This window comes from Sceloporus occidentalis, unplaced genomic scaffold (genome assembly GCF_023333645.1).
Source record: "Sceloporus occidentalis isolate IW3139 unplaced genomic scaffold, rSceOcc1.0.p SCAF_1, whole genome shotgun sequence".
In the NCBI taxonomy this organism is placed as follows: Eukaryota; Metazoa; Chordata; class Lepidosauria; order Squamata; family Phrynosomatidae; genus Sceloporus; species Sceloporus occidentalis.
This window is the reverse complement of record NW_028316981.1, coordinates 114764801-114908979: the sequence shown is the minus strand read 5'-3', so window position 1 is coordinate 114908979 and position 144179 is coordinate 114764801. Positions and strand designations below refer to the sequence as shown.

The window sequence follows — 144179 nt, the reverse complement described above, 5'->3', positions numbered from 1 at the left end:
TCAACATTAGGAGGAACTTCCTGACAGTAAGGGCTATTCGACAGTGGAACACACTTCCTCTGAGTGTAGTGGAGTCTCCCTCCTTGGAGGTCTTCAAACGGAGGCTGGATGGCCATCTGTCAGGGATGCTTTGATCTGGATTTCCTGGATGGCAGGGGGTTGGACTGGATGGCCCTTGCAGTCTCTTCCAGCTCTATGATTCTATGATTCTATGATTGGAGTTCTGTAAGCAAAGAACTATGAGTGCCCCATAAAACGTCAGATCCTCAAATTCAATAGGAAGGAGCAACAGTGATATCAATCTGCATTCTAAGTGTTGGGGGTATTAGACTAAAGGGAAAACCTGCCAAAAAAGGCCTAAGATCTTCTTAAGAGATGGGAGAACAGTAAAGTAAACCTGTGGTAAAGTGATTGGCAGTTTGGCAGCATTCAGCAGAAAAGAAAGCTTCCAGCAATTGGTGGGTTTGATTACCGTTTCAGTTCATTAATCATTGGTTTTAAATGCAAGTAAGTGTTCCTTTGTATTTTTAAAATTAGGACTTCTCTTTGTGAGTGGATTTTGGTGCAATGCTAGCAAGGAGGAAGATGAAGGGCTTAGACAAAGCAATAACCAAAGAACCTTCTTTACCAATTTGTGTGGGATTTTTGTTTTTGTTGTTAATGAAGGAACAAGCATCTCAAGTTTGTCAGATTCAAACTGTGTTATGGGAGTTGGACCAATAGGTAATAAAAAATTTGACATTATCAAACAAATGCAGAAACAGTCAGTGCCTGTACGTTTTCCCCCAAACATCTCTTCTTTCTTGTCATTAAAAAAATGGAATGAAATTAGACTCTCTCTCTCTCTCTCTCTCTCTCTCTCTCTCTCTCTCTCAATAGATTCAATAGCAACATTATTCTCCTTAACGTTGGGTCATTTTAGGATACTTAAAATTCAGTTAGGCCCTCAACAGACTGGCATAAAGATCTGGCCTCGGACTGGAGTGGGGGCATGGCATCTGCACGCGAGCCACCCGGACGCCACCCCAACGCCGCCCCCACACCTGCTGCCTGACCAGACAGCTGGTGGCATCATGCTGCGTCTTCGGCTCAGCCCTTACATGTGCTGTGTTGAAGAAGCATCAAAAAGCTGCTGCTGCTGCTAGGGCACCCTTTCCATGGTGCAAAAAGGAGCTGCTTTTTGCAGCTCCTTTTTGCACTGTGGAGATGCCACATCAGGGCCGCAGCATGTAGTTGCCATGGCCCTGATCCAGCAATGAAAGTGTACTTTATCATTGTCTGGTGCCTCACAAAACTATAAATCTCAAGATTCTGTAGGAAGGAGTCATGGTAGTTAAAGTAGTATCAGCTGCATTATTTCTATAACGTAGATGTCCTCTGTGACTGTTTCACACTTGTGCTGCATTTTGCCATTCTGTTCTGTTCTCATATAAATCAGTGCAAATCAGCCCGAGCCCAATTGTTACTCGAGAATTGGCTAAATCAATTGCTCAGCCCTATGTAGCATAATTCCTCTGACTACCTTGCATATCTCACACAATGTGATATTATTTTGAGATTTATTTAATGCAGAGGTGGGAATTGTGTAGTGTAGCCTTCCATATGTAAAGGAACTGCAGGTCCCAACATCTCTTACCATTGGCTATGTTGTCTAGGGCTACTAGGAGCTGCAGTCCAATGACATGGGTCAGAATGCCTGATCTCCACTCCTGATTTAAGCAGATTATATTGCTCAGTCCTTTCACAGACTATGAAAGGGTGAGTTCTCATGTTCTGTTTTTAGAATAATAAGTTGTCAATTAATTACGTGATCCTAAACCTATTATGGATCAGGGTTCATAGATCATTCCCTGTTATTACATTAGCCAGATGTCTAACAGGCAGGCAAGCCGTGTATGTTTTTCATCCCTTTAAACTGATTGGAAGAATCAATTTAAGAGATTAAAAAACTGATGATGACTTTTGGTAGTATCTGTTTGGCCTAAAGTGGGACAAATATGAATGAAAGGCCTCACATTTAGGCCACTTGAAATAATTCCTCATGGCAGCTGCCACAACCACACAAATCAAATGAGGATTTTAAAAATTTATTTCTGCATCACAGCAAGTCTTTCCCTCTAAACTAGCACCTGGTGATGTCTAAACTGCTCACATTTTCATGAGCAGTTACTGGATGACTTGTCATGTGGTTACAGTCATCAGGAGCAACAGCTTCAGGTAAACTTTCAGGTAGGGCAGCCCTAAGATTGCACACCCCCCCCCCCATTTTTGCAGTCTTTGACTCCTCCATGTTCCCTGGGCTGCCCTTTTCAGGCCAAACAAAAGGTGGGCTTGCCTCTTCTGAAGGTCTCCAGGAATTGCAATTCACCCTTAGATAGATGGATAAACAGATACAGAGAGAGAGAGAGAGAGAGAGATTTAAATATATAATTCTTCTGTTGGGCAAGTAGAGGTGTAGGAGAATGCCTTCCCAGCTGTGATACCCTGACAGTGAAATGCCCCCCCCCCCCTTTTAAAATGCCAGATCTTTTAATAGGCAGATAGTCTGTCCTCACCCCACAGGCCTGTGTGGAAGGAAAGTACTTGGAGTTTTACTGGGAGGTGGGGTAAATGCATGTGAACAACCACAGTGCATTGATTTAACTGCTGCATATTAGCTTTTGCATATTAGCCCAAAATAACCCACAAAAAACTAGAGAATATATTCATAATTATTCATTCACAGGTTAAACAAAAAAATTCCCAGCAGTTGCGAAAGTGTGTTAGGAAGAATTCTGACCAGCAAGAATTTTCCATGATTTTGCTCTGGTATTCTGGTGTTGCAGAATTTTTCTTTTCTTTTCTTGTCCTTTTGGCACAGTAATTCTTTCATGCACAATACATGGGTTTCCTGTACACAAATAGTTTTCCTGTGCAGGAAACCTGTTGTCTGCAGGGGGGGGGGCACTTTAAAAACATACTTTTCTCCAGAGAATAAGTCCTCCACAACAGTTTGGGAAGTTCAAATACATAGAAAATACTCAGGTGGAAGAGTCATTTTCTCCCACAGTGAAAACTACCATAATGAATTGACCTTGAACATGAGGATGACGTATCTTATATTCTCATATATAAGTTGACCTCATGTATAAGTTGAGGGAAGATTTGGCGGCCAAAATTATAGATTTTGATATGACCCATTGATAAGTAAAGGAACAAGTATTAGGTTTCTATCACGTTGTTGTTCATGCTAGCAAATTCAGCCAAGCTCACTCACTCAAGCTGCTACCATTTTCTTGCCCAGGCATTCAAACAGGCCAAATGTGGTGTTTCAGGTTAGTCAACTTGGATGATTTAACTGGCATGAACAAGAAAAAGTCTCGGGGAAAGGGCAGGGGAATGAAGGGTCTGTTTCCTTGCACTGCCTGTTTGGTTTTGTTTGTTTTTTCAGAGAAAAGAATTAACTTGCCACATTTACCACACTACCCTCTTATAGTGCTGCTATTCCACTTTTACTGCTCTGGCTGCCTCCTGTTGCATTCTGAGTCTTGTTGTTCAGTGAAGCCTAAGAGCTCCCTGGCTGAGAATTCTAAATGCCCCTTTCTCAACTGCAAATCCCGGAATGCAACAGGAGGCAGCCAGAGCAGTAAAGGTGGAATAGCAGTGCTATAAGAGTGTAGTGTGGTAATTTAGTTGGTGAAAAGCTATCATTCAAGCAGGAGGGCCCAAACTGAAAGCAAAGGGGAAGGGGGAAAAAGCAGGGGAACGGGGCTCCACACTATAGCTGGTGATTTGACATGCTCCTGCCAAAAACAAGCTATTAAAGAAACTGGACCCTGGGCAGTCTTCACTCGCAGAGGTTGTCCCATGTGCAGAGGGGACTGATCAACAAAGCAGCAGAGTAAAATGGTAAAATCCCAGGATTCCAAAGGATGTTGACAGTTCTTTGATGTTTGTCCTCAAAAGAACATCAAGGTGTGAGGGAGCAACATGGATGTGGTGTAGGTGTTGGCTGCATTTGTACCTGGGTGCTCAGCTGGTTGAGCTGCTGCATATCAGCAGAGAGTGTCTGGTACTGGCTCTCACCTGAATTTAGCAGCCCCAAGGCTCCCTGACCTGGCCCAATCCATCCCTCAACTCTGCATCACCTTCTCACTCCACCTTGACTACACAAGGCCAGCCAGGAGAGTTGTGACAGCACTCTCAAGCCCTCACTAGATCCAAAGGAAGCTTGCTCTTGGCTTTGCTTTCCCTCTACCTTATTGGGAGGGGCAGCATACAATGTTTATTTATATTTATTTATTTAGGTATTTTTATCCCGCCCTTCAGCCCTAATGGCTCTCAGGGCGGCTTACAATATTATTTTAAATCAGACAGTTCCCTGCCCTCAGGCTTACAATCTAAAAGACACGAAACAAAAGGAGAAGGGAGTGATGGAGGGAAAGGGGATGAGGTCCAGTGGTTCTTCTCTCCCTCTGAGGCCTGGACCAAGGCAGATGGATTGGAGGGAGGGCTCTTCCTTCTTCCAGGCTAGCCCTGATGGAACTGGACTTGCCTGGCGAACTCCCTCTCAGGCCGGCAGATGGCAGTTGTGGAGGGCAGAGTCTCCTTCCTTCAGACTTAGTCCTGATGGAACTGGACTTGCCTGGCGAACTCCCTCTCGGGCCGGCAGATGGCAGTTGTGGAGGGCGGAGTCTCCTTCCTTCAGACTTAGTCCTGATGGAACTGGACTTGCCTGGCCAACTCCCTCTCAGGCCAGCAGATGGCAGTTGTGGAGGGCGGAGTCTCCATCCTTCAAACTTAGTCCTGATGGAACTGGACTTGCCTGGCAAACTCCCTCTCGGGCCGGCAGATGGCAGTTGTGGAGGGCGGAGTCTCCTTCCTTCAGGCTTAGTCCTGATGGAACTGGACTTGCCTGGCGAACTCCCTCTCAGGCCGGCAGATGGCAGTTGTGGAGGGCGGAGTCTCCTTCCTTCAGACTTAGTCCTGATGGAACTGGACTTGCCTGGCGAACTCCCTCTCAGGCCGGCAGATGGCAGTTGTGGAGGGCGGAGTCTCCTTCCTTCAGACTTAGTCCTGATGGAACTGGACTTGCCTGGCGATGTTGCCCCAATCTGGCACTCAGGCTTCCTTGTGAAGAAGCCCCTCTAATGCCCTGAGTGATGGCAGCACACCTGTGTCAGGGGGCATCCGAAAAGCAGTTCCTCTTCTCCTCTTCCTCTCACCTTTATATTGACTCATGGATAGACTGACCCAGTTTTTTGGGGTTTAGCTTTTGGCTAAAATTTCTCAAATTATACATAAGTATATACAGTAATGAAGGATTTACTGCTGGGGTTCGGGGAGGACACTCACAAATTAATATGTCTTAGGGGAATTTAATCTTAGCTCAAATGAGAGCTAAAGTATGGCCAGGGTAACAGCGGCCCAAGATAGCAACTCAAATGTGTACCAGGTCCAAACCACACAGAACTCCAGAGGCAAATCGAAATAGGTTTTTGTATTTTTATTGGAGAAAATAACCAATGCACACAAACACACATACACTCATGCACTCACACAATAGCTAGAGAAGCAAAGGTGGGAGAAGTGGAATAGTTTTAAGGCCTTGCTAATGGAGATATGTTTCCAACATGGATCTTGACTCCAGTCGATTGGAGTCTGGAATAGAGAAGACTCAATAGACGCTATGGTAAAACCGAGAGAGTGCCTGTTTGCATGCAAACTACACCAAACAATGGCTATTTTACTAGCTGTATATGTAACCAAAATTGTGTCTTAGGGGCAGAAACCAAGGCCGGTTACAGACCGGCACTTGGGACGTCCGCAGGACGTCCCATTTTAAAAAAGGGGCGTCTCTTCTAGACGCCCCTGTTTCTAATACGGACTCTGTCCGTACAATATGGTGCCGGCCGTTCCACACGGCCGGCGCCATCTTTACATATCGGACGCTGTGCGTCCGAATGTGTCACGGCGCCTGTGAAGTCGCGAGTGCGCCAGCGGCGCCTCACGACGTCATTAGAGCGCCGTAGAAAGAAGCTCCATTTTGGAGCTTCTTTTTTGCTCCGCAAGGGAGCCGCGCGGTGTGGCTGCGACGGCTCCCTTACGGAGCAAACGGAGGCGGCGGCAGTCCACCTCAAAGCGGTGGTCTATAACCCGCCCAAGACTTGAAAGGATTAGAAGCTCTGCTAAATGGGTTCTCAGGGGGAAAAGAATAGTTCAGACTAGAAGCAGATAACCAAGTGATTATTGTAACACGCTAGACAAAGGGATTTGCCAGTGGTTTTAAACAATCACCACTTTTGGCCATGATCCTCTCACTGCCCTCTGTAGTCAAAAGGTATTCTGCTGGGGCCTTAGGGAATCTCATCATGGTGGGTGCCTTCTAGATCCTGGCTAGCCCTAACTAGTTTTTCCATGTGTGAGAAGGTCAGGCTTTTACAGCGGGGTCATACCTAGGTCACACACAACCCAGTTTCCCTTTTAATATTAATTTGATATGAAATATGAAGGGCAATCGGAGGCCTAGTTCCGGGATAACATTACTTTCCCACTGCTTATGCTTAGAGGCATATGACACATTTTTGACAAAGAATACCCCACCTTTGATTTATCATCTGATCTTTGTTAACTATCCACTTATTGCTACAGTCATAGTGAATCAGTGTCCTCTGAATGAAATATATCACCCCTTACATGTTACATGTACATGTACATGTTATTCAGTGTGGAGATGAGAGACACAAATCAGTGACAATAAGGTGTCTTTCCCCAGTTACGAGATGTATTGAATTTCCACCAGCCCCACTCCAAAGATGACCAACAAAACCAAAGAAGGACAAAATAAACAAAGGAACAACAATAAAAAAACAACAAACCAGGCTGAACAAAGGCAACTTTAAAAGACTCCCACTTCAAGAAAAAATATTTGAAGGGGACAATAACAAAATACATCCCAGTGATGTAACAATCTCAATGCCATTCTTCATAAATCCCATAGTACAAGCTCAAAATAATGTTTTAAAAGGAAGCTAATGATAACACAACCAAACAATTTCAGTTATTGGTACTGATGGCAATGAATTAATTTACCAATTTTTAACATTTAACATTAACATTATCAAATTAATTTTCAAACTTGATATCCCAAACTCTAAAATAACTATCTGACATTTGGCGACACAATAACTTGATCACACAGTTCGGAGAGAGAGAAGAAGGTGGATTGGAAATTCACAATAATTCTCCCCTTCCCAGTTGACTCATCAAGCCTGAATAGCTTACAGATTTCACTTCAGTAACTTGAATAACAATTGCTGTCTCCTCTCACCTTTCTGAGATTGGATTTTTTTTTTAAAAAAGTACTTTCCAACATTTTTTTCTGACATGCTGTAGCATCAGTAGGAGATTTAGAATAACATGTGTGCTCTTCCTTTATGTGCATAAGGTTTGAAATAGAAGACTGTGGGAGGAAATGCCTGCCACAGATCATAGTGGCATTATTTACAGATAATGAGGCATATTCCCAACTTAATTTCAGTTTGACAATGCCAGCAATACTAAAATTAGGATATATTTGGAGCAGTAACACCAACAAAATTCTCCAAGCACCTGAAGCTTTTTTTTTAAAGTGCAGCAGGCCTTTGACAACTTGCTAGAGTATTAGAATATTGTCTGAAAATAGAAACAGAGTAGTTGATAAAAGCCTGTTTGGAGAAAGTTAACAGAGGTATTGAACCACAAGTTCTCTTTGTCCAACAGAATGCAGTTTTTCATAATGAGCTAGTAAGGGCCAGGTATTTTGCCTGTGAAAGCCAGAAAATGATTAAGGAAAGCCTGATTCTATGTCCATTTTTTTTAGCTTTCCTTCAGATGTAAAGAATTATGATGATGTCATAGCAATTTGATATTACTTTCATTGCTGTAGCTCAGTTGTATAGAATCCTGGGAATTTAGTTTGAAGGTACTTAGAATTCTGCTACAGAGCTCAAGCTCACTCCCTTGGTTTAAAGTGCTAAAGCTTTCTATCAAAGAATTGCAAAGTGCCTCAGCAAACTACAGATCTCAACTAAAATTCTGAAATAATAATAATAATAATAATAATTTATTTGTGTTTCCCTGCCTTTCCCGATGGATCAAAGCAGGGTTACAGGCTACTAAAATCATAATACATACAACAATCTTATAAAATACGAAGAATAAATATAACATCAATAGCTTATCAAATCATCAGACATCCAGGGGCAAGGGCAGAATATTGTTGTCAGATAGGCAGATTGGTTATCACTCCGCGAGGGGGGGGGGGGGAAGCTTGGTGAAAGAGCACGGTTTTAAGTCTCTTTCTTAAAAGAGACTTAAAAGATGGCACCATAACAATTAAAGTGGTATCAGATCGTAATATAGGTGAACTCTCTGGAACAAAAATATAACAGAATGTGGTTTGTTGAGCATTTTTTGAACTTGCACCAGTAGACAAAATAATGCTTGGGCCATTGTTGCAATTGGTGTCTTTACTCTTGTTGTTACTGTTAGTTTTGTTGGCTGACATGCTTTGGTAATCCAGACAAGGGTGACACTTGGCACCTCCTTCCTCTGAGTATCATATATGAGCTCATTATGAGGCATAAATAGTAAAGTTGAGAGAGGTCACATGTAATTATACATACTTTTTCTGCAATTACTGCATTCAACACGGAGTCATAACAGACATAGATAAAAATATGACAATATAACACTTTATATCCATTCTATCTATATATTTATCTATCTCGATATATATATATATATATATATATATATATATATGTAGAGAGATAGCATGAAATAGTGGTTTGAGCATTGGAGTACAACTCTGGAGACCAGGATTCAGTTGTCTACTTGGCCATGGAAACCCACTGGGTAACCTAAGACAAGTCATACTCTCTCAGCCCAGAAAGTCCCATAATAGGTTTGCCTTAGGGTTGCGATAATATGGAAATGACTTGAAGGCACACAACAACAACATATAGACATACATTAAAGAATGATCAGCAATAACCACAGCAAATGCTCTTAAAATAAACTGAGTTTCAACTGGAAGCTTCAGTGTCCATGGGGTAATGTTTTAGTGAAAATGATTAAGGAGTTATCAAAGTGCAGAGTCTATTCTCCAACTATTTCCAGCACCTTGGATAGCTCCTTTAAAGTTCAAAATCAAAATCCTGAAGGGATTCACTGTCCTGTTGATGTGGGAGCCACCAGTTAACAGTGAATATACTACTGGGGGGAGGGGGGATAATAAATGTCTTTGGCTCTTGTGCTCTCACCTAGAAAAATAAAAAAATGGTATCTCTGATCCCCAAACATTTTTTTTGAAAACAACTTTTTTGGTTATGATTTGATTATGAAACTGCTCTCCAGTTCTCGTCACAGCTTGGGGAAATTATTGTTTGGACACTTTTTGGAGCTATAGTCGAAAATAGCAAGAGTTCTAAGCTTTGTCTCTAGCACAATATGTTTTACATTCTGTCAGTGTCTAAGTGATGAGTTGTTATGTCATTCTCCTTAGGTACAGCTAATTGAACAAGATGGATGGTCAGGAGAGGGTCTTATTATTAAATTCTGGGATTTCCAAAAACTGAACTCCTACAATAATAGCTATGTTCTGAACAAAATCTGAAACACAAACAACTTTATTATCTCTATACATAAATTATCTATAGCCAAACTATTGATTTTTAATTGTCTTATATAGTCGGCAGACTGCTTCAATACTTACTGATTTGTTCCTTAGAATGTATTAACTATATTATTGTGTGTTTTGAAAGATCCAGTGAGCCCATTATTCTTTTTCTAACTGGGCTTCTAACTGTGGGGTGTAAGCTAGGAAATACTGGCAATGTTATTTTTGGTTTTCAGCTTCTGAACATGCAGTCATCTTTTGACCTTAGAAGAGTTACTGGATAAACTTCCCATTCAATGTATCCATTGCTGGTTTTCCTAATAATTTTGCCACCTCTACTCCCAGGCTGACCTACACAACAGCATTCTGCCTCCATTTTTGGTGAACTTCCAGACAAGTACATTGGTTAAAATAGTTCCATTTTACCTGGATTAATGTTTGCAGAGTTAGAAAGCTAGGACACTTTAAAGTTCCTATTAAAATATTCTACTGAAAAGAACAATGCTCTCCAACATATATGCCCTGGGATGGATATCCATTCCATGAATTTTAACAGGATGAAATGTGAAGTACTATACTTAAGGTGGGGGACTTTTGATTGTATAACAGTCCAGTTATATGAAGAGAGATTTTTAGCCAACTCTAGAAATGTTTGCTGTGGAAAGAATAGCCCCTGAAGAAGGACATTTAGTATCATAAAAGCCAAAATGCATGGGGTTCATTACGGAACAACATCACCATAAAGCCATTTTTAAAGAATAAAATACAACTGTCAATAAGCACACGAAGACTTGTTTCTTCTTTTGCTTGTGGACCTAAAGAAGCATCAGAGGAACTTAGGCTCATTCATCACCAGTCCTACATCTTTCAATGTGTCCATTCCCACAGGCTTTGCTCAGGCTACTTTACTTCCTTTGACCACACAGTAAAGCTGTTATCCTGTAGGACAGCACCCTTATGGCCAAGTGTAACATTCATTCAACCTTTCAGCTATTGCCAGTCTACCCATATGACTTTTGTCTTTTAGACTTTACATTGAATAGACCCTGGTCTGTGGATAAAGACATGACCACAAAGTGATGTGTAGCACAAGTGAATTCTACAGCTGTCACTCTGTGAGAGCACTTCATCAGGTAGAGTGTTTTTTTGTTCTCTCTGCTACACCTGCACATTTCCACTAGATCCACAACAGTTAGTCCATGGAGAGAATGGGCATCAGGAAGAAGATTTTGGCTTCCTTCACCTGCTTCACCAAGAGCACTAGCTAATATTTAGGGTAAAGTGAAACACTACTAATGTATTTTCTTGAAATTTTTCTCTTTATATGCAGTGACCAATTTCTTTTAAACAAGCAAGCCCCATCAGCAGAAAAAGCAATTGATTCCATCCATTATCTCTATATATTTTGCTGCTTTTAATTGCTGGATTGGCAGTAATCAGGAAGTTTCCAGTTTCCAGAGTTTTATTCTTCTTTCTTTTTCCTTTATCATTAATACTAATATTTCCAAGTCACATATTTTTCCACATGAGTGAAAAACACTCATGCTTAGTGGAAAAACAACAGAAAGGTGATTTTTTAAAAAAAATAATGGAGCAAGAATATTTTAAATTGTTCAGATAAAGATTTGATCATAAGATTTACTTTTTTAGTTTTCATTAAATAAATATAGATGCAATTAGCTCTTTTTCTGTGTTAATCTTTTGTATTAATTTTAATAAAACAACAACAAATCATATTTCATAAAGCAGTACACAGGTAGAATAATCTACATATTTTGTACTATAGCATTGCTATGGCACTGTAATGTATAGCAATTTTGTATTTTTCTAAGATACGAAGTCTAGAACTTGATGTAAGGAGGTTTGTAAAAGACTGTCTCTATATTACATTCTTGGTTTTCTGTAAAATAATATCATGCAGAGGCACTATATTCTACTTTGTTCAGACTTCATCTGGAATACTGTGTTCAGTTCTGGTTGCCACAGTTCAAAAAGGATGTTGATATGCTGGAAAATGGTCAAAGATTTGGAAACCATGCATTATGAGGAGAGACTTAAAGAGATGGGTATTTAGCCAGGAGAAGTGAAAGTTAAGAGGTGATATGATAGCCCTATTTAAGTATTTGAAGGGTTGTCATATTGAGGATGCTACTCTTGAGACTAGGACATGGAGCAATAGATTCAAGCAACAGTAAAAGAGATCTCACGTACACATTAGGAAGAACTTTCTGATGATAAGAGCTATTTGACAGTAGAATACACTGCCTCAGAGTGTGGTGGAATCTCCTATTTTTGGTGGTTTTTAAACAGAGTCTGGACAGCCATCTGTTGAGAGTGCTTTGATTGTGTATTCCTGCATGGCAGGAGGTATGACTGGATGGCCCCTTTGGTCTCTTTCAACTGTATGATTTTTGATTCAGTGTGTACAGTGTATACTGTTGCAATCCACACTGACAGAGTCAACTCTAGTGCTAACCAAAATATGTCAACAGATATGGAAAACAAAACAATGGCCAACAGATTGGAAGTGATCAATATACATTCCCATTCACAAAAAGGGGGAGACAAGAGACTGCAGCAACTATAGGACCATAACACTGATCTCCCATGTGAGCAAAATCATGCTCAAATTTTTGCAACATAGACTCCAACCAGACATAGAGAGAGAAATCTCAGAGGTTCAAGTGGGATACAGGAACAGAAGAGGCACTAGGGACCACACTGCAAACATAAGATGGCTAATGGAGCACACTAGGGAATTCCAAAAGAAAATCAGCATGTGCTTTATAGACTATAGCAAAGTCTTTGATTGCATAGATCATGAAAGGCTATGGAATGCCCTTAAAAACATCGGAGTGCTGACACATCTAATAGTCCTAATGAGGAATCTGTACTCAGGACAAGAGGCTACTGTCAGAACAGAACATGAAGAAATAGAATGGTTCCCAATTGGCAAAGGGGTTGGACAAGGCTGTATCCTTTCACCCTATCTGTTCAACCTATATGCAGAACTTATTATAAGAAAAGCAGGCTTGGACACAAAAGAAGGAGGAGTGAAAATAGGAGGAAGGAATATAACAATCTAAGATATGCAGATGACACCATAGTATAAGCAGAAAACCTCACAGACATGGAACACCTACTAAGGAAGATCAAAGAAGAAAATGCAAAGGCAGGCTTAATACTGAACATATAGGAAACAAAGATAATGACCATGGAGAATTTACACAAATTCAACCTAGACATTGAGGAAATAGAAATAGTAAAAGAGTTCTCATACCTAGGATCAAACATTGATCAGAGTGGGGGCTGCAGTCAAGAAATCAGAAGACTAAGAATGGGGAGGGCAGCTATAAAAGAACTAGAAAAGATAAAAAAATGCAAAGATATACAACTGAGCATGAAAGTTAGAATTGTACAAGCCATTGCATTCCCTATTACCATGTATGGATGCAACAGCTGGACAGGTCAAGAAAGCAGATAGGAAGAAAATCCATTCATTTGAGATGTGGTGCTGGAGCGCTGAGGATTCCATGGACAGCCAGAAGGACAAACCAATGGGTCCTACAGCAGATCAAGCCAGAAACCTCCCTGGCATTCAAGGTGACCAAACTGAGACTGTCATACTTCGGACACATCATGAGAAGGAAGGACTCACTGGAGAAGACAATAATGCTGGAAAAGATGAAGGGAAGTAGGAAGAGTGGAAGGCCACATGCTAGATGGATGGATTCTATTAAGGCGATCACAAGTTTGGGGTTACAGGAATTAAGCAGAGCAGTGGAGGTCAGAGGATCTTGGAGATGTCTCATCCATAGGGTCACCATGAGTCAAGATCGACTTGAGGACAGTTAACAAAATACATATAAGTATATGACTAAATGCAATCACCTGAATTTATTACAGATTAGTAGATTAGAGCAGATTACCTCTTTTCATTAAAGTCTGAAAGTATGACATGAAGCTTTTTAATAATTTGTGAAAGTGCCAGGCAGTGGAACCATTCAACTAGTCACCCTAGGATCAGCTGGACTCCACATCTCATGGAGAGGCATTGGGGCCTTATGAGGCAATATTTCAACACATTTTGGTAGGCAAAGCCTTTTTCTTCCCAGAACTTGGAAAAACACCTAAAAGGTTATGACAATACTTGTAACCCACCATTTTTGGAAGCAATAAGAGAATAATGATTTTATCAAAAATATCTAAAACTATCATTTTTATGTAAAGTTTTTTGTGTGAAATGAGATCATTGTTGGCAATGTCTCTGTTTCTAGTGTTATGAATAACATTATGGTTTGGGAATTCTGGGCCATTTTTGATGGGTAAGATGTTTGAAAAACAAAAATTAAGTGAAAAGTAATATATGTCACTCTTAAAGACATGTGTAGAAGCTAATATGCTGCTTTAAAAAAGAGTACCACCAACAATAATGTCTTAGCTCTTAAAAATATTTTCCATGATCTTTGTTTCTATATGAAAGGAAGCCAATGGTGAAACTCTCTTTTGAACTGAAAAGAGAGAGTCCAGAATTGCCATTTGAATATATGAATACGAGTCAGGAGAGTCAGGAGACAACATTACTCAAATGTGGCACTTTACATTCATTCTTTCTTTTCTTTTTTCCCTGAAACCTCAGCTACCTGACTGGTGACTGGAAGTTTCTGTGGTAGCAGAGACATTATCCTAGAATGTTTTGTGTATGACATAGATGCATTCTAAGATTTGCTTTCTGATGCATTCAGTTTTTTCCTTCAGGTTTTTATTCCTACTGAGCTTAATGAAGCAAATTTTGAAAAGTGCTTACTTAAAAACAAAACAAAAAAACAACTAACTTAAAAATGTTCTCATCTACCTGCATGACTAAATTCAATCAGTACACCTATTCCACACATAGAGAGGACTACATTGTTCTGGGCTGTTAAGAAGCCACTAAAGATAAGGTTCCTGTGAAAAAGAAGAGGTGGCAACTCAAATTCAGCACAAGGCATATAGCTGAAAACTCAGAAGGCCTTATAACATGAGGCCCCTTTACTGTTTTTACATTGCCTGTAAAAATGAGCAGTGAGAAAGGTTTGTACAGCTGTATGTGAGGGGAGGGCAAAATGGTAGAAATACCTTCGTATCACCCTCTTTGTTCTGGTGCTGCTGGAGAAAAGAGATGAAGGAGATGTGTGTGTGTGGGTGAGAGAGAGAGACAGAGACAGAGAGATAGTACCATTGCAGCAACAGACACTCTTGCAAGGGGCTGGATATCCCACAATCACTATAATTTCTTAACCCAAACCATGCCCACTGACCTCCCAAAATTACCAGAAAAGAGCTATTGCTCTGAAAATCATACATGATAGAAACTGTTAAAGAGGTCATTAATGCTGTTTTCTGTAAGTAAAAGAGAGTTGCTTTTAATATAGTCTCTCATGTAACAACAACAGAAGAGTAACAAAATCATGTGGAATAATAATAATAATAATAATAATAATAATAATAATTGGCTGCCCAATCACAAGGAATCCAGGCAGGTTACAGCAATAAAAATACAGAGAATACAATAAAATAAAATACAATATAATAAGATAAAAAAGAGTGGCGTAAGTTACAGAATTCACAGCTAGACCTGATGGAACTGGGCCTGTCTTTTTCACTTCCTCCCATGACTGATGATGACAGTAGGTATGGAGGGAGGGTTCTTCTCCTTGAGGCAAGAATTTTATTTTAATTAATTTTAATTTAACTCTTCTCATTAAATTTAAGAGAAGAATTGGTGGACAGAGTGACGTAAGTCACAATAAATGGGAAGAGGTACTAGGTAGGGAAGGCCTGCTGGAAGAGATCTGTCTCAAGAGCCCTCTTAAAGGCTGTAAGAGTAGAAATGTGGTGGATCTCCTTCAGCAGGTGATTCCATAGCTTCGGAGCAGCAGTGAAGAAGGCCCTTGTACCTTACCCGGAAACTAAATGGCAGCCAGTAAAAGGATTTCAAAACCGTTGTTATGTGATCATTATGAGAAGTACCTATAATTAACCTGGCTGCCATATTTTGTACAAGTTGAAGTTTCCGAACTTGGCACGAGGGTAGCCCCATGTAGAGTGCATTACAGAAGTCCAATTGAGAGGTGACCAGTGCATGAACTACTGTTTCAAGGTCTCCAGGTTCCAGGAAGGGGCGTAGCTGGTATATCAATTGAAGCTAATAACAAGTGCTCCTCACTTTCACATCCACCTGAGCTGTCAGGTGAAGAGATGAATCGAGGAGAACCCCCAAGCTGTGGAAAGAGTCTTTCAGGAGAAGTGTGACCCCATCCAGAACTGGCTGACATAACTCCATACCCGGGCTCGGATTTCCTATAATGAGTACCTCCATCTTACCTGAATTAAGCTTGAGTCAGTTTTCCCTCATCCAGTCCATTACCGCCCCAAGACCAGCATTCAGAGGGGAGATGCGATACTTAGTCACTGCATCAGTCCAAGACATAGAGAAATATATTTGGGTGTCATCAGCGTACTGATAACACCCTTCCCCATGTCTCTGGATGATTTTGCCCAGCGGCTTCATGTAAATGTTAAACAGCATGGGAGACAGGATGGCGCCCTGGGGGACACCAAATTTTAGCTCTCTTTTAGAAGAGCAACTGTCTCCCAGTGCCACCATCTGGAATCTGTTTGAGAGGTAGGACCGGAACCACTGTAGAACAGTGCCTCTGATACTCAACTCTCTCAGGCATTCCAGAAGTATGTCATTGTCTATGGTATCGAAGGCCACTGAGAGGTCCAAGAGCACCAACAGGGTCACATTTCCTCTATCAATGCCCAGACGGAGATCATCAACTAAGGCAATCATGGCTGTCTCAACTCTGTATCCTGCCCTGAAGCTGGTTTGAAATGGGATACAACCAAAGGCACTACCATCCTGGCACTTTACTGACCCCATGTGACAGGCTCCAGAGATTCCCACTCTTGCTGGAATCTTTTAACTGATAAATTGATTTCTATTTCTTTTTATGGTTATTCTAGAAGGAATATCCAGAACCTCCTCTGTGTAATTACCTTTGGGAGGTCTATGAGGATGATATTTCCTGTGTATGTCCTGCTGTAGAAACATAGCCAGATGCTGGCTTGCTACTGTCTCCGTTTGTTGTCCACTAAAAGGCCATAGCAGCAGTTGTAGTAGGAAGATACAATACATGGTTCATAAATAAATCTCCTTTATCATGTGATTTTGTGATAACGTCTGTTACAGTAATGGTCATGTGAACTGACTTTCATAATGGGCTAAAAGGTCATTAGGAGCAGTTAGTTCTAGATTCAAAGACTCTTAAAACAGAAAATCACAGGAAGCCATGTGTTGTGAAGTGTCAAAACTGAGAGGCTAGATGTCTAGAAGTAATATGAGAGTCTGATAGCTCCTCCAGATGGGCCAACCATTCCAGTAAATGTCAGGCTATGTTGCTTCTGTATTTGACACCTTGTAATGCTTGTTCCTTCTCCTGCATCCAGTCCTGCCTGGCTTCTGGTTACACATTTTATTGCTTGAGCTGTGATGCAGGTATGTTTTCCCTCCTTATCCCTTCTATCCCCACCATGAACTCATCATCTCCCCCTATGCTTTCCCCCTAGTAGCCATATTCCCTCTCTTGCACTTTTTTTCAAAGAAAATGTTATAATAGTACTGAACCGTTATAGCACTATAACTCTAAAAGAAAGGGGTGAAACAGTCCACCGCTTTGTACCAGCTTGGGTGTGATGTCAGATTGCAGTGTTTAGATGCCGTGCACTCTGATGCCACCCCCAAGCTGGCATCATGTTGCCTGCCTGACCACATGGTGGGAAGCTTTGTGGCGCTCTGGTGCCATGGTGTTTATATGCAGGAGTGCCACAAAGCCATAGCAGCAGCAAAAAAGCCGGCTTTCTGTGCCAGCAAAAAGCAGGGTTGGGAGCAGGGTGTGCAGTTTCCACTGCCCCAACCCAGCATTCAAAGGGGCAGCATAAAGTTACTCTGTCAAAGTCATTTGTTTCTGCCCAAAGTGAGGAAAAAGAAAATTCAGTCTGATAACTGGAAATATAATGGGGATAAGAAGGCTGGAGGAAAAGATCCAATGCAAAGTTCATAACCCCATTCAACATCTTATCAGTGGCACCACCCAGAAGTACATGAGTTGAGACAATGGATACAGGCATGGGAATATACTGCTACCCATTAAAAAATCTCCTGGAACAGGAAAGTATAAGCCTTGCCCTGCATTTAAAAAGTCACAAGTATTCCCAGCAATTCACAAGAAATAGAATGGGACGAGAGGTACCTCATATGGCTATTTTAAAAATTCCAAGTGCAGGTACAACTACAGCCAAATTCTGAGAATTTCAGGCAGTCTGGGGGATATAAGCCAGTGGAGAAAGAAAGTGTAATTGTTGTTCTGTGCCTTCAAGTCGTTTCTGACTTATAGCAATACTAAGAGGATCTATATGGGGTTTTCTGTGTCTGAGAGTGTGACTCACATAAGGTCACCCAATGGGTTCCGACGGCTGAACAAGGAACTGAACCCTGATATCCAGACTTATAATCCAGCTCTCAAACCAATACAACACACTGGCTCTCAGAAGGACAACAAAAAGCCATAAAGACACATCCAGAAACTACAAGCAGCCTTTAAGTAGACATGAGTGTGAGTAGCAAAAATAAAAGAAGGAAACTCCATAGTCAGTAGTATTGGCCATCAATGTCTACAGATAACAATTATGACTAGTCTTTACCTAGTAAAAGTAGTGGTTCATTGTTTCTGCCAAAGCTTGACTTTTTCATAGGTATTTCCAAATATGCAAACAAACAAACAAACAAACAAAAACAAAACCCCCCAAAAGAAATCAAAACAAAAAATACCCCTCAATAATACTCAGGATAAAAATGTTAAATACTATGGAAGTACTGAGGTGGCAATAGTGTTAATGCAAACTTGGTATTTACATTTAAAACTCAAACATAATCACATCATTTGTTTTTGTTTTTGCATTACAGAATGTCACTCAGGTCTTCTGGAATGAAATGTGTAGCCATAGGAAGAAATTACAGCTTTCCATCCTGAAGAGGAATTAATCCACCACATGACATCATCACGGCTGGGGGACCAGATGTTGTAGTGCTGACAGATACAGCATAATCCAGGAACTGTTCTGAAAAGGTCAGATAGAGAATCATGCCCTACAAAAGATAGGAAGAAGAATCTCTTGGTTATAGCTATCAGCTGAGCATTCTATATCTGTTTTTATTCTTTTTCAGTTTTTAAATGTAGAGGCTCAGATGGTGTGAAAGTTTGTGATTTTAATTCTGTAGGTTTTTCTTTAAATATATTGAATTACTTGTCAAGTTGTGCTAAATTCAAAGTTAAAGGATTTAAAGGATTCCCCTCACAAAGTGTGTGTGTGGGGAGTTCTTCCAAATAGTACATATATATTATTATTGTACATATATATTATTATATTATTGTATATTATTACTTCTTATCCACCTCTCCCCATGGATTGAGGCAGGGAACAACAATAATTAACAGACAAGCAACATCAATTAAAAAAAATCAGTTTTTTTTAAAGCTGACACCACAAACAACAATGAGACCATTTGCAGGGATATTGTTATTGCTTTCAAAAAATATCCTGAATTTACAAAGTTTGGAGAGGGGAAGGATGACTGAATGTATTCAGTGGTCAAAAGGACTGGGCAATATTCATTATCTGCATGGGATGAATAGGACTGACACTAGTATTAACTAAATCCTTTCTGAACAAATCTTGCCAAGAAGATTTAACCATGACAAGTTAGGGTTGTCATAAGTCAGAAATGACTTGAAGGCACACACACACACACAATATGAACTGGGCCACCAGAAAATCATGGAGCATGCAATTTTCCATTTTAAGCATATTCTGATCCTTGCCCAAACCATCACTGAAGTCTGAAAATAGCCATTGAGTCCCTTCTGTGTGTATGTGTGGTGTTTTTAAATGAGCAAGTGCAGCCCATAGCATTCTGGGGGACCTGGAAACTGAGTGAGTATGGCCCTTGGACCTTTAACTTTTCTCCCTCCCCAGTTTTACATAGCTAATAATGACTGCCGCTCTCCTGGGATTTTTAAAATTATTATTATTAATACTACTGTAAGTGTTTTGTCTGTTACAATGATGATTCAGAAACACAATATAACACAACACATAAAAGAGATGGCATTGCAACAGTTGTTGCAAGTACTCATACTACTGGAATGTGTATTTCACTGTGAAGATGTTGCTGTTGTTGCTGTTGTTGATGATGATGTTATTATCATTATTATATTTATTTATATCCCACTCTTATCCTAGAACTGGGATGCAGAGTGGTTCACAACACTGAAAGAACAATGCAGTTAAAAACATAGAAACATGATACGTTAAAAGAGAATTAAATTGTTACAATATTAAAAGAGTTTGCTTATTAAAAGAATAAAAATGCAACCAAAAAGTTAAAACTGTTTTTTAAAAAGCAGTCCTTTAAAACCATTCTGTTTTAAAAGGTTGCCTGCACATGAAGGTTTTAACCTGCCAGCAGGACAAGGAAGGGGCCATTCTGATCTCCCTACGAAGCGAGTTCCACAGTACAGGTCAACCACAGAAAAGGCCCTCTCGTGCTCCACCAACCATACTTGAGATAGAAGTGGGACTGAGAGAAGAGCCTCTTCACATGATCTCGGTGCCCGGATCGGCTCATAGAGGGAGATGCTCTGCAAGATAGTCTGGATCTGAGCCATATAGGGCTTTATAGGTCATAACCAGCATTTTGCATTGTTCCCACAAACAAACTGGCAGCCAGTAGAACTGTTTTAACAGGGACATTGTGTGGTCTCAGTAACCTGCCTCAGTAACCTCCCTCTTTGGACCTGTTGAGGTTTCCAGACAGTCTTCAAATGCACCTCCAAGTAGAGCGCATTACAGTAGTTCAAATGGGATGTAACCAAAGCATGTACCACCGTGGCCAAATCCAGCATTTCAGGGAATGGGCACAGTTGGCACGCAAGTTTTAAATGTGCAAAAGCACTCCTGGTCACTGCATAGGCCTGGGCTTCAGGTTCACAACTGAGTCCAGGAGTACTCCCAAACTGAGATCCTGTGTCTTCAGAGGGAGTGTAACACAGGCTGGATCCTTTACCCTGATATGCCTTCTGACTGACCAGGACCACCTCTGTCTTGTCTAGATTAAATTTCAACTTGTTTGCCCTCATTCAGTCCATTATTGATGTCAGACACTGGTTTAGGACCAGGACAACCTCCTTGGATTGAGGTGGAAATGAATAGTAGAGTTGAGGGCCATCTGCATATTGATGGCATCTGACCCCAAACTCCAGATGACCACTCCCAACAGTTTCATGTATATGTTAAATAGCACAGGGGACAACACAGAGCCCTGAGTGGCCCCACAGGCCAATGGCCAAGGAGTTGAGCAGGAGTCCCCTAGCACCACCTTCTGGGTTTGCCCCTCCAGAAAGAAATGGAGCCATTGTAAAACAGTACCTCCAAGTCTCATCCCAGAGAGGTGGCCCACTAGCATTTACCATGGGGTAAGCACTGGTAAAATGCCAGAAAAACATCAGGGAAGCACATGTGTGTGAAATCCTGATGCGCTTCCTAAACATCAGGAAATCGTCCCCTCACCTCCAGCATCCCTGAATTGTTCAGGGAGCAGCCATTTCCCATTAACGCAAAGTGCTTTCCTGACATTTTTCTTCCATTTTACCAGCACTTACCCCACGGTAAGCGCTGACATGGAAATCTTCTCTGTTCCATAGCCAGGCCTGAAACCAGACTGAAATGGATCTAGATACTGAGGTTGTAAAGCCTAGTGTAGACTGTATTTCAATTTGGGCACCATCTTTCCAGGACTTTACTCTTTAAGTCTTGGTGCCACCTAGTGCAGGTCCCAGGAAGGGCATTGGCAGCAGCCTTTCCTACCCCCCCCTCCACCAACTGCCCTTAGAGACTGGCCATGAGCCAGCCAAGGCACTGAGGAAAATGGAGGAGGGGGGAGCAGCCATGTGCAGGGCAACAGAGAAGGAGCAGGTGCTGGCAGAAGCACTGCATTCCCCCACAGCTGGAGGAGGACCAAAGTTGGTATCACTCCTCCTCTGCAATCTGCATCACATGTACTTAGTGATGCCATGCCACTATATTTAAGCTTGATTCTGAGTCACATGCTTTCTAGGTGAATGTGTTACTCCCAAATCATCTTTTATTATAGAAGAGAAACCTACTTTAAACCATATAAGCTCAATGAAATCCCCCCCCCCCACTTTCTTCTTCTGTTTAGGGAGTTCTGGTTGTCTCTTTGTCTTCAGTGTTGTTGTTGTGGAGAGTAAGATAAGATGATGAAGATGTAGGTGCTGAATGCCAAAAGGCCCATGTTCCCCCCAACCTGGCATCATCCTGTACTGGATAATCCTGCACATCCTGCATTGGATGATGCAGTCCAATAGCCCTAGGCCAGGCTCAGCCACTCCAGATGTTGATCTGGTGCTTCCAGGCCAACCCTGGCCTTAATGCAGCCAAAAAGACTAGCTGTGTGCTACACAGTTTTCTGAAAATGCCATAGCTACACCTGGTAGACTACATGGGCCCACATGTCCCTTACCGTGGGGTAAGCACTGGTAAAATGCCAGAAAAACATCAGGGAAGCACATGTGTGTGAAATCCTGATGCGCTTCCTAAACATCAGGAAATCGTCCCCTCACCTCCAGCATCCCTGAATTGTTCAGGGAGCAGCCATTTCCCATTAACGCCACTGTCGCATCCATTGTGAAAACCTTTGATGTTGGAAGGAGTGCCTGGCCACATGGGTGTAGCAAGGAGTCTCATTTCTGACTTTGTGTTCCATGGTGGGAGCATTCAGAGAGGATGCGACAGTGGCAACAGATAAGAGGTGCATGGTGGCATCAACTCCAGGGCCCAGTGGCAGCCATATGAACACTTATCTATTAATTGAATGTATTTGTATCTTTATTTTTTATTGTATTATTGTATTGTATTGTTTATTATGTTGTACACCGCCCTGATTTTTAGAAGGGTGGTATATAAATAAAGCTTTTATTATTATTATTATTATTGCTGCACTAACCTGGAGATGGAACTGGGTTTGGAACTGCTGGCAATTGCAGCAGGGGTGGCATCCTGCCTGTCAATATAGGCCCTAAAGCTACTTGCAAAGAACTGAATTTGAAACCCATAACAATTTGGCACAAGTAAGTGAGATATTCATAGATAATGGAAGGGTGTGTATGATTTAATTTTGTTTGGACACATTCTGTTAAGAGTTTTTCTGTTTGTTTTAGGGTTTTTATTCCTTTTATATCCTACATATTTTTTGCTGTATGTATGCATGCGTGTATGTGTGTGTGTTATTGCACTGAGAAATGGAAGATAATTGTGTTTCTAGTGCTTCACCTTGGCATACATGTACTAGAGGTGCAAATAGTCACTTATTTCATTCTCACACTTAACGATTAAGAATTTCAAAAGATTTTTGCACACATTTTGTGAATTTGTCTATGATTTTCTATTATTCTATGATTGTTTCCTACCTTTTGGGAAGTTCTTTTTTGAAGAAAAAAAACATTACTGAAATGTACACACCTGCAAGCAAAATAAAAAATAAAAGTAATCTTGCAGCAGCTCACCATATTTTGTGTGTGTGTGTGTGTTCAGATTCATTTTTTTCTCATTTAGGATGAGAACATTCTCAAGTATTCTTTAAATCCTTAACAGAGACCGGGGTGGGTTATAGACCGCCCATTTGGGGCGGTCTGGACCCACCCCTTTCCCCGGAGTATTGGGGCTTCAGTGACTACACCGGCAGCCGCTGAGGCCCCGATCCGCCGCTTTTCGGGCTGCGGGGAAGCAGCAAAACACCGCTTCCCCGCAGCCAGAAAAGGGGTGTCCTTGGGGCTTCAAGCCCCAAGGACACCCCGCGGCGGCGGGGAGGGGGAGAAAGGGGCCGCTTGGCCCCTTTCTCCCTTGCTTCGCTGGGCGCAGACATCTGAAGGCTGCGCTCAGCGAAGCAAAGCGGCGCCGCAGACCAGGAAGGAGCTCCGAAACGGAGCTCCTTCCTGGTCCGCGGAAAGGGCACCCTAGGCGCCCTGCCGCGGATTGAGGACGTCACGTCCATGCCGCCCCGTCTAGAGGTGGCGCGGCCATGACGTCCTCACAGCGGCGGCCATATGGAAGGGCCGCCGCCGTTTAGTGTGTGACGGGCACGCACTAGGGTTAGGGCGGTGCAGAAGCACCGCCCTTTTGTGAACCTAGTGCGTGCTCGTCATGCACCAAAGTGCCGGTGTGTAAACGGTGTCTCTAAAGCAGGGGTAGGCAACCTGCGGCCCGTGGGCCGGATGCGGCCCGGCAAGGCCTTGGGACCAGCCCCAGCCCGGTCCTGCCGCTGATTGCCGCCGGGGCCTTTGGGGGGCAATTGTCTATAGAAGCCTCAGAAACATGCATTTATATTAACATTTTTTAAAAAATCAGCAAATTTTTTCACGTGTCCTCCATTTTTTTTTAAAAAAGTGTCTTCCATTTGAAAATTTTGTCCTACATTTGTCCTGGTTTATTTATATATTTAGTTTTTTTAAAAAAATTATTTAATTATTTATTTTTTGGCTTCGGCCCCCCAGTTGTCTGAGGGACAGCAACCCGGCCCCCGGCTCAAAAAGATTGCCTACCCCTGCTCTAAAGTGACATCAAGAAATATATCTTTAAAGGAAGGAGATAAGCTGCAGCCTCCAGTTGTTGTTGACTTGCCAATGCTCTCACCTGTCATCATTTTCTGTGCTGTCTGATGGGTGTTGTAGTCCAATAGTTTGAGAGATGCAAGCTACTTGTTGTTGTTGTTGTTGTTGTGTGCCTTCATGTCATTTCTGGTTTAAGGCAATCTTAAGGGGTTTTCTTGGTACATTTCTTCAGAGGGGGTTTGCTATTGCCATTTTCTCAGGCTGAGAGAGTATGATTTGCCCAAAGCCACCAAGTGGGTTTCCATGACTGAGCCAGGATTCAAACCCTCATCTCCATAATCATAGTCCAACACCCAAACCACTCACCTCTGTCTTAAAGGAAGATTGATTGTCTATTGGGACTTCAGAATTTTTAAAGTAATATAATAATGTGCTAATTTGTTTATTTTTGTCATGTTATTCTCATTGTGTATCTCACCAAAAATCATCAAAAAGTGCTACATTATATAAATGTACTTCTTTTTTTATTGTACCATTGCAGAAAAGAGTTGCCCAATCCATCTCATATTGGACAACACTGTAGGCCACATTTACAAAAACTATCCTGTGTGTTTTGAAGTTCTGTGCTTCTTTGAGATACTGTACATGCCAGGAACATCCATTCATTTCTGCCTTCTCATTTTATACTCCCTTTTCTAGCTTTCAGCTTCCATCAGCTTCCTCATATCCAGACCTTTGCCTCAGCCAAGTATTATATAACTGGCATGTTTATTTGGGATGCTACTGTTCCTGTAGCAGTCCTATAATTGAGCCAATTAATGGCATAATGACCTGTGTGAATATCTAGGCAATTAGGAATTTAGCATTCAATTGAATCCAGATAATAGGAAATTGGCCTGAGTAGCTATTAAAAAGAAGAAGAAGAAATGTACAGTAATTATAGGCATCGCTGTGAATTAGATTATAACTTAAATAAATGTTAGATATGGAAGCAGTTTCATTTAGCCATGTAACAGATATGGTATTTTAGCTGTAAAAAATATTTGTGACTTATTAACAGCTCTTTTTTGTTACTTATTATTTATATTAAACAGCAGGACATGAGTAGCAAAGATAAAAAAGAAGAAGACTACAGCTTCCAGTATTCTTTTTTTCATTTTACCATGATCACCCCTAAAATAATGGCTTTTTTAGAAGTGAAGTTTGTCTTTACTTTTTTCATTTTGGATTAATATGTGCGCAGTTACTCAGTTGGTGCCGATTAGAATCATAGAATTATAATGGATGACAGTCCCCATCAAATGCAACCCTCTACCATGCAAGAATCCACAACTAAAGCACTCCTACAGATTGGCATCCAACCTCTTTTTAAAACTCTCCAAAGTAGTCTATATACCATAGTTGCACAACTCTTTATGTGAGGAACTTTTACCTAAAGTTTATTTTTTAAAAATATATATTTTTTATTTTACTCATCATCATACAATAAAAGCAAAATATCATTTATTTTCTTCCTCCATTAATATCTTCCTTCATTCATTGTTACTATAGGCCCGTTCTGCATGGGCCTTTGCAGCGCCCTCATCACGTGCTAGGGGTTGGCCGAGGACCTAGCGTCCACACCGGCCTCAACCCTAGCATGTGATGGGGGCGTAAAAATGGCGCGGCCATTTTTATGTGCCGGACGCTTAGCGTCCTCATGTAGCATCGCGAAAATGACGCATCGAGTGCGCCATTGGCACCTCATTGTGTCATTTCCACGACGCAAGAAGCAGCCCCATTTTGGCGCTTCTTTTTAGCTGCACCGGGAAGTCTCGTGGTTTGGCCACTGGGGCTTCTCGGTGCAGCTAATGACGGCGCAGGCAGAGTGCCGCTTTTCGGCACTTTGTAAAGCACCATAGAATTCTTTTTCCCTTTCCTTCATTATCTTTTTCTTATTTCACAATTCCTCTATATCTTGTAATCATATTTTGTTCTTCCCAACTCTCCAAAGTAGTCTATATACCATAGTTGCACAACTCTTTATGGCTCTTAATGTTTAGTTAGACTCTGTTTTCTTATAATTTGAGTTTATTGATTCATGTCTTAGTCTCTGGACCAGTGAAATATGAATGTTTGGTTCATCTTCAATATGACATTATTTTAGATTAAGATGGCCATTTTATCATCTCTCACTCATAGACTGTACATGCATTGCAGAATTAATGCAGTTTGACACCAGTTTAACTGTCATAGCTCAATGCTGTGGGATCCTGGGATTTGTAGTTTGTTGTGGCACCAAAACTGACAGAAAAGGCAAAATATCTCAAAAAAACTACAAATACCAGAAATCCATAAAATTGAGCCATAGCAGGTAAAGTGGTGTCAAACTGCATTATTTGTGAAGCATAGATAAGCCCTTAGTACATCCATATTTTCAGATACATTCTCTATATCTTTCTTTCTCCCAGTATGAAATTGCATGAAAATGCTTTCAGGTCTATTCTAAACCCCTTGGTATCTTAATTGCTTTTCCATAGTTCAAAGATAAACTCTAACAAGTGGGAGAACAGTACACACTTCAATACTGAGTGTGCTTTCACATGTATACACAGATGAGAAGAACTGGGAGCATATATCATGTATTCATTTTTAAATATGAAAAATAAGAAAAAAATTGCCTGGTTAATTTCAACCCCAGCTCTGTCACTCCTTCACAGTTGCATTAATCAAAAGAGCAGAAAAAAGCCATTTTTCAAGAAGTATCATCTCTTCCTGTTAAATTATCTCTCCTTTTGCATACCATTTTCAAATTAACACTTGACTAAAAACACCTTCTCATGAGAGAGAGATTGAGAAGTGATTTAATTGCAACCATTTCACCTTTGTTTACAGATCACACGGTTCCTCTTTTAGAACAAAGTTCACATCTTCTTGGTCTTCCATTCTAGAGTTTTGCATGCCTGTGTGCTTACATGGATATACTTCTGTGTTTCCTGAATTCTGAGAGAAAGGAAAATGCAAAGTAAGTGCACTAGAGGAAAGATATTTGCTTAGCAAAAGGAAAAAAATGTTCTTTGAGGTTTTTTTTTTTTAACTGGAAGTATATGTGTCAGGGAGAACTAGTCTGGTTCTCTGGCACCTTGTGTATAATGTTAGCACATCCTTCATACCCCACACTGTATGACGTTTCCATATTTCATATCTCATGTCTGGAGACAGCACGTTTTTGAGAAACTGAAGACCTTTCAGGAACACTGAGAGGTTCTGGTCAGGTTCCCAGAAGAAAAGGAGCATGTCCTGAGGCAAGTGTACATCCCAGTAATAGACAATCATGCCTGAATTGGTGCACTAACTGCTCCTTCCTTTACCCAAGTCAACTGCATTTCCCCTTGCAACCTGAGACAAAGGATCTCCTTGTACCTAAAGCAGTAAGCCAACCACTCTGCCTACCCTCTGTTGTGTTCTCAACCAAGCTTCCAGACCCATCCATCCTGGGGATATCCTGACCAAACACTGTTTTTGTCACACTAAAGTTGAATCCATCAACCAGTCTGGAATTCAATTGCTGGGAAAGGCCATCCTACCTTTGTTACCTGAAAAGATAGCCCACAGTTTGGGGCTAGATTTCACATACAAATATAGGTCTCAGAAACGGAGTCTCTTCATGCTTGCAGTATACATACAGTTGTCGCAAGGCGACCTCTATGTATTGCCTTTAAACCTCCCAGTCTGAGCCATTCCAGTTTTCAGTGGTCTAACCATCGGACAAGTAATTATCACACACACACACTGGCAGCAAACCCCTTAAATTCTGCTATCCGATTTCCATATTTCCATTTTGGTTAGCTCTGAATGTTGTGTATGTTTGAATTGCTAAAGTATGTGTGATTGCACTCAGCATTTTTTCTAAATAGCTCTCTCTTAATTCACCCCAAACCTGGAGTTTTCTTCAGTTAGTAGTGGTATAAACAGGTGCAAATGGTCCCGAAGGTTACCCAGCCTCTTCCAAAGCTAATTTCCCCAACATTTAAATTAACATTGATAGTTAATGAGGACCATCCAGTACTTCTTCACCTTTTGGGGGTGGGGTGGGGTGGGGGTAACAGTAACCAGAGTAAGGTATCTTTCCATTTAGAGCTATGCATTTCTGAGAGCATCATGAAGAAAGAAAGGATGCAGGGGGAGAGGGAGACAAGAGAGAAAGAAACTAGGATGTGGGCTTCTTCGTGATGTTCTAAATTGTTTGGATTTGTTAACTACTAATAAACATGTACTTTGGGCCAAATTGCAAAACCATCTGAATGTTTGCATATGTCCTTTTTTTTTTTTACTAAAAGAGTAAACTTGAATTTTATCTCCATCATGTGCTTTCTTTATTCCAGAAGACTGAGGTGATTGTGGAGGGGTATTGTCAGTGTAACCCACAGCATTCAGAGCATTCTAGAACCTACTTGTACATTGTAGAAATTACAGGCTCTCCTTCCTCACTGTAGTTTTATTTTGAATCAAAATTATTTTTTCTATCAGTCTGCAGCAGTGGGAGTGACAGGATGCAAGACCCACCCATTAGGAGGCCAGATCCTTCTCTCTCTCTCTCTCTCTCTCTCTCTCTGTGTGTGTGTGTGTGTGTGTTCTTAACTATTTTCTACCACCAGAAACCATTCAGTTGATCAGTCTCCTCAGTATTACTTTCTTGCACATGCACATGTTGCCATTTTTGGAAAATTCTGAATAAAATGAAATGCTCACACATTCCAAGTAATCTGTCTGTCCTGCTTTCTTCACACTTTTTCTGAAGTCTGGTAAAATCTGTTGTTGTTTTTTTTTTAAATTATAAGAAATCACCCATTCTAGTATCAAGATACAGCAGGAGGAGGGATTAGAAACAGGATCATTGTAGCAGTGCTGCTAAAAACCCTCCTTTGCAGTTCCTTTCTACAAACTGATTTCATTCACATTTGTCATGACTAAGATTTTTCAGGTTTAAGAAATGGTGGCTGAGTTTGCTCCCTCCTACCTTTTTTCTATTTCTGTTGCATCTTTTGCATTGTAAGCCTGGGTATAGCGAATGCCTTGTCACTGATATAGTATTTCATAACTTTTGGGAACCTTTTTGGTTGAAGAGTTAGGATAAAATGCCTGAAATTAATAATTAAGTAGCAAGGTTTGTCCAAATGTCAATTTGTAGATGATTTTCCTTTGTATCATGTCAACAAAAAAGAAGTCACAAAGACCCACACTTCTTCTCCACAAGGAGCTGACAAGCAAGAGCTCGCAGTAAGACGGAGGATCATTTATCTGGTCAGAGATTTCTTAAATGATGGGAAGACAATTGAGGGAAGGGAATTGCCTTCTCTCCTCCATCCTGAGGCCAGACATATTTCAGGGTTCCTGCATGATTCATCTCATGGATGTAGGGAATCATTTGCAGAGAAAGACATTCTGCCCAAAGCGAAGCTGCATCTTCCTTACTAGCTTTTTCCTGCTTGGTAGACTGATGAGACAAAGAGTGCTGCCACTTTAACCCCCTTTTCCCCAAATACCTATCACTTTTAACGAAATGACCACCATATCATTGCAGAATGATTTCATTTAATTGTTTTCTTCATTTTTAAAAAAGACTAACTTTGGTGTGTGTATGTGTGTCATTATAAAACAAAATGAGGGGAAAGCCTGTCTTTTACAAACAGGTGCAGTACTGCTCTTTTTTTTTAAGGGGAAGTACAGTTGTCCCTCCCCATTCAGGGATTTGGAGTCCGTGCTCTCGCTCCTTTGTGGACAGCAAGCATGGAGGGACAAAATGGCACATGCATGGGAGCATGCCACTACTGTAACCAATGGGGAATCAAATATTTGCATTTTTCCAGATTTGCAGCAGTGGATCTGGAATGGATCCCCCATGAACTGGGAGGGATGACTGCAATCTTTCACACTGAAAACTTGCCATTGTGGCCTAAATACCATAAAGGCACCATATCCTATCTGATATTGGAAACTAAGCAGTATCAGCCCTACTTAGTATTTGTATGGGAAACCACATAGAAAAACAGGTGCTGTAGGCTATATTTCAGAGAAAGAAGTTGACAGGTGAGTTGAAGGCACATACACACATATTTCCCCCCTAAGCAAAAGAAGTTTAATCCCATAATTCTCCCCTTGTTTAGATAGCTTTTGCTTTCCAAGATGACAGTGGTGGTATTTCATTGCTTGTTTTTTTCTCCATTATTTCATCCTACATTTCATCCCACACGCACCCTTTCAAGTATAGTGAAATATTGTAGCTGAGCATTCTTCTCCCAGCTGCTCTGACCAGGACAGCAAAACTGGCTAAACTTGCAGACAGGAAGCTTTAATTTGGCAATCAAAGGAATCTTCACTGAACACAACATGGAAGACTCTTGGCCATAAGTAAAGGGCATTACTATAAGTGCTCTGTTTTAACTCTAGCTACTGATCATTCAAGAAAAGTAGCACCAAAAGAAAAAACTCTGATACATATCCTACAGATCTTAACTCTCTTCCACTCTCAAGTCAACTTGATGGGACAACAGAATTCCTCACCTGTTACTTCTTGACAGTAAGCAATGCTAATATTTGGGATTCACAGAGCCTGGGCCTACCCATGAAACTACTTTGGAAACTAGACTGACCACTAAAGGGATGAGGCTGTTTCTAACATAAGACAGGATGTAGTGGTTGCTTCAGGCAGATGATTTGGGGTAGCACGAAAGAGCGGCAAATGGTTGTTGTGTCCCTTGAGCTGGAAATTCTCAGAGACATTTCACACTACAGAATTATAGCACTGGGATTCCACTTTCACTATCATGGCTGCATCTTATGAAATCCTGGGATTTGTATTCTGGTGAGACACTAGAACTTTCTGGCTAGTTGTAAGTTCCCTTCCCTAAACTGCATATCCTAGGATACCATGGGATGCTGCCATGTTAGCTAAAGTGGAATCATAGGACTATAATTATACTGAGTCCCTATATTAGGAAAAAAGTGTGATATAAGATAATGATGATGATGATGATGATGTGGTGTGAAAAGATGCTCTGCCTCATACACTAAAGGATCTTTTTAGAGGGTGGTGGTATTGGCGTGCTGCCACTTGGCATAGTCCCCCAGGCAACAAAATATTTTGGACTATTCAGATCTGTAACACGTTTTATTCTTCTTGAGTCAAAGTTGCATGTGAACTCAGTCCCAGGAAGGCACGTTCTAGATTTTCCCTGGATGCTAAACTGAAAGATGCCTCTCATAAAGTGAAAACACACCCCTATAAGACCACAACATAGATTTTTGTTTATTCTCAGGGAAGGAGGTAATCAGGTTTGTTTCCCAATGTGGCTGGACCAGACCTTAGAAAAGTTTCTCCCCTCTCTCTTTTGCAATATAATCCCTGGTGCCCATGCTGGGAATTGGAATCCAGAAAGCAATGTTTCCAAGCTCTGGGCTGAAGTCAGTGCACAAATAGTTTTTTGTGGGGTTTGGGGGCTATGAGGCCATGTTCTAGAAGAGTTTATTCCTAACGTTTCACCAACAGCTATGGCTGGAATCTTTAGAGAATGCTGTCATGGAGGAGAGTAGGGTATATATCCTGTTGGTTAAGAGAAAGTGATTTGCATGTTAATCTGTGTATTGTTCTGTTGTTGAATGGCAAGGTCTCTGGGTGTCTATTTAGTTAATGATCCATTGTCTGTTTGAAATCCCCCTCACCATGGGTGGTTTTCATTTGCAATTGCTGGGTCTTGATTTTGGTGTGTTTCAGGACTGGTAGCCAAACTTTGTTTACTTTCAGGGTTTCAGTGACTTCTTATATGGCTTCTCCACCTCATTTTTTTGATCCTGGACTATGATCCTGTCCTGAGTTATGTAGAAGCAAATACATTGAAATTGCATGTCTCACCTTTGGTGATATAGAATCATAGAATCACAGAGTTGGAAGAGACCACAAGGGCCATCCAGTCCAACCCCCTGCCATGCAGGAACTCACAATCAAAGCATCCCCAACAGATGGCCATCCAGCCTCTGTTTAATGATCTCCAAGGAAGGAGACGCCACTACATTCTGAGTGTGTTCCACTGTAGAACAGCCCTTAGGAAATTCCTCCTAATGTTGAGGTGGAATCTCTTTTCCTGGAGCTTGCATCCATTGTTCTGGGTCCTATTCTCTGGAGCAGCAGAAAAGAAGCTTGCTCCCTCCTCAATATGACATCCCTTCAAATATTTGAACAGGGCTATCATATCACCTCTTAACCTTCTCTTCTCCAGGCTAAACATCCCCAGCTTCTTGAGTCTTTCCTCATAGAACATGGTTTCCAGACCCTTCACCATTTTAATCGCCCTCCTTTGGACGTGCTTCAGTTTCTCAACATCCTTTTTAAATTGTGGTGCCCAGAACTGGACACAATATTCCAGGTGGAGCCTGACCAAAGCAGAATAGAGTGGCACTATTACTTCCCTTGATCTAGACACTATACTTCTATCGAGGCAGCCTAAAATTGCATTGGCCTTTTTAGTTGCTGAATTGCACTGTTGACTCATGTTCAACTTGTGGTCTACTTGGATTCCTAGATCCCTTTCACATGTTGTCTCTTTAAGCCAGGTGTTCCCCATCCTATATCTATGCATTTCATTTTTCTGTATTGAATATGTAAAGGAGGCAATTTTACCTTTGTGCCCTACAGAACAGTTAGCAAGTTTTCAGTTACATAATCAGGGTGGCAGTGTTTTACCTACAGTGCATATGTAACTCTGGAAAATCCCTCCTTGCTGCTTACAGGTTAATTTGCAGCTTTCTAGATTTGACTGCAATAGTTGGAGATACATCCACTAAAGTTCCAAGTTCTCTTGAGTGTTCCTCCTGTTTGCTCAGAAGCTGCTGGGCAGAAATGGTAATGGCTGTGTAACTGAAAAAGTGGTCAGCTCAGAATCAGTACACTGATATGATTCTATGATTCTATGACTGAGGGTTGAGACTCACTGATATATAGGATTGTTGTATTCCCTATTACCATGTATGGATGTAACAATGAGACAGTTAAGAAAGAGGGTAGGAAGAAAATAATTTCCTTCAAAATGTAGGGCTGGAGAAGGAGTGTTGAGGATACCATAGACAGCAAAGAAGTCAAACAAATGGGTCTAAGAATAAATCAAATCAGAAATCTCTTTGGAAGCCAAAATGACAAAACTGAGGCTGTCATACTTTGGCCACATCATAAGAAGGCATGACTCATTGGAGAAACCAATAGAAGTTGGAAACAATTGGAAGTAGTAAAAGAAACTTTATTATAACAGCAAGAGAAATATATATGTAAACAAAGTGGATATGTATTTTACTGTAATAATGGTATTTAAAAATAAATATTTAAAAAGTCAAAAGCAAAACAAAAGCACTTTACATTTTTATACTGCTTCATAGTGAATAAAGCACTTTCTAAGAGGTTTACAATGTGTTAGCCAATTGCCCCCAACCAGCTGGGTAGTCATTTTACTGACCTATGGAAGGGTGGAAGGCTGAATCAATCTGGAGCCCTGAAGGATTGAACTCACAACATTGTGGCTGCAGTACCAACATTTAACCATTCTGTCATAATGCTAGGAAAGATAAAGGGATGCAGAAAGAAAGGCTATGTGCTAGAAGAACAGACTCTATAAAAGAGGTAACAGGTATGATTTTGAAGGAACTGAGCAGAACAGTGGAGGACAGGGAGTCTTGGAGATGTCTCATCTACAGGGTTGCCATGGGTTGAGATCAACTCGAGGTTAGATAACAACAACAAAGATCTCATCTGATCTTGGGAGCTAAGCAGGATCAGCTTAGTACTTGGTTGGGAGGCCCCCAAGGAAAACAGGTATTATAGGCTATATTTCAGAGGAAGGAACTGGCAATACCACCTCTGAGTATTCCTTGCCTAACAAAACCCCATGAAATTTATGGTTCACCATAAGTCAACTGGTGACTTGAAGGCACACACCTACACAAAGAAAACTTCCCAGAATTTGACTGTTTCCAAAAAGTTTAACAGTCATTGATATAGGAGGTAGTTGGTATCCAGTAGTTATGCCAGTGGGGTGATGAATCAGTTTTAATCTGAGGTTTAAAGGAGCTCATCCAAAGTGCTCAACCTATAGGACTGCATGTGTAAGATTCAGCACCCTGGACAACTCCTTTTACTTTCAAACTCCCAGAGCACATCCACCACTACACTGACCCCATTTGCTTCCACTGACTGGAACAACGTTAGCAGACCTCTTTGATATCCTCTCTGATATAATGCCTCAAGACAGAGCCAGTGTGGCCTAGTGGTTTGAGTGTTGGACTATGACTCTGGAGACCAGGGTTCCAAATTCCAGGCTTGGCCATGGAAACCCACTCTCTCAGTCTCAGAGGTTGGCAATCCCCTCTGAATAAACTTGCCTAGAAAAAGCCATGAGCAGATTGCCTTAGGGTTGGTATAAATTGGGAATGACTTGAGAGCATGCAACAAAATGATACCTCCTTTATATACCCTGCCATGTTGGGGCCTAGGGCGGCTCACTCTGATTAGTCTCCCTGCTCCTTGGGGCCTCTGTTGGAGAACACTCCCTTGCTCCTCTCCATCCCCTGGGCAAGAGGGAACACAAAAAGGACCTGAGGGTGGGTTACTTCCCCAATCCTCTCTTTCTCTTTCTCTTGTGCCCCCTCAAGACCTCCCCCAAAAACTTCTCATAGCCTCCTCATCCTGTCATCTCGGCCTCAGAGGGAGCCATCAGGCAGACCCAGCAACATCAGGGACTGCCTGAAGGAAGAGGCCCCTCCCTCCTCAACTGTCATCTCGGCCTCAGAGGGAGCCATCAGGCAGACCCAGCAACATCAGGGACTGCCTGAAGGACGAGACTTCTCCCTCCTTTAACTGTATTTTGTATTGTACTGTATTACGATTTTACTGTACACCGCTATGATCATCGCGGAATAGCGGTCTATAAATAAAACATATTATTATTATTATTATTATTATTATTACACACAGCCAAAGCTGGTTCCACATTACTTGAGTTGCATAGCAACTGACACCATTCCTGATGTTGAGGCTGATGCTTCTCTCCTCTCCAAGGAATGCAATGGAAGGAAGGTGGGAAGGAAGGAAAAAGGAAAGAAAGAAGGAAGAAGGGGGGAAGGAAGGAGAGAGGGAAGGAAGGGGGGCTTGGCCAAGGAAGGAGGGCCTTCCCTGCCATGTCCTCTGCTTCTCCATTTGTGTCCAAGGGAGGTGGGTGGAGGAGTCAAACCCAGCGTCCTCCTTTTCCCGGACCTGTCCTCCGTTCCAACCTTCTCTCCAGGAGGAACTCCCCAAGATCCGCCCCTCGAAGCACGACGGACTGATCCTTAGAAGAGTGGGTTTAGGTTTTTCCTTAGCCGGGTCCCCCCTTGGTCTCGAGGATCCTCCCCAGTGGCGCCATAACACCCTCCCCTTCCACCAGGGGGCCCTCGCCTTGACCCGGGGCAGGGGAAGCGGGGCCGGACGCCTGCGCGGATCCAGACCCATTCTCTCTCTCTCTCTCTCTCTCTCTCTGGCCCCGATCCCTCCCATTCTTGCCCTCTGGACCTTGCCGCCGCTTCACCTGGAGAGCCAAGCCTTTCATTGGCATCTTTCTTAAAAAGGAGCTTCACTAATTATTATTATTATTATTGTTATTATTATTATTATTTTCCTTGATTTTTTTTCCCCCTCTGGGAAGAATGGAGACCAGAACCCTGCCTCCCCGCCCCCCAAGCAGCAGCAGGACCTGGTAAAGGAGGGAGGGAGGGAGGGAGGGGGCCAAGCATCTTCCGCACCCGTACTACAAATCCCTCTCCGTCAAGAAGGGGAGGTCTCCGTTGGCACCGGAAAAAGAGAGGGAGGGGGGCAAGTGCGTGCGAGGATGCGAAGGAAAGGGAGTCCTCCTCCAGAGCCCGCCAGCCTCTCTCTGCTGGGTGCCTCCTCGCCTCCTCCTTCTTGCAAAATGATGGTGCGGACGCTGCTCCTCTTCTCCCTCATCCACGGGTAAGGAAGGAAGGAAGGAGGGGGTCATAGGGAAGGGTGGGGGGAGGGAAGGGACCGATTTCCAATATTTGGGGTGGAGGGGGTTCTTGGAGAAGGAGGATGCTTCCCTTGGAGCTTCCTTTCCGATGCATCTCTCTCTCTATTTGGGGGGGGTCTATTCTGCCCTATTTATCCCAAGGAAAGGGATAAAGAAGGGGGGATCTTTTTGGGGGGAGAGGGGATGCCGTTCCATAAAGGATCCCCCTCCCCGTTCGCAAGGCATCTTCCTCAGGCAGCCTTGGGAAGCCAGCGTGGGGCGCCTGCAGGCAGCCATGGCTGTCTCTCTTCTGTTTGCAGAGAGAGACAGAGAGAGATGCCTCGAAATCTCCCTGCATCGCCTGGCTCCTCCTGGGCCCAGGGCCCCCAAAAGAACCAGGCATCCTTTGCCAAGAGAGGCCCAAGAGAGGGGGGGGTTGCATCGCCATCCCCCCCTTTGGCAGTGATGGCATGCAGTGCCAGCCTGGGAGGCAGATGCACGAGTGCAGCTGGGGCTCTCCATCAGGGAGCAAATGTCGACCCTCCTTCAGCCCTGTGCTGTGTGTGTGTATACCTCTGTAATAATGGCATGCCAGGGCCGAATGAGGGAACGATGCACGGAAAGGACGCCCTGGGGGGAAGGAACGGGAAGCAGTGATTTCCGCAGTAAGGCTACTGGACTCCGCATTTTCGCCCCAATCGCCCTGGAGCGTGCCTTCAGGAGGCTGGCAAAGGAAGCTAGGGAAGCCGTGGCCCAATGCTCCGTTGGCCTCCCGAGATCCTCCTCCAGCTGGGTGCCACCAGCTCGCTCTCCCTGTCTCCCTTTCGGTGGCTCCACGAGGCCAGGAGCAGCCTCCTCCCTTTCTCTGGGAAGACTGGGCAGCCATCAAACCAGTGCTTCCTCTGCCCGCTTCCCTTTGCCCTTGCTCTGTGGACCAAGAGCCAAGAGGATGGTTTTGGGGGAAAGGGAAGACCACATGTTAGGTTTGGATTGGTTTGGTTTCCAGGGCAGGGAGGGAAGAGACAAAAGAGTGGTATTTATCCTCCTTCTAATAGTCTCATCATTGGCTGCATCCGCACTCCACAACTAACCCGGTTTGGCATTCCTTTAACTATCATGGGTCTATGCTGTGGAATTCTTGGAATTGTAGTTTGTTGAGGCACCAGAGCTTCGAACACTGGTCCAAAGCACACCACAGAAATAATCCACTTTGAGACCGCTTTAACTGCCTAGGGCTAGGGAATCCTGGGAATTGTAGTTCACTGTGGCACCAGAGCTCTCTGCCAGAGAAGGCTAAATGTCTCACAGAACTACAGTTCCCAGAATTCTCTAGCATTGAGCCAGGGCAAGTAAAGTAGTCTCAACCTAGATTATTTCGGCAGTGTGTTTTGGACCAGTGTTTCCTGACAAATTTCCGGCAGAATATTCAAGGCAGGAAGGCCTTAACTATCTAGTGTATCTTTTGAATTGTCTGGCTCTGTTTGGATTTATTGTGAAGTTGCCACTATTATAACATCTCTTTTTCCTTGCTTTTCATGATTGGAGATGTTCACATGTAAGAATTTCAGTCTGGAAAGAAAAAAAATGTTTGTATTAAAACAGTTGCTTCTGTAGCCATTTCAAAACTATTCCATGAGAATGACAATAAATCCTCTGAAAACAGTTGTCTCCTGTAGGCCTTAAGCAACAACTGCTTTCAGCTCAGCATGGATGAAAACTTGTTGAAGCCATTCATTTTTCAAAGACTTCAGCCACACCTTCCCAACTGAATTTCAACATTATCCACAAATACAATTTCAAACCAATGAAACATACTATACTTTGTGAACTTACTTGAAGAGTACTCTCTCCAATTTTGTCCCCTTACTGACCTCATCTATTGAGAAATGAGGAGGTGCTATACAGTGAGTCATCCTGACATTTTACAGCATTTCAACAAAATCAGTGTGTTAAAATATCAAAATATATCACTATTGAAAATAACCACTGCAAAAGGAACTATCAGAAGAGTTTAATATTAACAAATGTGCTTTTTGTTGTTAACATTCTCAGTTATGTTAATACGGGCACTGGTTTGGCCTCCCTGAGGCAAGTGTGCCATATATGAGGTGCCACTACTGAGAAGACCCTCTCTTCAGTCCCTACTTGTCTTGCCTCACATTACACAGTTATAGCATTATTAATTATATTCAACTGTCATGGTTCCATTCTATGGAATGCTGGGATTTGTTATCTTTAGAATAAATTATTATTATTATTATTATTATTATTATTATTATTATCCTTTATTTATAAAGCGCTGTAAATGTACACAGCGTTGTACATAAATCTTTTTAATTAGACGGTTCCCTGTCCTCAGGCTTACAATCTAAAGAGACATGACATAAAAGGGGAAGGGAAAGGTGGTCCACCAAACTACAACCTCCAGGATTTCATAAGCTATTGCTGAAGTGGAGCAGCCATAGTGCTATAACTCTGTAGTGTAAGAGGGCCCTGGGAAAGGGGCTTCTGAAGCTGATTTCAGTGGGTTGCAGAGACTGTGAATTGAGAAAAGACACATTATTTTAAGTACCCAGATTTCAAGTTGTGTAGGTTGTTCACATTAAGCACCACTATTTTCAGTCAAGCCTCAGACAGAAAGCTGAACATGGTCTATGGGAGTCACTAAAATGAAGATTCTACAATAGAGGATGAAATATCAACAGGACCATGTACAAATATACTGTATTTTAATAGTCTAACATGAAAGTTACCAGAGGATGGATTGCCATGGACAGCTTGCCTCTATCCCTGTGGGACTGTGACAGCTGGAAATAAACTGCTTTGTAACACTGATGTTCATCTGGGCCTCCCTGTAGAAGATAGATCTGTGAGTTTGCTCTTGACTTCAAACATGGTGTTTAGGGAGAGTTCAATACACATTTTCATCAGAGCAATGGACTACCTCTCACTGTTTTGTAGAATACTGGAATGAAATATTTTACCTAGCTTTTTTTTTTAGTTTGTGATGCAGGTGAGGCAAATTCACCTCTTTCTTCCATAGATAGAATAATTAGGACAGGTGTTTTTCTAGGATTGACGTACTGAAAATTGAAGAGGGCTCCTGTACTTTTAGTGGTTGAGTAGAAAAGGGTGTTGCTTGCCAAATAACCAGGTAGCAAACAATACCTGTTGCAATCCCCTCTTCTGTGCAACCATTAAAGGTACAGGAGATGTTTCCAGTTTTCATCTGGCAGCCCTAGTCTTTTCCCTTAAGCATGCTTATGGGAATGATGCTATATGTCAATTATTCCTGGGGGCATCTGGTTTCCAACACTATTGTTGGCAGCTAAGCTGTTGATTGAACTGGGATTTGCAAATTGCATTTTTTAAATATGTATGTGTGTGTATATATATTACATTTATTTTATGTTATCTCACCTTTCTGACAAAAAATGGCTAAAAAAACCAAGGTGGCTAATACAAGGAACATTCAGATAAAAACAGGTGAAGTTTGCATAGATAAATTAAAACACGATTCAACACAAGTCAATAAAAAGAAGCAAAAGCCCAGTTCCATTAGAACCCAGACAGCTCTCCAAGGCTGGCAGAAGGACAGAGGTGTGGTGTCCAGGCTACTCTCCTTTTGGAGGAAGTGTCACATTCTGGAGTGGCCCATTGAGAAAGCCTTCTCTTGCATCCACAAGAAACAAGTTTCTGAAGAGGATAGGACTGAGAGAAGGCCTTCTCAAAGGCCATAAAACTTGGGTAAACTTTTAAAGGGACAATTGTTGTTGTGTGCCTTAAAGTAATTTCTGACTTAAGGCACCCCTAAGGCAAATCTATTGTGGGTTTTCCTGAGGCTGAGAGTGTGTGAGTTGCTCAAGGTCACCCAGTAGGTTTCCATGGCCAAGTAGGGAATCAAATTCTGGCCTCCAGAGTCATGGTCCAATGCTCAAACCACTAAACCACACTGGCTTGTAAAGGGAAAATGCAGTTTTTCAAATGGCCTGATCCCATTGCATATAAGGTCTTTAAGAATATAACCTGAAGTGGCAGTGAAGCTAACAAGAGAAGCACATGCTAGTCAATAGCCTGACCATCATGTTCTGGACCATGTGACATTCCCAAATATTTTTCAAAAGCAGTCCTGTGCATTGCAGGAAGGTAGAAAGAAAAGTAAACACATACACACCAGCTTTTTAAAAAGGTGTTTATGTATTTAAGGTATTTAAGGGAAGGCAACAACTGCAAAGACATCTTAGAATTTCACCTGTGTTCTAAAATCCCTAAGTGCATCCCCTTCTCTTTCACAGGGAATAAATGAATGGTCCCATGTAAATGGAGGAGTAGAAATATTTGGTAAAAATACAGTTTTGCATTGACTATGCTGTGATTGGCTCCAGGGTTATTCAGGATCGTTTGCTGATGGATCCTATGCTGTTTTACACAGTGTGGGAAACCTGTTTTGGGGATAGGATTCGTCCCCTTTGATAGCTCTCTTAGAGTCTGGATCAAAACCTAGAATGGTAATAGTTTACTTCTGTGAAAAAGTGATTTTGCCCAGCTGGTTTAGGACATACATTGTAACAGTGAATGGGTTGTGTTTACCTGTCGACTTATGATGACCACATGAATTTTATAGGCAAAGTATATTCAGACAGTTTGGCCACTGCCTTCCTCTGAAATACAGCATCTGGTATACATTGGTGGTATCCCATCCAAGTACTATTCAGAGTTGAACCTGCTTAACTTACAAGATCAGATGAGATTTGGTGTCTTTAGACTGTGTTTACCAACTGGCAAGCGCTTGTAACATTTGTAATCATGAATGACTGGGATTTCTTCCTTCATGCTAGTTCTATTTGTTGTTATTGTTATTCACCCTTGAGTCAATCTGAACCCATGGCGATTCTGTAGATGATACATCTTCAAGAATCTCTGTCCGCCACTGCTCTGCTCAGTTCCTGCAAATTCATACCCATGACCTCTTTTACAGAGTCCATCCATCTAGCATACAGCCTTCCTCTTTTTCTGCTTCCCTCCAGCTTTTCTAGCATTATTGTTTTATCCGGTGAGTTGTGCCTTCCCATGATGTGGCCAAAGTACAACAGCCTTAGTCTAATCACTTTGGCTTCAAGAGAGAATTATGGTTTGATATGTTCTAGCACCCATTTGTTTGACTTCTTGGCTGTCCATGGTATCCTCAGCGCTCTTTTTCAGCACCGCATTTCCAATTAATTGATTTTCTTCCTATCCATTTTCTTAACCTGTCCAGCTGTCGCATCTATACATGGTAATAGGGAATACAATGGCTTGTACGATTCTAACTTTTGTGCTCAGGTGTATATCTTTGCATTTTCAGATCTTTTCTAGTTATTTTATAGCTGCCCTCTCCATTCTTAGTCTTCTTCTGATTTCTTGACTGCAGTCCCCACTCTGATCAATGTTTGATCCTAGGTATGAGAACTCTTTTACTAATTCTATTTCTTCATTGTCTAGGTTGAATTTGTGTAAATTCTCTGTGGCCATTATCTTTGTGTTTTTTTTTATGTTCAGCATTAAGCCTGCCTTTGCACTTTCTTCTTTGATCTTCCTTAATAGGTGTTCCAAGTTTGTTATATTTTCTGCTAGTAGTATTTTGTTGTCTGCATACCTTAGATTGTTGATATTTCTTCCATTTTCACTCCTTCTTCGGTGTTCAGGCCTGCTTTTCATATGATATGTTCTGCATACAAGTTGAACAGATAGGATACAGCCTTGGCTGACCCATTTGCCAATTGGGAACTATTTTATTTCTCTATGTTCTGTTCTGGCAGTAGTTTCTTGTCCTGAATACAGAATTCTCATCAGAACTATCAGATGCATTGACATGCCCATGTCTTTAAGGACATTCCATTGCCTTTCATGATCTATGCAGTCAAAGGCTTTGCCATAGGTACTGTATATATACTGTGTAAAGAGTCCAGTACTGTGCTGGGCACCTTTTACATATTTCATTTTCTAATGACTTTTCAAGGAGCCTAAATATACAAGAAGAAACTGGCAAAACCACCTGTGAGTATTCCTTCCCTAAGAAAACACTATGAAATTCAGAGTCACTGTTAAGTCAATAGGCAACTTGAAGGTGCGCATGCACCCGCACACACACAAAATGACTTTTCAAAAGATCATGTGCTATACCTCTCAAGTGAAGGAGCACTCCTCTAGCTTTGTAAGCAATCTAAAAGATACAAATTTATTATCCTAAAATGATAACCTTTCAATCCCTTAACTCTGTTAGGAATCAACATTCATTCCTTCCCTTGGCGATAAGGGAAGGGGCATATTCTGTATCACATCTTACAGTGGATATTTTGTAGATCAGATTTTAGGAAGTTGTAGTCCTCTATATGTTGTTGAAACACAGTTCCTGTTAGTCCCAACCAACAAAGCCAGTTTTCAGAGTCTGTGAGGATTATAGACCCAAAACATATGGAGGGCCACAGGTTCCCTAGCCCTGTTCTAGTCACTTTGAATCTGAATGTTTATTTGTCTGCTTGTAAATGTCTCTAAAGCATGGCAAAAGTAGCAAGACTGAGCCTTCTCTTCCCAAAAGCTCTCCACATGTTCCAGAGAACCTGAGAAATCTGTGGCTCCCATCACTGCCATGTCTTAATCCTCTGATATGGGAAGAGAACCCAAGGAAGAATTGTTCTTTGCAAACAGGAAATGTAGTTGTCAACTCTCTGTCTGTCAACTTTATTTGTAATCCATGATTTGAGAGGGCAAGTGCATCTCATAAGACCCACAAGACATGTGACAATGGCATAGGAAGTAAACAGATTATATGTTTGCTTTGGTGCCAGTTTTACCAGCTTCTTGGGGTCATTTGTCTACTCATTTCTCCATCCCATAGACTTCTTGTATATAAACAGTATGATGTGATATACAAGCTAAACCCTTTGATGTGCTTGCTTGTCACAGTGGGAGACGTATGTGGGCTGTATGTAAGGCCTAGTCTAAAGATCTTTTTCACACTGGGCAGATTTCTGTGGTGCTTATGTAAGTAGAAATAGGATAACATAAGAGAATATTCTTCAAGGTCAGTATATGAAGGTTTGCAAAAAGAGTTTGGCTGTGACAGTAGACAGCCAATGTTATAAATCAATTCACTTATATGTGACTGAGGCTTTAAATAGTATTCTGAAAGTTAAAAATGACTCAATTACTAAGAATTACTAGTAACTTTCCCCTTAAAAGGTGTCCAATAGCTTGTTTTAATGCATTTCACATGGCCTTACATAAAGAAGTTAGTTTTTTGATGCCAGCTAGTGCTGTAGTTATTGCATAGCTATTATGCCAAGAGGGTTTTTTTTATCAGCAATAAATCACAACAATGAAAGGTAAGGCTACTGAAATTATTTCATAGTAAGTCTAAAGCAGAGGTGAGGAAGCTGTGGTCAATAACTGCCATCAGCACCAACTGCATGGCTAATGGTAAGGGATTGTGATGGCTGTCATCCAAAACATTGGCAGGACCAAAGTTTTCCCACCACTAGTCTGAGGCTTAGGTCACTTGGGGCCTCAGAATACTTGTTATCTAAATGGTTTATATACATTGTCTGTATGAGCTGAGACCAATGTGCTTATGTGAGTATACTCCTTTATGTGATCTGATTTCGTGAGAAACGTTCTTCCTGTGATGTATGTGGACCATCTCTTATGTTAGAACTGGCAAAGGCCAGGCTGTGGGCCACAGTCTGGTGTGAGCCCAGAGACAGAGATCAAATCAGTAGTTATGACTGATGAGGAAGTCAGAACTATGAAATGAAACAGAAACTAGGACAGGCCACAAGTGAGAACTGATGGACAAGGAAAGGAATACCATAGACCCCAGGAAGCTCTTGTTGCTTGAACAAAGCTTAAGTTGGGCACAAAGTCCTTCCTGTCCAAGAATATTAATCTGATTATGCAATGTGAAATTTATGAGCACCAGACACTTAGGCTCCTGGCTGAAGCCCAGTGGTTATTGATAGTACCTGACCATTCAAACAAATATGTGACCATGAGTTCATTCTTTTCTTCTTCTTCTTTTTTTGTCTGAAATTTAGCAACTGCTCACAAAAACTCAAACTGATATACAGTGCTACCTCGGGTTACGAAATTAATTCGTTCCGCGGCGCCGTTCGTAACCCGATACATTTCGCAATCCGAAAAGGCGCTGGAAAGCCGCTAGCCACGCTTCCGATTTGAATTTCGCGCCGAAATTAATTTCGTAACCCGAAAAATCTTTCGTAACCCAGAACAGTTTTTTTAAATCTAACTTTTTCGTAACCCGGAAATTTCATAACGCGGTCAATTCGTATCCCGGGGTACCACTGTATAATATTTGCAAAGACACATATAAGATTCGAGACTGTTATTTTGATGTGTATTTTCTGTAAATCATGCAAGTGATAGCTCACTTGAAAGATTTTTGTTTGGGTATCCAATCTATCTAAGGTGATAAATTAAACTGTCAATTTATGTAAGGCAATAAATTAAACTAGCTTCTTTGATGCACTTTTTTTACTTTATACCCAAGCAGTACTTTGAGCTCTTCTTAGGTAGGGTTGCCATAAGTCAGGACCTCCAAACCGGGACAAATGTAGGACAACATTTTCAAATGTAGGACACTTTTATAAAAATGGAGGACATAGGGGAAATGCTGGTTTTTTAAAAAATATATAGGGTTAGATAGAAGGGGGGTTAAATAAGGGGGTTTGAGAAAGGGGGACTATAGGAGGAGGGCTAGATGGGGTACCTAGAGGGGATTAGGATTAGATAAAGAGGAGTAAGATAGAGAGGGGTTAGAGGGGGGCTTAGAAGAGACTTAATTAAGGGAGTTAGATAGAGGGGGGTTAGATGGGCTTCAATTCTAAAGCACCAGAGTTGTTCTCTCTGCAGGGCTCTCAGACTACATACACACTGCAGAAATTGGGCAGTATATAAATAAATCCTATTATTATTATTATTATTATTATTATTAAATAAGGGGGTTAGAGCAGTGGTTCCCAAACTGTGTCCTTTAAGAGATTTTGGACTTCAACTCCCAGAAGCCTCAGACATGTTACTCAATAGTCTGAGATTCTGGGAGCTGAAGTCCAAAATTACTTCAAGAGCACAGTTTGGAGATCACTGGGTTAGAGAGAGGGGAGTTTAGATAGAAGGGGGTTAGAGAGGGCTCTGTTAAAGTGGGGTAACCGGGGGAGAGGGAGTCAGAGAGAGGGTTAGAGAGGAGTGGGGTATGTGTTTGGGGGACCTTAGGGAGGGGGCTTCCAATGTCCGAGGGAGGTGATCCTGGGGGGAGCCTGGGGCCCAGGAGGGGCCTGGAAGGTGCCCTCTTGCCTCTCCTGGGTGCCAGCCCCTTGCTCCTCTTCTGAGCCTTGCCGAGGCTCTTCCTCCTCTTCCTCTCCGACGGCTGGGTCCCTGAGGCGCCCCTCCCCTTTAGTGAGGCAGCTCTCCTGGCGCTTCAGAGCCCCTTCCTTGCAAGAGCAGGAGGAGGAGAAAGGCTGGGTGGCAGGGGTTCCAGAAAAGGGCCCTTTCCTCCCCTCTCCCAGTGGCCTGCCTGGATGGGCAGGGTCCACTGCTGCTGCCTGCCTGGCCCTGCTCCTCCTCGCGCCTTGTTGTCCTGCCTGACTAAGCCTGCTCCTTGGGAGGGCTGGCCAATAGGGGCAAGGCAGAGCAGCAGAGCCCTCCCCTGCCAGCTCCAGCCCTGGCTGTTGCGCTCATCACAATATGGGGATGCAGCAAGGCCAGGAGCCGGGCAGAATTGAAGAGGGAGTGATGGGACCGGGAACGCCCCCTAGAAAGCGGGGGAGTCACGCCTCCCACCGGGTTATGGCAAGCCTATTCTTAGGGGATTATCACACAGAGCCTTCCCTTCCCTGAAATGTCGCTAAATCATCAGTAAAGTGTGTGGGTGGTATAGCCAATCACACTTGCCTCCCTTGATTTAATTGTCATTGCGGCATCCTGCTCCTCTCCCCATATTCAAATATACATACAGATGTATGTCCAGGCTCCTTGTTTGAAATCCTGAGGTCCATTGCCTTGATGAGGAATAACTGACCCAGGGGCTAAGGATGTAGAGACATATTCTTTCACTTCTAAAACTCAACTCATGATAATTCAAGCCCCTTCCCCCCACATCAGCAACAACATAAACAAAAACGAGGAGTCAAAAAGTGTTGGAGAAAGTCACCCCAACCCCTGTTCAGTTCTCTTCTAATTCAACCTGGCTTCCCTTAGCCATGATTTTCACTAAGTAGCCTTGGATAAGTTACTGTATCTGCCTCTCAGACTTGTTTGGATAAAGTGAGATTTAAATTCCTTGGAGAGAGGATGAAGTACAAAAGTAGATAAAAATATTGTAGGCCTGCTCATGCCTTTGGATGAATGTATGTGGGTGTGAAGGAAAGACGGGGTACACATGTCCATTCTTTATATCCTTGCACAGTCCAGTTCTATTTCTATTTTTACGTACTTAGCATGGAACTCTGAAAAAGATTCTCAGTGCCATTGTTAGCGGAACATGATCTGAAGCAAGTCTGCGGTCAGGTACTCTGCATTATAAGGGTTCTAATCATAGTGAAGGTTATAAATATACTTAGCAGAGCATGCTTAAATCCCCATCCATGCTGCATGGGTGAAACTTAGAAGCGGAGTGAGGGATGTTTAGACTTGAGGAGACTTTCTGGCCAGGTACCATGCAAAATTTGACCCCTCCTCTTCTAACCCCTTTCCACCTTGCCTGAGAGGGTAGGGTTCTGAGTACAGTGGACCCTTGTTATACGCTGGGGTTTGGTTCCAAGATCCCCCGTGTATAACAAAATCTGTGTATGCTCAAGTCCCATTACATATAATGCCATAGCAAAATGGTGTCCCTTATAAAAAATGGAAAATCAAGGTAAATTTATACTTTTTTTGAACATTTTCAAACCGTGTATGCTTGAATCCGTGTATAAAAAATCCGTGTATAAGAAGGGCCAACTGTAACTTTAACTGTGAAGGCTATCCTACTTCTACTGTAAGTGCTAAGGGGTCATCAAAGTGGGATCTTGCTTAGGATTTACATCTCTTGGTCAGCAGTTAGCTTTGGATCAGATACATATTCTTGTTGCTGCTTGGATTTTTAATTTTCCCCCTTAGGTCTCAGTGTGAAATTGGATTGTTTAATCTTCATATATATTTATCAGTTTGAGATGCTTTGACTAGCATATTTGCATGATTATTTAAGTGTTATGACTTTTAATTGTGCATGAGTCATCTGGAAATGTTATTGTATTTTATTACGTATTTTTTAAATGTTGCAAGCTGATTTGAGCATAGTTTTAACAAGGAAAATGGAAATACAAATAAACCAATAGTAATGGTGATGATGATGTGTCCTTGGAGTGCATTGGGTGGCACAACAAAAATGAGGGAATATCCCCTTCCCACAAAAGAAGAAAGGACAAGACAATTGATTTATGTCTAGCTACAAATGACAACTGTGGTTTAAATAGAAATTAATAATAATAATAAAATATTTATTTATATCCCGCCTCTTCCGATTGAGGTTCGAGGCGGGTAACAACAAGGAAAATACAATATACAACAATAAAAACAACAAGTCCCACAAAACCCTGACCCAACTCTCCCTCTCAACTATAAAATTAAACAGTTAAAAAAAATGTTTAAAAATACATAACAATACATCAAAGTTAAATACTCACTGAACACTATGGGTATATGTTGTAGAAATAATGCAGTTAGACACCACTTCAACTGCCAGGACTCCATTGTATAGAATCCTGGGATTTATATTTTTGTGAGGAACCAGGACTGTTTCCAAGTGAAAGCTAAAGGCCTTGTAAAACTACAAGTCCCAGGATTCAATAGGACGGAGCCACAACACTGAAACTGCATAATTTCTACAGTGTAGATCATCGTATGACTAAGTGACCTGTGTGTCTTTCTGTTCAGGTGATAACTAGCAGTTTCAGACTCTGTGCTCTGTTTACTCCATTTAAAAAAAAAAATTAAATAGGATTTGGGCTGAACTTAAATAGGACTTGAAACAAATAGAGGACTCTCCTCTGTAAAACGGGACACATGGGCATCATGACGCTGCAGCCTCCTCCTGTATGAATGTGTGTGTGTGTGTTCTTGTCTCTGTCTTTTCCTATTTTCCAGACAATTCAGATAACACAGGAATGAGAGAAAGTAGAATGTGACCCAAAGGATGCTAATTTTCAGGGGAAATTTTAAGAGGCGACCAGATGATGAAACTTTGCTTCTGTACACACACACACATATGCACACTATAATTTCACAATATAAATAGTATATTCTGGTCATATGAGGCTTTTGCTAAGCTGCATCAGGATATCTTCAGATATAAGTAAAAGTCTGTACTCTCCAGCAGATTGGGGATTAGCAACTAAATTGCATTTGCAGTTGCCCACTCTTTTAGCATAATGTGAATTTGTCATGTCTTGCTAAATATAAATGTGGCAGGTAGGTGAATTAATGAGAGTGATATATCTATTCTTACTTATTCAGAATGACCTTTTTTGACTATGTGGAATCAAAATGGAGGTATACTCATGAAACAACACATGTCTGTATATCTGTTCCATTCATCCCTTCTCATTTTTGATGTACCAGAATAGCTGCAATAACTGTACATTGATTATACATTATGGCTCACATTCATAACCTAGAGCTATGGATCCATAACTTCTCCATATTCATACCATTTTACTGCAAGACTGCATGAATGCTCCCAGCACACCTCAATAGGCAGCAGTTACATTGGGTGGCCTGTTCAGATGCCAATTTGGATGTGAAGGGGGTGATGTTTTCAGCCCACCCCCACCAGAAAATGAGGCTGCAGCAATCAGGAGGAGGACTCTTGTCACAATTCCTTGTGGCCTCATCACTCACTAGTGAGAGGGGGCTCGAAACATCCTCCTCCTTGTGCCCCAATGCAGCTCCTGGCTGTTAAGGTGGGCTTGGGGAGTCAGGCCAGGAGACATTATTTAGATAATAATAATAATAATAATAATAATAATAATTTTATACCCCGCCTCTCTATCAAAGATAATCGAGATGGCTTACATATCGAGGCAGCTTAGAAAACTAATTCATACATAACTAAGTAGCTGATGTAGAATATATTGATTGTTGTTACAATTTGTATATTGTATACAACCATGTTACCCGCTTTGATCTACCCAGGAAAAGCGGGCTACAAATAAATGATTTATTTATTATTATTATTATTATATGCTTACATCTCTAAATCAGGTTAGGTTACCTTATAACCTGCAAATGGTTCAGACTATAGATCAGCAATGCCCAAACTCTGGTCCTCCAGGTGTTTTGGATTTCAGCTCCCAGAAGCTTCAGCCACCTTGGCCAATGGTCTGGGATGCTGGGAGCTGAAGTCCAAAACACCTGGAAGGCGAGGGTTTCGACATCAATGCTATAGATGTTTTGGTATTTTTAAAATTATTATTACTATTAGTATTACTATAGCTTTTATACATCCCTGCCACAATGAGCAGTGGCAGTGGTGTCGTGGGGTGGGGGTGGGGGTACAGCGTGGTTGTGGACTGTACTGGGTGACACCCCAGCCTCTCGCCCCCACAGGTGCTCCTTGGCCCTTCATGGGTGAAGAAGTCCCATTTCCTGCACTGGGTGTCACTCCGTGCAGGATCCCCACTGGCCAGTGGTATAGAATTAGGGGAGCTGAGTTTTATAATATCTGCAGGCCAGCAGTAATATACTTCTGTTATAAAGTATCTATACTGTAGTTATTTCCATTCAATCATATTGGAAAGCTGGGGTGAGGGTAATATCCACACTTTAAATACATAATGTCCCCAGTTCAATCCCTGGCATTTCCAGGTCAAATTAGCAAAAACAAACAAACAAAAACAACAACTCTGAAACTTTGGAAAATTACACATCTAGTTATTGAATTAGCTGCCCCCCCGCCCCCAGGCAACTTCACTCATTTCTTGCACTATCTCCATGTGCACCTGACATCAGATATCTAGTGTCCATTCCCTTTGTGACATCTAAATCTATCTAACCGAGGTCTTACCTGGAGATACCATAATTCTGAAAAGGGGCCATAGCTCACTGATGGAGTGGAACATCTGCTTTACATGGAGACACTCCCAAGTTCTATTCTTGTCATCTCAACAGGTTGGAAAAAGTCTGCTTGATTTGGAGAAGAATTCTGAATAGGTGTCAGCAATATTCGTCTAGATAGACCAATAGTCACAATTAACATAAGGAAGCATCCAGTGTTCTCAAAAGTGATAGAAGATATAGGTCAAAATATTATGAGTAATATAGTTGTGTACCTCTGGAAGTATCAGCAACAGTCATAATCACTTGTACTTGTTTGAAAAATCCCTTTCACAGGCATTGCCAGTTCTGGAAAAAAAGATGAAAGCCAAGACCCTTAATATCTAGAATTATCATTAAGCTGAATTACTGATTAATGAACATCTGGTGCTGTTTTCTGTGGCTCTTAAAATGTCATGAAGACATGTAGAAGTCTGTTATAATAAATGTCACATACTTTGTGAATGCTGTTATATAGTGTAAGTCTTACTCTGTTAAAGGCCAGTATTGTTAGAACATGTTGATATTTGCCATTACATCTCAAGAAGATTAAACATTTTTACACCTTCATTTCCATCCTATATATCCACAACAAGCATTGTGACACAATAATATATTACATTTTATACTTACACCTGAAGAACAAGTAGCTGTCTCAAGCTAACTGTCAAATTTCAAGCTCATTCTCAATATTTATTAAAAAATATCAATGTCTGTACATTTCCTTTGCACTGTTAGAGCAGGACCCTTTTACTGGGCAGCAGAAAGTTTTACATAGTTCATTTTTCTTTTTGTGCATAAGTGTAGCAATTTGAGTACACGAATTTGCATTATTTTCTTTAGAACAGGGTTGTAAAGAGGGGCAGATGAATAGGAGAGTACAGTCAGCCAATCTAGACCTTTGGAATACTGTTTGGATGGGTCTGAAGGAAAAAAGAATATAAAAAGAAGAAGGTTGGCTGCTTTACTGTCATAGAGGGTCAGTTAAGATAGAGGAAGGGTGTAGAAAGAGAATAGGATGAAATAGGTAGAAGACAGGTTGGAGACAGGGTCAAGATAAGGATAAGTGTAAAACAGAGAGGGCAGGTGACAGAGTCTGGTTAGTTGGAAAATGTATGTGTTTTTGGTATGGAAGAGCAGGTGGTAATGAAGTTCAGAGTGAAGAATTCAGGGCAAGTTGCTAAACTGATGTTAAAGAGGTTGTGGCACTGAAGTAAGTATCAAATCAGTCATATAGCCAATATTTTCAAAAATTAAACTGATGAATTCCCAGCAGTGAAGGTTGGAACATCCTTTAGAATGGGATGCTCCTCTCATTTGGTGTAGGGGCTGTAGGGGCAAGCTGAGTAGCAGAAGTTTCAGGTTTGGTGTCGGTATGAGCAAGCTGGAGAGGTATTTTGTCACAAGGATATATTCACAATTTTGCTAATACAAAAGTTTTTTTTTTTAAAAAAAAATAGTTTTAAATGTATAAAAATGAAAAATGCAATGTTATATACCAATAAAATTGTGAATGAAGCATCTTATATTTTCAAAGCAGTAAAATAATTTTGATAATTATTGAATATATTTCAATTTGTCCTGTCAGTTCTGTTCCCTCATGGCTTCAATATTTCTAGAAATTCTACATTTCTAGGTTCCAGATTATGCTTGCTGTAAACTGAAAAAAGAAAAAAGAAAAGAAAAGAAAAGAAAAGAAAAAGAATTTCCGCATTTCAAAATGGACAAACAGTGAGCTAGGAGGGGATACTGAAAATACTTTAGCAAATTTTCAAAGAGGAACTAAATTATACCAATAGAAATACACAGTTTTACAACTCTGTAAAACCTACCAGTGTACTTTGCTGCTCCAAACCCATTGTTCCTTTTGCAATGAAGCAAAAGTAGAAGTGGAATTAAAACACTGCAGAGAGCAGGTACTATAGCACTATTTTCAGAATGCTTAATTCCCACTGTACATGTATTAAAAAGAGATCTCCTTGTGTGCATATGTGGCATATTATCCTGTCTGCTAAACTGAAGAACATTTGGCAGCATTAGCAGGAGAACCACTATTCACAAAATTAGACATGAGTCATGCTTATCAACACAGCTGTACTGCATGAGGATTCCAAATAGATCCAGTACTCTTGAAGGGCTATTATAGTATCATCATGAATATTTTGGACAAGATTCCAAATTAAACAACCATGGATAGACTAATTCTATGAATTCCTTGTGCAGCAGTACAGTGTGATATCATATTAATCACAGAAGCCACAGATCATGAAAAGTTGCTTGAATTTCTTAAGCAGACTGAAGGAGGCAAGATTCCAATTAAAGGAAAGAAAGCGAACTTTTTTGAGAGAAGAAGGCAGAGAGACCAGAAGCAATTTATGAAGAATATAATGTAAATGTCTGTGGTCTACATGCTGTATTGCAGAAAATACAGTCCACTTGAGAACCCAGTACTGCCTTTCGTGAGCTTACTAAATTATCATAAAAACCCAAGTGTTGTTGTTTTAAAGATTAAGGCTGCATCTGCACTGCAGAAAAAATCCAGTCTGGCAGCACTTTAATTGCAATGGCTCAGTGCTGTGGAATTCTGGGAGTTGTAGTTTGGTGGGCCCCCAGAGCTCTCCATCAGAGAAAGCTAAATGTCTCACAATACTACAATTCACAGAATTCCAACGCATTGAGCCATGGTGGTTAAAGTGATGTCAAACTGGATTATTTCTGCATTGAAGATGCAGGTACATAGATTTTGGCATAAACTTTTATCTCATAAAAAGGGATGGAGTCTACAAAAGCTTGAGCCAAATAAAACATTTTAATCTTTAAATGGCATCAGTATTTCTTTTTTTGTTGTAGCAGGCTAACATGGCTACCACCATCCTTGCTGTAAATTACTATATAGTATAGTATATAGCAGGGGCCGGCAACCCCCAGCCCGCGGGCCGCCTCCTGGGCCTCTGCGGGCTCCTCCCAGGGCATGCGTGGCCCAGGCCTCCTTCTGAGGCCCCCTCAGAGGCTGGGAAGGAGCTGCCCGCGCGGGTGTCCCCCTCCTCCTTCCCGGCCTCTGAGGGCCTCGAGGCCCCTCAGAAGCTGGGAAGGAGCCGGCGAGGACGCTCGCGCGGGTGTCCCTCTCCTCCTTCCTGGCCTCTGTAGGAGGAGGAGGAGGGGGGAGAGGAGGAGGAGGAGGAGGAAGGAGCCGGAGGAAAAGTGCCTGAAAGCCAGGGCAGAATTGGACCGGAGGAGGAGGAGGAGGAAAGCTGAGTCAGTGGCCATTAGGTCTGCCTTGGTATTTTGGGGTTTTTAAATTATATTTAAAAATATAAAATACTTATTTTATTTAATTTTTTAAATTTTTATTATTGCTTTTTATTTTTTATTTTATTAATTTTTATTATTGCTTGTTTTTATTTTATATCATTAATTTTATTATTGCTTGTTTTTATTTTATTTTATTAATTTTTATTATTGCTTGTTTTTATTTTATTTTATTAATTTTTATTATTGCTTGTTTTTGTTTTATTTTAGTAATTTTTATTATTGCTTGTTTTTATTTTATTTCATTAATTTTATTATTGCTTGTTTTTGTTTTATTTTATTAATTTTTATTATTGCTTGTTTTTGTTTTATTTTATTAATTTTTATTATTGCTTGTTTTTATTTTATTTTATTAATTTTTATTATTGTTTGTTTTTATTTTATTTCATTAATTTTATTATTGCTTGTTTTTATTTTATTTCATTAATTTTATTATTGCTTGTTTTTGTTTTATTTTAGTAATTTTTATTATTGCTTGTTTTTGTTTTATTTTAGTAATTTTTATTATTGCTTGTTTTTATTTTATTTGTTTTATTATTGCTTGTTTTTGTTTTATTTTATTAATTTTTATTATTGCTTGTTTTTATTTTATTTCATTAATTTTATTATTGCTTGTTTTTATTTTATTTTATTAATTTTTATTATTGCTTGTTTTTATTTTATTTTATTAATTTTTATTATTGCTTGTTTTTGTTTTATTTTAGTAATTTTTATTATTGCTTGTTTTTATTTTATTTTATTAATTTTTATTATTGCTTGTTTTTGTTTTATTTTAGTAATTTTTATTATTGCTTGTTTTTATTTTATTTCATTAATTTTATTATTGCTTGTTTTTGTTTTATTTTAGTAATTTTTATTATTGCTTGTTTTTGTTTTATTTTAGTAATTTTTATTATTACTTGTTTTTATTTTATTTTATTAATTTTTATTATTGTTTGTTTTTATTTTATATCATTAATGTTATTATTGCTTGTTTTTGTTTTATTTTATTAATTTTATTATTGCTTGTTTTTGTTTTATTTTATTAATTTTTATTATTGCTTGTTTTTTATTTTATTACATTAATTTTTATTATCAAATATATACACCCCTGCCTTGTTTTTTATTTATTTTTTCATTATTTTTTATTATTAAATATATGCAAGTGCATTTTTTGTGTATTTATGGTGCTTTGAATGCTAACAAGTCTGCCTTTCTTGGCCAATTATAGTGGTGATGATGATGATGATGATGATGATGATGATGATGATGATGATGATGATATTGATATCAACAAGCCTCTGAAGCACGGCCAATGTAACTTGCTGTGATTTTTACAAACTCATGCGCAGTGAAGAAAAACCACAGTCCCTTGATCAAGTACACACTTCTGAGAAGTAAAGTTGAACCCGAGGGCAAGTACATTTCTGCCATCTGTCTAGGAATAATGCCAAAATGTCCTCCATTTTGATCATGCCTAAAAAACATGCATTTATATTAACATTTTTTTAAAAAAACTCAATTTTTTGTGCATCCTCCATTTTTATAAAAATGTATCCTACATTTGAAAAGGTTGCCCTACATTTGTCCTACATTTGTCCTACATTTGTCCCGGTTTGGAGGTCCTCACTTATGGCAACCCTACCCCAATTTCTACAATCTATATGGGATCATGGTCAACTTTTACAGCCTTGTGCTCATGTGTGTTTGTGGGAGAGGAAAGACCAGAGAAAAGTAATCTGCGTAATCTGAGGACAAGGGAATATTGAATTTCTCAGGCTAGGAGCAGTTGGGAAGACGTATAATGTGTGATACCCTGACTGGGAGAGGGATTGATATAGATTTGAATTCTCTTCATGGAAATAACCTGAGATCTAGACACAGAGACATAATACTAACCAAAGAAACATTTTATATGTTTTACTGGTGTCCATTATATTTTATCCCACTGAATTCAGTGCATTTCAACATAACCAAATGAATACAAATTAACACCTCAGGCAAAGTGATGTTATAATTCACTGAGATTTTTCTCCCAAAAAAGAATTGTGAATTTTGTATTTTGAAACTTCAGTGTTCTGTTCTGAGATATGAGATATGAGACAGCTTGACATTCTGATAAAATATATAGCCTATCCATTTTAATCCTGACAGCTGGGTTTTGCTAGATTTGTTTCATAACTTGAAGGGGAAAAATAACATTATTAAGACAGAGCAGCCTGTTACTAATAGTATTGGTTCAGAGAGTCTTAAGGATGTGAGTGGGCTGTAGTCACATTACTCTTATGAGCACAAATGCCACTTTCACATAGATAATGACCAGTACTTGCAGGATGGAAATACAATGCAGTCTCAAAACAACAGGACTGTTGTTCATCTTATATATCCACCCATCCGTTTCTAAGATGTAATGGCTGACAATGGGGTGTTCAGCATTTTGAACACACAAGTAATTCTATCTGTGATTTATCATCATGGCTGTTAAGGTAAACATCATTTAATATACTCCCCCCTTCCTCTCACAATACTAGCTTTGATTGCCCAGAATACCATAAATTATATCCAAATAGCCTGCTTTGGGTACCAAGTAAGTCACTGTGCCATCTTATATGTGCTGTATAAGGGTTGCCACAGAGCTTCAAAAATTACTTTTTTGAACCACAGCTGCCAGAATCTTCTAGCCAACTTCATATGTGTGTCTCTGTGCCTTAAAGTCACCTGTTGCCTTATTTTGTAGCTGAGTGCCTTCAAGTTGTTTCTGACTAATGGTGACCCTAAGGCAAACCTATAATAGGGTTTTCGTGGCAAGATTTGTTCAGAGGATTTTCCATCGCATCCCCCCTGAGGCTGACAGCTTGTGAGTTGCCCAAAGTCAGCCAGTGAATTTCATGATCAAGCTGGGAATCAAATTCTGGTCTCCAGAGTCATATTCAACACTCAGACCACTAAACCAGGTTGTGGACTTAAGCAACCAAGAATTTCTCAGGGTTTTATTAGGCAATGAATACTCAGAGGTAGTTTGCCGGTTCCTTCCTCTGAAATATAGACTACAGCACCTGGTATTCCTTGGTAGTCTCTCATTCAAGTACTAAACAGATCTAATCCTCCTTAGCTTCCAAGATCAGATGGAATCTAGTGCCTTTAGGGCATTTGGTCTGCTTAGCTACCATCGTATACTCCAACATTCACAGATGAAAGCTGAGACACAAATAGCTGAGCAACATCAGAGAATGTTAAAGATGACAAAAGTTATTAATGAAGAAGAAAATGAAAGCTAGGAGGGAGTACAGCTATTTGTTTTTGCCTGAGTCTACAGGGAAGAGCAACACTCCACCCCTTCCTCTCCTCATCCTCCACTGTGATGAGTGCAAACAACATCTGCAAACTGAATTCAGTTTGTAGTGACTGAAGCAATCTGCGGGGGGGGGGGGGGGGAGAGGAACTGGGACAGTTTTAAAAGCAGTTGAACAGCGCATTAATGAGGAGTGTACCTACCAAATCGGGACAATTTGTTTGTTTGTTTACAGTATTTATACCTCACTCTTCAGCCCTAATGGCTCTCAGAGCAACTTACAGATAATTATTCAGACAATTGGAGAGTGTACAATATATCTATTAGTCATGCTGCCTAGCAAAATCTGGGCATTGTAGTCTAAAAAGTAACATTTCTATGCTCTATCTTGTCATATTTTATGGGTTGTGATGACAGGTTACACAGAGAGCTCAGTTAGTAATTGTTCATACAGGCTAGGGAGACAGTGGGCATATGCAAATGTATAGTGGTCCCTTCATATTTGCTAAGGTTAGGTGAATGTGGAAAAACTGCAAAAAAAAACCCAACCACCCTAATCTTTTTACCTGAGAGAACACCTCTCTAGGAATCTCCAGGCGTTCCAGTGCAACACTGATCATAGAATCATGCTGGCGCACCTACAAATGCCTAAAGAAGTGTTTTCTCTAGGAACTTCTAGGTAACCTCGAGCACATTTCTATGGTCAACTTACAGCAGAACTGTGCTGGAGGACCTAAGAGAATCCTAAAGAGAACATATCAATCTAAACCGCAAATAATCAAATCCACAAAAGTCCACAAATGTGGAGGGCCAGCTGTAAAAATAAGCCAGGATTCTCTGCTTACCAAAACAAACAGTATGCCGGTGCATCTAGTCTGTTTACTTGTAGTTTTTTGTGGGTTTTTCGGGCTATGTGGCCATGTTCTAGAAGAGTTTCTTCCTGACGTTTCGCCAGCATCTGTTCACTTGTACTTTGCTCCTGCCATGTGAACAAGTAAACTCAGAAGAGATACCCTATCCTGATGCCTGAACAGGGTTTTCGCTTCTACATGACTTAGAAGAAATGAAATTTTGTTGTTGGTTTATTGAATTCAGATTTGTTTCATATCACACAATTATGGAACTTTGATAACACTTTGCCATGGCTACAATCTAAGGAATCTTGGGATTTGTAATTTGAGGAAAGCACTAGAGCTCACTGGCAAAGAAGTCTAAATAACTCAGAAAACTACAAATCCCAAAATCCCATAGGAGGCAGCCCTGACAAGGAAAGCGGTACGAAAGTGGTATTATTCTTGGGAATATATTAAATTGGCAATAAAATGCCTTTGCATCTTCTCCAAGGGAACTGGCTTGAGTGATTTATAGGCTGAAAAACTATACTTGAGTATCTTGCTTGAAATGGATGAATTTGCCACTTGGGCTTTTTTAGTGATGCAATACTGAATGGTCACACTTTGGTTTGTGTGATATCAAATCTGTTTGCCTCTAGACTTCTGAGATTAAAGCAATATCGACACTATAATGCTGTTTCACACTTTTCTCTTAAGTGTTTTGTTTTGCAATTTGATTTCTTATATCTTGCTTGCTTCAGGTTTCTACTTCTCTACCATTTGTCTCTCTCAATTAATAGCAGAGTCAGGTTTCCCCTCTTCTGTTTCACTGACATCACTTTCAACAAGGGTAGAGAAAACTCTGTTGAATTATAGGCAGAACAAATGACAACCAAGATTCATCAAAGGGTGCAAAAGTATTGCAGTGCAATCCTATGCATATTTACCATTTACCCAGAGTGACAGAGAGACCCTTGGTGTACACAGAATCCATAGACAAACTGTGAACAACTGTGAGCACAAACTATGTGTAAGGAAGCTATGTCTGGGACTGATATTAATGTATGATTTCATAGCACTGAGGGGTACTTGCTGTTATCCAGCAGCATAATAAAGAGTTGATGGTTTTCCCCTGGAATTAACAAAAAGACTCTGGAATAGCAGATGGCTTTAACTCCAGAGTGACAAGAATTATCCCTAGTGTGGTCTGAGCAAGAAGATTGGGTAACCTAATATTCTTGGCCCTCCATTTGATTGTGGCAGTGGTTCCCAACCTTCCTAATGCCGCATCCCTTTAATATAGTTTCTCATGTTGTGGTGACCCCCAACCATAAAATTATTTTCATTGCTACATGCAAATATGTGTTTTACAATGGTCTTAAATGACCCCTGTGAAGTCCTGACCCACAGCTTGGGAACCACTGGATTGTGGGATCATGAAAGTCAAGCCAGTCTACTCCCAAAATTAATGGGTAATTAATGGGAGGTGTGTGTCAGCATAAATGGTAGTTCTTCTACCCCCATCAGGACTGCCCTGATCTGGGTTTTGACTGGGGATCCCCCCCCCCCCCCCATTGCTATGCTGTCCAAGGTAATATGAGACTCTAGTTCCAGGGCTTCCTTCCAACTCCCAGCCCTGTAGTCACAGCAGGCTTCCTTATACACCAGGTACAACATCAGTTTAGAAGTGCAGTTCTGTCCATGCTCTTTGGGTTCCTCATCTTAACATAGATTATAAAAAGTGCACTCCTCCAGTTACCATAGAGCAGCCACTTCAGTGTTCCTTATCCAGTCTTTTGCTTCACTTTAAGACAGGCTTTCAAAGTTTCTCAACACTTCTTTGTACCTGCAGAAGGCAGTAGACTTGTCCTGTTTGGTGCTCATCTGTATCTCTCCTGAGGCAACTCCCAAGGCTCAGTCTGTCAGCAGGGACGTGGCCAAGATTTTGGGAAGGGGGGGATCCAGACTAAGTGCCACCATTTTGAGAGGCTAAGAGGTCCTCCCCCAGACACAGAAAGAGGGTCGAGTGTTTACCTCAGGAAGGGGAAAGAGATGAGGAAGGAGGGGAGGGGGCTGCTCCACTTCAGCGTCATGCCAAGGGCTCCTCATGTTCATTCAGGGGAAAGGAGAGGCAGGAGAGTCATCTTTTGTGGGAAAGGAAAAATAAAGCAAGCCGGGTCAGGGACGTTTTTGAGTTGGCAGAGAAGTTTGCCCTTGGAGTGAAGGGAAGGGGAGAAAAAAGAGAAAAGAGGTCTTGCTCCCTGGCTTCCTCCTTTCAGGGGCTCCCACTGCCCTTGCACCTTCACCAAGCCTCATGCAGGGAGCTCTGGCTGAGTGTTGCCAACAAAATATTCATAACCTTGGTGAGTGGTTAATAAATAGCCTACAATTTTGGAAGAATAAAGCCATTATGACAATGTGGTAAAATAAAACCAATCAAATACTATAACAAATTTCTTTATTAAGAAGAATTAAAATATACTAACATGACATACAAGCACTTTATTAGTATTATAAGGTTAAAACTTGTTCAGTAGTAACAGTATATTGTTTTATAAGTTAAATTAGGCCTAAAACATGGCAAGATAATAACAATATAAAGGCACATAACATGATAAATTGAAAGCAATGTGAAAATTATTTAGATATCGGTCCTATTTACAAGAAAGAGACCTAAAGACAGGGTATCTTTGCAAACTTGTCTCAGTGCCTCAATGGTTTGTTGTGGTTTATATTGATTTGAGGTGTATACGTCTAAACACACACAGCAAGGTCAAAAAAGTCTTAGGGCTTACAAAACAACAGCAAGTCATATGCTCTCAACCTCTGAGGATGGCAATGGCAAACTCCCATTTGTTTTACAAAAACAAACCTGTCATTACATGGCAGGTTCGGACTGGATTAGATGACCTTTGAGGATCCCTTCCAGCTCTAAGGTTCCATGAATGGAGGCAAATTAGATTTAACCTCCTCTGCAGCCATGGAATCCCTTGGACAAGTCATACTCTCTTAGCCTCAGGGGAAGGAAATGGCAACCTCCTCTGAAGAAATCTTGCCAAGAAAACCCCATGATACACAACACACACACACACATGCACAGAGAGAGAGAGAGAGAGAGCAGCAGCAGCAGCAATAATAATAACCACAAAGTTAACGTGACTGCTAATATCAAGAGCCATAATAATAATAATAATAATAATAATAATAATGCCCTTCAGAGACTTTAAAGGCCAACAGTCCCACCTTGCACTCCTCTCAGCCCTTCCCTTCCTGGCCCCCATGCGCCCGCTTGCCTCCCCCTGTCCCCTTTATAGATGTTTCAATATGGTTACCTTTTATTTCTCTTTTTAAAGTGATGTGTGTTGGAACTGAAGTGTTCTAACTGATGTTCTTGATCATTGTTGTTGTCCCTTGCCTTGATCATTGGTGACAGGTGGCTAAGAAATAATAATAATAATAATAATAATAATAATGATAATAATAAAATAACCCAAAGCTGCTTTGGGTCCCAATTTGAGGAGAAAAGTGGGATACAAAAATCACCACCACCACCACTTATTATTATTATTATTATTATTATTATTATTAAATAACCCAAATCTGTTTTGGCTCCCAATTTGAGGAGAAAAGTGGGATACAAAAATCACCACCACCAGTTATTATTGTTGTTGTTGTATTACTCTTACTAGGAAAACTTGCCCCTTTCCAGCCTTTAAGTGACCCTCTTTCCCCCAGTCCTGACTTGCAAAAGAAGTGTGTGTACTCTTTTCCCACACACCCCAAAGAAACCTGCAAAATGTTTGCAATCTGTTTGGTCTCTTCTCTGGGCATTTGCCCTGCAGCCATCATTCCCCCATCCCTGGCTTTGGAGGCACCAGAAGCCCACCCAGTGAGGAACGAGAAAGGGAGAGGGAACAACGTTACCTGCCCTCCCTCCTGACCATCCTTCCCTCAAAAAAAGATGCCAGTTCTGGGGAGGGAGGGCCCCCTTTATCTCCCCCAGAGGGAGGGAAAATATGGACATAATTTATGCATGCAGGCTGGTCATGAAAGTCATTCTGAATTGGGGACCCTCATCATAAAGATGGACTATCTAATTGGATGCCTCCCCTTCCAGATGAGTAATGATGAATCTTGTCTTGTACTGCTGACTGGAGAAAGTTACTGCCCACTTGCTCATGAACTCAGCCACCTAGGTGAAGAAGAAGGGCAGCTTTTCAGTATTCCTACCATCTAATGTCACCCTGAAGTGACAGATACCCTGCCACTGTAACCCCATCAGTTTCAGAGGGGGCATCCCAGGTGGGGGTGCCACCCAAGGGGGGTTGGAGCTCCACAGTGAGGAGGGTGACTTTTGTTCAGCCAGCAGTGAGAGCTGTCCGAGTGGCTGTGTGGCCTGTGTGGGTTGTTGATTCAGAGGAATCAATTGTTCTGCCACCACTTTCCCTGTTTGTGGTCCCTGTCCCTGATAGCTGTTGTTCCATTTCAGCAGCAGCAGCTGGACAACACCACACATGTTGTTCAGTTCCTTCTCCAACCGTAGAATTCGGGATTCTTTTTTCTCATCCTCCAAACCACAGGTGGCAAATGTACTACCAACCTAGGCATCCCGTTGTGAAACTATCCCTGACTTGTGACAGTCTCTTCTTGGTGTCAGACTTCACTAAGGTATCACTCCTGATTCCTGGACTCCCACCTTGCTGACTGCAGCTGCCCATAGGTCACTCTTTGGAATTTCTTCCTTCTGTAATTCTTTGAATTGATAAGGACTCTGATAGAAGTTTCTGACTGTCAGAAACTGCTACTTCTCACAGTTCAGTAAACAAGTCTGTAATCAAATAGTAATTTTTTTTATTTCAGAAGCTGGAGAAGTTCACAGTTAGGCATATGCAGACAGAACTAGCATCATCCACAATCACAGGCATAAAATTAACAATGCTCCACCCTATATTTTTGTGGGATTTACCTTAATTCGTCTATCAATTAAAACTTAATTGCCCCCATCCTTATTTGTTTCATTTGTCCAACCCTTCTCTTACACTTTAGTTTCTGTTTCTCTGCTTCTTTTCTCAGGAGATATCCCTGAGAAATCCCTTCCATGGACATCTGTGCATTCTTGAGCCAGGCAATTATCTCTCCTTTGAACTGCCAGTAGTTCATCATGAGAACACTATGCCTCCCATCATTCACCTCTATACATATTATATAACTCTTAAACTATACATCTCTACAACATCCATGCAGCTATAACATTTCAACAATCAATTCAATATCATGACAAAATCAACCTTATGGCAGACTCTTCTAGATTCTGACACTTGTGGGGACCTTTTCACCCATGTAAAACAGTACTAATTATAGAGTGAGTGCTCCAGTTTTAATAAAATAAACATATTTTATTCAGATATGTTCAAAATGCACATAAAGATCCAAAAACTGAAAAAAAAACCCTTTAAGAATCATACAAGGCTACCAGAAATAAAGGTTTTAATGGTTGGATAGAGGGAAGTTAGCGGTCAAAAGAGGTGATGTTAACAGTCCTGAAGAGATGTCCATGCTAAACACAGTGCTGCATCCAGCATGGTTTAGAGTGCTCAGACTATGGTATGAGGGTTGCAGAGAGGGATCCTGATCTGTGAATTGAGCCTTGGTCTCTGGACAATGTAGCTAGGACTGGGGGGAATATTTGCACCCCATTTCATGCCCTCAAGGGATATTTTGCATGATCAAAAGCTTTGATGGCTGTTCCAATGAACTGCCAACAGGGTCTGGAATGGTTTAACACTGGAGTGGCCATGCATTGATTAGATTTGACTTGATGACTGGGCAGGAACAGGGATGTAGGAACATCAGAAGGTGAGGTACAGGGTATAGTGACTGTTTTTAATAATTGCCTCTTTTGCCTCCATTGCAAGAGGAAATATAAAGATCATGGAGTGTGTAAAGGAGGTGCTCAGGAAATCACATGTCCTTATCTTAGTGTTATCTAAGACTCAGACATGCCCTCCAGTCAGCATGACTCCTACACATTTTTAGTTTCTCCAGGTCATTGTGAACTCAAAACATGCCCAACTTTAGATATTAGTTATGAAACCACTACCCAGTGGGAGGGGTGTATCATATTGTTATGCTAACAACTGATAGCATAACCATTCATGATATTGTCACCCAAAGGACTGTAAATAATGCTTGTAAACAGATTTATGTCATTTGCAATTTAAAACAACAAGAATAATAATAACAACAAATCAATTAAATAGCACTTGGGCAAAAGGAAAACTCCCCCAAAATATGCTTTTTGTGACTAAGGTACATTTTTGTCTCAGCCAATGTCATATGTTGGGACAATGTGTGTGTGTGTGTGTGTGTGTGTGTGTGTGTGTATTGTTCTTCAGAAGAATTCAAGAGGTCCTTGTGGATGATGTCAGGTGGGAAGTAAGATTTGCACAAAATAAACAAAAATTGCATTGGGTGAACTTTATCTTATATTCTGATCTTGGTGAGAATTCCACTGTATTAAAGTTACAGTCATTGTTAAAATATGTTTACTTGTATCTCCTGACCCAAATGATAGTTTTAATCTGGCCAACCTACTGACAATCAGAGTAAATCATTTCTGCCTCACTGTATGAGAATTTGTCAAAAAATATGAAGAAAAAGATATAGAATCTATCTGTCTATCTTGTGCCTGGTTTCCCCCTTTCCTTTTCATACCCAACACAGGAATAGGCTAGCTTGGGTCCCCTTACCCCCCTTGCAAGTATTTTGAATGAGCCCCTGGGGAAAGGTGAATGTCATCACTTTTATACTAGTGTGCCTATTCAACACATGTGCCTGGGTGGAAGATGCTAGTACCACCTATCTAGCTGGGGTTGCAGATGATGTCATGGTTAATGTGGTGTCAGACAGCGGTTATGGCTGAATTACTACATCTTAATCTATAGGATGTGAACACCTGGAAATAGGCACTGGGTGTTATGGAGGTGCTCAGTCACCATACCAGTGAATTGAACCCTGGATATCTGGACTAGATTATTATCACCCAGATAGAGGAGGAGGAGGTAAGACAGGGTTTTCATTACAGCCAACTTCATGAGTGAGGGAAACAGAGCTTCCCATTGCATTCCTCTTTGGCCCAACAATGCTGGCCAGATGGACCATCCCAAGATCACAGCCTCTTTCTGATGATATCACATGCTGCTCCATGCAGAAGACTACGCTACAGACCACTATCTAGACTGTAATGGAAGGACCTGCTCAAGAAACAGAAAGAGTTAAGAAGGGAAGGAGGAGGTCTTCTCTGGAAATGTGCAGCCAGCTGCTGGCCAGCCTGAATCCTCACCTGAAAGTGTGTCCTAACTTGCAAATACTAGCGCTAGGCAATCCAGGCTGGAGCTTCAGAGACAGTAAGATTTGTCTATTAGAAATGCAATTAGTCTGTTGGAATTGCAGACAGCTTCATAAACCTGCTTACCTCACCAGTTTAATTATTAGTACTCCTGTTTGCTTGTACCTAGAAGCATGCAATGTAGCCCGTAGCTAATTAACAATCCTCATTTTTGATAGTCAGTAAAACAAGGAAAGCTCATTATGAGCTGTGTGGTAGCTGCAAATGGCCTGAGCAATGACAGTTTGGTAAACATGATAGCTAAATGACAAAGGGGCAGCCAAGGGATATTTTACAGAGACGACTCAGGAAAAGTCTGTTGCTAAGCAATATTTAAAGATACAGAGGTCTTAAATCTCTATGGTAGATTCTCAGGGCTTTCTATAATATGACAAACAGGTGGTGACCAGAACATAGCATTGTATTATAATGTATTAATTAGCACTGTATTCCAGCTCCTATAATCCTCTTTGAGACTTGATAGTGGGGCGATTCTGAAAGCTGTAGCTTTCAAAGTGTTTGCTGAGCTCTGGTGATGATATTTATACGTAAATATGTGAAATTTCATGCATGGACTATCTTTTCTTAGGCTTAAATTACATCCACATGAACTTCTAGGAAACTTTCTGTCATGTTTTCTGCTTGTATGTGTGTTTTTCATAAGCAGTCTGGGTCAGGTTGTGTCTGAATGGAAAGGCTGCTTAACTGTCTTTCTCCTCATTGCCATTTTCTGTTCATATTCGTGCTTCCTACTAGACATGACTGGAATGGTATATGCTCCAGTGGGAGGGAAGCAGCATTGATAATGTTCAGTTATTGTATAATTTATTTATTTACGTTATTTATACCCCGCCCTTCAGCCCTAATGGCTCTTAGAGCGGCTTACAATTATTATTTTTAATAAGACGGTTCCCTGCCCTCAGGCTTACAATCTAAAAGACACGACACAAAAGGAGAAGGGAATGGTGGAGGGAAAGGGGCTGGGGTCCAGTGGTTATTCTCTCCCTCTGATGCCTGGACCAAGGCAGATGGACTAGAGGGAGGGCACTTCTTCTTCAGGCTAGCCCTGATGGAGTTGGGTCAGCCTATTATTATTATAATTGGGCCCTAGGTCAAATTACATCTTAAATTGAATGTGTAGGTACAAAATGAGCCATCCCCACTACTTTTAATTGCAGGTGCACATCAGTTGAAGAAATTCTATAGTACATGAGGACAGGAATTATAGTCCTTTTCTCCCCACCATATGTCAGTCCCCCAAGACTGTCTTGGGGGGGATGATGTCCATGTGAGATATTTCTTAATCATATTCCCTATTACCATGTATGGATGTGAGAACTGGGCAGTTAAGAAAGAGCATAGGAAGAAAATCCATTCATTTGAGATGTGGTGCTGGAGAAGAGTGTTGAGGATCCCATGGACAGCCAAAAGGACAAACAAATGGGGCCAAAGCAGATCAAGCCAGAATTCTCCTTGGAATTCAATATGACCAAATTGAGGGTGTTGTACTTCTGACACATCATGAGAAGGGATGATTCAGTGAAAAAGGCAATAATACTGGGAAAGATGGAGGGAAGTAGGAAGAGAGGAAGGCCACATGACAGATGGACGGGCTCTGTCAAGGAAGTCATGGACAAGAGTTTGCAAGAATTAAGCAGAACAGTGGAAAAGAGAGGGTCTTGGAGATGTCTCATCCATACGGTTGCCATGGGTTGAGATTGACTCAAGGGCAGTTAACAACCACAAAATCATCATCATCATCATCATCATCATCATCATCATCATCATCATCCAGGAGCTATAATCAAAATGGTAAATATTATACAGTCCTCATTCTGTTCTCATGGTTTTAAAACTCACATTCTTTGCTTATGCACTAGGGATGAACGGGGGGGGGGGGGGGGGAATGGACAAGGCACAGACCCACTCACTCCTGCAGCTGCACACCTATATTCAAGCCAATGGGGCTTGAATATAAATGAAACTCCATTTTTGTGAGAGGGTCTGAAGTGGATCCCCCATGAAAAAGGAGGGGTGATTGTACTATGAAAACATTTGTATCCTCATAGAATCATAGAGCTGGAAGAGACCGCAAGGGCCATCCAGTCCAACCCCCTACCATGCAGGAAATCTAAATCAAAGCTTCCCCGACAGATGGCCATCCAGCCTCTGTTTAAAAACCTCTAAGGAAGGAGACTCCATTACACTCTGAGGGAGTGTGTTCCACTGCCGAACAGCCCTTACTGTCAGGAAGTTCCTCCTAATGTTGAGGTGGAATCTCTTTTCCTGTAGCTTGCATCCATTGCTCCAGGCCCTAGTCTCTGAAGCAGCAGAAAACAAGCTAGCTCCCTTCTCATGTCCATCCTGTCATTTTTATGCCTGCTGAATCCTTGTCCTGGAAGCAATAGCTGTGTTTACTTGGTGGTCATCTACATTGAGCCTGAGACCATAGAAATACACTGGCAAATAATTGACACATTTCACTTTGGAAAAGCCTGGATTAATTTAGATTGACCTAGGGAATGGAAATAATAAGCCTTTGGCAATGTCAAGAACACTAAGGAAATACTTCAGGATGAGAAAAACAGTCTATGAAGTTCCAAAATAAAATCAATTTGTACAGGAACAAAACCTGTAGCTTTCAGAGACTTTTGTCTTTTCTGCAGGCAGTCAAAATCTATGTTTTATTCTGGAACTAGCCAGGGAAATAAAGAATATTGGAACAGTTGGCAGAATGAGTGTAAGGATGGAATGATGAGGTAAACTAAAAAAAAAAAAAGAGAGAGAGAGAAGACAAGATCTTACAGACATTAGAGGAAAGGGTAAAACTAAGGTGAACAGAGCCAGATTGAGGAGATATGTAAGGGACAACCAATTAAACACACACAGAGAGACAGACAGAGGGAGAGAGAGAGAGAATCAGGCCTGATCATTTGATAACAGATCTATATACAACATAGTTATTAAAAGTTAGGGCAATAGACCATAACAGAAATCTCCTATTGGAGCAGAACATGGGGAGAATATGAAAATGAATGGTAAAATCAGAGTGAAGATGTTCCTCCTCTCACCCTATAGGTTTTTCTGAATTAATTAAAAGATCAGTATGTCCTTTTTTGCTACATATACACTTTTTGAGCTGGTGATATTCTGTTCTGAAACATTTAATCTGAACAAGCAAAATAAATTGGTATATTCAAATAAAACTTTGCATGGCAGGTAAGAAAAGATGCATCTGTTCTGGACCCTTGGAGGCTCACTGCAGTGGAGTGGTAAACATCAGTCAGCAAATGATATTCCATCTATGGTTTCTTACTGTAAAGCTATTGTACTTTTTGTATAGGGTTGTCATTATTGAAAAAGCAGTTATCTGGTCATGATGGTTTCTAATGGAGTTGTCTGTGAATATAATTGCCATGTTTGCTTGCTGTATTATTCCAGTGCTCTCTTCTTTTCTTTTTAAAAACAGTTCTAGCCAAAAAAGTGACGATGACTATGAAGATTATACAACTAACAAAACCTGGGTTTTGACCCCCAAAGTCCATGAGAGTGATGTTACCCTTATTTTGAATGGACTACTGGAGGGATATGACAACAAGCTAAGGCCAGATATAGGAGGTGAGGATACTGTTTTGTTTTTTTCAACAAGACTGAAATAGAAAGGAAAGGAAGATATGATAATGTTTCATTTAGTAATGAAATAAATGGTGAAAATGTACTATATCTCTATAAAGATATAAAGCACATAAAAATAAACTATTAGCAATGAGAATTTCTTTTAAAGGCTATATAACCCAGACGTTCTGAAACAAATGGCTAAAATGTACACTTCTGGTTAGCATGATTTATCTGTGCCTTTTAAAAATGTTACAGTTCAGTGTGATTAAAAAGTAATAATAGCTACTGAGGGGCTGTGCAGACCAGTCATTAAGGCTGGTCTGGGGGTGATGTTGGAGCATGGCATCCATACAACACATGCCCCAACTCCGTCACCATAGTGGCATGATGCCACGTGCCACTCCACACAATGTGTGGCATCGAGGTGCTCCTCTGGTGCTGCATTTACATGATGCAGCACCAAAGGAATGCCTTAAAGCTGTGGTGCCACAGCTATTGTACCCTTTCCAGGGTGCAAAAAGGAGCTGCTTTATGCGGCTCATTTTTGCGCTCTGGAAAGGCCAGATCGGGGTCACATCGGGGTTGCCAGGGCCCTGATCTAGGGAAGCTGGAGGCAGCTGTGGGCCACCCCTTATAAAGATAGTTATAAACAGATTGCTGTTCTAATTGTTTGGCTCAGTATCTGGAAATTTATGGGAAAAGTAAGAACTGACATCAAGGGCAAAATAACTGTTTCTGAACTTTATTGTGTCACTCTGATTCAACATTCAGCTACACTGCACAACTTCAATTAAAGTTGATTTAAGTGTCTTGGGCCCTAGAGCTCAGTCATAACCAGATTGGGGGGTCAGACTTTCTTTGTGAGGGATGACTTGCACCAGTAAATGCTTCCCAAAATTTAACAGCCTGATTTCAGAACTGTTAAAATATAAATGTATATAATGGCAAGAGTAGGAGAGAATACAAAATCCAAATGAAAGGAAAATTCTTGTTGAACTTTAACCAGTGTGCACAAATAAAGTCAAGTGCATTATATCAGAAAAGCTTTCAAGCGTTATCAGGAAAACAGTACAATAATACCAGATGTGAGTCTTTACATCCTTTTCATGCATATGCTGGAGAGACATTGTGGTCACAACAGGTCAGGTTATTTCAGAGAAACATCCAGTAGAGATATCTTCAAGAGAAATGGGGAGAAACTTTGGTGAGGCTGGTAAGATGATAATAATAATAATAATAATAATAATAATAATAATAATAATATATTTATTTATATCCCGCCTCTTCTGATTGAGGATCGAGGTGGGTAACAACAAAGAAAATACAATATAGAACAATAAAAACAACAAACCCCACAAAACCCTGACCCAACCCTCCCTCCCAACTATAAAATTAAACAGTAAAAAAAATGTTTAAAAAGTACATAACAATACATCAAAGTTAAAAACAAATCACAAATAATAAAAATAATAAAAGGGGGATTCAATTGGTTCTGGACATTATCAATCGGGGAAGGCCTGCCAGAAGAGAAAGGTTTTTGTCGCCTTTTTAAAAGCCTCGAGTGAGGGTAACTGGCGAATCTCTTCCGGCAGGTCATTCCAGGTTTTTGGAGCGGTGACAGAGAAGGACCTCTGGGAGGTCACCGCCAGTCTAGTCTTTCTAGATTTTGAAAGGTTTTTCCCAGAGGATTGGAGTGTATGAGAAGGATTGTATGGGGGGAGGCATTCCTTGGACTGGACCCAGGCCATGTAGGGCTTTATAGCTGATAACCAACACCTTGTACTGTGCCCGGAAGCTAATAGGCAGCCAATGTAGTGATTTTCAAATAGGTGTAATATGGTTGAATTTGGATTTTCCGGCAACCAGTCTGGCTGCCATGTTTTGTATCAATTGGAGCTTCTGGACGTGGCACAAAGGTTGCCCCATGTAGAGCGCATTGCAGTAATCTAGGGCCCGCTGCTCCAGGTAGGAGCATGACTGGAGTATCAGCCGAAGCTGATAACAGGCACTTCTGGCTGTCACATCAATCTGAGAAGACAGCTGAAGTGACAAATCCAGGAGCACCCCCAAGCTGTGGATGCAGTCTTTCAGGGGAAGTGTAACCCCGTCTAGAACCCCAGCATTTGCCCTGGTTGTACCCAGCTGAAAAGGAGGAAAATGCTGACAAACAAAACCAGAAGTGGCCAGATGTCAAGTTCTGATTTTGATGTGTTGGTTTTATAGGGATTTCTCTGGCTTTCACCTCTCTCCTGACCAGTGTAGTCTCAGAATCATTATTCCAGAAGTCTTTGAGAGTGGAAATAACAAATTTTGGCTGTTTATTTATTTATTTATTTTTATGAACATGGAGGTGCCTCAGCTTGAGAAAAAGGTCTGGAGACTACACAACCCTGAGACTTAATTTTTCTGCCCTCTAATATAATTCAGTGTTAAACAGGAACTGCTGTGTTAGTCCAGTCTAGTCTGATAATGGAAGAAACCCAGTAGTGGTAATTAAGCAGCCTGTGATATTAGGCAGTAGTCAGTCTAATAATATTGGCAGGGAATTCAGGAACTGGACCAGAGTTAGGCAGGAGCAGGTCAAGTGTTGACAAGCAAGCAGAGAGGCTCTGAAGAGACAATTTGATTTTGTCTGATGAGTGCATCTACAGTGGTGCTGGACTGGAGCATGGCTTTGGCACGGCTTCTGGCCTCTTAGGACACAAGCATCATTTAAACAGCATACTTCCAAACTGACCCGAAGCAGCTTTATTTTGGCCTGTCTGCATGGGCCCTATAGAATTCTTCTCCAGCACCACATTTGAAAAATGTTGATTTTCTTCCTGTCAGCTTTATTCCCTTTCCAGCTTTAACAACCGTATATAGAAATCATAAAATCTGTGGTCTGGATGATTCAACAATATATTAAGGGATATGTCTTTTTATGTGGATCTATTATCTAATTTCTTAGAAATTAGGTTAGGTATCATTAATATTTGCAACATTATAGTTAAAAATGAGTAAATTAACAATAATTTGAATTAATACATTGTAATGCCAATGAGAATATTGAAGAGAATAAGAACAGTAGTAGTACCAGTAATAATAGGGTTTTTTTTATTCCAAACAAAGGATCGTATGTCTTTTTGCCATTCTTTCAGTGCTTTGTCATTCTTTAAGATGGGTATAGTTGGAAATAATAAAATTTTTTTTAGGTAATATCATTTTAATTGCTTCTATTCTTCCAAAGAGAGATAAATTTATTTTTAACCAAATTGTATTATCTTTTTTAATTTCAGTCCATTTCGTCTTGTAATTGTTATCAAAAAGGTGTATATTTTTGTTTGTTATCCAAATTCCTAAACATTTTAATTTCTTTTATTTTGGTATTTTGTGATATTTTCAAGTTCCAAGTCCTCCTTTTTCATTAAATTTTTAGTTAATATAATTCTTTTTTTCTATTTATTTTATGACCAGATACCTTACCAAATTCTTCTATGATATCAAACAGATGTCTAGCTTGTTTTACAGGGTCTTCCAGCACCATCACTAGGTCACCTGCATAAGCTTTCATCTTATTTTCATAGTTTTTAACTTTAATGCCTTTTATCTCAGAATCTCTTCTGATATTATTAGTCAGTACTTCTAGAGTCATTATAAAGAGTAAGGGGGATAAAGTAATACTGTAATAGTTTTTAGATGGAACTTTCCCTACATCTCCAGTACCTCTTGCAGTCCCTGCCAGACACTCTACATAAATGGAAGGTGTTAAATGTATTCTAAAACATTTTAGAAACATGACACAGTGTTGTTTACTCTCTCACACAAGCTAACACAAGCACAAACTCATCGAGATTTATTTCCAAAATCAAACTATAATTACCTTGATTATAGCATCATTGATAATGTAATAGCATAAGGTGGTCTCAAAACCCATCACTTTTATTTAAAAAAATTACTCCACATCATAATGTAGGTTTACTCACACTATATTGACAGAACTACATAAATTTCACATGGTAATGTATTTTCTCTCTCTTTCTATTGAAAGAATACTATTTTTTTTAAAAAAAAAATCAGTTTTATACCCTTTTATATATTGTATATACTTGACTAGAAGTTGACCTCGTGTATAAGTCGAGGGCAGGTTTTGGGGCAAAAATTATGAATTTTGATATGACCCATGTATAAGTTGAGGGAAAATCTTAGGGGCATGCAACAAAGGATGTAAAGAATGAAGAAAAGGAAAATGATGCCAAAGAATGCTGCTATTTTCCTGTCCAAGCATTCAAAAAGGCCAGAAGTGGCACCACAATGGAGAGAATAGACGGAGTTGGTGCTTTTTGAGGTTCTCCTGTGACAGACTAAGCTCTTCCTTTTTGCCTCTCTACTCATAGTGGGAGATGGTTCCTATTTTGAGTTAAGGTACAGCACTTGCACTGATTTTTTGGGTCAAATTTTTTACTTAAATTTCTAGACTTATATATGAGTATATACTGTAAGCCTGTATATAGATTAGATATAAATATAGAGTAGCTCATCTGGAGGGTATCAAGGTGAAGAGAAGACAGTTGCTTTAAATGTATATTTTGATATATGTGAGTGTGATCCATGCTCTGGATGTTTTATTTTTAGTGGAGTTAACATCTGTTTTTGTTTTTGTTATAGTGCAACCAACAGTTATACATACCGATATGTATGTCAACAGCATTGGTCCAGTGAATGCTATTAATATGGTATGTAAGAATTGTTCATAAATTTATTCATATTTGTACTGTACATTATATTGATAGCCAATAGATACTTATATGTAAAGTATAACATTGAGATTGAATCCAGAGAAACAAGAGAAATGGGGAAATTTGGCTTCCTCTTCCATCTACCTCCTCTGACACCTTGATATGGGGACAGGGAGGGTTGATGAGAAGTGATGACCACCATAAACTGGAACAAGGAAATTTCCATGAATAGAAGCGATCTGTTGTCTTTTAATTTCATCCTGTACCAGAGGGTGCATCTATACTGTAGTAATAATTTAGTTTGACATCACTTTAAGTTCTGTAGCTTTATCCTATGGAATTCTGAGATTTGTAGTTTTACAAGGTCTTTAGCCTGCTCTGTCAAAGAGTGTTGGTCTCCCTATCCACCATCTTGAGGGAGAAGAAGGCAAGCCAGCTCCAACAGGCCTTGCCTGAAAAAAGAAAAGCCCTCCCTCTATCCACCATCTTGAGGAAGAGGAAGGCAAGCCAGCTCCAACAGGCCTCCAAGGGAGAGAAGATCTGCTGGACTTTCCCCCTTCCCTATGGTCATTCCCTTCTCCTTTTGTGTCTTGTCTTTTTTAGATTGTAAGGCTGAGAGCAGGAAAATGTCTAATTAACAAACTGTAAGCCGCTCTGATAGCCTTGGCTGAAGAGAAGGGTATAAATAAATAGTAGTAGTAGTATTAACAAAATTACAAATCCCAGGATTCTGTAGGATAGAGCCATGGCAGTTAAAGTGATATCAAATTGCATTATTTCTACAGTGTAGATGCACCTTAAGACAATTTAGTATTCACATGGTTTCATTTCCATAGCTAACATGAAGGTTGTCTGGTTGTGTCAGAGTTCCTAATACTGATCTTTTAGTTAACTACTGAAACATTTCAATCATGAATATTGCTTTCTATTTTATATTTTAACTGGTACTTCTCTATTGAATTACAAACAGCATGCTAGTTTAAGAATCCCAGATAAAAGTGATGGAAATTCCATACAGGCAGCTTGATTCACAACTTTGCCAAATACATTTTTAACTGAGATTCTGTTTTGCTGTACCACATCTCAGGGGCTTAGGGAAAATAGCTTAATCAACAGTGTGATTAAACATTGTATTATACAGGGGTAGGCAACCTTTTTGACCCGGGGGCCGGGTTGCTGTCCCCCAGTCAACTTGGGGGGCTGAAGCAAAAAATAATAATTAAACAATTTTTTTTAAAAATTAAATAAATAAATAAACCGGTACCAATGTAGGACAAAAATTTAAAATGGAGGACACTTTTTTATTTAAAAAATGGAGGACACGCAAAAAAATCTGCTGATTTTTTTAAAAATGTTAATATAAATGCATGTTTATGAGGCTTCTATAGACAATTGCCCCCCTTGCTCCCCCTTGCCCGCCGCTTGCCCCTGCTTGCTCCTCCTTGCCCTCCCTTGCCTGCCGCTTGCTCCTCTTTGTCCCCCTTGCCCGCCGCTTGCCCCCGCTTGCTCCTCCTTGCCCCCCTTGCCCGCCGCTTGCCCCCACTTGCTCCTCCTTGCCCCCCTTGCCCGCCACTTGCCCCCGCTTGCTCCTCCTTGCCCTCTTGCCCACCGATTGCCTCACGCACAAAGGTCCCGCATGCTTGCGCGGGAAGCCAAAGGCCCCGCGCGCTTGCATGGGAAGCCAAAGGCCCCGGTGGCAGTCTGCGGCAGGGCCGGGCTAGGGCTGGTCCCTAGGCCTTGGCAGGCCGCATGCGGCCCATGGGCTGTACGTTGCTGACCCTTGTTTTAGCAGATAGGCATGGAGCTACAATGCAAGATTCAGAAACATCAGCTTAAAATCAAGGATACAATTCATTTTGTGGATTTGGCTATTGATATGACTAACTTTGTGTCCTGTATGAAATGGTCCTAAAAGCTTTATATAGCAAGATTGCAGATATTTTGAAAGTGAGACCTGCCTGAGATCTTACAGATTTTTGATATATATATATTTTTAATACTGCAGGAATATACAATAGATATATTTTTTGCCCAAACATGGTATGACAGAAGACTAAGATTCAACAGCACTATAAAAGTACTGAGGTTAAACAGCAACATGGTTGGAAAAATATGGATACCTGACACATTCTTCCGAAATTCAAAAAAGGCTGATGCCCACTGGATAACCACTCCCAACCGGATGCTTCGGATCTGGAATGATGGCAGAGTACTGTATACATTGAGGTATACTTTTTAAGTTTTTAAAAATTTTGTCCAATGTATATATTAGGGGTTTTGAATTGGACCTAGATGAAGCCCAAAGGGTAATGAAGGTAATTTGGACTTGGACTAAAAGCCCAAATAAATAAACTGCCCAAAGTAAGTAAACTTTTCCCTGAAGCTAAGATTTAAATTTTAAGGTTAATTCATTACATTTTAATTCATAACTGTTTTAACTTTTAAAATAGTTTAATTGTTTTTTAATTTTATATTTATACATTTGAATGTTTTTTGTACTTCTTTAAATTGTATTGTTTTAAATTTGCCGTTTGCTGCTTTGAGTCCCTATATTCAAAGAAAGGTGGGAGATTAGTAAATAAAATAATTACTGAATAATAATAATAATAATAATAATAATAATAATAATAAGGCTGGATCATGTTTAAAATATAATGTAGGGTCAGGCTTCAGAAAGGCATGGGGAAAAGTGTATTTTAAGATTTGCTGGTGATTTGAACATTGGACTACGACTCTGGAGAACAGGTTTTGAATCCCCACATGGTCATGAAAATCCATTTGGTGACCTTGGACAAGTCACACTATCTCAGCCTCAGAGGATGGCTATGGCAAATCCCCTCTAAAGAAACTTGCCAAGGAAATCTTATTATAGGTTTGCCTTAGAGTTGCCGTAAGTAGGAAACAACTTGAGGGCACACAAGACATACACTTGTGAAAACATTTGGACTGAGAGATGGGAGAGAGATGGAGTAGAGTAAGGAGACTGACAGCCCTAACGTCCAGTCCCAGGACACATTTTATGAATGAATCTTTCCTTATAATTCCTGAGGTACATATTATTATCACTGCTCTTTGTAGCTGGGATAAGGATGGGATTATGTGAGGGCTATTCTTCCAAGTCTACTATTTCTTTGTTTAAAAGGCTTTAATTTTAGTTTCAAACAATATAACTCCATCGATTCTCCACCTATCCTTCTAAAACCTAGCAAATTTCTTGCCTAGGGACACCACTGTGATGTTTTTTAAATTTCTCCCCAAAATCTGGTGAGAGAAATAGAAAGTGATACTCTCCAAATCACTGTGCTGTTTTTAATGCCAAAAATACTTGCTCTTATCTGAAACTGGACAGCCTTAATTCTTTCAAGAGACACGGACATACCTGCAAATATATTCTAGTTATGCTAAGAAATAAGGAGGTCCATTAAAAAAAAAACACATTTAAAAGACATATTGTAATAGAACACACATTCACACACATGCACACATACTTTCCCTTGCTCCTCTTTGTCTGCAGTATTTCACCCAATTTAGACAGAGAGCAAAATAGTCTTCTCAGTCTACATCCCTAATTAAACGTGGCCAATGCACATGGAAAAAAATATCATTCACAGCTACTATACTTATGTCCTGAATATTTATGACAAAATTGATTGAGAATGATAAAAACAAACCCAATGTGATGTATAGTCAGTGTGATGTAGTGGTTTGAGTCAGACTCAGGCTAGAAAGATGCATATTCAGGTCTGCACAAGATGTTCTTTGCATGAACCTGGGTCAATGGCTGTATCTCGGCTTAATCTACTACAACAGATTGTTATGACTCTATGGATAAAATGAGGCTGTACATTATATCCTTCACTGCCACCCTTAGAGAAAAGATGGGACATAATAATATATAAAAAGGATATAAATGAATGGAAAACAACCAGATAGTATTCCATGTATTACAGAGCTGGTGTTCCTAAAGTCTTTTTTGACTACCTCTAGCACATCTATGTGGGCTTTCCTAGACCATATCTCCTTCTTCCTCATGCTCCACAGGAACTTGACTTCTGCCAAAACTCCAGAAATAGCTAGGGTTAGGCAAATGTATGGTCTAGATCTTATTTAATAACTGTCTGTATTGCTGTGAGGAGTGAAGCAATCACAAAAGAACCCACTTCACAGGAGGGTACAGAGAGTTTGGGGCTATACAGAGTGTCCCAAAGGGGCAGTCTGCAGCTGCCCCTTTACTGACCGGATCAGGGCCACAGAAACCTCACACCACAGCCCCCAATCTAGCCTCTGTAGAGCGCAAAAAGGAGCCACAAAAACCAGCTCCATTTTGGGCCCTACAAGGGGTGCCATAGCTGCAGCAGCACAGGTTTATGATCCACCTTTGGCACTGCATCATGATAGTGCATGCCATGTAGACCAGCGCACACCAAGATATCGCCCTGGGGTTGGGGTTAGGGTGTCCAGCGTGAGGACACTGAGCCCTGATTCCGCCTACAGGCCAGCACAAAATGCTGGTCTGAATAGGCCCACATAGATCTTTACTGTGGCTTATGATGCTTTGCTATTGTAGTGTTTCCTAACAATGTTGTGCATCTGGTGGGTTATATAGCAGTGATGTAGACTTGAGTTGATTGACGTGGGATCAAGTCACTTCAGTGACCTGACTTGAACATGACTTGGTAAAAAAAAATGTACTGACTTGACTCAACTCATATAATTTTTGGGACTGCCCTGCTGGCATCATTCATTTGAGCAACCAGCAAGACCCACTCCCAGAGCATGGAGTGCATTTCTTGAGGGGGAATAGCAAATGTGTTAGACAATGGAACTGAGGTGGAGGATCCTCCTAAAACTTTTGAAAAGCTTTAGAAGGCTCCTCTGATATACAATGGGTACAGGCTGCCAATCATACCTCAGCTCCACCTTATTCCATTGCTTAATGCACTTAATGTTCCCCTCCAGGAAATGCACCTTCAATTCCTCTTTTTCTGTTAAAGTTTCTCCCAGGCTTCAGATTTGACTTGAAAGTATCTTGCAAGAACTTGAGACTCGGCTTGAGGCTTGACTTGAGACTTGACTTGAGATTTGAAGTAAAAGACTTGAATACATCACTGCTATACAACCTGTCAATCAAAACATGAGAAAGTTACATTTGGGAGGTGAGAGCTCCTAGACTCTCACAAGCAAGACAACTGCTGGCATTATGGAAGTTTTAGAAGGTTTCCAAGCTCTTCTTTCAAGCTCAGTGGTAGCAGAATTAAAGCATAGCATAGTTTTGTGTTCAGGATGTTAACACTACTCACTGAATTCTTAATTTTCATCAGTTGATGTATTCTCATCTTTATGAGACAAGTGACTTTAGTCCAACAAGGAATTTTCAAGTCTGCACTTTTCTTTTAAGTGATGGACTTTATAATTTTCTCAGATTGTCTTGCACAAAGAAAAGTTGAAGGCGTTCATGGCCAGCATCCATAGTATTTTGTGGGGTTTTAGGGCTAAATTCTTCCAGAACACAGCCACATAGCCTGACCCCCACCCCCCACCAAAAAAACAAATATGGTGACCCTCCTCTGTGTGAAACAAGACATAGACAGCAAGCATGGAATAACAATACATACACAAGTAAAATTCACCAATCAAAAGCCTGCCTAAATAAGAATGTTTTCAGTTGGTGGCCAAAAGAGAGCAGTGAGGGGGAAGGGAAGTTCCACAGTAGCCATGGAGGAGGCTGTGTATTGTGTCCTGACCTGAGAAGGTAGTGGGATTGAGAGAAAGCTTTCTCCTGCTGATTTCATCACTTGGGTTGGCTTGTATAGGGAGATATGGTCCTGCAGATATTCTAGACCAAAGCCATTTAGTGTTTTAAACGTCATGACCACCACCTTGAATTCTGCCCAGAAATGGACTGGTAACCAGTGCAGCTATTTCATCAGAGGATAGTGCTCTTGCAGGACCACTTGAAACAGCTCTGCTGGATGACATTGTGCGGATGCAGTGGTGGCAGTGAAAATGGATTTTGTTGCTGCTGCCATGGTATAGACTTTCCAATACGCTCCTGCCCATTTTTGGTTGGACTCACTTGGAGCCTTCCATCATCATCACTCCAGTTTCCATCCCACTTGTTTTATCACCACCAGCTCCCTATAAAACCAGGGGGCTTACTTAGCTCTACTTCATGGGAAGGCTTGCTAAAGGGCAGTCATGTCCACCACCCTGACCAGAGCCTTTTCCTATTCCAGAAATCAGCCAAGGATTTACAAGGCAGCAGGAACCTGTGCAAGAGGCATCAGGTATCCATCCAGATCCCTTAGCCATCTGGGGCAGACCTCCTTAATCATCCACATACATCCACTCCTACAGAGGCTCTGAATTCCTGTGAGTCTAAACCCCACTGTGTAGGGAACTGTCCATGACAATGGAACTAATGAAAGTTCCTCCACCCTCATATCACCAATATTCCACCCTGCACAGAAAACTAGGTCCTGATTGTGTCCTGCAGCATGGCTGATACCATATACTACTTGGGACAGGTTCATGGGTGTCATGGAAGACATGAAGTCTTGAGCTGCTCCTGACAGAGCAGTCTCCACATGGATGTTGAATTCCCCAGAACAACTACCTTAAGGTACTGCAACACATCTGCTGAGTAGGGGGACAGTTTAGGGGCAATCTGGTGGCTTAGTAATTAAGATGCTAGTTCTGATGCTCAGAAGGTCAGAAGGCTGGCAGTTCAAGATCCAAGTGCCACATGATGGGGTGAACTCTTGTCACTAGTCCTAGCTTCTGCTAGCCTAGCAGTTAGAAAGCCTGCAGATGCAATTAGATAAATAGGCACCACTTCAGTGGGAAGAGAACAGTATTTCATGCAGTCATGCTGGCCACATGATCATTGGAGTCGTCTTCAGACAATGCTGGCTCTTTATTTTAGTAATGGGGATGAGCATCATCCCCTACAGTTAGTTACAATAAGAGATTCAGGTCAAGGGGAAACCTTTACCTTTAACACTTTATGGCTCTCCCCTTTTCTCTGTTGATAACTCTGTCTCCCCATGGCATGTCTCCCTCTCTCTGTTAGGGCTCCAAAGGCTCTCTGCAGATTCCATAATTAGACCCAGCAGGGCATCTAGGCAAGTTTAAAAGAGGGGAAAACATTCTTTCCAATCCCCAGCCATGTAATTGGCCTTCGCTCTTGTCAGCCATATTGGCAGTGGAAATTAACATATGTAGAACTGAAAAATCATGTGTTTATGGTGTGCATGACAAGGCCAGGACATGTAGATAAATGCCCTTGAGGCCTGATACCAAGATGCATATTCAGTACAGCACCTGTGTATGAGTGTGACTCGGCAAAGTGGGTAATGGCTTATGGCATGTGCTAGGATAGTTACATCATGCAAGGATATATAAGGCTGTGTCTTAATTGAAACAATATGGGTTACAGAGTACTTGGTGTGGAGCAGTGTGACAGCTATTGTGAGTTTGAGAGGAACTCTATCTGTTTGTATGTAGCATCTCCTCAGCACTTAAAAATACATCTCTTAACCTGGAGCTGCCTGGTCCAACTTCTCATTTCATACTAGTATCTAAGTGCCTGGGTGTAGATACTGAAGACTCATTCAGACCTCATTCCCAGCGTGACAGCCCTTGCACCACCCCTAAGCAGTTCCCTTAGAACTCTATTTGGCACAAATAAGAAAGCAGAAAGGAGGTGGAAGTAGATGGGCATTTTACTTCATCACCCAGTCAAGACATACTTGAAGAATGGCTGGAGGGAATAGAGGCTATATGGATTTTGTAACTTTTCTGGGATTATATACCCAGAGGTTCACAACTGCAAACTTAGAATGTCTAGAACTCTGATCAGTACAAATGATTAAGGTGATAATGTTACTATTTGTTTTTTCATAGGTTGACAATAGATGCTGAGTGTCAGCTACAGCTGCATAACTTTCCAATGGATGAGCATTCTTGTCCCTTGGCATTTTCAAGCTGTAAGTAACAATCCCAAAATAATGGGTTTCCTTTAGAAAGAAAAGAATATAGTTTTTGAAATAAATTGACCAGCAAATATCAGTACCAGCTGCCAACATCCCCAGCAAGCATGACCATGGCTTCACTGGCTGGGAATGATGAGAATTGTTGTCCAACATATCTGGGAAAGGCACCAGGTTGATGAAAGTTCATATATGAATGAACTAGCTATGTATAATTTGATAATAAATAATAATAATAATAATAATAATAATTTGTTTTATTTATATACCGCTATTCCAAAGATCATAGTGGTGGACAGCAAGTAAGCTAATTAGCAAGTAAGCTAATTTGCCCCCAACAGTCTGGGTACTCATTTTAGCGACCTCGGAAGGATGCAAGCCTGAGTCGAGCTTAGGCCCTTTTGCTGGTCTTGAACTCGCAACCTTGTGGTTTTGAGTGAATGGCTGCAGGGCGCCACCAGGGCATAATAGGAAGTTGTGAAAGGATAATTAGACTTATTCCAGTGTGATGTTAGCATAAATCTGTGGTGGTGTGCCCTCTCTGGCAAGTGAAGCTATTTCTGAAGACACACAGAGAGATGGGAAGGTGGGAGAAGAGTAGGAACAGGTGCGTGCCTGTTCTTTCTCTTCCCCCACCCTCCTGTGCCTTTCGCTGCCTCTTCAGAGACATCTAAAGGCCTAGGAGTGCCTGTTCCTACTCTCCCCCCACCCTCTCATCTGTCCATGTGCCCTCAGAAATGGCTTCGCATACCAGAGAGGGCACATGTGCCATAGGTTTGCTGCGACAGATCTATTGTGGCCTGTGATAACAGTAGCAACAGTAAGTACATTTCTATATTGCTTATCAGTGAACTAGCACTCCCTAAGCGGTTTACAATGTGTTATTCAATTGCTTCCAACAAGCTGGGTACTCTTTTTACTGATCTACAAAAGGTTGGAAAGCCGAGTGGACCCAGGAGTCTTCCTCTAGGATCAAATTACAACATTGTGGCTGCAGTACCAGCATTTAAGCACTGTGTCACCAGGGCTCCTCAATGATCCCATCCAACTCCCTCAACCAGCTTTTTTCTGGCTAAAAAGGGCGTAGTTATCTCTCATCTTCCATTTTTAAATTAGAGATGAGTTTCCCTGTTTTTAAATTAGAGATGAGTTTCCATCCACTTCCAGTCTTGGTTGGTTTTGATTTTGGGGCATTTTTTGTAGAACTCCTCCCCCAAAGGGTCTCAATGAAGGCAAATTGCTCTCCCACAACTTGCTGCAGTTGCTGTTTAATTGTTGTTTTAGTTAGAGATACAAATAATATTTGCATTTTTTCTTATCCTTGATGAGAAAAAATTTATTAGCACATCAAGCCCCCCTTGATGTCAATCAATTGCTCTGAGATTTTGTTTGATTGTAAAGACCATTGCTTTTTGCATTATTCAGTTTTAGTTAAAAATATTTTTGTGCAAAATGGTATTTTGTGCAAAATATATTTCTGTGTAAAAAAATTAAAAGGTAAAGTTTTCACAGAAAGTCCCAAAATATGAACAAAACAGAAGAGATGCACCAAACCTTTAGTTATCTTGCCTAGTGGGGAGAGACCCATTTAAAGTTTTGTTCTCATGTGGTGAGAATGAAACAGATTTACATATCTACTTTTAATACAGATCTGTCTGGCATGTAGTGGGGCAATTGTAGGCAACCAGTAAAATGTGTAAAGTAACCTCCACAACCTGGTGGCCAGCAGGTGTACTTAAGTGGAACTACTTTGTTGTGCTGTCTGGAGATGCTGGTAGTGGTCATCCAACTTATCTGACCAGCACCAGGTTGAGAAGAGATCATTATCAGTGTTCTATATATGACCTGCCATACTGAAGTATAATTTTAAGTACAACTTAAAATTGTAACAGAGTTAATTCAGTTCAGTTGTGGAAGGTGATTCTAGAAGAGACAAGAACCTCCATCTTAAGAGAAGCAAGATCTTTATAACAAATCAGTGCATTGAAGACTGGAAGAAACTGCTTTACATTTCCATGGCTGTTTGGAACTGTAAAGTGTTTTTTAAAAGACTTTGTTCCATCTAAATTTCAGATATGTACAATAATGTATAACCAGAGGAGACAAAACCTGCAGTTAAGTGCCATTTGCAAGAAAGGAATAGCACATAAATAGACTATTTAATAGCACATAAATAGACTATGAAATAAACTGTTGATGGGATTATTTTATTCATTCTTTTGAAGATGGTTATCCAAAAGAAGAAATAATCTACATGTGGAAACGCAGTTCAGTGGAAGTGGGAGATACAAGGTCCTGGAGGCTCTATCAGTTCTCATTTGTTGGGCTCAGAAACACAACTGAAGTAGTGCCAACAACCTCAGGTAGGTAAAACTATACTTTAATTAAGCACCTGTGAAATAAAGAAGTAGGAAGACAGCCATCCTTGCTGTGTATCTGAGAAAGATATTCATCCTGTTCAGCCATTATTTGGAATGTGTAAGGACTAAACATGGGGCTGGGACCCAGAGGTATGCATATTAGCCCCATTTTCAGTTCCTTATCTAGTCCACCATAACCTTGTTTTGAGAATAAAAAGGGAGTGAAGTGGAAGTGGGTTATGTGAATCTGGTTGGAGGCACTTAGAGATTAGAAGCCTTGTTTGAGGTTTTTTTTGATTATGTACAATGTATGATTTTGAACACATCTAGTAGCCCATTCCAAATATTCATGAGAAATATCCCAAGGCTGATGTGCACAGGGCCAACTTCTGTAGAGAGTGGAAATAGTGTGTTTGGCCTGGTACACACTGCCCCAAAAGGGCAAGCTGGAGGCAGCCAGTTTTCATGCGGAGGGACGCTGCAGCATCCAAACTGCGTGGCATCTCTCTGCCCCAAAAAGAACCTGGAAAACTGGGTTCTTCTTGGGACACTGTGTGCATGTTATGAGTGTGCCATTGGCGCACTCGTGATGTAAGTGACATACAGCAATGTCTAAATGCTGTGCGTCACTTAGGTCATGATGGCGGCCCCCATATGGACAGGAAGCGGCCATTGCGCCACCGCCGTCATATCCTAGGGTTAGGGACCATGCAGTTGGTGAGCAGTCCCTAACCCTAGAATCGCCTACTGGACACTGCTTCTTGACCGTATTTACCGGGCCTTGGTTACCAAACTCCCTTCACTGCTTCCTTTCAGCTCTTAGACATTGAGGTTAATGCTCCAAAAGAGTTAAATTTATCAACATTGTGGGATGTTTTTGAAACACCCAAAACCTTCAAATCCCACCAAAACTCATTTTTGCAGCCCCTCAAATCTCTAGCCCCCAACTTCTTTTAAAAAGAAATCAGACATAAAATTTTCATAAAATGACCTCAAAATGCTCAGTCCCCAGCTGCCCAAAAAACTCATTGAAATACCTCCCAAATGGCTATAAAGCACTCCAACATCGGAAATAGAACCTAGATGTGAGTCCAATCCCACATTTTCAGCCACATTTTGCCCAAAATGTAGTATTGTAGCACTGGAGTGAAATTCCCCCTTCCTTCCAGTACAGTTCTCCCCATTAGATTACGTGCTCCCATATACAGTCGGCCCTTCTTATACACGGATTTTTTATACACGGATTCAAGCATCCATGGTTTGAAAATCTTCCAAAAAAAGTATAAATTTCAAATATCAAACCTTGATTTTCCATTTTTTATAAGGGACACCATTTTGCTACATCATTATATTTAATGGGACTTGAGCACCCACGGATTTTGTTATCCACAAAGGATTTTGGAACCAAACCCCAGTGTATAACAAGGGTCTACTGTATATCAAACAAACAAGTGAGCAAACAAATAAAAATTAGCAAGTGGAAGTTCTACTAATGTTAAGGGAGCATGGGATTTGCAACAATATATGGAGAGCCACATATTCTTTTTTTCTTGATCATGTAGCTTAGGCTGTTACTGTGAATCTATTGGTTTTAACCTGGGTCAGCCCCAAAATACCCTGGGCAACTGTTCTAATTTCTTGAACGCAGCTGCTTTGAGGACAGATGAACAAAACTAACCCAAGGGGAAAAGTTGGTTATGCTGCCCTGTCATCAGAATTTTCTTTCCTGCCAAGCTGTCAGATAAAAGGAATTTTAGGAAGAAGTTTTTGTGACTCAGTATCACAGATCCTTTTATAATATGTTTCTGGAGTGTCAGTGCTCCATTTTGCCTTTGCCTTGGGTCAGCAGTAAATAGAGCAATCTAGTACTCAGTTGGTTATTGCACCTCTGTGCCGGACAGACAATATGTCTCATAGTTGCATGCTCTCCTTTGGCCTATTTGTGTCATCTTCAATGTATCCATGTAACAGCATCTGTAAGGACAAAACCTGAGTGACACAGAAAGACAGCAGTGTTACTTTGTTACTTAAACTTGGGAAGAAGTAGAAAAGTCAGGGTTATTCAAAGGATGCCTGACTGGAGATCAGAGACTAAATGCAGACAAAAATAATTTTTTTAAAAAAAAGATGTTGCATAATTATATTCTTTTTTATGCCATAGGTCCCTTACCTTTGAGTTAGTATTTTTTTAAAATAGAATTGCAAAGCAAATAGAGCATGCCCTTGGTCTTTTGATGTTGCAGCCTGTTACTGTATTTTTAAAATATTGTGCTGTGCAAGTGTCTTAAAAGGGCAAGAGGAGAGCAACCAGTGACTAAGAAAACAAGTCAGTGCAGCAAATACTTTGCTCATGGAACCCCTTGAACATTTGATTCCACAAACTGGGGCAAATATTTTTTTTATTTTTGTTTTATGCCCTACTAATGGACTATTTCAAGGATTTGGAAGGGGTGTTCAGGCAAGTCCCTCTTAAAGTGTAAGAGGTATCACATGCCAGGTAAGAGTTCGGAATTCTTGGGTGAGTCTTCAGTACCACATTAGACTGGTATAGTTAAGAATTATGGTAAGACGAATCAGACTTGATGGCCTGCGAACCAGCCCTGGTCCAGAGTAAATGCAAGTGTTTAACTGGTATCCTGAGCCCCTGAAAAGTGAAATATTTATGGTTTGAAAGAGAAAATCCAGAAGTATGACAGCCCAGGAACATGGTTGGGGATAATGTGAATTTCCACAGATATTGAAATCCTTTGCATTTACTAAGGTTTTGTTTGCATGGACCAAAAGGCCTGCTTTTCTGCCATCCTGGCATCCTGTTCAGATGGCATGTGTTCCAAACCTTGTTTCTGATACAGGCAGTGCAGATAACATCTGGCATGTCCCTCACCAAAACAGGGGCATAACAGGTTAAACCAAACTAAAAACTTACTTGTTGCTCTGGACCTTCCAGGAAGAGCTAGACCCTTCTGTTCCCATGCCCATGGTGTCTGACTGCTTGGGTGGCCTGCTGGCTCATGTGGCATGTCTGCCACCATTGCAGGTAACTTACTTCAGAGGTTAGAATGAGGCACCCAGCATGTGACTGTTGATGGGCACCTTGTTGACCTCAGAAGCAAGTGACTTGCAGCAGTGGTGGAGGCACTGGGAAGCCCAACAGGACGCTGATACAGACAGCTGCCACAGTGTGGGAACAGAGGCCAAGATAATGGGGGCAGGTTGGAGCAACTGCATGGACAGAATACTCCAAATTGCCCCTGAGACATGTTTTACATTTCTTTGCTGGTACAGAGGAATGATCAGTAAATTTGGAACTTGCCTAGTGATTTACTACAATATGAAAGACCAAAAAGAAAGGAAATAAAATCACTCAACCTGGATAAATAAGCATGGCTAGCCTTACAATTGAGTTGAATGGGTGGGAGCATCAGTAGCCATAAATAACATAGGCTGCTCCACAGTGCAGAAATAAAGCAGTTTGATATCACTTTAAATTCTATGACTCAATGCTATGGAATTCTGAGATTTGTAATTTGTTGTGGCACCAGAGTTCTCTGACTGGCAAGGCTAAATGTATCATAAAAGCACAAATCCCAAAATTCCATTGAGTCATGACAGTTAAACTCTTCATTTCTGAAGTGTGTCACTAACTGTATTAAATTCTGAGGAATTTTGGGAACTCCAGCCTTACAATAATTGTAAGGCTGCATGATTCCCACTCCTAAATGAGAATCCATTGAACACTGCTCAGAGAGCAATTTTGGGTATTATAACAGGGCAGCTAGGTTTTATTTAATTCATTATTATTGTGTTTTCCTTGTGAGATTGGAGGAAAAGTGCCTGTGGGATTTTATGTCATATATCCAAGTAACTTGTCTGACTTTGGATACTACACACCTTGGGCCAGGGGAACAGCCTCCCACTTGCTGCTCTCCATAAGGCAGCAAAATGTTTTAAGGCAGCCCTGCAAATAATCAACTATTTAAAAGAATGTTTTGCATTAAAAGAGTTTATTGGTTCTTCACCTATTCTGGTAAGGTGAACTGACAGTCTCACAGCGACATCACAAGTAACTGTATACTATCTCAGTCACAGTGTTTCTAATATGTAGTGGTTTGCTTCATCTCTCTTCTCTCTTTTTGCTATTGATACAGAAAGAGAGAGATTAAAGTAAAATCAGTATAGTTTGTAAACAGTACAAGCTTCCATTCCTTGTTTTCAGAATGTCTGATAGATATGTATATTTCATGAACCAATTTTATGAGGTTCTGCACAACATTAAAAGAAAGTGCTCATTGAAGGAAATGATCCATTCACATTAAGTGAGCATGCCTTCCCTAAGTGACCATTAATTTCATTTCAGGAACCACAGTAGTGGTCGAACAGTGCCGATGTAATTGAAAGATCATATTTGCTTTTAATGCATTGATGCACACTGTCCCTATCTGCTTACTTAAACAAATAAAGTGATCAATATTAATTGGACATTTGTACACTGTGAAAGATCACTTTCGCCAAGGCTTTTATCAGTAAAGAGAAGCAAGAGATGATCTAGTCCAAATCAACTGAGCCTGCTGGAGATATACTCTAAGGACCTTATCGCACACAGAAACATAAACGTTCCAGGGACGGGAGGAGGACTCTCGTGTGCGTGCGCGACCGCCCCAAAACGGATTTTATCGCACACGCAGACGTCCTCCAAGGAGCCCCGTTCCGTCCCCCGTCGCGCACCCGTTCGCGTCCAGTCCTGACGGGTGCCATTTTTTGCCGACGGAAGGTAATCCGTCAGGCAAAAATCACGCCCATCAGGACTGGACGCGAACGGGTGCGCGACGGGGGACGGAACAGGGCCTCTTGGAGGACTGAATTGTGTGCGATAAAATCCGTTTTGGGGCAGTCGCGCGCGCACACGAGAGTCCTCCTCCCGTCCCTAGAACGTTTATGCTTCTGTGTGCGATAAGGTCCTCAGTCTTATAAAAACTGTGCAGCCATGTCACTGTCCTTCAGAATCAAACGTGTCCTTCAAAATCAAAGAATCCTGCTACATATAAATGTGAAACTGATGAAGTTATCAGTTTCATAATACCATACACACGTGCATGTATTTCAGTGTGTGAACAACCCATGAGCAAATGGAACACAGAAAATAAGCATTTTTCTCCCCCACCCCCATTCCTAAAACTGACAAGCTGCTGCTAAAGAGGAAGTGAAGTGTCCAGTTGTCTGTGGAATTAACTCTGTTTGGTGCTATCATCTTTGGTGAGCAACTCTATTCTGAGAAGAGTAGCTGTGCAGTTCATAATAAGAGGAGTGAATTGACTGAAAACAAACCCTTCAGCTTTGCTGATTTATGGACTAAACTGGTAATCTGTCTCTGCCTCAGATGCCATCTGCCACCTCTACAGAATGGCTAACTGAAGAAGAGATTCTATTCCCATTACAATTTTTCTGTATTCTGGAGAGGGACCAATCAGTCTGTTTCTAGTCCATGTTACATTTGCATGGCTGCACAGTCTGTTTCATTGCATTTTCATAGCAAATTGTGATTTTTTTAAAAAAAAATCATCTAAAAGTTCACTTAAATAATAATAATAATAATAATAATAATAATAATTTATTTATATTCCACTTAATCTCAAGGAATCCAAGCAGATTACAAGAGTAAAAATAGCAAAATACAGTTAAAAGAAAGATGCTTAAAAATGCAAAACCCCATTCCTCATCCCAATCTTAAAAGCAGTTAACACTAAAAAGAAATTAAGTCTAGAAAGAGTATAAAACCATTAATATACAATCGGAATTAAAATAGAAAAAGATATCAATGAGAGTTCCACGAAAAGGGGGTGGGGAGAGGCAAAAAGATGTTCTAATCTGGAAAGGCCTGCCGGAAGAGATCCATCTTAATGGCCTTCTTAAAGGACTCGAAGGTGGTAATTTGATGGATCTCATCTGGCAGGTCATTCCAGAGTCTTGGAGCAGCTGCTGAGAAGGTACGCTGGGTCACTGCAGAGAGTTTAGTCCTCTTTGGTTGGAGCAGATTCTTCCCAGCGGAATGGAGAGTTGGGGAGGATAATATGGGTGAAGGTGCTCCCAACAAGAAGTCAGGACCCAGGCCATGTAGGGCTTCTGTTTCATCCAAGATTGCTTGGAGTTTAATGGCGACTGCCTTCTCAATTACCTTTCCTAAGAATGGTAACAATGAGACAGGCCTGTAGTTGTTTCTGTCCATGGGGTCAAGAGAAAGTGTCTTTAAAAGTGGTTTAACCACTGCCTCTTTTAGGTAGCCTTCTCTAAAAGAAGCGTTAATTGTGTTCTTCAGTAATAGCCTAATAGTCTCCCCTCTGCCCCCGGACGGTCAGCCAAGATGGGCAAGGATCGAGGAGCAGGTCGTCTTTTTCATACAACCAAGAAGCTTGTCCACATCCATGGTACTAACAAACTCAAATTGATCTAGAATAACAGTGTAGGCAGAGGTGCTGGATACCTCTCCTAACAACTCAGTTTTAAAGCTGACATCCAAGTCAGCTCTTATCTCAGAGATTTTATCTGCGAAGTGATCATTAAAAGCGTCGCAGCAAGCTGCAGTAGGTTCTAACAAGGGATTCAGGGTGTGGGGGGGGGGGGTAGTTGGATTAGGTCACTAACCACCGTGATTAGCTCTGCCAGAAGAGACTTTGCAGACACAATAGATGTAGAATAGAAGGACCAATTGCCACACCATGGGATTTAAGATAAATCCTATAACATGTTCTGTCAGATATGAGTCGAGATCTTTGCCAGTCATGCTCAAGTCATTGTCCAACCCGCTTCATTCCCCTGAGACCTTCGGTGTACCAGGGATTGCGGTTAGAAGCAGGCTGGAAAGGATGCTTGGGAGCGATAGTGTCTATAGCCCTGGTAAAGGTGTTGTTCCAAGTGTTGACCAAGGCTTCAACAGTATCGCTGGAACTACCAGCCATTAAACTCTCTAGGGTCTATTGGAACCTACTGGGTTCCATCAGCCTTTGAGGGTAGACCATACAAATAGGTCTTCCACCCCTGACGGGGGAAACAGTGGTCGTCAGCCCAACCTTCACCAGGAAATGATCCATCCATGACAAGGCGGAGATATTAACTATCTCCGCCCACAGATATGCCTGCTTCGTGCAGAAGACCACATTGATGGTATGACCTGTGCAATGTGTGGGCTCAGAGACTATCTGGGAAAGGCCCATGTTTGTCATGGTGACCATAAACTCCCGAGCTGCACCAGATAGATTATTCAAACCGGCCTCGGAGGAGATGTTGAGGTCTCCCAGGACCAGAAGCCTAGGCGACTCCAACAGCAGGTCCGAGACCAGCTGTGTCAGCTCAAGTAGGGAGTCTGTTAAGTTACGGGGTGGACAGTAGACCAACAGAATCCCTAGACTTTCCCTAGTCTTAAGGCCAAGGTAGATACACTCGATGTGAGTCGTCTCACAGAGAGGTATCCTGGTCAAGGCAAGATTATCTTTGTGGACCAAGGCCACTCCCCCCTTTCGCCCACATCGTCTTGTCTGCTCACTGATGGAGTACCTGGCTGTTAAAGTCTGAGTTCATATGATTGAGCTATCATCGGCCAGCCAATAGTAAACTATTATTATTATTATTATTATTATTATTATTAGTGTTTATTTATATAGTGCTATAAGTTTTGCACAGTGTTTTACAGAGTTATAAAAATAACATAAAACCTGCCAAAGGCATATAGTCTAAAATCACAAAATACAAAAATAGTAAATAAACAATTTATCTCAATAAAATAACTAGAGACAATAAAACAATAAATAAAAATAAACAAAACACCCTTATCTGAAATACTCAAAAATATCAAGCTGCAGCCTGAAATGCTTCTGTGAATAGAAAAGTCTTTAATTTGGACTTAAAATTGACCAGGGAAGTAATGATCCACAGGTGTTTGGGGAAGCAGTTCCAGGAATGAGGAGCTGCAAGGGAAAAAGGGTGAATTTGAACCAAGGAAGAAGAAACTTGCCTGGGTCAGAAGTCCTGAGCCCCTGGATCACAGACCTCAAACGAAATGGTAGGAGGAAATAAGGGCTGACAAATAAGCAGGGTGGTGGTGGTGGTGGTGGTGGCGGCAAACCATGAAGGGCTTTGAAGGTTACAATAAGAAGCTTAAACCAAATCCTAAAAGGAAAGGAGAGCCAGTGAAGAGAAGTCAAGAGAGGGGTGACATGGTCAAAACGGTGACCCAAAAATATCATCCTAACAGTAGAGTTCTGAATAGAAATCAAGGTGGGACAAAGGATGCACTGTCAAAAGAAGGTTGCAGTAGTCAAGGTGGGAAATAAATATACAGTGCCATAAAATAAACCAGGGCATAAACCAAAGTCTTAGCAGTAGAGACTGAAAGAAAAGGTCTGATTTTGGCTATAATATACAGTAAGAATCATATTTACAAGAATATACATTTTAAGAGATTTTTTGCCTCTCAAAACATGTATGCTTCTTTCAATATATGCATTTTACAAATTTACTGTCATATATTTCTGGGCAGAAAACTGTGTCAGAACATTTGGGAAGTGTAAAAGTCATTGGTTGTAATCCCCACATTTGTCTAAGAGAGCAGGCCTATTAATACAGTAATTCACAAAGATCCAGTTCTTCAGGCATCACAATCTTGTGTGTTTCTCACGAGATCCTTGCTGAAGAGTAAATCTGAAAGTGCAGAATCTCTTCTTGATAATCCCTATAGACATGTCTCCAAGGAGATCCATAGTCAAGGATCCTCAGGAGTGGATATACTGCTTTTATATTATTTATTATTATTCAGTTCAAGGGCAGTTAACAACAAAATTACAAGCAACTCATTATTTGTAACTAGTTATTTCTATGTTCTGCCTTCTCCTAGCCCACTGCTCTTTCTTTACAAATTTGCATAAAAAGTGTGTGTGTGTGGGTGGGTGTGGGTGTGTATAAAATCATATAGCTGTTTTGCTTCTTGTTTGCTAATTCTACCTGCAGTGTTGTAGTTTCTTTCAATGTGTTTGATTTTCATGAATATTTTTTTAATGTGTTTGTTATATTTTCTAATCACTAAATAAACTGCATTATCTGGGCAACACACAACTAAGGCTACAGTCCTATAGGTACTTCCTGGGGATTAATTCAGTGGGGTTTACCCATGAGTAAACTGTTATAGGCTTGCACTGATTGATTGATTGATTAATTTGCATCATATCTTTCCTTTATGCCAATAAGAGATACAAGGCAGCTAAAAACAGGGTGGGTTTTTATGACTCCTAAAGTTTCAGGAAGAAACTTTTCTGGAACATGGCCACATAGCCCCAAAACCGCACAAAAAACTTTTAGAAAATGCTACAGAGTGCTGTGGCTCTGGAAAATGAACAAATTGTCACAATACACTCAAGCATTCCCCCCTCCCACTTGCACTACCAATTACCATGTTTCTTTGTTCTTGTTTTGACCATTTGCCTTAAATAGTTTGCTTGAGGTCTCTGTTGGTATTTTGTCTGCTGAAATTTCTATATCATGGCAACACATTCTGTATTACATGAGGTGAAAGGTAAGATGCAAAGACCACCTTATTAGTTGAATGCTATGATCAGGAAAGATATTTGCTTTATAAATCCCTAAAAATAACAGTGTTTACAATCTCATTAAATCATCATTCTTTTTAAGCTCACTCCTACCTCCCTTTCTCCTGTTTTGGACTTTTTGATGCTCTTTGATTTGCCTGTGCACATAATCTCATCATCATTTAAGCATATAGCCAAATTAACAATAAACCCTTAATGAACCCTCCTCTGATCATTAGGAGTCTAGAATGAAGGCAATTTCTCCATTAGCTTTTTTCTCCTTGAATTAACACACTGTAGTTTGCGCAGCATGTTATTATGGCAAAGCTAAATGATGTTATATTTCATTTTTCCCTGTCTTGCCTCCCCAACTTTGCTAATGGTCTAGTGTGCAATATATGTGTACATGTGCGTTTTTGATGTTGAATTAAATTGTAGTATCAGCATATTTATGCACACTGATCAAGTCCCATGTGAGAGAAAGGGATGATGACTCCAATTTAGATTTAGAGTGCCTTATGCACTCCATTTTATAGTTGTACTAAATAAGAAATACTTGAAGAGAAAACAGATCTGAGCTAGCCTATGCTGGAAAAGGTGGGTAAAACCAAAGCCAGCAGCCATCATTACTCAAATTCTGGAAGCTGGAGTCCAAAAAGTAACTTTTCCAACTCTGGTTGCTAAGGCAATACAGCTATTCATAGTTCCAGAGTGAGCAAGTATGTATTTCTATTTTTATTAATCACAGACTTGTGTGGTTGCCATGTGCAGTGATAAAAAAGTATTTTAAAAGCTGTAACAAAAATAAACCATAAATAATTCATATAGAACAATCCAATATTTCTCAGTGCGCTAAATTCTCATTTTTATTTTTTTTAAATCTATTTGTTTGATTTATTTCCTAATTTCCAAATAAACAGGGTCTCCTAGGCAATAAACAAGCAGAAGTGCAATCCAAAAGCTGCTAATGTGGGAATAAAACAGTGAGACTTAACCATGATTAGACTTTCATATGGTTGCACTGTTTTTTATTTATTTATTTATTTGATTTATAGTCTACCTTTCTCCCAATAGGAGACCAAAGGTAGCTAAAGCAAGCATGAATCATCCTTATTTGGGAGTTTCTTTCTGTTGAGATGGGATGTTTCAAACTTTTTTGTATGTGCTAGTAGAAAATGCTGTTCAATGTGAATCCAATTCTTTCTAGTCATCCTTAGCCTTTGAAGATTTTTATTTCTGATACTATAGTAACTCCAAAGCTGTAGCTGTAATTTTTAAATATATATATGTAATAACACTCTCATTTCAGTGGTGCCATTGTGGGTACATTATTTACAAGGATACCTGAGACTTTAGGTGCTTTCAAGAAGTTAATGCATTTCCCAGGTTATTTCATTGCACTATTTGATACAATAATTGATTACAAATATAGGTTAATTTGGTTGTGGGTATGATCGCTATCTTTTCCTATAGTTCTAGCAGAACAAGATGAAATTTTTTGTAAGTAGGTCTCCTTCCATATAGTCCATCAAATGTGGCTCCTCCCCCAGAATGCCAAGCACCATGCAGGTCCAGGACCCTGTTTTTTAAGCAAGCTGTCAATATCTTTAAAATAATGCATTTTGTGCAAGAGCAGCTATTACTGTAACTTACAATTCCCAGAATTTCATAGCATTGATCCATGGTACCGTATATTCCGGCATATAAGACGACTGGGCGTATAAGACGACCCCCAACTTTACAACTTAAAATAGAGTGTTTGGGATATATTCACCATATAAGACCACCCCTCTCTTCCACGATAACTCAGAAAGGAGCTGAAGGCAGACAACAACAACAACAGCAGCAGCGACAGAGGAGAAAGAGGGGGGAGGAGAAAAAAGGAGAAGGAGAAAAGAAAAGGAGGGGAAGAGGAGGGAGACTCCACTACACTCTGAGAAAGGAGTGTGTTCCACATTTGAAATAACAGCATACACAACATTATTTCATCCACCTCGACAATTCCTCCCGCCCTTCCTCTTGGTGCATCTACTCTTTAGAATTAATGCAGTTTGACGCCACTTTAAGAGCCGCTGCTCCATCCTATTGGAATCCTAGGATTTGTAGTTTTATAAGGTCTTTTGCCTTCTCTGCCCAAAGAATGCAGGGGGGCTGCTCCAAACTACAAATCCCAGGGATTCTGTATGGATGGAGCCGCGGCAGTTCAAGTGGCTCCTATTGGAATCAAAGCCCAGGAAGCTTTGTGCCAAATCGAAACATGTTAGGCTGCAACTGCACTGCAGAAATAATCCAGTTTGACATCGCTTTAACTGCCCTGGCTCAGTGCTATGGAATCATGGGAATTCTAGTTTTGTGAGACATTTAACCTTCTCTCTCAGCAAACTTTGGTGTGACAACAAACTACAATTCCCAGGATTTCATAGCACTGGGCCATGGCAGTTAAAATGGTATGAAACTGGATTGTGTCTGGACTGAAGATGCAGCCTGAGTTGGATCCAAGGCACACTGCAGAAATAATCCAGTTTGAGACCGCTTTAGCTGCCCTGGCTCAGTGCTAGGGAACCCTAGGAATTGTAGTTTTGTGAGAAAGAGCTCTGGTGCCACAATGAACTACAATTCCCATGCATCTGAGGAAGTATGCTTAAGTCTGGGAAAGCTGCCAACTTTTCTTTCAGTGAGTCTCAAAGGTGCTACAAGAACTATCTATCATCATCACCGTTATTGTTACCATTGTTAATTCCAAATGCACCTGTAGAATTGGCAACACTGATATACTGTAGACTCATTCTCTGGGGCTGGGATCTGGAAGCGTGGAGGCAATTCCCTTGAAAAACCAGGGAATCCTGGGAATTGTAGTTTGTGAGGGTGGGGAGGGCGACCACTGTCATCTCTCTGATTATCTGTTAGTGTGACTCCATCCAAACAGGATTGATTGCTCTGTAGCCAGCCTCGCTCTCAGGCTGGAGCCAAAATGGACAAGTCACCAAATCTGCCCTGAAATAGAGCCAGGCACCGCTCGGAAAAGGAGGACAGGAGGGGAAGGGAGGGGAGGGAGCAAGAAAGGAAGGAAGAGAAGAAAAGGAAGAAAAAGGAAAGGAAGGGAGGGAGGGAGAGAAAGAAGGAGGGGAAAAGAAAGGGAGGGAGGGAAGGAAGGAAGGGGAAAAGCAAAGGAGGGAAGGAATGGAGGAGGACGCTCCTTTGCCTTTGAGAGAAGGCTTCCCTGCCGAGGGCTCTCTTTAGGACCCAGAGGCTTTCCGGCGTACAAGACGGCCCCCAACTTTGGGGAAGGTTTTCCTGGGCTAAAAAGTTGTCTAGTACGCTGGAAAATACGGTAGTTAAAATGGTCTCAAACCGGATTATTTCGGCAGTGCAGATGCAGCCTCAATAGAAAATGGGCCGTTATCATTAGCATGTTAGGGATGGGATTAAGGATGTGATCTGGTTGTAGAAGAAAGTGCTTCCGCTTGCACACAAAAACTACAAGTATCTTGGTATTGTAAATTAAGAAGATAGAATGTGTTCAAGCCTTCCAACTCCATAGATCACTCCCCTTTGGAAAAGTTCTGTATCCCAATTACCGGAAAAGGCCTCCACTTACTCAGAACAATGCAAACGTACAGAGCTGTCTTCTTTGAATTACAGAAATAGTTCTATTACAGGAGCAGTTATTCTAACTACACACTGCAGCCCACTGCACTTGTTATGCAAAATGAACCATTGTCTTCCTTCATTTTGCTGACATACTGAAGAACTATAAATGTTCTAAATGTAGCTGACTTCACAGTGTCAGGGAAGTTGAGGAACTATCATCACATAGGAAGCAGAAGCACAAAGGAACTTATTATCCAAAGCTACACAGGAAGTACAGGTAGATCAAATATCAAACAAAAGTCCAACCTTGAAATAATAATTTATCTGGAACTAGATTTCTTTCTTTTTGAGGCTCAGCTTGCTGTGCTGAATTGGTTATTGCACTTTCTCTCTCTTTCCCTTTTTTAGAGATGAGTGGGAATTTCATTTCAATTTGATAAGAATTAATCCAAATCTGCAAATTTCCTTCATATTTAGAATTTGGCAAAACTTGGAGGGTTTTTTTTAAAGAATGTGGGACAAATTGAAATTGATCTATGCATTAAAAGTCTGGGTTTGAACACCTGTTTAGTTAAACAAATTAGCTCAAATTAATTATTCTATTATTATTTATTAAAATATTTATGTTGAATCCTCTGTCATGATAGCTCAGAGCATTGCACAGATAAAATTAATAGAGGAAAATAATTTAAAACAATACAACCAATTTAAATAGACTAAAAATACTATAAACATATTAAGTTAGAAGAGATCAAAATGGTTAAAACCATTAGCCTTTTAGGACTGCCAATTCTTTTTTTCTCCTTCCTTCCTTCCTTCCTTCCTTCCTTCCTATTTTATTCTTTTGGTTCAATACAGACTGGTGCGCGGCATCATGGCACAACTCCAGTACAGCACCCAAATGGCACAGCATAGAAGGGGCATCATCATGCTACCCCATCGCGGCTATGACGCCCCTTCCAGGGTGCTAAAAAGAAGCCCCTTTTTGTGGCTTCCTTTTGCTCCCTGCAGAGGCCATGACATGTGGTTACCACAGCCCCATCCAGGGTGAAAAGGGGCAGTGTCCTGCCACCCATCTGTACAGCCCCTTTGAGAGTTTCTTAATTTCAAGACTGGTGTAGCAGGAAGGTATAAATGACATAGTCCTTTCCATTCTGGCAGTAAGTATGACCTCTGGATTTTGGCTCACGAAAATGGGAGAGAATTTAATTTTAATCCCTTTTTGAAGAATTCATCACAGTCTGCAAAATCTTTATATCTGAGTTGGAAAGAACTTGAAATTGTGTGTATGAGAGTGTCGGGAGAGAGAGGAAGAAAGAGAGAGAGAGAGAGAATGCAGAAGAAAGTAAAACTGGCAATTTCCCTACTCTTTTTATTTTGTTTATGCTGCTTTTCAGACAATGCCCTTTAAATGTGTGGAACCAGGGATCTGGTGCCAGAAACCATGCATGACCTCTGTGGGCTTAGTGGAATTTGGAGTAGTGATGTAAAATTTTAATTGAGTATGACCTCTGTGGGCTCAGTAGAATTTGGAGTAGTGACATAAAATTTTGGTTGAGTTGTGCTCTGAGTAGTGATGTAAATTTTTGGCTTTATTGTTTCTGAACCTGAAGGAGGCAGGAAACTTTCTCAGCTGCTTTGTTAATCAAGATAATGCCATTGTTTGGCTTACCCAGGTGACCTGATCCATTTCCAAAAACTTCCTGATTATTGATAAGGGGAAAATGTATGCTCAGATTATGTAGGGCAACACTACTCTTGGCCCTTCATATCTATGGATTCCTCATCCATGGGTTCAAGTATCCATGGCTTGCAAATAGTAAATAAAATAAAATAAAATAAAAATTTAAAAAATCCCAAAAGCAAACCTTGATTTTATCATTTTACATAAGGGGCACCATTTTACTCTGCCACTGCATTTAGTAGGACTTGAGCATCCTGGGGTTTGGTATCCATGGTGGTGGTGGGTTGGTGTCCTAGAACTAAACCCCAGTGGATACAAAGGGCCTAATTAGCACATCATGTGTCATTTGTATAAGCAATAAAGTTTTGAGGTTTGTGTTGGTAAATGATGATGACGATGGGCAATTTGTTTAGCTACATCATTCCTGTGATTTTTTAATAAAGACCTTCTCTAACTTCAATCATGAAGCTAAATGAAGAAATTCATACAGTAACATCAGAGTTCGTACAAAGTTTTTGTTTTTATGTGCTTTCAAGTTGTTTCTGACTTATGGAGATCCTAGGGCAAACCTATCATAGGACTTTCTTGACAAAATTTGCTCACCGAGGGGTTTGCTTTATCTTCCTAAGAGTTTAGTTGCTACAAAATGTTCTGCTGAGAATATAACAATGTAGCAGATTTGTGATTTGATGATGCTGTCATATTTTGTAACACTACTCCTTCATAAGTGGAAATACAAAGGATGAAATGATTTAAGGGTTCCAAAAATAATTTGTTCTTTAAACAAATTGAATAGTAGAGCTATAGCAAAATATAAGTATAAGAACATTTTTATATAGATTGCTTAGTTTTTGAGGCTGTTTTTTTAAAAGCAGAATTTGCAGACTGGGCCTATATTAAGAACAACAGATATATGGGCAACATAGGGGACCCCTTGCTTTTTATTCTTTCTGGTTTAATTGATAATCTTTTGCAGTAAATATTAATGGCACTCTCTTCCAATAACACATTGTGAAAATTACATTCTCTTAGAGGACTCTTCTGTTTGTATGGAAAACACAATACTAAATCTAATGGCTGGGTTTCATTAAATTGTTATTATCTAAACAAACATAAGTACAGCAATTTCATTACTGATGTTTGCATCTGGAGAGCAATGTAATGCAAATGGGTTGTGATGAGGGGAAAACAATCTTTGGTTCAATCAGATTATATAATCTATTTTAATTGATACAACAAATTTCACATCATACATCTACAACAACAGTACAAATGTTTGCATGTTCACGTAAAAGAAATAAATTCTGTGGTCTTATTTCTTAGGTGGGCAAAGGATTGCAATAGATACAAGAAGTGGGCAAGGGATTGCAATGACTAGGCAAATGACTGTAGATTAAATGTCTTTTTAACAGAATGCATGCCACTTTATAATGAATCATTTTTTAAAAAATCAAATCCATTTTTTCTGTTTATTTTTTATTCTCTAGAAATCATATGAAAAATAAAACAAAAAAGGAAACAAAAAAGAAGTGAAAATTGATTAAGAAGAATGAGGATCAGATAATACTCTAAAATATACCAGTGGGAAACCATGTATTCAGACAGTAAAAAGCTAGAAAAGAAAACCAAATATCAGAATATGCATCCTATTGGAAAATTCAGTCATAAATCAATATGGGATTTTTAAACCACCACTCCCCCCCCCCCAAAAAAAAAGAACGCAAAGAATACATTTCCATTGACCAAAAGCTATTTTATGGGGTACATGCAAAGAGCTGAAGAAATATTTTCCAAACTTGCAAAGGGTAAATGTCTCCTAAAATTACAAATTCCTGAATTCCATAGCATTGAGCCATGCCAGTTAAAGTGGTGTCAGTCTGGATTATTTCTTCACTGTAGACACAGTGGTAGTTTCCAATTTACAGTGATCCTAAGGTGAACCTGCCATTAAGTTTTTTGGCAAGATTTGTTCAGAGGAAGGCCATTGCTTCTTAGGACACTGAGAAATTGTGACCTGCACATAGAATCATAGAATTGTAGAATCGTAGAGACTGCAAGGGCCATCTAGTCCAAGCTCCTGCCATGCAGGAAATCTCAATCAAAGCATCCCCAACAGATGGCCATCCAGCCTCTGTTTGAAGACCTCTAAGGAAGGAGAATCCACTACACTCCGAGGGAGTTTGTTCCACTGCTGAGCAGCCCTTACTGTTGGGAAGTTCCTCCTAATATTGAGGTGGAATCTCTTTTGCTGGAGCTTGCATCCATTGCTCTGGGTCCTAGTCTCTGGAGCAGCAGAAAACAAGCTTGCTCCCTCCTCAATATGACATCCCTTCAAATATTTAAACAGGGCTATTATATCACCTCTTAACCTTCTCTTCTCCAGGCTAAACATCCCCAGCTCCCTAAGTCGTTCCTCATAGGACATGGTTTCCAGACCCTTCACCATTTTACTCGCCCTCCTTTGGACATGCTCCAGTTTCTCAATGTCCTTTTTGAATTGTGGTGCCCAGAACTTGACACAAGATTTCAGGTAGGGCCTGACCAAAGCAGAATAGAGTGGCACGATTACTTACCTTGATCTAGACACTATACTTTTATGGATGCAAACTAAAATCGCATTGGCCTTTTTAGCTGCCGCATCGCACTGTTGACTCATGTTCAATTTGTGGTCTACTTGGACTCCTAGATCCCTTTCACATGTAGTTTCATTCATCCAGGTATCCCCCATCCTATATCTGTGCATTTCATTTTTTCACCCTAAGTGCAGTACCTTACATTTCTCCATGTTGAATTTCATTTTGTTAGCTTTGGCCCAATGTTCTAGTCTATTCTGGTCATTTGGAATGTTGATGCTATCCTGTGGGGTATTAGCTACTCCTCCTAGTTTGGTGTCATCTGCAAATTTGATAAGTATGCCCCCAATTCTGTCATTCAAGTCACTGCTAAAGATGTAGACTAACACTGGGCCCAGGACAGAGCCCTGTGGGACTCCACTGGTCACTTCTCTCCAGGAGAAAAGAAGCCATTGGGTTCGGTCAGGCAACCAATTACAAATCCATGTAACAGTTACCTTGTCTAACCCACATTTTACAAACTTGTTTGCAAGAATATAATGGGGAACCTTGTCAAAGGCCTTACTGAAGTTAAGATATACTATATCCACAGCATTCCCTTCATCTACCAAGCTGGTAATTTTATCAAAGAAAGTGATCAGATTTGTCTGGCATGACTTGTTTCTCTAAAACCCATGTTGAGTTTTTGTGATTATGGAATTGCCTTCTAAATGTTCACAGACTCTCTGTTTAATGATCTGCTCCAGAATCTTTCCTGGTATTGATGTCAGACCAACTGGATGATAATTGTTGAGATCCTCTTTTCCCCCTTTTTGAAGATGGGGATGTTTGCCCTCCTCCAGTCTGCTGGGATTTCTCCTGTTCTCCAGGAGTTCTCAAAGATTATTGCCAATGGTTCTGATAATACATTTGCCAGTTATTTTAATACTCTTGGATGTAGTTCATCAGGTCCTAATGGTCACCTAATGTTTTCTATGGCTGAACGTGGCTTCAGTACCAGAGTCATAGTCCAATGTTCAAACTACAATACCACACTGGTTCTTGTTTCTTCTACTTGTATGTGTTTACAGTTTATTACTATCTTTTTACTTAGCCAAGACAAGGACTTTTCTCTTTCATACATTACATATATCTGTCTGCTCATCTATGCTTGAATGAAGTTGCGACACATCTGTATGCTTTTGACAACTCTTAGCAACCACCATTAAGACCTATACTTGGCACTCTGTTGCTCTGCTGGCACACTTTGCACTATTACATTTCACACTCATCTACTGTGTGTGTAAATGTTATCTATTAGGCTGCTTTTCTGCATGTATATGAAGATGTAGGCTGTAGTGCACAATAATTTATAATGGCATAAATTAGTTTTGAAGATGCCACAAAACACATTCTTTCCCTTCCTTCCCTCTTTTTTTAATTGAAAAGTGGCAATCTCTTTAGGGGAGGAATTTTGTTTATCTTTACTGAAATCAGTAGCTATAGGGGGCCAAAATGAGGGTATTGCTCCCTGAAATAAAAATCCCCCCCATTGAATTGTTCCTTCAGTTCCCAACTTTCTAGCAGTGCAAATACTGAAATTTTGAAAATCACTCTCTCTTGGAATTCTTATATTTTCCTGTGTTTGTAACCTCTAGTTCCCTTTTCCTGCCATATTTCTATTTTCTAAATGCTTAATGGATGTTACTACAATGTTAGAAATATTGGGGAATGAAGGAACATTTCATTTGGACCCAGAAATTTTATTTGGGGCAATTCTATTATTTACCTCCCTGCCGTTTCATTTCTGAAAATACTAAAATTCCATTTAACCAATATGCCCATCACAGACTCTGATCATACCTTTTTGTTTGTTATGTCAAGTTGTTTCTGATGTATGACAACCCTAAAAAAAATCTGTCATTGGCCAGACTTATTCAGAGGAGGTTTATTTCCTTTAAGGCTGAGAGAGTGTGACTTGCTCAAGGACATCCAAAGGATTCAAGTCCTGGTGTCTTGATGTCATATTTTAACATTCAAACCATTACACCATGTTGGCTGTTGGGAGCCTGGACAGTGCGTTTCTCTCTACTTCTGGCCACAGAAATACATTCAGATGTCTGAATGAGCACCCTAGCTGGAATCTGCTTTCTTTTTCTTATGTACATTCATAAAATATGTTTTGAATAACTAAACAGGCCTTCAGTTGTTGCCAAGAAGTCACATTTTGATTCACAACAGGAAAAAAAAAAGTCAGCTGGGATGTTACTAAGCAATTCAGGTTGAAGAGATACTGCTCAAATGAAGGGAAAAATCACTTTGGCTTCTGGCATATATATGTCCTCAATAATAAACACAGATGCCTCCAAGGCTGTTCTTGCCCAATTAAATCCCTTCACAATGTAGCTGAAGTTGCTGGCTTCTCAACTTCATGTTGTTATACAGCACTTTGGTAACCTACTTAGCTAATATGTGGAGGCCCTGTCTCTCCCTGCCCTAACAATAAAAAGGAACTTTAATTGAGAGCTGAAATAAATGGAAAGCAGTGAAATAGGATGTAATCATGTTAGAGCAATGGGGTCTGTGTGGGATGCAGCTTGGATGGGGGGGGGAGTGAAGTGACTGAAATCATAAATACCTTGATAGATTGTGGATTGAGCACACAAATTTATGACCTGTTGTATTTATGTGCATGCTGCTGTGAATATCTATTGTCAAGTGAATTTAAGATCTGGAAAGACGCTGGTTGCCAATGATGCCAAATTAATAAAGCTTAAAAAAACCTTTCATTTTTTCTAGGAAACCAAAGGAAGTATTAATTTAAACTGAAATAAGTTCATTGTGTGCAAGTGGTAGACTGACTGTTCTGCTTTTCTACCTTGCCTGCTGTTCCTACCCTCTTGGTGGTATACCCTGTACATGCTGTTTCTGTCCATTACTAGAAGATGTGTTGTGAAATTCCACATAAGAACTTGCTTTGCTTTTATAACACTTTAATCTCCAGGCCTTACAAATAATTTACCATGCAGCAGACACTTCTAGCAATAGGATTTTTGCCTGTTCTTTTCTCGTCTTGCGTTTGAAAGAATCTTTTCCTTACTTTGGTTAAATGAATTATTTGTGGCCTATAGCCTGATACATTAAGTAGTCCTAAAAGGCTTTTTATATTTGAATCTGTTTAAAACAGCTATGTAATATATGAACCATTAGATGAAGTTTTCTTTACCATTCCAAGCAAGATGCATAGTGATTACAGTCAAGTGGCAGCAATAAAGGGGTGTTATAAAGTCCCTGAAGCATTTTAAACATTACTAATGCTCTTACATGTTTGACATAAACAAAAATAGTACGTATTTTGCATTAAAACCAGGAAGCTGACTTATACTCAGGGGGACTAGAGCCATGGTAGTCAGCATGGTGACACTACTACTAGTCCATCTTGCTCATTGTTGCTGCTATGATTATGAGTACATCTACACATTAGAAATATTGTATGTTATACCATGTTAATTGCTGTGGCTACATCCTATGTAATCATGGGATTTATAGTTTTGTGTGGTTTTTGGCTTTTTTGACAAAGAATGCTGGTGCCTCAAAAAACTACAAATCCCAGGATTCTGTAAAATGGAGCCATGACAGTTAATGTGGTGTCTTGATGCACCCTGGGTAAATTTCCATTTATTATCAAAAGATAAATAACAGAAGACACCAAGGATTGCTACTTTTTGTGGGTTTTTTGGGCTATGTGGACATATTCTAGAAGAGTTTATTCCTGGCTGGCATCATCAGAGAACGCTGGCATGGCAGTGAGTGGGGTATATAACTGCTGTGTGACCCTAGATTGGGAGGTGTGATTTACATGTTAATCTGTGTATTGTTCTGTTGTTGAATGGCAAGGCCTCAGGTTGGGAGGATATGCAAGGAGGATTTGTGTCTGTTTAATTAGTGATCCATCATCTGCTGGGAAAAACCCTGATCCTGGGTGGTTTTCATTTGCATTTTGCTGGGTCTTAGCCAGTCCTGAAAAACACCAAAATTAAGACCCAGCAAAATGCACCCAGGATCAGGGTTTTTCTCAGCAGACAATGGATCACTAATTAAACAGACACGAATCCTCCTTGCATATCCTCCCACAGTGAGGCCTTGCCATTCAACAACAGAACAACACACAGGCCCCATTCCCACTGGCTTATAACGCGAATCATGGGTGCATCATTTCCATTTGAGCGCGAATCCGATCCTCATTGCTCCAATATCATTTCCATTGAAATTCGAATCTGATTCGATTTATCTTGAAAAATCCGAATTATAGGTTGATAAAGCGGTTTTAAAAAATAGCGGCTTTTTAGTGAGTTTTCCTTTGCCTCCCGAGTCTGATTCGGGGCAAATGAAAGGGAACGAAAGGGTGTCTGATTCAGGATCTTGAGGATGGGAGGAGCAGTGCTCAAGGGACTGGCCTGGGGGTGTCACTCACTTGTTCTCTTCCCAGCATTACCGGCGCCATTTTCTTCCATCCCCATAGCATTTCCCCTGGTGGATTGGGAAGCAGAATAAGGCGATCATGCTACATTGAGCTCCAAATGCAGTAAACACATTACTCCCCCTGCAACCTCCCCCCTGCTCCACATTCATAGACCAACGTGTGAGGGGACCCATTGAACACCATTTTAAACTATTGTTTTTTTCTTTTTTTGCCTCTGCCTGTGCGCCTGAGCAGCAGATGGGTTTTGCAGTACATGCCTGCTTGATCACCCCCCAGACAGCCCAGGGAGTGATGGGGGAGGAAAAGGGATTTGGGGGGATTAGAGGCTCTTTCTCTCTTCCAGAGGAACCATGGGAAGACGCAGAATAGCCTTGGATGCGAAGGGGTTTAGGAGGAATAGTGGCTACTTCTTTCTTCCAGAGAGAGTCTGGGGAGACACAGAATAGCCTTGGATGCAGAGGGGTTTAGGAGGAATAGTGGCTACTTCTCTCTTCCAGGGAATAGATTTGAGGGGAATAGAGGCTTCTTCTTCCTTTCCCGGAGGGGAAAGCGCCTAAGCGACTGATTGACTGTGACGTCAAGCGCTCAGGCGCTTGATTGACAGCTGCTTTTAAAAAAGAGGTTCCAGAAGGGCAATAGGAATGAGGAGCAAAATAACCCGCTTCAAATTATGACAGGGAAAATACCAATGGGAATGAAAACAGGGGTAAAAAAACCCCGGGTCTGTTTGCAACCGTTTTTATTGGGAACAATGGATCAAATTCGATTATGACTCGGAAGAAAAATCCGAGTTAAAATCGCAGCGAAATAAGCCGCTTTTTTTTTTTTGCCCAGTGGGAATGGGGCCACAGATTAACATGTTAAATCGCTCCTCTCAGCCTAGGGTCACACAGTATATATATACCCACTCACTTCCATGCCAGCATTCTCTGACAATTCCAGACAGTGATGCTGGCAAAACGACAGGAATAAACTTTTCTAGAATATGGCCCATAACCTGAAAAACCCACAAAAAAACTATGGATACCGGCTGTGAAAGCCTTTGACTTTATCAAGGATTGAACTTGGACCTTGAAACATGACATGAAAAGCATGTGCTGTGCATCTGAGGTATGCCCCACCATAATGTCCCAAAGTGTTGTTTTGCACACTTTAAAAGGATTAGGCTAGTTCACTATGACGACTATAGAATGGGGAGAAATTGAGAGTTTAGGGGCTTTGAAATAGTCTGTGGGCAAAAAGGTGAGTCATTTTTCATCTTCCACAGTCCCATGAAATTGTTTGTCAGTTCTTTAGTGAAAAAGCCCTAATGCCAGAAACATTCATATGTTCATATGTCTGTACAGTTTAGGAATGGGCACAAATGCTTTTGTCCATTTGTTAGCCTGAGATTTCAGACATAATTTTGAAATTTTCACTTATCCAGTTTTATTCCTCAAATGGAACTAGTTATTTAAGGTGATGATGCTAAACACATCGACCCATCCCTCATGTGTTTCTTTGTTGTTGTGTATTTTCAAGTTGTTTCTGACTGATGGCGACCTTAAGGTGAATGTATCACATGATTTCCTAGGGCTGAGTTTGTGTCTCCTAAGGCTATCCAGTGTTTCTTTGTGGTCAAATGGGGAATCAAACCCTGATGTCCAGAGTCATAGTCCAGCACTCAAACCACTACACCATGCTGGCTCCATGTGTTTCTTATGAGTATGTAATTGTATGACTTGTATACATGTATCAGTAAAACACCACACAAAAAGAACCATGATACAATCTAAGCTACAATTCCATGAAGGTTGTAGTTTTTAATCATTGTGCATAGGAAGATAAACTTGCATACTCACTTTCCAGAATTAATTTTGGATTTTTTAAAGCTCAACCAAAATTCAGGAAATGTGGAATACAGGAATGTGACTGGAAAAATCTGCTCATTGTTATGATGAAACAGTTAGAATCCCTGATCTTTAGTGCTCCAAAGCAACAGTGGCTTTTCTTCAAATTGCAGCCTATTTATTTATTTGTTTATTGTACTTATAGCCTGTTTCCCCCCCATATGGGATCCAAGGAGCCTTACAATCCCTTACGAACACAGATACTGTCCTTGTGGTTCGGAGGAAATAAAAAATATTAATCATGTTCTCTTTGGCTGTTCTTTGTATACAGAAATACGTGCTTTATATATAACACCAAATGTGTTGCAGTTTCCAGGCAGACAAGAGAAATTTTATACAAATTTTCTACTTGCAGATCAGAAGGAAGGTATAACGCAAGCAGTTGCACAATTCTTTGCAGCTGCCATTGCAAATCGTAAACAGTTTGTTAAACAGATGTAATATGTTATAATATAATCTCAAAATCTGTATAGATGACTTGATTTAACAGTAAAATTTGTAAATGAGGAGGCATGGCCGTATTTTACCATACCATCAAACTAATCTAGTTGGGGACTATAGTCTAATGAAGTTACCCCAGTCAGTTGCATCTGATTAATGACATTTTGTAGTTTAACTCTTGCTTGGATAGGGGATATGATTGTGATTTTGAACTAATATGTCTTGAATGTGGTGCTCTATTACACAATATGATAGAGTTGTTTGCGAGGTGATGGCAGCCTACTCATTGTTGTGTGTTTGCCTGATCGTGCAGTCCTATCCTTGCTTTTTATCCTTACTTTTTATAGACCGTCATTTGTTTATACTCTCCAATCTGCCTGTACATGAACCTATGTTGTGTTTTAATTGGAATTTTGTAATTGTGCTGGCCAAATGGCTGTAATAAAGTTATTTATTTATAACAATAGTTTAAAGAACAATAACAGCTAAAGTATTGATTGCAAAGGTTAAAAGGGAATTAAATAACAGTATTATTAAACAGTTTGCAAAGGGATCTTGTAGTACCTTTGAGACTCATGAAAGAGAGAAACTGGTAGCATGAGCTTCATAGACTTGAATCTATTCTGCGAGATGCATGGAGTTATTAAGAACATGGTTAAAAACAAAAAACAAAACCATTTAAAATGTATTTAAAATATAATTTCATTTAATAATAATAATAATTTATATCCCACCTCTACAATTGGATCGAGGTGGCTTACAACATTAAAACAGCATTAAAATACATTATAATACCAAAATAATATCATAGATAAAAATACAGTACATCAAATTATACATTTACTGCAACACCATAATTACAATTTAAAAAGCCTGCCTAAATAAGAACATTTTCACCAGCTGATAAAAAGAGAAGCGGGGGGGGGGGGGGGATGGACCTTCCACAGACTGAAAGCAGCCAGTCTAGTGATGTAAGTTGGTGGTGTTGTGTGCCTTCAAGTAATTTCTGATGTATGGTGACCCAAGGCTTGGGGATTTCAGGGGCTGAGAGAATGTGGCTTCCACAAGGTCACCCAGTGACTTTCCATGGCTGAACAGGGATGAAACTCTAGTCTCCAGAGCATAGCCCAATGCTCAATCCACTATGCCATGCCATTATTCCAATATTGGGCTCTGAATAACTGGAATTCTGTACAACAGTGATGTGCAACATTTTGTCAGTAGTAGCAACAAATTAACAATTGTAAACCACTCATGTAAGGTGTCATGTAATAATAATAAATAATAAAACTTTTATTTATATACCGCCCTTCCATTGATCAGGGCGGTGAACAACATAATAAAACAATACACATATTATACAAATTATACAAATTATACAATTAAAAACAGCTTCAAAAACCCCCCGGTCAGCCATCCATCTTGCCGTCAACATAGAGAGGGAGGCAAATAAGGACTTCACTCGGGGAATGCAGTTCGAAATAGAAGGGTTTTTAAATGTGATGGTGTTAGATAAATAAATGATAATAAAACCAGTTAGATGGAATATTTGACACTTTCATTCCATACAACAACAGTAGCAAGAACAATTCTGAAGACTGCAGCCAAAATACAATCAATTACTATCTGAAATAGTATTCCTTCTTGTAGAAATAAAATGGAATTATATTCATTTGAGCTCAGTGAGATTTAATTAACTAGTGACCCAGAGGCATCTCAAAGATCTCTATGAGTTTTCCTTTATATTTGTAAATAATTTTGTGAAAACTGTTACTTAACTGGTTACTGCAAAGGTTATAACTAGAACAGAGTTGATGGGGCAGTTCAGAAGCAAGCCCAGGCAAACCATTGGGCTGCATAACCATTTTGGTATGTCCTGTCCAAAATGGAGCCTTTGTTCTGCTACAGTTATTTGCTAGTGCCTCTCCAGACATTTCATAACAGTTTGTAGAGCAACAGCATCACCTCCAGTTTCCTAGTTTATTATAGACAATCCAGAAAGGTTTGTTGAAGGATTACATTTCTGTTGCATAGATATTATATATTCTAGCAGTGCAGTATCATATTATCAGAAAGGTTTAAAAGAATCCCCAAAATGCATTCAGCTGTACACATGGAGGTTTCTCTACAACAATCTGTAATACTGTGTGACATGGACTGGGGTTGCAACTGAACGTATGGATGTCAGTGGTTAGAGAGTGCTGATTTTGAGGGCATGGCTAGCTGGTATGACTTCCTCCCTCAGTTCTTAAAAGTTTAGGTAGACACAGGGTATTGTGAAGAAGGCTACGAAAGCACAGACTATAGTAAGGGGACATGATACCACTGTATGATCATCTTTATTGTTGATTATCCTGGAATTTGTGCGTATAACAGCCCTGACAGGCAGGTTAATTGGACGTGATCCTCTTCAACATTGACTGCCACCACCTCTCCTACATGTCCATCCTGGACAGAAAGAAATTTCCAAGACCATACACTGGCTATCAGTCTAAGGTAGGGCAGTGATCAGCAGATTCCAAGGGGAATCTGCTTCTCCATTTTTCTCACCTTAGGAGAATGTGTAGCATAACCTAAGTGCTCTTCCCTGGGATTTGTCCAGTTTTTTAATGACTGTGTCTCTGGCCATTCTTTTTCCTTGATTCCAACTGACCTGTTAAGCTACTCTTCTGCCTCTCTCAGTTACCTCCTCCTTCTTCATCCTTGCTCTAGCCCATAGGCCAGTTTTCACCCTCCAAACCTCCGTGGACCCATCTTTAATTAAAGCTGCCAATGAATGCCTGAAAAAACAGTGGAAAATATAGCCTCTGATTATTTTTAACATGTATGTATAATTCCTCTGCCATCATGGTGATGATAATTTGTTAAACAACTTGGACAAAAGATACAAGTCTTCATCTAATGCATAAAAATGGGTGTGATACACCACTATGATTCCTGAATTGCCAAGTATTTTGGTTTATATTTTTACTTTTTGTTTTTTGGGATATAGGCTAGTTTCCAAAATGTTCTTTTTTCTGTTGGAATAACAGGTAACATCTAATTTTAGATTGCTAATAAAGTTAGGCAGAGTGAGGCTGCAGGCAGCAAAATGCTGGGGTAATGGTGGAAGCACCCAAGTCTCTTCCCTCCCAGTCCCCAGATTTAGCATATCTTGCATGTCCCAAGCTATCCTGTTATCCTCAAGTGCAATGGAGGGCATTATCCCCTTTCCAGTCTTGTTTCTACCAGCTGGATTTCTATATATAAAATGAGTGGGTCCATACCATCTTATCATTGGCATCAGACTGGTCCTTCTCATTCTGCCTGTCAACCACCAGCATCATGCATCTTTTAATAGTCTGTTGGGGCTATAAGCAGCTGTATGGGATTTCCCTAGTTTAAGAACACTTCATCCAAGTGAATCTGTATCCATTCCCTTGTTAGGACCTGTTAGCACTAATACTTAAATGTGGAACTGAGTGTTGGCAATAATACTGATTTCTTAAGGAAATTTATGTACACATCTTTTCAAAAGTCACCGTACCACAATATCCCTCCTCCTTTTTTTAATCTTTTATGCACATAGTTGACCTGAAATTCAGCTTGTGTTAAAACTGTAGTGCCCTGAAATGCTTGCCATTAGTCTGACTGATCACAGGAAGCTTCCAAAAAAGCTGCTTTTGATCTGCACTGCTTTTGTTTTGTCCTACAGAATCGTGTATTGAGATAAATTTTAACTATTGCTTACTTGCTTAGATTTCTTTCCTTGGGGAATTTCAAACAAAATACTCCAGTAAAAATGGTGATGCAATCTTCTGAAATATTTAAAAGATAGAAGTCAAAAATACATGGAATTGAGATTGTGGAGGAAAAAAAGATTACAGAAACTTGAGCTATAAAACAGCTTTTCATCTTGTCTGCAAGCCAAAATCCCTCTGGCTTTTTGCTTATGAGACTTTCTTACCAGCTTGATGCTGGTGCATTTTCTAATGGCACTTTCTTGTATAAGCATTTCTCCTGATGTGGGTTCAGGCAGAATGAATCTGTTGAGATCTGTAGCCTCTCCACAAAGCCGTTCCCTGAATGAGAAGGAAAATTTCCAGTTTTATTATGTAATCCTCTCCCTTGACTTTGAAAATAGCTGGAAATACAAACATCAAAGACTAAATGTGCACCAACCTTGCATTTCCCTGCTCTCTGGGAATGGAAAGCTTTTAGAGGAATGTTCAGCTGGCTTTTATCCTACCTCAGGCAATCTGGGGAAACATGAAAGAGAGTTGACGAAGCAAAATTCTCAGTGTTAACCTGTTTGTGCAATTTGTGTCTCTGCCATCAGCTTTATATATCACACTCCTCACTCTCTGGTGGCATTAATTTGAGGGATCATTTCTGTCATAAGCTGCCTGTGGTTTGTGAGGTGGGCAGATGTATCTTTCTCTTGTTTATGTTCAGTGGCAGTATTTTCTTCAAAGACTTCTGGTAAATATGAATTGACACTTCATTTTACCAGTGAGTTCAAAAGTACAATCAGTCAAGAAGGTCTTCCATACTCTGAATATCAGGGCATAACGAACCCCAGTGAGAAAGATAAGGTAATCAGAAATGCTGTTATTCATTGATGTGAACAGCAGATACAAATTCCCACCAGTGAGTGACAGAAGAATGCATCACATCTTTACCAGTGAGGTCATAAGGACAATATATTACCAGTGAGGTCACAAGGAGAATTTGGAAGCTAAGCAATTATACTAAGAGAGTGTTGAATCTTAATATTCTCTGTACATAGTTTTCCACTAGCTTTCCAGTGTTTAGACTGTACTATTTCCCAACACAATCTGGAGATGCCAAGATCAGTTCTTAGTGTAAAGTATAGCTCTCTTCACCACCACCACAGGTCCATACCCGAGATGGCAATCTCATCCTTCACAGTGTACATGAAATGAGCTGTATATTGCCTAATATACCGAAGGTCTATCAAAAAACAGGATGAGAATCACATGGCTGTCCAGATATTGTTGGATTTCAACACATTTCTCACCATTTATTGCTGGCATTTGTAGCCCAACAATATCTGGAAGGTAACACAGGGCCTCAACAGACCACCTCCTTGGAGCAGCCTGTAGCTGCCCCTTTCCTCACTGGATAGGGATCATGGCAGCTACATGCTGTGACCCCAACCTTGCCTTTCTGTGGTGCAAAAAGAAGCTGCAAAAAGTGGCTCTTTTTTGTACTGCAGAAAGGGTGCCCTAGCCACGGTGGCGGCTTTTTGCTGCTTCTTTGGCCTGTTACAGACTGCCCAAATAAAGCTGCTTTGGGTCTCTGTGGAGGTATGCTGTTTAAATGATGCATGCATCCTAAGAATCTGGAAGCTGCACCAAAGCTGCACTCCAGTGCTTAGGAATGGAGTGTGGCTTTGGCGCGACCTCCAGACTCTTAGGACCCATGCATCATTTAAACAGCATACCTCCAAAGAGACCCGAAGCAGCTTTATTTTGACAGTCTGTAACAGGCCTGTGGCATATCGCGTGTAAGTGCTACACAGAAGACACATCCTGACACTGCCTGCCATCTAGTCAGGCAGGTGGCATGAGGGCAGCATGGGGGCGGAGTCAGGGTTGTCAGCATGCAGATGCCATGCCCTCATTCTTACCGAGGTTGTACAGCCTGATAGTTCCCACCTTGATATGGAGGGATTTTTACATGTTCTTTTGGAGAGTCTACAGGGACCTAAACTTTGAAATAGCATAGAAATAGTTAGAATTTCAGCTTTTTGTTTGTTTGTTTGTTTTTGAAAGTTATGAGGGATTTTTGTATTACATATTCCGTAAACTGGTAGTGTTATTCTACTATAATCTCACCTATTTCACAACTGCAAAGCAATTTCCCTGAAAGTTATTGGTGCAATAGTGGACTCAGGAGGTTAATTGGAAACTAAATCTTTCAGCCAGCCTGAACAGCTCAGGAAAAGAAGAAAAATATTGCTTTCATCTCTAGTGGAAGTTTATTGGAGAGAAAATTAAAGGAAAGGGAGTGGATGCATTTTCATTTGTAGATTATTTACACAGTGCTGCACAATTTTAGATTCAGAGATAGATCTGTCTGTGACATCAAAACTTTTTTTCACATCAATGCTAATCCTGACATCTCCCTGACATCTCTGTGTTAATCCCCAGGCAGACACTGTTCTGTTTTTGTTAAGTGAAAAAGTCTCATTTATTTTTAATTATGTCCCACTTGCCTGTATTATGGAAAGTTTTTTGTCAAAGAAGTAAAAATTTACATAGCAGTCAATGCTGTTTTATAAGCCTTTCTGAATTAAATGGGTGTAAAAATAAACCACACAGACACTCGCTCACACACACATGACAGATGGATATATAAATGAACACAGAGATCACATTTGGACTCTAAGGGCCCAAACAGACAGGCCAAAATAAAGCTGCTTCAGGTCACTTTGGAGGTATGCTGTTTAAATGACACACGCAAGAGGCCACAAGCTGCACCAAAGCTGTGTTCCAGTCCTTAGTACTGAAGCATGGTTTTGACATGCTTTCCAGACTCTTAGGATGCATGCATAATTTAAACAGTACACTTCCAAAGTGACCCGAAGCAGCTTTATTTTGGCCTGTCTGTTTGGGCCCCTAGAATTTAGTGGATATGTATCAGTGATATAGACTCGAGTTGACTCCGACCCCAGTCTGACTGAAGTCACTTCAGTGACTCAACTTGGACTCAACTAGGCAGTACATAATGCACTGACTTGATTTGGTACTTGTATATTTTTAGTGATCAACTTGCTGGCATCATTCACTTTGAGCAGCAGGCAAGATCTGTCCTTAGAATGCCAGACATGTTTCTCAGAGGGGAGCAGCAAATGTGTTAGGCAATACGCAGAAAGATTTGAAAAACTTTAAAAGGCTCCTCCAGTGTCCTCCAGTGAGCAGTGGAGACAGGCTACCAAGCAGACCTCAAGCCCTGCCTCAAACACATTGTTTAATGCACTTGCTGTTCTCCGAAAACATTCCCTACACCCCTTTTTCTGTTAAAAGTTGACTTGAGATTTGACTTGAAGAAAAATACTTGAATACACCACTGGTTTGTATACATTTCAGTGCTCATGTTCCAGAGTGCCATAGGTGTTTATCACACTATACTCTTATAGTGCTACTATTCCACTTTGACTCCTCTAGCTGCCTCCTGTTGCATTCTGGGATTTGCAGTTTTAAGGAGGGATATTTAGAATTCTCAGGCAGAGAATTTCTCTGCCTGAGAATTCTGAATACCCCTCCTTAAAACTGCCAATCCCAGAATGCAACAGGAGGCAGCTAGAGGAGTCAAAGTGGAATAGTAGCACTATAAGAGTATAGTGTGATAAACATCTATAATCATTCCATGCCAGGATGCATGCTGATAGCTAAGGAAAGTGGCCTACACCAATGAATTCAATTCCTGGGATCAGTCCCTCTTATGTACAAGGAAGCTGAAACTTCACTATCTTAAAATGCTTGGTGATCATTTGAAAATTCATGAATCCTCAAAAAAGTCATACAGCTCCTGGGCTTTTAAACAGCTAGTGAACTAGAGTGATTCTATTGCATTTATTAATAACAGGCAAAAGGTTGCAATTTAACTGGAGGTATCTAAAAACAGGTTACTTTATCAAAAATGGTTAGAGGCAAGTTGTAATTTACTCTGGAAAAGGTGCAATCTAATTTAAAAAGAAACCACAATTATTCTTATTATGAATGGCACAAACATACATTGTTAATTAATTAAAATATGATGGAGTTAGAAGAATACTGCTAGTTAAATCTTTAAATGCTTACATATACTCAGGTAGTACAAATCTTATTACATTTGGAAATGGAGATATCATTTTAGCAAAGAGATTTTGAAAACACCAAGCACCACATTCTTAATGCAAAGTTTTCCCACTCCCATTGGCTTTGGCATGAGTTTGACGCATGATTCTGTGACCACACAATGCTATGATGCATATACTCATATCCAGGCATTTTTCTTCCTCTGAATTCAATGCATTTGATCATGTTGCCTCTCAGTCAAACAATGCATCAATACACACATCATGTTAGTCACAGAATACAGTGGCTTCAGAACAGAATGGAAAAGCAAGCATGTGAGTAGCTGAATCCCACAGAGAATCTTACATAAATGAACTCTGATGCAAATGTTGTCAGAGACATAACAGTGTTTCATTTCATTATGTAAGGAAATTCTAATTGTAGCTGAGACGTAGATGCTTGAAAGGAAGAGAAAGCACACAGATGTAGCCCACAATGCCTCACAGTGCCTGTATTAATTGTGGACAGCTTTTCTCCTTACATAACAAACACATTGTACACAACTTGCTACCTGTGGAGTTTCAGAAGTATTAGCTGCCTTGTAAGCAAGAGGTTCACAGACAATTCAAATGATGAGTGTGTATCATTTGCTAAGGTATTGGTTGAGATTCTTAATGGATGCTACAAGACCCAATGATGCAAAGGCCAAGGGATATTAACTTATCTTATAGCCATGATAAGATCTTTCTAAAGAATATTTTGCTTCACTGCTGTTTTGTCAACTGAATCTGGGTTTAAACAGGATGTCCACATGTTAAATTATCCATGTTTTCTCTCCCTCTAAATAGCAATTGTTTGTTAAGAAAGCTGGTGTATATTGGGGTTCCTCCATGCTGTCTGATTACTGTTAACTGTACCAACAAAATTGTGCTGACTGGCTCTCATTTAAACAGTGACCCATGTTTATTCCACTGTTAAACATTTTATCAGGCCTTACGAATCAATGGATAGCCCACATGGAAAACTGAGCCAATTTTTGGTCATATATGATGACCCCACACCATATCATGTATTTCTTTATCCATCTGGTATTCTGGCACCATTTATTATTGAAACATGCAAGGAGAGCTCCTAACTCATGACAATGTCTCATCCATACTCCAGTTGCTTTGAAGAGAATCCGCTGAACTGGATTTTCAGTTTACACTTTTAAGTTTGTACATATTTAGCAAAATAAACTTTATGGAGGATCATCTTTCTGGAGCTAGCACACACATAAAATAATTACTGATAGAAGATTAGGTTGAAAGTACAAATCAGGGCTACAACTAAGTGTTAAGAGAACAAAAAATAATGACCATAGATTATTTACATAACTTTAAAAAGTGGGTGATGACTATATAGAAAGAGTTAAAGATTCTCCTTAGCTTACTTCAGTCATTAAAATGGGAACTGTGATCAAGAAACCAGAACACCTGGAAAGGCAACTATTGCAGAACTAGACAAGATCCTCAAATGTAAAGTTATATCACTAAATACCAAAGTCAGAATCAACCATGGCATATTATTTCTGATTTTTACATGTGGTTGTAAAAGCTGAACAGAGAAGAAAGCTAACAGCAACAGCATCAACTAATTTGAAATGTGGTGCTGAAGGAGAATTTTACAGATATCAGGGACAGGCAAAATGACAAATGAATAGTTCCTACCTCAATTCTGTCTAGAAGACAATATGATTAAACTGGGGGTGTAATTCTTTAGGTCATTATGAGATTGTATGACTCAGTGGAAAATTCTCAGAAAAGTGGAAGATAGTACAAAAAGAGGAATACTACAGTACCATCAGTACAGACTGATGGATTCAATTAAGGAAGCCATGGCCCTCAGTTTGCAAGACCTGAGCAAAGCTGTTGATGCCCTGGGATCTCAGTGGTATCTTACTGGGATATAATTTTTCAGTACATTTGTTCTCAAAGGAGGAGAATTTTGGGAACTTTCTTCCTGCTGCAAGAAAATCTTCAAAAACCATACAGTTTTTTAAGGCTATTCACAATGTGAGACTTACTTTGCTCAGACCTTGTACATACCTGTTTTGCACTGAAAAAACAACATTTTCTGTGCAAGAAATAGCATTTTCTGCACTGCACAGAAAATGTTTTCTATACAAATCAAACACCTGAGAATTTGGTGTATAATATATCCGTAATTAAAACAGTTTCTGGGTAGGAAGTAATATTTCTGTGTACAAAGTTTATTTTCAACACAGAAAAACTGCTTTCCATGCAAAACAGCTACTTATGAATTTTGGGCAGAATAAATCCTATAAACTGCAGATTCTTGTCAGTCTGGGATTTTTCTCATCAGGGTTTCTTAACCCATCTTTTTAACATTATACAACAAAAAGTCATGATCTAAAAACTTCATTTTATTTCATCCATTATCCCTCTCCACCCCCAGTCATACCTTTGTACAAACACTACTTTGTCAATACTTTTAATGAAAAAAAATGACCTCTGTTTAATTATCTCTTTTCATTAATATTTTTCCTATCTTCCATTGGTCATTTATCCAAAATCTCACCTTATTTAAAGCTGGTTTGAATCTGGTATTACTCTGAAATGTGTAACTAATAAATGGTTTCTATATTGCCTTGAATAAATTCTCTTTTATTTTAACTCTCTCCAACCTTATTTTAAGCTATCACCCACATTCTGTTTAATCAATTCTGTATCAAAAGATTCTCCAGTGATTTTCATATTTTGACTATCTACATCCTTGTAGCACAGACCAAAATTAATATAAGGTCTTTATTTGGTAAATTCTCATTTTCATTTTTGAAGGGGTTCCTCAACATTTGAAAACATGTTTAACCATTTTTCTGGAATATTTTGAAGTATTATTTTCATCTTTAGAATTTCTTATTTAAATGTTCACCATAAGTCAGAGCTGTCTTGATGGTAAATAACAACAAACACTCATTTGTTATGGAATAAGCAAAATTGATTAGTCCATTTCAGTAGGTTCTCTCTTAATGGTGAAGTTTTAGAAAAGAGGTACTGATGCCCAGAAACTTCTAACAGCTACACTACACCTTACAATGTTGGAAGGAGGCAGTCATTGCTTTGTAACAATGCCACATTCAAGGCTACATTTTGTTTCTACTCTCCTTTCCTTTGCTTTGCCTAGCCATCAATACTTTTTGTCCAGCCTCCTTTAGATGGTGGGAGCTTCTGGTAGCAGCCAGTGCAATTTCTTTTCCTTGGATGCAAAGAGGAGTTCAGGGAACTGATAGAAGAAGCTCTAAGACTTCCTCATGTTTTAAATAATAGCAGAGATCCTGATGGCAACTTACACATACATAAATTCCCACACAGAAACAGCTGGGCATAATTATCTAGAGCAGAATGTCTATATACACTTCAAGGTTGCAGAAGCAGAGTTTTACACATGGCCCCATTGAACATACAGATGCATGTACTGCATTTGGTTGCACATTTGAATATGCATGCCCACATGCAAGGGTTGTGCAACACAATTAACATGTAACCCTTGCATGCAAAAATGTATGGTACACAATGGATCTTGATCATTATTTTCCCCCTGTTAAATTTATATTCTATCTTTCCTCCAATGAGTTCAAGCTAGTATATATAACTTCTCTATTCTTTGCAACAAATCCATGAGGCATCTCATGCTGTGAGAGTGTATGACTAGCCCAAGGTCACCTAGTGAATGTCTCAGTGGAAACCGGAACCTAGTGCTCCCAAATCCTAACCTAGAATATCCTCTGATATAGTTAAGTAGACAGTGGTATATGACAATAAACTGTATGTTTTTCCACATCATCTCTTTAGTATTGTGAGAGCCTTCGGCCTCTTGGATCTATTCTGCTATAGGAATCTATTTCACCTATCTTAATTGTTTCTAGTTAGTGTTATTTACTACATATGCTCTGCCATTCCTTGAAAAATTGACTTTTGAGACTGATCCCTTTCAAAGTGACCAAAGGTCCTCCCTTTTCTGGACATGTCCTACATTTCAACCTTCTGTCCTGGGGTCCAAGAGGAACTTCCTGACAGTAAGGGCTGTTTGACAGTGGAACACACTCCCTCGGAGTGTGGTGAAGTCTCCCTCCTTGGAAGTCTTTAAATAGAGGCTGGATGGCTATCTCTTGGGTATGCTTTGATTGAGAGTTCCCGTATGGCAGGGGGTTGGACTGGATGGCCCTTGTGGTCTCTACCAACTCCACGATTCTATGAATTCCAAAATGTCCTCTATTTTAAGGTATAAAATTTGTTTTTGTGTCATCTGGTGCCTCAGCAGGCAAGCAAAAGGTATCTCAACAGATTTATTACTGCTGCCACTGCTGCAAAGGGCTTGTGAGTTTTCACCAAGCAATAAACATAACAAAAATGTTTAGCTTGCAACAATATCCCATAAAGACTACAGAAAAACCTTTGCCTGCATCAGACAGCCAAAGGAAAAGTGGAAGAGTTGGAAAGGTTGCATGTTGTGGAGACACTAACTTCAGTGGCATGATTTCACTGTATGGGGAGAGGGGAAGGGAAAGACAGTCACTATCTATGGGGTGGTTGCATTTATGTGTGTGTGTTTTCTGACAGAGGTGTGGAAAAGAAAGGAGGATCCGGGTTGTTGAAGCAGACACAAAGTCCTAAGAGGAAGTGGAGAGGCAAAAGTATGCTATTTGGGTTGAGGGAGAAGCAAGAGGCATGAGGGACCAAATGGAAAACTACAAAAGAAGTGATAATTCAAATGTAGAGTCAGTCAATGGTTTGTTGATAGTAAAATGCAATTTTAAGCACTTGCTTTCCTCAGAGTTCTATAAGTGTATTGCAAGACAACAAGGCATTTTAATGAAGATAATTCATCAGAAAAATATGGTTGAATACATAAGAAAATACAGTGATATATGATATAACTGTAAATAAAACACATGTAATGAATTTATATGTATTTATATTAGTGTTTTAGCTTTTATTTGGTAATGTGCTAGATTTTTATTGAATGTCCTACATTGCCCTCCTTTATGATATCTGGTCACTCTGATCTCTTACAACAAATAAAAAAAATAAAAAAAATGCAAAATGTAGACATTGGGTGTGTATGTGGATATAGATAATCACTATGATGTGAGAGGTAGGCTGTATGCACACCACAGAAATAATCTGGTCTGACACCACTTTAACTACTATGGCTAAATGCTATGGAATTATGGGAATGGTATTTTGTTGTGGCACCAGAGCAGAGCTCTTCAATGTGGATGCATCCATAGAGAGGCTTTAGCTTTTTGCCCTCAACTGTTATTTTCATGTTCTGTGTGTAGAATATCAAACTCTCTGGTATATTCCACTGCAGATATAACTTTGTTCAGGTAGAGCAGTGATTCCCAAACTCTGATTTTCCAAGCATTTTGGACTTCAGCTCCCAGAATTACAGAACTTTGACCAAGATGCCTGAGAATTCTGGGAGCTGAAGACCAAAACACATGGAGGACCAGAGTTTGTGGATCACTGAAGTACAATAAGCATATCAGGGAAGTAGAAATGTCCATCAACGTCTCTCCCTTCAGTTGCCATTCACTTCCTGACAGCAAAAAGGAATTCCATTGGATCCTTAAGTTCCTTAGTTATATTTCTTGAAGGCAAGATAGCTCTCCTAGGAATGGCTACCTTTCTGTGCATCTAGACCATACTCTATCTCTCCAGACAGACACATGACCACCACACCACAATTAATAGTTCTTTGGTTACAGTATATTAGGAGAACAGTAAGGCAGAACATTTGAAAATCAATAAAATGATATAAAAATCATGGCAGTGACATACAATGAACAAATCTAAATGTGGATATTGTCCATTATTGTGCAGTTGTGGTCATGACTTACACCACTACTTCCATCTGGTATCATGGCGTGCCTCTGGCACTGAATCCAGATGATTCAGTGCCAAAGGGGTGCTATATAGCCACTCCACCGCATCTATGACACCCTTTTGAGCAGGCAAAAAGGAACTGCTTTTTGTGGGTCATTTTTGCCCTCTCAAAAGGTCGGATCTTGGTCATGGCATGAGGTTGCCATGGCCCTGATCTGGCGCGGTCTGTAGAGCCCCATAGCTTCATTACCACTCAAAAAACACTACTTTTAGTTCTACAAAGCCAACTCTCACCTCATTTTTTTTTACTTAACATTTGAATTAAAGAATGTTAACTCTATGTTCACTGGTTCCTTTCTGTGGCAAAAGGAAGCAGAATATCACTGGGATGGCTGGTTATATAAAACATCCCTCTTTCTTCCCCTGGATAGCCATGTGTATGGTTCTGCTGCCCCCTCTCCCCCCTGAATGTACAATTTATTTCTTTGTATTTTTAATGCAATTTTAAAGCTACTTCTAAACATTTTTTTAATGTATGCATGCTTTTGAATACTTTTTCCCTATCAACAAAACACTGTGATTGTGTGGATTCACTTTCTGGCACACCATTGTGAATGGTTCTGTATGAATTATTGTGGTCACTTGTAAATAACTGAATCCTGTGGTATGTGATGTGTACATTTAGATCATCAGAGACTAAAGTGAGAGGAAATACAATGAAAAGAAGCAAAAAAGACTTTTTAAAAATTGTTCTTTAATTGTTAACCTGCTAGCCACTAACCTGCTTTTAATTAGTTAAGCTGCTAGCCACTAACATTTCTGGATCTTGAATGGACTTCATGTTTGTTGTTATGTGTCTTCAAGTCAACTCTGATTTTGGGCAATAAGGTTTTATTTGCAAGATTTATTCAGAGAGGGTTTCCCATTCCTTTCCTCTGGACTGAGAGAATATGATTTGCCCATGGTCATCCAGTAGTCTTCATGGCTGAGTAGGGATTCAGATTCTAGAGTCTAGAAATCCTAGTCTTACATTCAGAAGAATATACTTTGATCTTTTGTCCTATCAATGGATAATTAATGCACAAATATATGATCACTAAATGTTACTCAGGTCCACTTCAGACTGGCCATTAAAGCCGGCCTGGGGGTGGAGTTAGGGCATTGCGTCCTGATGATGCATGCCTTCACTCTGCCCCCAGGGTGCCATGATGCTGGGCACGACTCCACATGGTGCACGGTGTCATGGTGGTCTTCCGGTGCTATATCCATACAACGCAGTACCAAAAGAGTGCCACCAAGCTGTGGCAATGCTGCTATGGTGCCTTTTTCAGGGTGCAAAAAGGAGCTGCTTTTGCAGCTCCTTTTTGTGCCCTGGAAAGGCTGGATCACTGCCCTGATCCGGCTAGAAAAGAAGCAGCATCATGCCACCCCTTCAGAGTAGTCTGTCGAGTCCCTCAGCTAGCAGTGGGAACTCTGGTACAGCTTGTGGTATTTGTTGAGTCAACTGCATTAAACACTTATTTCCAGCAGGTTGTAATAAAAAGTCTGTTGGGCATGAGAATGACTTTGTGCTATCAATATCTTTCATCTATGATTAACAACACAAACAGAATTTCTGTGCAACGAACAGCAATCTTGCAGAATCTACTGGAAGTAGAGTAAACAAAAACAATTACTGCTATACCGAATTAGACCAGTTAGATCATTAATCTGACACTGAAGGATAGGAGGTCTATGGAGAAATTTAACAAGAGCTAGTTAGATATGGGATAATCCATGCTGTTGTTCATTTCTAGCTTGTGGTGGACACAAGGTTAATTGAATCCCACTTATCTTGGCCCATTGCAGTTAACCGGCCATTCATTGTGCATATATTCATACCAATCAAGAGGGTGTTCATGTGCAATTGCCAATTAGCTGACTAGTCCAGCTGGAAGGAGCAAAGGTCTAGTGGAGCAGGACAGAATTTAAAAAGACAAGCTCCTAGTGCTAGACAGAAGGAGTAAATTCTCTCAAACTCACAGGGCTTGAAAATCCTGGAATTTCAACAACTATAGTAAAGTAACTAAAACATAAAATATGACTGCGTATAAAATACATTTTGCAGGAGATTATGTCGTCATGGCAGTCTACTTTGACCTAAGCCGGAGGATGGGTTACTTCACCATTCAGACTTACATTCCCTGCACACTCATTGTAGTGCTGTCCTGGGTCTCTTTCTGGATTAATAAGGACGCTGTTCCAGCCAGAACATCTTTGGGTAAGTTAGTGTTCTCTCTTATCTATTAATTTTCCTAAAGTACTCTTACATTTGCACTGGTCTGTGGCCATTTTCTATGTACACCAATATAGAATATCATAAATCAGAGGGTTGTTTAGAAACATTTTGCCATTAAGATCTCCCTGTGGAAACTTTGATGGAAAAAAAATTCCAAACAGTTCTGTATATTGACCCTATTTAGGCACTGGCTACAGAACAGTAGTATCCTAGTAGCTACTTACTATCAATCTACTTATTTGACATACCTATCTTACTGTTATTTAAATAAGCATTCAAGATGGCTACATTTTACCACCATGCTGCAGTCAATTAAAATGTCAGGGTTCACCAGTCATGAAATGGAGTTACTCATAGTGCTTATGAATCCAGTAGTTCCCTGGTGTTAAAATGCAACCTGCGTTTGGCACTTGACCAGAGCCATTAATGTACTACCATCTTATCGTCAGCTAAAATGGAAAATTCAGCTCTTTTAGTCCAGATACTACTGCATGTAAATCTAGTCCTGTGTGTTATAAACCTTGCCATTTACAGTATTGTGACACTTCTTGTACATCAGGGCAGACTTGAATAAGATGTTTACATGGTTCAGTGTTCACACATAGATTTTAAGTGAAATATACTATTTGAAAGCTCAGTTAATCAATATTTGTAAATGCTTGGGGAGGTTTGGAAAGAGAAGCAGCAATTTCAAACCTCAAGGGCATTATTATGATGTATCACTCACCTTGACCAGAAGCTCTGACATTCATGCTTATGCATTTCACTGGAATTCCAGAAATATTTCACAGCGTATAAACAAAACTATTTCTAACCCTAGTCATTTGGATTGTTATAATTCACACAGTCCTCAGAAACAAGAAATCCTCATTAGGAAGCAGACTGTTAATCTAGAACTAAACAACAGAGACTGATATGAACATCCTTGCACTTTGGATGCATATATGAGGGAGACATTGGGTAAGACAGAAAACATTTCAATGGTAGCATATGACAGGATAGTTTGAGGATGGCCAGTTCTGATTTTGAAGCAGATCAGGTTATGAACTTATTTATTTACAACTGAAAAATGATCTCCAGCAGTTTAACACATATTCCCTGCCCTCTGGAATTAATCAGGCTTAGATTTGTTACCTGATTTTTACAATTGTACAGTGTCTTTCCTGAAAAACCTTGTTATGATATGTGGGGGAAGAGGTGTACTGTGTATTTTGTAAACTATATAAGAAAATAAAATGTTGGCAGTTTGGGGTTTTGTTAGATCTATTTTTCAGTTATTTTGAGCTATAATAATAATAATAATAATAATAATAATAATAATAATAATAATAATTTATAGCCCGCCCAATCACAAAGAATCCGGGTGGGTTACAACAATAAAAATATAGAGAATAAAATAAAATAAAATACAAAAAATAAATAAAATAAAATAAAATGAAAGAGAGCAACGTTAGTTACAGTAAATTCACAGTTACACCTGATGGAAATTGGGTCTGTCTTTTTCACTGCCTCCCAGGTCTGATGATGACAGTTGGGGCAGAGGGGGGGCTCTTCTTCTTGAGGCAAGAATATAATTTCATTAATTTTAATTTAATTCTTCTCATTAATTTAAGAGAAGAATTGGTGGACAGAGTGATGTAAGTCACAGTAAATGGGGAGAGGAACTAGGTAGGGAAGGTCTGCCAGAAGAGATCCATCTTAAGAGCTTTCTTAAAGGCTGTAAGAGTAGAAATGTCACAGATCTCCTTCAGCAGGTCATTCCATAGCTTCGGAGCTGTGATGGAAAAGGCCCTCTGGGTGACTGAAGTTAGCCTAGATTTTATTGGCTGAAGTAGATACTTCCCTGAGGACCTTAGAGTGCGGGAAGGACAGTACGGAAGAAGGCGATCCCTTAAGTATTCTGGACCCAAGCCATGTAGGGCTTTAAAGGTAATCACCAACACCTTGTACCTTGCCCGGAAACTAATTGGTAGCCAGTGAAAGGATTTCAAAACCGGTGTTATGTGATCGTTATGACGAGAACCTGTAATTAACCTGGCTGCCATATTTTGTACAAGTTGAAGTTTCTGAACTTGGCACAAGGGTAGCCCCATGTAGAGCACATTACAGAAGTCCAACCTCTAATTGTAATCTATGCATTTCTTAAGGTCAGTGATGCATGTGCTCAACACATGTTGCCTATCTGGTGAATCTCATATGCAATAGGCAAGGGCAGGATGAGAGTGAAGATGGCTGATTACTAGGAAAACTAAAGAAATTCAGGGAAGGAGGTGTAATTTACCTCAAAGACAGAAGATTCCAGAATCAATCTTTATTTACAGTCAGTAGACCCAGTGAAACATGCTATAACATAAACCATATAAAATAGAAATATTACATATAGCTTAAAACCATATAAAATAGAAAGGTTTCATAAAAATACAGGAATACATAAAAATACAGGTCAGACCACAACATAAAAGGAGAGCAAGGCCAACTGTGCTAAAACTATCCCAGGTATGTGCAGCCATACTAACTTAATACCCACTATTAACCCACTTAGCCTGAAGGTTTCAAGAGGATTCTGGTGGAGGCAAATTCTTACACTTTGAATACAGCCCTACTAATAATAGGTGGGGACATCCCAGATTGCTAGCAGTCCTCTGGCAGAGCAGAAGCAGCTGGAGGAACAGCATGTTCCCTATGGACTGCTTTCTTGTAGTTAAAAATGGGAAAGAAGACTTATGAGGAGGATGGTGGCTGGTTGTGATGCATATTCTGTTCTCCATCCCCAATAATAATAATCCTCCCCTAATAATAATAATAATAATAATAATAATAATAATAATCCCCATGGATTGAGACAAAGAACAGCAACAGATTAAAACACAACAGATTGCTATTTATTATCCTCTGTGTGTTTGTGTGTGTGTTTTGCTAATAGTGCCCATTAATATTTGAATGCAAAGTGAAAGCCCCTCATTAGTGAAAATGCAACACATTAACAGTTGCTTTGAACAAGTAATGTCCATGTTGTGGATCACCTTTGCATGGCAGGTGGAAGTGATATTGCCTCCATGTTTTCACCTTGGTAAGGAAGGAGCCTATCAAATCCAGCAGAATACTAAAGGCCCAGTACAGATGGTGCGAAAGCGCTGTGCTGGGGCCAAAAGTAGGGCTGGGGAGCACACAACAAACACATGCTCCCCGGCCCTACTACGTATGGAGGGCGCCATCTTGGCATGACGATGTCCTTACGCAGTGTGCAATGATGCCATCATGTACGCGCCACATCCAAATGCCTGATGGCATCGTGCCGCTGGAGGGTGCTTTGGACGCCCTATTTGCAGCATGAGAAGGAGCTCCAAAAAAGAGCTCCTTCTGGGAGGGTGGCTCATTCCCACGGCAACTAGATTGCTGCGGGAACGAAGCCAGGGAGAAAGGGGCCTTTCTCCTCTGGTTGCGCCTGTCAGGGTGTCCATGGAGCATTTTTGCTGCTTCTTCGTGGCCTGGAAAAGTGCCAGGTTGGAGCCGCAGGGGCTGCTGGTGAGGCTGCCCTGCCTCCAACCTGGCAAGAAAAGGGGCAGCTGTGGATCACCCCTTTTCTGCCATCTGTACCCCACCAAAGTGTAGAAACTCAGGCTCGGTAGTAAAAGTAGTTTCTGAGTAAAAACTCAGAAACTTTATTAAGAAACTATAGATCCAGTCTTGTGACTTTCATTTTCAGTACTGACCATCAAATATTAAAACTGCCTAATTATACAGAATTTGAATTCTCAGACTGGTTTACTTCCTATTTGTAGAAATTAATAAGCACATTTCTCTTTGTTTTGTCACATCACAACTTTCATTTGTTGTTGGAGCCAGGCATTTTCTAATAAATGACCTTGAGAAAGTTTGCTTCCTTTCCTGTATTATCTCAACACCTGTGAATCAGTTCACCCTTCTGCTATTACTACCATATATTCAATGACTACATAACCCACTTATTATGGCAGGACAAAAACATATGCAACTTCTGACAGAGCCTTACACTGAGAAAAGAGAGAGGCTGTCAGCTAACTGATTATTCTGTCACAGACAATTTAATTTATTTACTAAAAGTGTGACCTCTGGGATCAGCTTATTTGTTGCATCGTGTGTCTTCATTTAAGGGTGTGTCAACTTTTTGTCATGTTACACTGTAAGTAAGTCACCTTAAGAACTAATGCATTTTTTAAACATTTCCCTCTCCAAAGGAATCACAACTGTCCTGACAATGACCACTCTCAGCACAATCGCTCGCAAATCTCTCCCCAAGGTTTCTTATGTGACAGCAATGGATCTCTTTGTATCGGTGTGCTTCATTTTTGTTTTTTCTGCATTGGTGGAGTATGGGACTCTTCATTATTTTGTCAGTAACCGGAAGCCAAGCAAAGACAAAGACAAAAAGAAGAAAAACCCTGTATGTATTTTGTTACATTACAGTCTAATGACACTGTTTTGTTTTCTGGACAGGAATCGTTTTGTAGCTATGCTAGAGGCAAGAAAGTTTGCTTGAAGACCAGCCCTGAGAAAGGAAGTATAGAATCATAGAATTAGTGACAAGGACCTGTTTATGTTCTTATCAGCTCCAAACAGGGCATGCTTTAAGAGTCAAACCCCACAAGAGCATCCAAGAAATAGAACGGATGATGAGGGATCTTTTATATGCTTTAATAGTATACAGCAGTGGTTCCCAACATTGGTCTTCCAGGTATTTGGGACTTCTATTCCCAGAAACCCAGCCAGCTTGGCAATAAGTGTGAAATTCTGGGAGCTGAAGCTGGAGGATAAGAGTTTGGGAAACTATGATCCAAAAGATCCACTTCCGGGCTACATTGAGGGCATGACATTTACATGCTTCATATGTGGCTGGAAAGTGTGCTGAATATTCTACAACCTGGAAGAGCAGGGCCAAAAAGGAGCAGACAAAATCTGCTCCTTTTTGGTGGCTAGCTCAGGACTGCAATGGCAGTCCAGATTGGGGCTGGGCACATGCAGTTGTCATGGTTCTGCAATAATCAGAGCAGGCACAGCCTCTGGAGATTCCTTTTGACCCATCCGTTTGAGGCCTATCTTGATGTACAAAATAGTTCTGGTTGGATGGAAATAGTAGTGTAAGACATGAGCACAACTGCACAATAATTACTCTAACAACCCCAATTTAAGCCATATCCAGGATGGAGTGGGGCACATCAGGAGCCATCAGCTAGGTTGTGTTACCAACAGCTTCTTCTAACCAAGTACTCCATTCTATCAAGAACATCTTACTAGATTTTTCTCTTTTTTTGTCTCTTGTGGTTTCCATACAATGGGATCCACTTTCTTCATGAGGTTTGCTGACCCCCTCTACTTATATTGAAAGCTGAAGGGAATGATATTGCATCAAATGGGTGAACTCTCTCTCAAAGCTGAGGGAGACCTTGAATCTTAGAAGTACAACATTAACTACTAAGAATAGAAAATGTATTGGAAGGCATGGAAGTTGTTAATTTAAATCTTGTAAGATGAAATGTCTCCTCTTGTGAGTCTCTTCTCCCCATTTATCACTCCCCCTTTTCTTTTCCTTGACTGAACTTTCTCCTTCTGTCTTTTTTCTGCCCTTTACCATTTAAGTGTGGTGGCAGAGGTTGGGAGTACCTGAGGGCCTCCAGTAAGTGACACCTTTGATTTCTGTAGGTTCAGTGTCCATAGACTTTGTTTCATGCACAAAATTATTTAAAAATATTTTGTATGAAATTACCTTCAGACTATGTTTATAAAGGTGTATACAAAACATAAACGAATGTATAGTCAGACTTGATTCCATCTCCAAGATATTGTGTTGCGTATATTCAAATATTTAAATATATATATAAAAAATTGAAATCCAAAACGCTGGTCCCTAGCATTTTGGATAAGGGACAAGGGAGATTTGTCTAGTTTTTGTTTTTTTACAATATTTTAATAGCCCCTCTATTAGTCAGTTAATAATGCCCAGAGGGAGTTTGGTGTTTCCATTTACAAAGCCAGTTTGCTTGGTCAGAACAGGTTCAGAAAATAAACAACAAATGTTGATCTAAATATATCTAAGCTGCCCCAAAGACATTTCTGGGCTCCAACAGTGCTGGGTTTTTTAAAAATTATTTTTGTTCATCTAGGCATTACTTTTAAATTCTTAGATATTTAAAACTCTTTTACAGGGCTTAAATTCAGAATTTTTACAGGGCAATCCTGGGTGAGGATATGTCAAATCCCAGGCCCAAACAGACTCACACCAGCAGAGAGTGTGGGAGTGATTTTTATATGGGTTCCCCCCGTCTTTGAAGCACCTCCTCACAATTTTCTTTCTCTCAACTAGTTGGAAGGAGAAAAAAATACACTACCCTCAGAGCTGGTATAATTTTTATCCATTTTGAGGAGTTGTTGGGAAAATAGAATATCTTTGCATCCACTATATTCAAAGCACCCCCTCCAGCATATACCCATTTTGCAATTTCAAGTGTCATAGCACCAACAGTGGAGCTGAGAAGGTAAACCTCTTCCTCTGTCCATGAATATCCTTGCTGTTAATGGAGTGGGAGAAGCTCTGTGTCCCTTGTCCCTTGAGATGCCCTTCCAATGAACTATATAATTGCAGCTTTAACTGTGTAGGATTTTTAAATCTTCTGTTTATTTTTAGGATTTATTTCAGTTCTTCTTGTTTTACCTTTGATAAACTGCCTTGAAATCATTGATGAAAGGTGGTATGTAAATGCTTTACATAAACAGAGTTCCTTTCACTTTCTTGTGAGTCATTGGTGGCAGAGCATAGAAGAAAATATGGATCGTGGAGTATATTATAGAAGACTTAAAATGATGCCTCTTCAGGATTACTGGTTCTTTCTCCCTAGTAGAGGAAGAGCCACCAGACTGATAATATTTTAATGTCTGGCCAACAGTATGCTTGATCTAAATCTGGAAATCATTTAAATCATAAGATCCTTTGTTGTAACATGTTTTAAATTGGAATTTCACAATTTGTATCTTAGATTCTTCTTTACATAGTAACCATTTTAAAATTCAAGTTCATATTCAAAATTCTATCTTAAATCTTTTTTCTATTTCTTTTTCTCCCTCAAAATTTTCTCCCTCAAAATTTGATGTAGTCTAGAAAAGTGTCTTTAATTTATGCTGCTTTTGTCTCCTTCTCCCTACCCCTTCTTCCTTTCTTTAATTTAAAAATTCTGATTCTCTTTTTTCTGTCTACAAAATCAAAGCTTCTTCGGATGTTTTCATTCAAGGTATACTATTTTTGGTATAGAAATCCACTGCATGTAACTGCTGAATTGAACAATTAGAGCTTCAATAAAAGCTTTTAGATATTTCTGCATTCTACTTGGAGCAGCCTTGGAGAGAAGTAGAATGGCTCATATTTAGAAATTACCACGTTGTAGATTCAGCAGCCTAAACACCAATTCACTACTATTTTGAACTTACAATAAGTTCAAAGGATTTAACATGTTTGGATCGCATGAATGAAGAGAGCCTAGTAGTAAACCCAAGCATCTGTCTGCTCTCTTTTTTAGTTTATCCATGGGATCCAATTCAGTGCTACCAGCTGAGAATCCACAATAAACCCTTTTAGAACTCAGTTTTGACTGTTAATGATTTCATGTGAAGACATGCAAACTACATATCTATCAAAGATCTGTATGAAACAAATACCATTTGGGTGATCTCAATATTATTCTTATGCAAACTGTTGGAGTTTTGAAAGGGTATAAAGTGCTTACATTTAATGTTGTCACTAGCTCTTCAAACACACTATCCAAAGTGGTCAATAAAGGTAGCTGTTTATCTACTTGAAGCTGTATAACAACTTCAAATATCCGTCATTCAGAAATGAAGGTATCTTGTTCTGGGTTTTAAAAAGAACAAATTAATGAATAATTAAAATGATTATTTGAGCTAATTTTAATCATGTTTTCATCTGCAGCCTTCATCTTAAGAATATGTCTTTATTATTCAAGTGCCAGCTGCTGCTTCATGCAGCATGTCCATCAAAGGATCAGAAGTGCTTGTCAGTAAACCATTATTGCAATGATTATACATATACAGAAGCTATGCACTATGTTGGCATTACAAAGTATTTTGCTGAGGAACAGTTAACCCACAGTTGCATGTTATCAGAAATGCTTACTATCAGAGACCATGATAACCACCTAACTTCCATTCAAGTAATGTGCCTAATATCACCCCTTTTCTCTTTACCAATTTTAGATCCCCACCTACGTAGAAATATAAAGTGTCTATTAACTTTTTAAAAAAGTGTTAAAGGAATAAAAATTATGATTGCCTCCCTATATCAGGCAGTCATTTAGCAGCTAGCAAGAACAAATGTATTTTAGGCTGTGTTCCTATTTGAAATTAAACCCTACTAAATTGCTAATTTGATAAAATGTGAATTCAGAGCACAAGCACTGCATATTGTTCTGATTAAGCTCAAATGAAGAGTCTTTGTTAACATCCTCATTAATATCCTTAAGAATGTAGGAACCCTACATTATGCAAAATAGCACATTTTCACAGATGTAGCACTAGTTGAAAGAGAACATGGTAAGGAAATGCAAAACACTCACTTTTTCCATTTCCCCTCCTTCTCACCACTCATTTGTCCTAGGCACCTACAATTGATATCCGTCCAAGGTCAGCTACTATCCAAATGAACAATGCCACACACCTCCAAGAACGGGATGAAGAATATGGGTACGAATGTCTCGACGGCAAGGACTGTGCAAGTTTTTTCTGCTGCTTTGAAGATTGCAGAACAGGAGCATGGCGGCATGGGAGGATACACATCCGCATTGCCAAAATGGACTCTTACGCCCGCATATTCTTTCCTACTGCCTTCTGTTTGTTTAACTTGGTCTACTGGGTGTCCTACCTTTACCTTTAAACAAGCAGAAAGGAAATTGATGACACAAGCCTTATTCTTCAAAATGTATTAAATGGTTTCCTGTATGACTCCACTCCAATGCCATGATTTAGTGGCTGTAGTGAACATGGGGACTTTGACGAACACATGGATGTTCCTGCAAGAAGGATCCACCACCTTCTCTTCAGTTTCAGGGAGTATGCTGCTTGTGCTCCACTATTTACACACACACAGAGCATTCCCTGAACTGTGGGGATAGGGGTGGATGGATGGGTGGGAGTCAGTCAACCCTTGCTCATTTAAGCTCCATTAAGCACCAGAGCTTCATGGAACTTAGAACAGCTTTATCACAGTGGTTTGAATTCTTTAGTGCCATAATCCAGTAAATATTATCCATTACATTTGTTGGACTACTGTAAAAAGTATTGTGGTTTGAATGCTCCCATGCTATATTTTAAGGAATTTGATACAGACCAAACCAAGCATCCATTAGAAATCCATCACTGAATGTGTGAGGGGCAGTGGGGAGAGGACCCTCACAAGTTCTCAGAGTATTACCATTTTAGCTATAAATAGTCAGCAGTTACAATGAAGAAAGTAAAAAATAAATAAATACTGTATAGTTTGTTATCATTGATTATAAATACGTGATACTTTTGTGGGCTTTTCTTTTTGGAAGAGTCATCTCTCCATTCAGACCAATGTAACTAGTCTAAGGGGAAAGGAGTTTTTCTTTGCACCTGAATAAAAATTGAGTGTTTGGGTGGACTCCTTAAGAGCACATGTACAAATGTTGTAAATATTCCACTACCTGGTAGTGCTTGGGTTTAGTGCATGAAGACTGGGGGTGGGGGTCAGGGGCAAAATAAATGGAGCAAAGGTACCATATTATTGTCTTTCATTACTGATAAAAAATCATCCTCTTTTTGAAGCAGAAAGACCATCACCACCATGCATGGAAGATGTGGACAAACAGTTTTTTCCATAAGAAGGTAGACAAGCCTTAAGATGTTGACTAAAATACTACCCATTTCATAGTACAAATCAGTAAGGCCAATATAAATAATACTTTAGTCTGTAGATTAGCTCAAGCTGTTAGCTGCTGTTTTATTCCTCACTTTCCATGACAACTAAACCTACAATTGTTATATACTGCAAGATTGGCTGTGGTCTTTTGAAGCATTTGTTTGCAGTTAATGGATCCTTCCTCACAATGAATGATGATCATTTGTATCTAGAATACTTTTGCTGAGATGCACGATCCATCTGAATGAACCAGAACTGAATATTGTTCTTGCTTTGTTTGCTTTTCACAAATACATTTGTTCTCCAGGCAGAAGTTGGGACATTTTCATTTGTGCCACTATATAGACCTGGTGTTTACCATACATATGTGTGATGATGTTAGTGCTCCATTTTAAATCTCTCTCTTTCTCTCTCTGCCCCCAGGTCTCTTGATTATTATGTAGAGTCTATCAGTAGCTAGCGCATAACGTAGCAAACATTTTGAAACAAAAGAACAACTGAAAACGAAAGAGGAGGATTGTCTTTGTTAATAAACAATACCTGCATAGTATGTGTGCTTTAAGAGAACAAGTCCCAGTTGAGTGAATCTTAAATTTCATTTAACTGGCTATTGGTTTTCAAACATCTGTGCAATGCTGAGTTATGCAAACTTAAGCACATGTAAATAATGACTGACTTTTTTACAGTCACAAACTGAGAACACCAGTTCGTCTCAAGTAGGTTTGCAACTGGGAAGGAGGAATAATCTATATGTATATTATCATTATCATTACAGAATTAATGATATTAATGATAGCCAATACAGAGACTTAAGGACAGTTTTCCAATGTCTGTATAGTTTTGGAAATAAATATGTATAGAAAGGTATAAATATGTCCTGATCATCAACTGCTCCTTAATGTATTTTAATGAAGGAAATGCACATACCCATAGATTTTTTTTCCAATAAAATTGCTGCACTCAAGCTTACAGTTGTTTTTGTGCCTGAGATATATAATGTATGTATGTGCATGCATGCGTGCATGTGTGTGCGTGTATACATTCACACTGATACATCTAAATTTCAAATGGCTTTTTAAAAAATCTCTTGGTTAAAGAACTTCTCTCTGAACACCACATTGTGTGATTTTAATAAGGTTCACTATGGGATTATCCTTACATAGTCTGTGTGCTGACCTGTATCAAAGCTCCTCAAGTATCTTATTTTTATAATTTAACACTGTCCAAAAGTATGACAGTGCATCTTTTGTCCGCTTCTTTGATAACAATGGATGAATCAATGAATCTAAAGACAGTTCCCCCAAAATATTGTTGTTCCATGTAGTTCATGTTCCAAGGATATGGAGCTGTATTTTCTATTTTTTCTAATTCCTGAGAGACTAATGTCTCAAAAACGAATAGCTGACTGTGTGATGTTATGAAAGAAAGAAATACTATGTGATGTTAATTTGTCCCATTGGTGGGTCACAACACTTTTACAGAAGTTTATTTAAAACAGCAGTGTGTAAAAATAGAATTAGACAATTTGTTTATACAGATAGGGAACTTTATATGTTCTAGAATCAGAACAGCCTGAACATTTCAGGAAATCCAAGGTCCCTAATAAAGCCATTCTGTGTATGAGAAAAGTAGTCCTATGTTCACCTCTAGAGTTTCTGGAGGAAGATTTGTCTGGTTACCTTAATTTCCAGAGCCTTCTGATTTGAGCTAACCTAATACACATTATAGCTCAACAGAGACTAAGGGCACATCTACAAGGGCTAAATAAAACTATCTCACCTAGTCTTCACATTTAGCTGTCCAAATGACAGTTTGGGGCCAAATCCAGGACTTTCATCACCTCAGGACTTTGATCCAGAGAAAAAAAGTGTGGATTGTTTCTAGTTGTGAGCAGAAAATCTGATATTCAAAAGGGAGAACTGTATACACAATTCTTCTGAACTCACATCAGTGAGTGTAGACAAACCTGTGGTCACTTGGAGTGGGGCAACCCAAAGGTAAACTGGATTTTCCTGTCAATGGAGATGTGCCCTCAGATATACTGTACATGACAAAAAGTTGGAGTTTGATAGGTTTTTTTTCCAGTTGTCAAGCAAAAACAAACACAATCTGCAGTCATTCAGCAAGGCAAGATACTCATTTTCCAGTGGATGCTGAGGTCAACAGGTCTTTTAACTGGAATCCTTTAACTGGAAATTCCAAGGCGTGTGGTACTAATTGTTCCCATTCTTGGAGATGTCAAACCTGGCCACAATAACACATGCCTTGTCATAAAAACTATTTGGGTTACTTTAAAACTCCCTATATGAAGTTGCCTATGGAAAGTGCTCAGAAACTGCAATCAGACTGTTAACTGGCACTGCTGCCACACTGCAGAATTAGTGCAGTTTGACATTGCTTTAACTTCCATGGCACCATGCTATGAGATTCTAGGATTTTTATTTTTGTGAGATATTTAACTTTCTCTGTCAGGGAGCTCTGGTACCACAACAAACTACAGATCCCAGGATTCCATAGGATGGAGCCATGATAATTAAAGCAGGTCAAACAGCATAAATTCCAGTGTGTCAACAGCTTGGGACTGGTTAAAAGATGCATACAGCTCACGTCTTACAGCAACTCTACCAGCTACTTGTATATTTCTGGGCACAGTTCAAACTGCTGCCTATAGTCATTACATTCTTGCGAAGTCTGAGTCCAGTCTATCTGGAGGTTTGCGTTCTCCTTTACATGAGATAAACTGGTATTGAAATTTCTGGGAGGGACTTTTTCCTTGGTCCCACAATCCTCACAAGTACTTTCATGGGGACATGAGGGGCAGACTTCTTGAGGGTGTTCATAGGCTCTGGAACTCCTTTCCTGGAGAGGGTAGAATAATATACATCTCGTTGCATTTTTGTATTCTCACACAATTATGCAGAGGAGCTCCCTCTGTGAGAAAAGATATGTGTTTATCATAATGCAGGATTATCCTCAATGATGTGTCTTGCATTTAGTATGTTTTGTGTAGCCACTGGCCATTGGAAGGCAAATATTGTTTTAATTTGAAAGTCTGGTTGATGAAGTATAGATCTCTGAGAAAACGGGGAGGGAAAGTGAGTTAATCACAAGAAATACACATTCCCTATGGCATCTAATTTAACTCTGACTTAATATAAAGCAGCTCCCGGCAGTGTTTGTCACTTTGTTAAACACTCACACAAACACACACTAATGCAGGATATAGGGATAGGGCTAATATGCAGTGAAATTATAAGTTGTCATGTACTCTAGTTGGAACAGATTACCTCACACTCTTCTATCATGAAAGTTTCAGTTATAGCATGATAGCCATTAATCAGAACAGATTAAACCCTGAAGGCTCTCAAGAGACTTCAGATAGTTAACATCCTGACTCCTATCAAATAGTAGAAGTACATCCATCTGTCAGGTGAAAGAAAGCTGTGTATATAACAAAACTTTTGTCAAACTGGCATAGCAATGCAACCTTGTTGTTGCTCAATTTAACGTAATGAGGCTTTATTTGGCCGATGTGTTTCAGGTCTTAGACATAAATCCTGTTGAATCCAGTAGCACTTATTTCTGAGCATATAAGATTTAGATCTTACCTAAGGGATGCCAACTTTTTATTGACTCCTGTTCCTATGCCTATAACAAAAGTTTACTCTTCAGAAACTAGCAGGTAACAATGCTTTTCTTCACATCTTTGGAACATTCTCCTGTTGATTTCTGCAGCTTGAGCTGCTGTTTAAATTATGGGATTGGGGTTCCACCCCCTAAAATGGTCAGCAAGTGACATTACAATATTGCTCACTAGAAATAGTAAATGTTTTCCAAAAATTGTTCTTGGGGCCCATACTGGGGACTTTATTGTGCTTTAACAACTTTGGCCAAGATCCTGCATCAGAGGCTATGACGTGTTACTTTATAATGACAAAGCGACATGATACACACCTGTACTAGTGTTTTGAAATGATGCACAATGGGACACCATGGACAATGTCCCATGGTACACTGGAGGTCTCATTGCACATTGGAGCATATTGTGCTTTGGGAAAGGTTGTGCAATGGGACCTCTATGCAGTGGCCACATTGAAGGTTTGCTTGATGTTCCAGATGGTGTACCTACATCTGCATTGCTCTCCTGACAATATAAACACCATATGAATTGTGCAATGGCACAATTCAACTCTATGATTTATGATTCCATAATGTCCCAAAAGGTTCCCATCCCCTGTGCTGCATGAACAATTTAGCTTGGTTCCACAGTTTGACAACAGATCTTCAGCATTTTATAGATTCTGACTAATTTTCAGTTACAGCTAATTTTTAAATCCTGTTCACTGCCTTGAATATTGGGAGAAAGGCAGGATATAAGATGATGATGATGATGATGATGATGATGATGATGATGATGATGATGATGATATACAGTAAACATTTATAGGATGTTTATTAGTTAAGATAATTCTGATAACACATGAAAATTATTAAATGATACAAAGAATTCATAGCTAGTTGAATTTTTGCTTTTGTTATGTGTAACATTAACTGGGTATGCCATAAAAGACCATCATACATATATATATATATATATATATATATATATATATATGGAAGCAGTATAGATGGAGCCACATTTCCCTTAGTGTTACTCATTCAGATAGACTGTAGAGATTGTTTTGGGAATCTTAATAGTATGCTTGGCTTCTTACCATTCTGAAAAACATACTGCCATCTATAAATGTGGTTATTTGACTCTCCATCCCTGATTCCAAATTACCGTCAGCCCTTCTTATACACTGATTTTTTTATACACGAATTCAAGCATCCACTGTTTGAAAATGTTCAAAAAAAATATAAATTTCAAAAATCAAACCTTGATTTTCCAATTTTTATAAGGGACATCATTTTGCTATGTCATTATATTTAATGGGACTTGAGCATCCATGGATTTTGTTATCTACAGGGGATCTTGGAACTAAACCCCAGCATATAACAAGAGTCCACTGTATTTACTTACAAAATATCCTTTAAGGAACCAACTATTTAATTCCCTGCACCAAAAAAGCCAGTCATTTATTACAGACTTCTGCTTCCTGCCCTTTTACCACTCATAAGGATTAATACATTTAGTTAATCATTAATAAGGTAATGGTTAATGTATTCATTTAATCATTAATAACTTTAAAATTATTACTCCATCACATTTACATTAGAATTGGGAAAAATTGGCCATTGCATTTATTTTTAATTGCCTCTCTGGGGTGTACGCACAGGTCCAAAGCCTGTGTTCCCCTGGACCTGGCATCACCCTGTATGAAGTAGGCAGGTCAGTAGCCTGGAGGCAGGTTTGGCCCATCTAGACACTGATCAAGCAGTCCTAGTCCAATTCTGGCCCAAAGGAGCATTAATCTGGTCTTAAATGATCAGATGTGTGTCATGGAATTCATGCAGGCGAAGCAGATAGGTGGTAAGGACTGGCCTCTGGCCACTCCAGCTGCAATTGGGCTGAGATCAGCCCAGGACTGCAGTGACTGCACAGCCTGTTCCCAAAACAGGTCATCACCATGGTCCCAAATGGGCCAATGGCCGGAGCAGATTTTCTCTGCTCCTTTTTCCAGTGGCTTTGAGCTGACTTTGGTGGCCTCGGAGCAGCTTCCAGATGCTTTGGGATGTGTGCGTCATCTGAAGGCCACATCTCCAAAGTGTCCACAAGCTGCTTCTTTTGGCCCATCTGTTTTCAGCCTTGGAAACTCTGTGGCATTAGCTGGTAGATCACATGGTCATCATGCCCCACCAAAGTCTGTGATATTGGAAGGAGACACCTGGCCACATCAGTTTAACCAGGCACCCAGTTTCCACTGTGGCAGGGGCCTTCAAAACAGACACAACATTGATGGCAGGTAAGGGGAAGTGGAGGTAGTGGATGCATGGTACAGTGGTGGGTGGGCATATGAACACCTGTTGTTGTGCCATCACAAGGACTGACCCATGTGGAAACCATGGGCAGAATACCAAGAGAGTGGCCTGTAGAATCCTGTCTGTCTGTTTAGGCCCCCTATTTAAGTAAAAAAAAATCTGTCCTAGAACCCTTATCAGAATTGACAGTGGCCACTAAGACACCACTAGGAGAACCACTTGTCATGGCACCCAAACTACACCTAAAAGAAGAACAAACGCACCTTTTCTTCTGCTTGGCACAATTAAGTATGGGAAGAAAATCTGAAAATATTTCAAAACTCATATTTCTCTAGTGTCAAAAAACCCTGATGAGAAAAATCAAGAATCTTCACAATTTGAGACTTATTCTACACAAAACAATAGCATGGCTGTTTTATACAGAAAAGAACCATTTTTTCAGCACAGAAATATTTTATTCAGCTTTAAAAATATTATTTTCTATGCAGAAAATACAGTTTCTTGCAAGAAAGCTGTTTTCTGCACAAAACAACCACATGTAAAAGTTTTGCAGAATAAGTCTTGAGCTGCAAATAGTCTTAGAAAACAAGTTTAGAAAGAGTTTATCACAATGAAGTAAAATTGCTTAAATTAGTTTGTTACTTTTTAGAAGAGAATCGGCAGTGTGTGTGTGTGTGTGTGTATGTGTGTGTGTGTGTGTGTGTGTGTACATATATACACACATACAGTGATATCCCCAGGGTTGGTGTCACCCGGTGAGGTCCTTCATGGTATCACCCCCCTCACTGACTTTCTCCTCCCATTTCACATCATGCAGAATCCTTAGTAAAAAAAAAAATACACTAATGTTAATCGTAAATCACAAATCCCATATACTACTGAATGTAATGCTAATCGTTGTGACATAAATGACTAGCAAAATTAAAATTATATTTGCTAATTACAATATCATATGTATAACATGTACATGTATTTACATGTACATAGTGAAGATTTGGTTAAAATGTAATGTTTTTAAGGAAAATTTTAAAAGAATAATTTTTAAAAAATCATTTTTTAAAAATTTAAAATTTTGAATTTCAATTAAAAAAAATTATGGGGGCCCTCCCTTCTTCTCCCATTGAGGTCCACCTCATTCCCACCATCTCTTAAAGCATTTTAAAGAGATACAGGCAAATGCCACAACATTTCTGTCAGAATCCAGGTGTTTGAGCAGAACGGGTGTCACCCCCATTAGGGTGTCACCTGGTGCACTCCATGCATCCCACGCACACCTAGTGATGTCACTGTGCGTGTGTGTGTGTGTGTGTACACATAATTTATTCCAATCAGGTAATACTACCTTTCTGAAACCTTCTAGAATTTCTTCCACTTCCTCCTGGAAAAAAGTTACAGAAATCATTTGCCCATCTTCCTATATCCAAATGGAAAAAGTGTGGGTCTGCCTTGGAGCTCAGGTTCATGACAGGAACCCTGTCATAACTGTTCCAGAGAAAATCTGAGTGTTTGTTCTCTAGAGGGTAAACCTATAGTTAGGGTTTCTAAAAAGTAAGCCTCTGAGATGTTCTTTTTAAATATATTTAACATGAGGATAAAGCTATTTTTATGTTAATGTGTGATGTAAATGGGTAGCATGTAGGTAAAAGGGAGAGCTTGCATGTCAAATACAAGGAGGGCATGGGTGAACCAGAGTAATGTCCCCTCCTTCTTCACTGTCCCCTTTTCAGATTACCTTGATTTCCTTCTTTCTTGGTTATATGCTTACCTGACCTCTACTGCTTCCATTCCTTGTTAAGTAAAGAGAGAGTCATCTTTTCTGACAGGCAGAGGTGAAGAATGTAGGGTTATTCTATGGTATATTTTACAGGTACATGTGTGAACATAAACACACACACATCTAACTGACTAGGACATTCACAGACATCAAACACAATACAGTGTTGTTCTCATTAGCAAAACTTCTTCAGTATTCTGCAGTGCTCTTATTTAAGAAAGGGTGGTGGCAGAAAGTCTAAAAATAGAGGGGTAAGAGCCAAAGGGAGCAACTTGCTTGCTCTATTTAGCTAACCTTATTTGAGAGACAGAATATGAAGACTATTTAAAGGATCCTTCTTTTCAAAGGCTTCTAAAATGTCTTCCATTTCCCTTCCACCCCCTCCCCTGCTGCTTGCTAGATCAGGGTTGGAAATCATGTGTCCCTTCAGATGTTGTTACACTACAAGTCTCAGCATTTTTCACCATTACCTTTGTGGGCTTGGACTGCTGGGATTTGCAGTATGATGTATATTTGGAGGGCATCATGAATCCCAACCATGTCCCTACCAGGAAGAAGAAGAAAAGCTGTTTTGGGGCAGTCATTTTGAGTGAGTTTTTAATTTTTTTTAACTTGGAGGTGTGTATTTGTTGCAGAGGGGGTGGAGCTTCTGTGAGTCACTAGGGGTGGAGCTAGCAGTGTTGCACTATATTACTCCTGTCAGAGGTGCACACCTCACTGCTTGGGAATTTTCACAGTCAAGGGAAACTAAAGCACAGGAAGAAGGGGAGTTGGGAGCAGAGTTTGGAAGTTTCTTCTTTAATTTCCCCCCCCCCCTTTTTTTCGTTTAAAGTGCTTCTGAAGGTGTGAGTCAGAAATTTGTCTCTAGAATGAGCTAGCAGCCAGGAGCTCTCTACAGACCTATAGCACCAGTTGACTGAACTCGCTGACAGAGCTTGGTGAAAAGGCTAGGCCAACAGGAGTCCTTTACATGGGGGACTTTTTGAGAAGGAAACCCACAGTCCTGTTTCAGTGCTTACCTAAGATTTCTCAGTATGGACACTGAGGGAGCTGTTGCAGCCACCTGCAACAGTTGTGGGTTGTTTGTGTTCTTGCCTTTGGATGTGGAGAATTTCACCTGCACCAAGTGCAAGTTGGTAGCCCTCTTGGAAGAGAAGGTTCAGCAGCTGGAGGCTAGGGTAGCTACACTTCAGTATATTAGAGAGTAATAGGTTTTCCTGGACAGAATGGAACAAATGATCTTGGATGGGGAACACACGGAGGAAGTTTTTTGGCAGGAGGACACTTCACATACACAGGAGGTACACTTTTGGATGAATATGTCAAGTAGAAGTAGGGAAGCCAGGGATCAGTCTGTGAGCTTGCAGCTACAGAACTGATTTGAAGCTCTCTCCCTTATCAGTGATGACAAGGAAGAGCAGCAACAGCCAGGGGACCCTGGGAGTATCACCACAGGGAACAGCCACTGCTAAAGCTAGGAGGAGACATGTGGTGGTGGTGGTGGTGGGGGGACTGCTTGCTGTGGGGTACAGACTTCATAGGGAATTTTTTTGTATCTCCCTTCCAATAAGGCTGAAGGTAGGACATTACATTTTGCTAAGCTAAATGCTATCCTGTATTTTGGAAGAGTTAGAAGACTCAGATAATTGGTTAATGAAAATGCATTACCATTGTCTCTAAAATCACGGCATACAGAGGCTGCTTTAACATGTTGTTGCAACTCATTATCTAATATCCGTTGATATATTTCCTGTGTTGCTTTATTATAGCCTATTGCCAAAATGGTAGTATATGAAAAACCCAATTTGGCCAGTTTCTCATTCAGAGTTTTATTCCATCTGGAAAGAAACCCATCAAACAATATCAGTGGGGCTAATCCTACTGGAGTGAACAACAATCTGAGCCAAAAAATTAAACTTAAGTACCCATGCCCATGATTCGACTGCCATTTGACCTGTCTCCAAGAACAGGATTGCATTAGGCACACACCAGGGAAGTACAAGAATGGATCTCAAATTTTTTGTTTGTGTAGTTTTCATTAAATCAAAATTAGTATAAGCACACCATTGCGCCCCATATAACATCTGGGCCAGAGCCTTCATATTAAAAACCTGGATGGCTGAGGGAATATGCTGACCTCCTTTAGTAAAAAAAGGGGTGTGTGAGTGATTTAATACTTCTTTTAGCATTTGCTGTGGCATTTATAGACTGAGCTTTCCAAGAACCTGAGGACTGAAAAATTTTACTTGCTCAATTGGTTGTTCATTTATTTGCCAGTTATCCATGGTCCTTTTCTTAGTAAACACTAAGACTTTGGATTTATTATAGTTGATTACTAGCTCTTCGGTTTGGCAGTAGTTACCCAGAGCTTTTAGTAATTGCCTCATGCC

The 144179-nt window shown here is 40.1% G+C and overlaps 1 protein-coding gene across 3 annotated transcripts; it reads left to right on the top strand.

Annotated features, from left to right (window-relative positions):
- Positions 1-36070: 36070 nt before the first annotated feature.
- On the top strand, positions 36071-135057 carry LOC149321965 (gamma-aminobutyric acid receptor subunit gamma-2). Of its 3 annotated transcripts, none has more exons than XM_089532048.1 (10): positions 36073-36379; positions 68789-68937; positions 73585-73652; positions 75661-75881; positions 81561-81643; positions 83872-84009; positions 124001-124153; positions 128389-128594; positions 131410-131433; positions 132813-135057. In XM_089532048.1, exons 1-10 carry the CDS (start codon positions 36258-36260, stop codon positions 133086-133088), a joined length of 1440 nt encoding a protein of 479 aa, XP_089388174.1. In that variant the 5' UTR covers positions 36073-36257; the 3' UTR covers positions 133089-135057. The 3 variants fall into 3 exon arrangements, with proteins under 3 accessions (XP_089388182.1, XP_089388174.1, XP_089388190.1); XM_089532064.1 differs by lacking the exon at positions 36073-36379 and adding an exon at positions 54963-55222; XM_089532056.1 differs by lacking the exon at positions 131410-131433 and having other exon boundaries at positions 36071-36379.
- The last annotated feature ends 9122 nt before the right edge of the window (positions 135058-144179 follow it).

Excerpts from the sequence above, each read along its gene's own strand:
- LOC149321965 (XM_089532048.1), top strand. The coding sequence starts at position 36,258 with ATGCGAAGGAAAGGGAGTCCTCCTCCAGAGCCCGCCAGCCTCTCTCTG. Across the intron at positions 84,010-124,000 it reads AGTAGTGCCAACAACCTCAG|GAGATTATGTCGTCATGGCA; the intron begins GTAGGTAAAACT and ends TACATTTTGCAG. Across the intron at positions 128,595-131,409 it reads ACAAAAAGAAGAAAAACCCT|CTTCTTCGGATGTTTTCATT; the intron begins GTATGTATTTTG and ends ACAAAATCAAAG.